We start from the raw sequence: 144,179 nt of genomic DNA, 5'->3' as shown, positions 1-144,179 counted from the left end.
TAAATAGATAACCGAGTACTTATTAAGAAATGAAAAATAATGAAAATACAACTAGCTGAAGCTAAGTAAACCCCACTGCGAGTCAACAGACAAACCCATGGAAGTAGAAACTCCCCCAAAAGATGAGATCATGCAATATGGATAGAGCCGCCTAAGGCACTTCTAAAGACTCCTTGCTTAGCAGGAGAACCCACGCCTGCCTTGGCTTCCCTATGATGCGACCAGCTGAGAACTGCACCATAGAGCAAATATCAATAATTTTATACATTATGTTAGCCAACCCAGTGCAACCCTGGTTATTGAGTCAATGAGATCTCAACACCTGAATTGTAAAGAAATGAACAACTGTACACTCACAAGAAATATTGGAGTAGAGAGGGAGAAATAATCATACCTCCCTAAACAGACCCTAAAGACAACCCCCTGAATCTTTAATGAAGATCCCCCAACTACTAGATTGATTTTAAATCAAACATAATTGATTTCAAATCAATTTATAATTTACTTACGATAATAACAATCCTACCAACAAAGATTTGGCCTAAAATAGCATAAACAAAGCAGAGAATGAGACATAAGTCATCAGTCATGCTGTGATTGATTTCCTACTTCCAGTTGAATGAGGGCTGCACAACTGTCAACCAAACTGGAAGTGTTTTCTTTACCCTAATGGGTCTTGGTCTTTCATTCCCTATTCGAATGTCTGGACTAGCAGAAATGAGGAGGAAGCCGTTATACAGCATATTCATTCCATCATTGTTGTCACTCGATCAAGAAGAAGAATAGTAGAGCTCAAAACCAACGCCTATCTCTGATAATGCTGCCTATGAGAGCGAGGAAGTGAGTCTAGAGAAAGAAGCATGAATCTACTGCATAAACACCAAAATCTTCAACCATATCCTCCACATCAACCCTTTATCATCCACAAATGGTAAATGTGGTCTCTGATATTTAGGCTGCAAATCTTGCAACAAAGAGCCCAAAATCAGCACGTGTTGGGCCTAAAGTGGGTCGTGTGTATGCATCAAAACCTCCATGTGAAAACATGTTTTTTCAAGAACCAGGTTATGTTGTTTGCAGAACCCTCTTCAGTAAGCCCCGCACCTGTGCATGATTCTCTGGAAATAGGCAGCCCATGAAAGCAAACAGCAGCTTCAGCATGCTTCCCTTAAGCCAATCTTGCCAAAAACACCTTGACGATCCTACCCTCCTGATATATAGTTGATCTCCAAAATTGGTACATTTGGCAAGGAACAAGCTTTCTTTCCTTCAATGTCTGGAAGAAAATAGCGCATCCAAAAGTCGAATCATGTTGTGAAAGCATAACCCCTACACAAATCAACCAAGGAAAGGGAAAATTGCTTCTTTGGTCTGGAAATTCCCACAAGAAATCATGAATCCGGTTACTTAGAAAGCAAATCAGCTTCCTTTGGCAGTTCAGTTAAATGGAAAGAATTCTAAATCAAAACTCAACAATCTCTTTTCTGGCTTCTCCCACATATTACGTCAAAATCCTTCAGTCTAACAAAATCACCATTTTAAATTGTGTGAATGTCCCCAACATGCTGCTTTCTCCCCAGTGTGTACACTTACCATTTTCCTGCTCTCGATCAAAGAAAAGCAGTCCAATCAAGATAATAAAAACAAAATAACAACAAACAAGGGAAGAAAACCATCATTAATCCGGTAAGAAGAAATCCTGTAACAAACAAATCAGCCACCAAAAGGGGGTGCATGCATGCATTACTTTCACTAGATTGTTGACCAAACCTTGGTAGATAATTCATGGTTGTGATTTTAATGCACGGAACATCCACAGTGAAGCCCTCATATCGATGGTTTGGATCACTGATCCATAAACCCCCTTCTACAAATTGAAGACCTGAACAGTACAGCATAAATGTTCGGCCTAAGATTACCTCTTTTACATAAGCTTATGCATTGTTTATGTCAAATACACAAATTCAACCCAATCACAAAGCATTCCTATTACGAATTCCAAACTAACAAAGTCCCACTTCACAAATTAACAAATTAGAATGAAAAATCAAAAAGATAGTACTATAATACCTGTAATGTGTAGCAATTTAAATAAGCCTTTCAAAACCAAAAAGGAAAATTTTAAAAAAAAAATTTTAAAAATCAAATGATAGTACGAAATAAACAACATCAACGCAAAATTCCAAATGAGAAAAACTCTTACCAAATGCATGAATGCGAAGACGAAGAAGAAAAACACTACTCTGAGATTCCACATCAAGATAGAAATAGGAAACCCAATTAAAAACACACACACACACACATAAACACAATACAACCTTACCTGCGTCGATGACCGCATCCCAATTCGTCTTCCCGTCTTTCGAAAACTGCTGTAAATCCCAAGTCCCTCCAACCCATTTAGGATCTTTGAAGTTCGCCGCTGCGCCGTTCGAAACCAGAGAATCTTCCTCCTCCTTCTGCAGCTTCTCCTTAGAATCAACAGGAGAAGCTCCTTCCTTCTTCTCTGCTTTCTCCTCTAGAGTGGCGGAGCTCACCATTCCTGGCCCATTGTCTGCTGCAGCCCCTGGGAGAGTGAGGTAGAGGCGGTTCTTGAATGGATGAAGGAGATGAGGTTTCTGAGGGAGACGAAGTCTTGTAAGGACGGTTGGAAGAGACGGGAAGAACACCGACATTGACATGATGATGAGAAAGAGAGAGAGAGAGATGATGAGAAAATTCACATTCTTTCTCTCAGCATGCTGTGGGGGGTACGCTATCCTGCGCCTCAGGAAAAGGGAGGATGGGCTGCTGTGAATGCGCTTAGCAGGTGTCGACGATGGATGAGAAACCATTTAGCGGACTAGTTGTACGGGAACATTTGCGTACACCTAGTTTGATTTGTACTCATTTGTATCCGCATAACATCTCCAGACCGTCTATTACATCCAATCGATCCCCATAGGCTGTCTTGAGAAAATGATACCGATCTGATGATTCAAATATTAATGTCAGTGGAATGTAAAAATGGATGGACAATTTCATTGCAGGAGATAGGTCTCGTCATTTACATATGATACTGTAGATCGCGCTGTATGTTTTTAGATGAAGGGTAGACTGGAACAAACGGACGGTCAAGATGGATGATCTGGATAACAAAGAGTCCACCTACAACTAGGTGCACAGAACGGTTTCCATACGCTGATGAAGAGAAATGGTACTCTCCTGTGTTAGCTATGCTGCAATTAAGACTCATCACCCATTGGCTGCCAATTGCATGATTAATAAAAGCTGATCTACCGGCATGAGATGGTGGAGGGCATCATCGACCACCTAACTGGGCAGACGTGTATATGATCCTAGCCATTCATCAAGTAGGGCACGATACATGAGCATGTCCTGTCCTCAAGATTAGACTGATCTTCTTATATATGTATATATATATAAATGAACAGATAAAAAATGGACAGATGGTTCATATTCAACGCATGAATGTGGTCTGCTTAGTAGGTGAACCTGTATAGTTTCAAATGGAGAGTATGCTCGAGGTACTTCGTACCTAATGAATGGTCCAGATCTCTCAAACATCTTGTAACAACGCATATGTACGGGACCCGTCTCATTTGGTAGCACCTTCTGGCTATTTTGCAAGTTTGCCCGAAAAATCTCGAATTGCAGCAGGTGTTCGATTTTCCTCATCCGCCATTCAGGATTTAGCATGTTTCGCTGCCCACTCCGCACAAATGCTCACTGGTCAGATGATCTGAACCGTCCATGTTCCGGGGTCTAACGTATGCATCTACTTAAAAATAAAAATCTTACGTTGCATATTTGATTTTGATCATCAGATGAATTTAAAATGCTGAAAAGAAACTTTTCAACCGCTCAGTTTCAACTTTAAAAATCAATGACAAGAAAACCGTAAGATAATGGCTTAGTAACTGTACTAATATGGACAGCTCAAACATAAGATCACCTATCACGTTTGTCTTCAATTTCATTTTTAGTATCATGGGATCCTATAAAAACAATTATAACCGGTGCATTATAGGTTAGATGAGGGTGACTTTGACTGCGTGAAAAGATAATTTAATAAACTTTTGAATGATACTTAAATCACTTTATTTAGATATCATTTAACCATTTAAAAATGGTTCTAAAGTCAAGTTTAAATTCACGAACCATTCAATTCACATTCGCTTTTGCATTTTCAACATTGCACGATCCTAAAATAAATTATTATAATTTCCTTATTAAAGGTTAGATTTGGCCGAACTTGAGCTCATTGGAATTCAAATGTGATTAAAATTAACTCATTTAACCATTTGGAAGTGGTTCAAAAGTCGGGTTCATGTGTCAAATCATATATGTTTTTAACAATGTGTAATTTCATGAAAATAATTATAACACTCTTATTTTTAACTAGGTCAAGATACTTTTAGGTTCATTGAAAAGATAATTTGGTAAGCTTTCAAATGAGATTGAAATAACCTATTTTGAACATGTTTAATCCTTTAAAAGTGGCTTAAAATCAAGTTTATATTTGCAAATCATCCATGTTCGCTTTCGTATTTCCAGCATTATACAATTCCACAAAAGTAGTCATAATTATCTCTTTACAAGTTGGATCCAGATAATCTTAAACTCGTTAGAAAAATAATTTGATAAGCTTTTAAATAGAATCTTGTTTCAACATTGAGGTCTTGTATCGAACCCTAGTGGGGGCGGCTAACACTGAAGCGTGAACTAACAGTGGGGTGTACTAACAAGCTAACAAAAAAAAGAGAGAAAAAATAAAGCTTTTAAATAGAATCAGAATACCTCATTAAATACCATTTAACCTTCAAAAGTAGGCCCGAAGTCATATTTAAGTTTACAAACCATTTACATTCAGGATTCCATGAAAACGATTATAAGTCCTTCGTTAGATGTTAGATCGGGATGATCTTAAGTTTGTTACAAATATAATTTAATGAACTTTCAAATGAGACTGAAACCACCTCATTTAGACACCAATTAATCCTTTAAAAAATGAGTAAAAAATTAAGTTAATGTTTGTAAATTGTTCATGTTTTTAGTATTGCACAATCATAACTCCATTATTACATGTTGGATCAGGGTGATATTGGGTTCATTAGAAAAATATTTTGACAAGGTTTTAAATGAGGTTAGAATTATTTCATTTGGACATTATTTAACCTTTCAAAGGCAGGCTCAACGTCCATTTCGCGTTTGTTAACTTATCACATTTGTGTTCACATTCATATTTTCAACATTGCATGATCTCATGAAAATAGTTATAATTCTCTTATTACGAGTCAAGTTAGAGTGATCTTGAGATCATTTTAAGATAATTCATCGAGCTTTTAAATGAGAATCGAATTATCTTATTTAGACACTATTTAACATTTTTAAATTGAGCCCAAACTCTAGGTTATAAACAATATAAGCTACTAGACATTGAAGTTATCTAAGCATAATTTCTTATGGAAAGAAGAACAACTCATCTTCTACAAGTGTAGGTTTTTTATTTTTTTCCTCTTTTTCTCTTCTACTCAGTTATTGAAAAAAACTCATCTAACCATGATCTTTTAAAGGTAGAGAAGGAACTCGTTTTTTAAAAATAGAGTTTTCCTTATCTGTTTTCTTTTCTATATTCATTTCTTGGCAAAAGACATTTTTAAACAAAACTTTTTTAAAAAAGAGAAAATATATATTTTAAAAGTGTTAGTTTTACAAATTTTCATTTCTTTTCTTTTTAAATAAGTTGGGAATCTATTTTTTTCTAAAGTGGGAGTTTCTGCCAAAAAAAATACTTAGAAATCGAAAAAGATTATCGAATATTAGTTAGAAAGCTCAAAAGATTACCATAATATAATAGTAAAGGAAGAATTAACAATAGAACAGTGAGGAAAGTATATCCACACTTAGAAAAAATGTCTATGTGCATTTATAGACACAAGGCTTAATTCTGAGTAATTGACATTTATAGACACAAGGATTAATTCAGAGTAATTGAGCATTTTTGTCTCCCGTGAATTTTTATTATTATTAAAAAAGTGTTAGCTAGGTAGAAAAAGAAAGACTTAAGAAGAATGGTTATTCAAGGCTCCCACCATTTCTTAGGGTATATAGGAAAAAATACTTTACAAAATAATGCTTTAACACTTGGCTAAAATAAAATTATAAAAATATCCTCTTTCAATATTTTTCTTTAAAAAATAGTCAAGCTTAAGATTTTTATCTTTCTGCATGCCATCGACCAATGTTCTAGCGTATAATCCAAAAATTAAAGCATATCCAAAGCACAAGTGAACCATATCTCAAGAAACCATATTGTTGAAAATTTCTTCAAGCTGGTATTTTTGTTTTCCTTTGTTTATAAGATGACAAATAAACATCATTGTGGCCTTAGCAAGGTTTCAACTGTGGATATCATTATCCTCACTATTTCTTGTGGTGTGGTTCACTTGGACTTTCAATATACTTCAAAGTTGGGCTCATGCACTAAAATGAGCTGATAAAATAGATGCTAAAATGAGCTGATAAAATGGATGAGACAGATTCATCAGGTTGGACGGTTAAATCCAATTCCTTAAGAAATATTGTGATTAAAAGCGGGGAGAATAAACAGAGATGTTGGTTTGGTGACCGCTGGTGTACCAAATCAGTTACTCCATCAGTTTCTATTCATGGAATCAGTGGGATCCGCCAGTGTTCAACTGCGCTTCCACGTGATATGTTCCTTGATCCATTGTTTCACAGCCGTCCATTTCAATGAATGGGATCCATTTGTAGACTAGCTATGCGCATGTACATGAATAATCATACTCTCTTGCATGTGCATCAACGGCCACCGTATACTCTCCGATAATATCAATATTTTCCACACGGGTCTGTCTGGATGCCAAAGTGCCCTGTTTTTCATTTCTCAGTATATCTGCAGCTCCTAGTATTTGTCAGGAAAGCTGCTGCAGCGATTGACGGTCTCACAGAAACGTGTTCATATGTGACATTTCTTTGAAGATCAGAACCGTTCATCAAGTTCAACATCATGGAACACCTAAGTGAAATACAGTCTTAAGCTTAAATCAAACCATTGATATTCGTCCACCTGTTGAGAGAAAAAGCCTTAACAGGGCACCTGAAGTGGGCGAGACTTCAAGGTAAAAGGTTCAAACCCACAGCTCAACGGTGCACCCTTGTTTCAACATGGGCTCAAACATGAAACCTACAGCACAACGTTTACACCTTCGTTTCAACATGGGTTTCCCCTTCGAGCCTAGCTTACCATTAAAAAAAAATAATTAAAAAAAAAGGTTCGAGCCCATGGCTCAGTGGTAGTCCTGGGTTTAACATTGAGGTTTTGGGCTTGACCCAACTTGCTTATCAAAATATAAGTTCCAATGTAGAGAACATTTGCACATACACCGAAAAGGAAGGTAACATGTTCCTATCGGAGCCATGCAATGGGCTTTGTTAGATTTGTAGCTTTACATCTAGTTTTGAATAATGGAATTAATTCAATAGCTATGATAACTAATTTTGGATTAATGGCCATGAAGTTCTCTTGATCTGACCATTCATGATGGAGATCTTAAGTAATCCCTAGAGGCTTACTAACAAGTCTTCAAAACATTTTTACATGCTTTATCATATGACAAGATAAAGAAATTGTTTTAGAGATTTGATTTGCTAATGCAATTATGGGACATGATCAAGAATCTTATGACCTTTAATCCAACATCTCCTACTTAAGCATGAGGGCCAAATACGCTGCTAGGTTTTAAGTAACTGAGCAGTAATTTAACGAAGTTAAAAGTCTTAGTGTTTTTTTTTTTTTTTTTTTTACACGCCCTAGAACCACAATCGATACTCGAACTCATGAACTCATGTTAAAACTCTTGTGAGTGACTTTATAATGCCAAAAAGCCACGCAACTTTTCCCTTCATGTATATAAAGATTTAATAGATGTTAATCATTTCCAACTCAAGCAAACAAGTAATCAAATATGTAGGATGCAAGAGACATCAAAAAATTTTACTTAGAAAGTCCTTCGGCGTGAAGGGAAAAGCCACAGAACATAGTTCGATAAAAATCTACTATAATAAAAATAATGAAGATACAATCATCAAGATACTAATCTCTCTTGGATATCCAAATACAGAATCCAAATGTGGATTACAAGCAATCACATAAAAAAAGAGTTCTCTCACTAATTAGGGATTGTACAAACTCCTAACATAACCCTTATAGAAGACAATTGAAGAAACGGTAATTGTGAATGGACCTTTACAAGCTTAAATGTGAAGATTTAAGTGATACAAGAGGCTCTTGTTCTTCCTCTTGTATAAAACATCATTTCTTCATTCTTCTCTTTTTTTTCAAGAAAATCTCAAATGTTGTTAGAACTCTTTCTAAATCAAATACTTATTTTATCTATTTTTAATTTGCTTGGTCAAAAGACCAAAATATCCCCCACATATATTACAAAATAAGTTACATAAGCCTATACCCACTTCCACATGAGGAGGGACCTCAAAACCATCATCAAATCATCAAATAGTAATGTAGCCTATACGTCACCAAATTCGAATCTTGTCTCTGAGGCCATTTCATGATCTTGAAAAAAAAAAATTTCTTTATAAAAAATTCCAAAAATCATAGAAATCAGTGCTCTTTTGCATGGTTTAAAAAAAAATTGTAAGCTCAGCTCCTTCAGTCCATGTTTCAACTGAACTCACTGGTGCAGAATGGGTCCGGGCTTGAGTTTCAGGCTTAGTAACTTATCATGCTCGGTGCTTGACTCCTAAAAGGTCAAAAAGTTCGGCCTGGCCAGCTTCGCTGGTTACACTTGCATAGTTGGCCGTAGCCCTGAAACATGCACGATTTCTCATCTCATGGGATCTTCGAACTCATGGGATCTTCGAACTCATGTGCTTAGCTCATCTGTCGTTCCTGGATATGCTCGGAGGTAAAATGATTTTATGAAAATGAGCCATAAATGTTAGGTAGTTACATTGCGTGTAAATGAAGAGCTTAGAGTTTGGTGACAAAAAATCAACTAAGAGTGTACGTTTCTTCTTCCCTTTTCTTCATCTCTAACCTACGCTTTATGAAAATGAATTATGTCAATTTAAAAGAGTCTATGATCCCACACACACATACTCAACATGCTGATGTAAGAACTCTATTTAGTGGGCCTCACTGATCAACGGTCTGGATTGTTATCAGTTGGACTGGATGATTGAGTAGACCAGTGGGCCCCACTTCAGGTGATGTGCTGCGCAGTCTATCTGCGCAGCTCTGCGTACTAGGGCTGGAATGCTATAGCTGTCTTACGCAGATAGCAGTTTGAGTTGAACTAGGATGCTACAACGTGGAGCATGGGAGAGAGAGTTGTGATGGGTTTCAAACTCCCTCTCCACAGACTCTATAAAAGAGAGCTGGGTCCCCAACCCTACACCATAGCAGAAATTCGAGTCCCATCTACTGATTTGCAGAAAGGGTGTGAAGGAGAGGAAGATCCTAAGTTCTACAGGTATTCTGGTATTCTTATCCGGCTTCCATGGCGGCGTCTCAGCTAGGTAAGCTATCCGACACCTGATCGCCATGTCCCATGCACAGACAGATCCGTGGGCGTATTCCGCATCTAGATAAGATCCCACAGTTGGTATCAGAGCAGTCTGTGCATAGGTATGGAAGATCATATTCAGTCTTCTCACATCAGTATAAGAGATTTTCGAATTCCTGGAACAGTTCAAATCAGGGATTTTTCCCTGAATTCAGAAATCAACTATTGGGGATTTTTCCCGGAATTCAGACCTGAATAAAATAAAGGATTTAAGATTTGGAAACCCCAAATCAGGTAATTAGGGTTTTCAGATTTGGATCCCCAAAATCAGATAAATTAGGGATTTCAAATCCCAAATCTCAAATTGGGGATTTCATATCTACAACCCCAAAATCAAGTTGAGATTGGGAATTTTTGAATCCCTGGATTCTGAAATCAGACTTATCAGAGATTTAGATTCGAATCTCCAAATCTGGATCCAGTAATTAGGGTAATCTGGAAATACGAAACCCACATCTATTTAGGGTTTTCAGATTTCAGAATGCAGAACTTGGATTCGCATTCGATTATCGCAAATTGGGGATTTCATATACCCTTACTTGTATTTCTGGGAGATGACCATGGAGACTGTAGCCGCCATCTCTGTTGGACAGCTATGCGTCTTCTACTTCATCCGCATCCACACCAGCGTCTCGTGCTTTCGCGTCCATCAATGGCAGCCGCTGTCTCTGCCGCAGCCGCTGTCTCCGCCGCAGCCGCTGCTTCCGCTAAGGTTTGCAGAGATGAGAGGATCTCAATCTCTACTACTTGTATCGGACGGACAAGGGGAATAGCTGGGATTTGATCTTCCCTTCTCCCTCCTTTCAGACGCGGCTTGGAGCGGGGCGAAATTTTTTTTTTCTTCTTTCTTTCCCCTTTTCGCTGTGAGCATTAGGTCGAAGTCGACCTTATATGGAATCGGGTCTTCGGACCCGATTAAGCGCATTCGGGTCCGACTCCTGTACCCGCGAACCGGATCCATTCCCACTCTCTCGTGGGCTTATCACCGGCACTTTCACTATACTGATTTGATGGTCGGCCCCCTGAGTTAAAACTGTATGGACCATCATATATCTTTTCATGTCCATAATCTGGGCTAACTTATGGACATATTATGTCTATTTTGCTTGGTAGATGATTACATGAACTTCCATCTATATTAAGCGTTTAAACTAATCTGTCCATCTTGTGGACACCTATGCATGGACCTAACCATCCAATTGCAAAATTCCGTACTATTTGTCTATCATGTGGATATTAGGAACTAGATTAGTCATGCTCATTGAACACTTTCAGATCGTATAGAGTACAGGTGCGACCCTATTATTGGCCCATCACCCATCTTTAAGCGTTGATATGGACCGTTGGAATATAAGATGTGAAACCTATTTCACTTTAAGGAATTCCAAAAGGTCAAAATCAACTAACTTATGGACCGCATCAGACTGTTAAGATATAATTCATGGAGAGGCAGGATTATGATTGCAATCTTGAGTCTGTCTTTGTAGTGTTGGATTCGGTTGTGTTAGCCACTATAGTGACCTCAATCGATGAAAACTTTACAAGTACAGACTTGTAACATTGGGATCGAAAATATTGCATACAGTTGCGTTCACATTTTCATGCATACGGTAACGAAAACATAGACGATTACCGTTTGGCAGTCAAGTGAACGGGTGAAGTAAATGGTGCTAGTAATGTAAAACTGAAAGACTCATCTCACCCATAGGTGTTGAGTGTCTCAAATTTACATGACTTACATCACTCAACTTCATGTTCAGGAGAATCACTAACATGTTGTTATTACCTCCCACAGGAGGAATGATGATGATGTAACAGATTCTCACTAGGATGTGATGGTTGGGCCCATTTTCATCCTGAAGGATTCAGTTGATGCCTCCCTTAGGAACTGAATTGATTAACTTTGCCTGACATTTGTTTACATTCATATCATTGCTTTTGTGAAACTATGAACTAATGTGCGTATATGTGTATCTCTTATATTTCGTCTCAATTCCAACTAATACACATCAAGTCCGCCTTAAATGGATCTAATTATACTCAATGGAAGAACGCCATTGAATTTGTCTGGGTTGTCTTCAATTAGATCTTGCCCGATAACACGTAACGCCAAAGCCATCGATAATGCGATAAGTGAATATAATCGATGGGTTGCATGGTTTAGATCAAATGATACATGCATGAAAGTCATTAAGTATTCAATTTCGAATCGATGAAGGGTGCCATGCCAGAAACAGATAAGGCTAAAGTTTTCCGATCGAAATGGGAAAACGATTAAAGAAATCGAATAAAGCTATAAGCATTCTTCTGAATAAATTGACTCGCTCGTCCTACGATGGAAAAGGCAACATCCGTGAATACATTGTAGAGCAGATCGAAGTTGTTTCTAAGATCCGTGCTCTAGGGCTTGTACTCACTGATGATCAACTGGTTCATTTGATCATGAACAACCTACCTCCTCAATTCGGCACGTTCCTGGTAAACTATAACACTCTGAAGGACATGTGGACATTGGATGAACTCATCACTCAGTGCGTCCAAGAAGAAGACAGGATCAGACAGATGATAAGAGTTCAAAATGTTAATATGGTGACTTCAGGACAAGGGCATGGGCAGGGGAATAAAGGTAAAAGGAAGAGGAAACAAGGTTCTAATAATGGATTCTCTGGTCCTCCATCTGGAAACCATGAGAATCAATCTGGAAATGGATCTAAACGCAAACGGGTTAAAGGCAAACCGTGCTTCTTTTGTAAAAAGACGGGTCATCTAAAGAAAGACTGCTAAGGTTTTAAGGATTGGCTCATAAAGAAAGGTAATTATTCTGTCCTTGTCTGTTTTGAATCTAATCTGACCGATGTGTCAGCGGATTCCTGGTGGATAGATTCAGGAACTACTATTCACATATGCACTTCTATGCAGGAATTACTACAGGCCAGGCCACCAACTGATGCGGAGCGCTCAGTATACGTAGGCAATGGTGTCAAAGTTGACGTGGAGGCAATAGGAGTCTATAGGCTTAAGTTGAAGTCTGGTCATTTTTTGAATTTAGTTAATACATTCTGTGTGCCGTCTATAAGGCGTAATTTAGTTTCAATTTCCTGTTTGGATAAGTTGGGATATTCGTTCCACTTTGGAAATAAAAGTTTTAGTATTTACTTTAATTCGATTAAAGTTGGAACCGGCTCTTTAGTAAACAACTTATACCAGTTAGACTTGATTGCCTCTCACGTCTATAATATTAATACCTTGCATGGAAATGTAGTGGGATCCAAGCGAAGACTAGACTATGAGAATTCCTCCATGTTGTGGCACAGGCGGCTATGCCATATATCTCGTGAGAGATTAGACAGGCTTGTGCGAGAAGGAATTTTGCATTCTCTAGACTTCTCTGACTATAAAGTATGCATTGATTGCATAAAAGGGAAACAGACTAGAACGAGAAAGAAAGGTGCAACCAGGAGTGTAGATCTATTAGAGGTTATACATACAGATATCTGTGGACCATTCCCTACAGCCTCATGGAGTGGCCACAAATATTTCATTACCTTTATAGATGACTACTCTCGCTTTGGGTACCTATACCTTATCAGTGAGAAATCAGATGCCCTGGATGCTTTTAAAATCTATAAAGCCGAGGTTGAAAATCAACTCGATAAGAGAATTAAAGTTGTCGAGATCCGACCGTGGTGGTGAATACTATGGCGGATATGACGAATCGACGCAATCCGGGGCCATTCGCTAAATACCTACAGGATTGTGGCATTGTTGCTCAGACACTATGCGGTACTCCAGAGAATGGAGTTGCTGAGAGACGTAATCGCACCCTTATGGATATGGTGCGAAGTATGGTTAGCAATTCAACATTACCAGAATCTCTGTGGGGTGATGCGATCAAAACCGCAGTTCATATATTAAACAGGGTTCCCAGCAAAGCAATAAGCAAAACTCCTTTTGAGTTGTGGAATAGGAGAAAACCAAGTCTCCGATATCTACATGTTTGGGGTTGTTCTGCTGAGGCCAAAATTTATAACCCGCATGAAAAGAAGCTTGATCCTAGAACCATAAGTTGTTTCTTCATTGGATACCCAGAAAGATCAAAAGGCTATCGATTCTACTGTCCTTCCCACTCCATCAGGATTGTTGAGACTGGGAATGCCAGATTCATTGAGGACACTGAAAACAGTGGGAGCACGATTATAAGAAATTTTGTATTTGAGGAACAAAGGACTGTGACTCCTGTTATAGTCAATCCAGATCACGTGGACATTAATGATACAGTCGATTCTGCAGTCATTGCAGAGCACCACGTAGAACCTCATATACAAACCACTGATGAGGAAAATCAAGATAGGACCCAACAAGCTGAACCATTAAGAAGATCTGAAAGAGAGAGAAGGCCTGTAAATCGAGACGATTACATCGTATACTTACAGGAACACGACTTTGACATAGGGGTGGAAAAGGATCCTGAATCCTTTACACAAGTCAAACAAAGTGTTGATCCTTCTCGTTGGTTTAATGCCATGAAAGATGAGTTGAAATCCATGCAGGACAATAAAGTATGGGATCTTGTAGAGTTACTCACTGGAATAAGGCCGATTGGTTGTAAATGGATATTTAAAACCAAACGGGACTCCAAAGGTAATGTCGAACGATATAAAGCCAGACTTGTTGCCAAGGGTTTTAACCAACGTGAGGGCATTGACTTTAAGGAGACTTTCTCACCAGTATCAAAGAAAGACTCATTCAGGATCATAATGGCTCTTGTAGCTCATATGGATTTAGAGTTACATCAGATGGATGTAAAGACTGCATTTCTCAATGGGGATCTAAATGAGAATGTGTACATGTTGCAGCCCGAAGGTTTTGTAGCTGCTGGCGCAGAACATTTGGTTTGCAAACTTAAGAAGTCCATCTATGGGTTGAAACAGGCATCGCGGCAGTGGTACCTTAAGTTTCATGAAGTAATTTCTTCATATGGCTTTGTAGAAAACACTGCAGATGAATGCATCTACATTAAAACCAGTGGGAGTAAGTTCGTTATGATGATTTTGTATGTTGATGACATTCTGTTAGCTAGCAGTGATACCAGGATGTTGAGCGACACCAAGAAATTTTTATCTCAAAAGTTTGAAATGAAAGACCTTGGTGAAGCTTCTTACGTCATCGGCATTGAGATTCGCCGTGACAGAACACTTGGGCTGCTCAGCTTGTCACAGAGGACTTATATTGCTAGAGTACTCGAAAGGTATGGCATGCAAAATTGTGCTTCAGGAAAGTCACCCATTGTGAAGGGCGACAAATTTGGTTTATTTCAGTGTCCAAAGAATGATTTAGAAAAGAATCGAATGAAAGAATTTCCGTACGCATCAGTAGTAGGGAGCATCATGTATGCTCAAGTCTGTACGCGACCGGACATTGCCTTTGTCACTGGAATGTTGGGAAGATATCTATCCAATCCAGGAATGCAACATTGGATAGCTGCAAAGAAAGTATTGCGGTATCTTCAGAGAACAAAAGACTTCGGACTCACATACAGAAGATCTGATCAGTTGGAGTTGATCGGATATTCAGATGCAGACTTCGCAGGCTGCGTCGATACTAAGAAGTCTACTTCAGGATACATCTTCATGATGGTGGGAGGAGCTGTGTCGTGGAAAAGCGTGAAACAATCTACCACAGCCTCATCCACTATGGAAGCTGAATTTATTGCTTGCCATGAGGCATCTAATCAGGCACTATGGTTACAGAGTTTCTTCTCAGGTTTGCGGGTACTGAAGCATATTCCGAAACCGTTGAGAATATTTTGCGATAATTCGGCTGCTATTTCCTTCTCTAGTAACAACAAACATTCGTCAAGGTCGAGACATATCGACATCAAGTATCTTGTTGTAAAGGAAAGGGTTCAGAATCATCAAGTGTCCGTGGAATTCATCGGTACTAAGCAGATGATTGCAGATCCGCTCACTAAAGGGCTCCCTATCACGCTATTTCAGGATCATGTAACATCCATGGGAGTCATTGATCCCACAGATGTTTTCAGTTAGTGGGAGTTGAGCGTACTTTGATTTTCACAGACACTTAGAGATCTCGTTTTATACAGTTTGTTTGGATGATTTTGATATAAAGATTTATTTCTGCTTATTTATGTATATGCGCAAATTTTTTTTAAATAAGTGGAACTACAGTTGTATCTCGTTGGAGACATGAAAAAGCTTCAGGACCTCTTAAGGATAGGCACATATTATCACACTAAAGTGTGTAATCCTTATACCACATTTCCTAGTTCGTGATCTATGTCGTTAAGATTGAAAGTATTTGTGATCGCGCTTAGACTCACTTCGCCTAAATTAAATGTTGTGATGACTACCGCGTTTCGATACTGACTGTTTTGATGGACCAGATTGAATAGCATTACTCATATTGTCCAACTGTTTTCATTGGTTGACTATTTAGATATTTTCTTAAAAATATCAAAACTTGTTTACAAAATTATTATATATATGACTATCATTGACGTTGCTCAATGAGGCCCAAGTGGGAGAATGTAAGAACTCTATTTAGTGGGCCTCACTGATCAACGGTCTGGATTGTCATACAGTTGGACTGGATGATTGAGTAGACCAGTGGGCCCCACTTCAGGTGATGTGCTGCGCAGTCTATCTGCGCAGCTCTGCGTACTAGGGCTGGAATGCTATAGCTGTCTTACGCAGATAGCAGTTTGAGTTGAACTAGGATGCTACAACGTGGAGCATGGGAGAGAGAGTTGTGATGGGTTTCAAACTCCCTCTCCACAGACTCTATAAAAGAGAGCTGGGTCCCCAATCCTACACCATAGCAGAAATTCGAGTCCCATCTACTGATTTGCAGAAAGGGTGTGAAGGAGAGGAAGATCCTAAGTTCTACAGGTATTCTGGTATTCTTATCCGGCTTCCATGGCGGCGTCTCAGCTAGGTAAGCTATCCGACACCTGATCGCCATGTCCCATGCACAGACAGATCCGTGGGCGTATTCCGCATCTATATAAGATCCCACAGCTGACACATGGGCCAAGATGTCATTTGTGCAGTGAATCCTAACCATGTGTGAGGTAGACATTATAGTATAGATGTTGCCAATCCATTATAAATTGGTCCACACATTTATAAAATAGTGGACTTTTAGTCTATAGAAACTTAATAGATCCTAATACTATTTGTACAAATGTATTTTCAATATATTGAGATTTTTGGACCACTAAAAAAATTTGTGGACCTAAGCTTTAGGTCGCAATAGTTGGTACAAACTAAAACTTGGTTTAGATGTCCTGTAAACACACCACACCAATATATGTGGCTGGGTAGAGGTGTACACAAGCCGAGCCGAGCTGAGCCGAGTATTGTCAAGCTCGTGCTCGGCTCGAACTACTCGAGTCCCAGCTCGTGCTCGGCTTGGCTCAGCTCAGCCTTCGAGCCGAGTTCAGGTAGAGTTTCAAGGGAGACCGGACTGGATAAATCAGAACTATTTCAGATTCAATCAAATGAAAGTGAAAAATCAGAACTATTGTATAAATTAAAATCCAAACAAAAAAGAAAAACAAGGGATTAATATGAACAGTGAACACTTACAGGACTGGATTGGGGTGGCCGGACTGGCAGGCGATAGGGACGACCGAGCAGGGGCTGGTAGGGTTGCAGGGGCAGGCGACAGGGGCAGCCGTGTGGGTAAGGAAGGCTGAGGGAAAGAGTAGAGAGAGAGAGAGAGAGAGAGAGAGAGAGAGAGGGTAAGGAAGGCTGAGGGAGAGAGTAGACAGAGAGAGAGGCTCGCCGGCCAAACTGATAGAGAGTGCGTGCGGCAGTGCGGCCATGCGGGTAGGTAAGGGAGGATGAGGGAGAGAGTAGAGAGAGAGAGAGAGGGAGGATGGACGAGTTTCACTAGCCATCAGACTGACAAAGAGGGCGGAACGGAAGAGAGGGAGGAAATAGGGAGAGAGGGTTAGGGTTGGGCGCTGAGCGGGGTACATTTGAAAAGGGTAGGATTTTTTATGTTTCAAAGGGTATATACACCTTGTACCGAGGCTGAGTCGAGCAAAGTTCAAGTAGCATTCGAGTCGAGCCGAGTCGAGCTGGGTCAAGCTCGTGCTCGGCTCGAACTCATTTCGAGCACCAAAAATCAGCTCGTGCTCGGCTCAAACTACTTCGAGCCGAGTCGAGTCAAGCTTTGTCGAGCTGAGTCGAGCGAGTTACCGAGCTAACTCTGCTCGTGTACAGCTCTATGGCTGGGTATAGAGGTGTGTGTGCTTAACCGATGAATGTGAATTGTAAAGTGGTTCCAAAATATGTCATTCTAGCTTTTGAGTGGATCAATATACCTTCATCACAAAACGAATACGTAAAATGAAATGGACAACCAATGCCTCACTGGCTTATGGTGGCCAACGGACCACCATAGTGTAATGAGAAAAACTTAATTATCTGCAAATTATTATGGATTGCACACAAACAATAAGAAGCAACTCAGCATTTTTAGCATACAGGTTGGTAAAGAGTGTGAATTATGTTTACCAGTTTAGATGTATCATGATTGCAAAAATAATGCTTATTTGGTTATTTGAATACATGATTGGTTATAACAATTGGATGGCAAGAGAGAGAGAGAATATCCCATGTTTATGTTTCAATAAATAAGTGCTCATGTTTCAGAGATCAGGATTGTCCAACCAATCTAATTTCGTAACTGTGACTAATAAAAAACACCAATATTAGAATTTCTATGGGCATAAGTAGGTTTCAATGGCCCACTTGAGTTTCTAATTTGCCTTATCTTTAGACTTAGGTCTTAACATGAGCTAGCAAAATTAATGGATAGATTGAATGTCACGTAGGCATCATAATGGCTTAACGGAGCACTTGACCCGTTTGAAAACTTAAAAAGTAGACTACACTGGAAAGTTCATCAGTTGAGTCAACTTGAAGATGTGAGCTGGTTACTGGAGAACTCATAATGGCAAACTCATATATATATATATATATATATATATATATATATATATATATAGAGAGAGAGAGAGAGAGAGAGAGAGAGAGAGAGAGAGAGAGAGAGAGAGAGAGAGAGAGAGGGGCATGCTCACTTGTGCACGTGCGCACCTTTGTACACATGTCATGGGCATCTAATCTGAGCAGTCCATGTGATGCAGCATCCCATGAAACTCCAAGGGACCAATTTTCACCCTAATCTAAAACTCTCGTGGGCCATAGCAAAGAGAGATGTGAATCAAGGGAGGAAACTATTTTCTTTTTTCATGGCCCACCAAAGTTTTGGATCAAAGTAAAAGTTGAGCCCTAGGGTTTCATGGGGTATTGTATCATGTAGACTGTCCAGATTTTGGATTCACATTACGTATGACGAGTTCTCAAAAAGTTTGCACGAGTTTAATGTGAACTAGGGAGCAGCTATATATATATATATATATATATCAAATTTTACAATTCCTTATATGTTCAAAAGTAAAGTGGATGGATAGGGTCACACTCACTTTCTCATTACTCCCATTATCTATGATAAGATTATAATTTTGGATTACTGTACACTTTATTCGAAAAGATATTATGTTGATGTAAATTTATCTTCTCCTTTGGCATGTACGACAACTTCCTCACGATCGCAGTGGTGGCCTGCGATTCATTATAAGTGTCACACTACAATCAGAATAACTACGAGCTCTATTGTTGATCCCATATTGTTCCTTATTGTAAATACAGGTTTGTCCTAAGGCTTTCGCCAAACAGTCGATTGCTACTTGCAACCCTTAAATGACTCGCAAATTCTTTCATCGGAAAGCTTCAAGTGTCGATGTTATAAAATTGTTTCATGAAGCATCGTCTATAAGATTGTTTCTAGCATCATTATTAGATGTCATCAAACTGAGAGGAACCTCACTCTGATACTAACTGACACAAAGGAATGATATGAAACAATAAGAGAAATATCACTATTTCCCTCAGGTGATTAAAACCTTAAATTCACAAATAGAGTTATTGAATGTAAAAAAAAGTTAAAATAGAAAATTTGGATATTTTATTTAATAATGTGTAATGTGCATGATTTCTCAATTACACTACTAATAAAGAAAAAATAAAGCTCTAATTCATAATTACTAAAAATAGCAAAATTCAACTACAATAAAACTTATTTGAAATAATAAGTTTTCTAAAAATAAAAAGTCTTAAAATAACCTTACTGAATGATTCTTGACATGATTGCAATCAATCTTAAAAAGAAAAGAGATGAAAATCTAAAACTCTAAAAGTAAGAAGATGCAACGAAAATTAGAATTACTAAAAATAATGATTTTTTTAATCCTGTTTTTAAATAAGAAGCATGCATTTTCTAGTGAAAACGGACACACGCGACCCACTAGATGGGTTGGTTGACCCGCCACATAAAGATCGATAGGTCATACATTATGTAACGATACTTGAATAAAAAGTTATGATTGATTTATGGTTTATACTTCAAACGACAATTTCTCCCTATCCACGATGAATTTCTTTAAATTGGACGTGCATATTATGGCATGAAAGTAAAGAGCATTGATTGGTTTTGTAGAAAGGAATTTGGGTTCGGGTTTTCCCTCTCCAACTTTGTATTAGAAAACACACACACACACACACACACACATATATATATATATATATATATATATATATATATATATATATATATATATATATATATATATATATATAACTACCTAACAGGATATACCCATTCACTCTAACACACATATATCATGGATTTTAACTTGGACATTATAGAAAATAATGATACCACTGAGACAACTTTTGTAAACATGCTGGTAAGTTAGCCCCGGTGAAAAGGTATAGTTGATTTCAATAGTTAGATTTAAGCAGTAATTATTATTTAATAATTTTATTAAAGTTTATTGTTCTAAAAAAAATGTGTTAACTAAATTAAAAATGCCTTTGTTAGGTGTACCATGTGATTAACTTGAAAGAGTTTTTTTATCAAGACTCCATGAGTCTGTAGAGTCTTAGTGAGCTGACTATTTCAACAAGTCATGCCTTCTCCACAGTTGAGTTCTCAGGTGAGTACGGCCAGAGAGTTTTTAAAGGGTCGTTGCACCGTGGATTGGAGGGGATGGGAGGGGGTTTCAAATCCCTTTGGCTGTTTGGTGCATGAAGTAACTTGGGGTTGTAAATCCAGGGGGTTTTTGCAATCCACCGTGAGAGCTTGGATCACACCTAAATTCATTTTAATAGTTGCAGGTGTGACATGTGTGTCGCTGTACACTTTCATTCTATCGGGCACATGGCCCACTAATGATGATCAACATTGTCCAAACATTGTCCACATAAATCACCACCGTCCCAACATTGTCCATATTAATCAACGATTAAAAATCGTTGGTTAGTCACTCAAACATGATCTTGTCCTTGCGTCCATCTAAGACTTGGAATTTCATCATTTTCAGGCAAAGCATATATTTCAGTGGGCTTATCACAATTATAGTGTCAAAGATCATATATCTCACTAATTAGAGATATTAAAGTTGATTTAGTAATTAAATTGAAACCCCTGTAAAAATACCATGCATAGGTATTTTTGGATTAAAGTTGATTCACACTCCAGGGTGCCAAACACATTGTGAGGATTGCAAATCCAAGGGGTTTCCAATCCCGGGACCGAATCTAGAGGGTTCGGAATCCACTCTCCCAAACAGGCCCTAAACTAACTGCGGATTTGGTGAGGCCTTGACCATGGTGCCTACCTTTATGTACGCGTTGTATATCCATGCCTTCCATTCGTTTTACAGCTTATTCTAGTGTATCAAATATAAAATGAGGAATATCCAAATCTCAGGTAGACCCCACATTAGGGATTGAATTCCTAACATTAAAAATTAATTGTGCCCCAAGACTTTTGTATTAAGTTGCTATTTGTGTTTTCCCTTCATCCAGGTTCATAGTGGGCTCTAGAAAGTTTAGTCAACAATGTTTTCCCTTCATCCAGGTTCATAGTGGGCTCTAGAAAGTTTCGCAGGCAAAAATATATGTATGACATGGATATACGAGGGCCGATATATGAGGCAGGCCCATGGTCCCCTGCCTATCCATGTGGATTGCCTTCTGTTTTTTTTCTTTCTCTTTTATTTTATTTTATTTTATTTATTTTTTAATTTTAACACACGCACACACACATACACACCCCACACATGCACGCCATGGGATTTCACCACCGTGGGTACTCGAACCCTTGACCCGGTGTTGAAACTCCAGGGAGTCTACCACCCGGGTAAGAGTAAGGACCCTGTCTAACAGCTGCGGGATAGTGCATTAATGGCGACACCCACACATACATCAATCAATACTACAACCTGTGACCTTAACGTTGAAATTCTTGTAAATCTCCTTGAGATTTGGACTCTTCTCATTTTGAGATCATGCGCTAATACGCGCAGGCAACAATGGATGTACGACATGGATATACAGCACATGCACGAGGCAGGCCCATTGTCCTCTGCCTCACCACATGTGGATTGCCTACTGACCCTGTCCAATAACTGCGGGATAGTGCATTAATGGGGACACCCCCACACACATCAATTGATGCTCAAACCCTAAGGTTGAAATTCTTGTAACTCTACTAAGCCATGGGCAGGGCCTCAATCATGATGTTCATTTGCATTAATAGGGACACCCCCACACACATCAATTGATACTCAAACCCATGACCTTAAGGTTGAAATTCTTGTTACTCTACTAAGCCATGGGTAGGGACTCAATCGTGTTGTTTATTTTACTAACATTGTTTATTCTTTTTTTCAAATCATTTTAGGCAAATTCAAATCTTTTGTGGACTACACCACAACTGGTGATTGAACGCCCATCATTAAAAGCATCTTAGAGTCACCAAAGTTTTGGATGAAGCTTATATTTGTGTTTTCCCTTCATCCAAGTCTTTGTAACCTAATTAATGGATTGGATAGCAAATAAACATTATAGTGAGCTCTAAGAAGTTTTCAACGGTGGGAGTTCAATCACAACCATTTTTTTGTGATGTGGTGCACTTGAAATTTAGATTATCTCACTTTTGGGCTCATGATCTAAAATGATCCGAAAAAATAGATGGACGGAGTTGAAGAAACACGTAACCCACGCTCTTTTAAACTATGCTTTTGGTTACAGCAACTACCTGTAAAAGGGTTCATAGGAAAACCACCTCTTTACGGAATTTTGGGGCCGATCTAAGCGCGCACGTAATTAGTACAGGGAGTTATTTGGTACTCTGGAGGACATGATGGGCTATACGCAGGCACTCAAAACTTCTACACATAACCTACCTTTAATCGAATTAAAATATCCAAATTACGTAACCCCAAAAGCTGATCGATCTTAACTTTTTTACCTGTTTATTTTTGCTGTCTCATCCCAACCGTCTATTAACCGTCCACCAATCGTCCATTTACGCTACAGAACTGGTCAAACTTTTTGTTTGGTTACACCTAGTGCACAACATTTGGTCCAGTAAATTTGAGTTACTTAAATGACACTTATAAAATTTCTGAGTGCACGCGTATCAACCATCATCCTCCGGAGCATCGAAGTTTTCTTAACGAGTAACGAGCACGGACCTTCGCATCCGGAGCACGTCAGCCAAGAAATCTACCGTGGTTTGCCAGACCACCATATATCACGTGCATTCAGGGAACCACGCACATGTTTCATTCATTACTTCAAATCAAGCCGTTGAAAATGTCCTTCCCAATTTGTATGACGCCTAAAAGGAAGTACCAAGAGGACAGAAACTCAATTCGGTGTCTTAGAACCGTTTACTTTTTTAATTTAAACATTCCATTTGATATGCACCAAATACAAAGATAAACCGAATGTCTTTCCACTTTACAAATTGTAATTTGAAATCCACAGTTTGGACGGTTTGGATTAATTTAAACGTATACAATATTAGATTATGTTGTATAATTAAACACTTCTAACTTACCGTACTCCACCAGAGCATGGAACAACGCCTCTTTCTTGATTTGCGAAGCCAAAACCCCCCGTCGGATTCGTATCCGAGTTCGCTTGTGCCTCTGTCGCGACTCGGTAACCAGCAGTATGTCTCCGGAAGCGGATTGCGTGCTGAGTTAGTCCGTACGCTCCGATCGTACTGAGTAAACTCTGTTGGGCCCACCAGGAATGTATGTGATTTATCCACGCCGTCCATCCGTGTTTCCAGATCATTTAAGGGGTTAATACCAAAACTGAAGCATATCCAAAGCTCAAGTGGACCATACCACAGGAAACTGTGGGAATAATGATTTCCACCATTGAAACCTTGCTAGTCCCCACAGTGATGATTATTTGCCATCCAACCTGTTCATAAGATCACAAAAACATGGACGAATGGAAAAAAACAAATATAAGCTTGATCCAAAACTTCGGTGGCCTTCAAGAAATTTTCACTGGTGGACGTTCAAGTCAAACTCTTTCCCTTGGTGTGGTCCATTTGAGCTTTATATATGTTTGATTTTCTGGGCCTAAGTCATAAAATTATACATTAAAATAGATGAAAGGAGTGGATAAAATATATAAATCACGGTGGACCCCACAGAGTTTACTCAGTACGCTTAGCTTACTAGTTACTAGCAATCCGCTTCCGTCGTCTCCACCCACCAGGGCCCACATCTTGAGATGGTCCAGTGATATGAACCATCCATATTCTCGATATTACTATAGATAATCTATTTTCTACTAATCATGCTTCAGGGACGGTTATAAACTCTGATTTTTTACATTCGAATGAGAGCCGTTGAAATTTCCTTACATGGTTTTGAATTCATTTACAGATATTGATGGGATTATCATCCGTTCGGAGTTAGTTTATTTGGGTGGAAAGTGTAGTAGAGAAAAGTGTAGTAGAGAATGGTTCGGATCATCGGACTACTGAACATGTGGGCCCAGCAGCGGCCCATGCTGGATGGGCGTGGATTAGCTACTGACAGGTTGAGCAGCGAGACTAGCTAATGAAGTGACTTCACCAAGTTCCGTGGGCCCACCATGATATATGATTTGTATCCGCACCTCCCATCTATTTAAAGATATTATTTTAGAACAATATGTAAAGAATGAGTTAAATCCAAAGCTCCAGTGGACCCCGCACAGAAAACAGTGGGGACAGTGACATCCACCATTAAAAACTTCCAAAGGTCACAAAAGTTTTATATCAAGATGGTATTTTTGTTTTCTCTTATTTTATGTCTTTTTAAAATTTTTAACAGGTTGGATTTCAAATAAACATTACGGTGGGCCTTGGGATTGTTTCAACGGTAGGAATCACTCTCCCCACTGTTTTCTGTGATGGGTTCCACTACAGATTTTTATCTGCCTCATTCTTTGATTCAACCATTAAAATGATATTTCAGAATGGATGGACGGTGTGGATACAATACATACATTATACTGGGGCCCACAGAACTTGGTGACGTCACTTCAGTAGCGGACTCGCTACTCAACCTGTCGGTAAGTAATCCGCGTCCATGCTGGATCCTGAGTTTCGAAAGAGGAAAAGCGAATTCCTCCTTTTTCCTTCATTTCCCCCTTTTTTCCGGCCCCATTTTTTCCTCTATCTGCAGATGCGGAAAGCATCGTCCGCTCTCTCTGTCCGATATGCCCTTCCTTTCCAAACCCTCCTTCCCTTTTTCCACCGGGGCCACATCCTCCACTTCCGACCCCCCCTCACCACCCCATGCCCAAGATAGCACCGACGGCGCAGTGGAGCGCCGGATCCGGGAGGCGGAGGACCGGCTTCGGGAGGCGATCGAGGAGCTGCAGCGCCGGCAGCGCCATGCCCGCGGCCGTTACCCACCTTGCGAGCATGCCGACGAGTCGTGTGTTGCCAATGCCATCGGCAACCTTTGCCAGAGCTTCCTCCTCTCCTATGGAGTCCGTGTAGGCATCGGAATCCTCCTCCGCGCCTTCAAGCTCGCCCGTCGCCAGTCCTATGCTTCCCTCCTTGATCTCAAGGTTCCTCTCTCTCTCTCTCTCTCTCTCTCTCTCTCTCATTTGCTTAGATTTCTTTTCATTCCGCTGATAATGTCCGGATTGGGTTCCAATATTGTCCTGACTTTCATTGATTATGGATGTGTTTGATTTTTATATGGAGAATGGAAAATGGCAGAATTTTTAGACATTTCTTCATGTATTTTCTATTGCTGTCGTGAGATTAGAGTCTTGAGCTGAATTGGATTGTTTTCTGGTTGCATTGTAACTGGAAGTATCCTGTGTTGTTGATTGGTCTCTGAAGAGTGAAATGGGAACGACTTTTGTTGCCCTTTGTGCTGCTTGAAATATCTGTTATGTTTAGTGGAATTCACCCGTATGGATTGAATGACCAAGTTTCATTGATACTGGTTTTCTCATGATGATTACTTAAATACGAAGATCCAGTAATTGTGGCCCACGCGTGGGTTGTGGGAAAGTTTAGGTCTCTTTTGGTGGATTTGAGATTCTGTGGAATCTAGTGGATTTTAGTCTGTTCAGAATTGAGTAGGGTTGAAATCACAGCTTTGAGGTGGGAGTTCAAAACGAGCTCTTTTGGAGGATTTAGATTCCTCTCAAATCCAGATCCCTCCAATTCCTTGCTGCCAAAATGACAAAAAAAGAAGAAGAAGGAGGGAAATCCCTACAGATCCCTCCGATTCCATGATGCCAAACAAGCCCTTAGGAATCTTGATTGATGAAGCCCACGACCCACCATAGGACCCAACTTGTGTTGATTTCGAACTGTTTATTTATAGATTTGAGGCTTAAATATCAGATTTGTAGTTTTTTATTTGTGAAAAGATGTGGGGGCTGATTTAAAGATGGGATTGAAGATATAGGAAGGTGTGATTGAAAGATATAGGGCTAATTTGAAGATGTGATTGAAGATTTGGAGGATTATTTCCAAGATTTTCTTTTACTAGGTATTTAAGCTTATACCATCTTAAGTAGATTAGATTGATTTGAAAACAATTATGTTTAATTTGAAATCAAGCTCTTAGTTGGGGGGATTCCCAGTGAAGATTCATTTAGAGTCTATAAAAGGGGAGGTGATGTAGGAGGCAAGGATTTAGTGTGAGTTTTTTCTTTACTATTGTAAAAGAAGAAGTTTGATATCAATAAAGTTCTTTCCCTCTCTACTCTAATATTTGATTCGAAGTCGAGCTCTCATTGACTTGACAACCCGGTTGCATCATTATGGTTTTAGAGCGTGCGATCGTTAGGGAACTGGCGACTCTATATCATCTCCTAATCGCTTCGTAGAGGGTGGCACAAGAAGACCAGGTAGATTAATTCACGCATGTGGTGGACAATTTCACTAATCAAGTGGGGGGAGCTTTGGCATTGGAGAGAATCTGGAGACTGAATTTGGAGCACGTGGACAAGAAGAGGAAGGTCCCCACTGAGGTCCTAATTAACAATAGGTTGCTTTGGCTTATGAAGACACTAATGATTAAATCCTCCGATTGTTGAAGCGTGACATAAAACTCAGAATTGAGGTAGAAATTCTAGAAACAACAAAGAGATCCACATAGTCAAAGGACCATTTGACATAGAGGTGTACATGAACCGAGCACGCTCGGTTAGCTCACTCGACTTGACTCGAAAAAGCTTGGTTAGCTCGCTCGACTCAACTCGAAAAAGCTCGATTCGACTTGGTTCGAAGTTGAGTTCGAGCCGAGTCGAGCTGATTTTTTTAGCTCGAAAATGAGTTCGAGCTGGCCCCAGCTCGACTCGACTCGGATCGAACCAGTTCGATGACTCGATTACTTTGATATTGATGTTGCTCACCAAGTGTTTGATGAAATGACTCAAAGAAGAGTAGCTGGTGGCAAGGAAGGTATGTATATGAAACCAACACACTTTTTTTCTTGATTTTTATGTTGCTTAGAAGGTGTTTGATAAAATACCTGTAAAACCATTGCTGCTGTCTCAAATGCAGTGAGATTTTGAAGGTGCAGTCCAGGTGTTTGTGAAAATGCCGCAATGGCAAACTCGGCTTGATCTTGGCTCAAACTGGCCCGAGCTGCTCACCGAACCGAGCCGAGCTGGCCAGTCAGGCTCGAGGACTGAGCCGAGCCGAGTTCGAGCTGAGGTCAGCTAGTGGCCGAGCCGAGTCGAGCTGAGGCCAGCTTGACTCAATTTGACTCGATGTACACCCCTAATTTGGCATATGAAGTGATCGATGCATTAATATTGGTCCTATTCTTGAATTCACTAATGTATCAATTGGGGGATCTACTGATAGTTTTAATCACATTTATAGACATGCTAATTGGTCTCAACCTTAAAATTAAAGCACCTTTGCAAAAGATGACAATGCCACGAAAAACGGGGCAAATGTTACAGGATCCATGAAGAACTTTTGAGTTACAACAAATAAGTTAGCACTCACAAAAGCGCAAGCGAAAGAGACATCATCTACAATTGAGTCCAACATAGGTTGTACCGAGCCGACGCGTAGGATTACACCACCAGCTTCCACCAAAGAAGAAGAAGATTTGTTGTAGAGGTAGTACCAGCACAAAGGTTAAGATTGGTATCTTACTCGAGGACAAGTTCTTTTGAAGTTGGAGAGAATTGATGTAGGTAGGGGTGTACATCGAGCCGAACCGAGTCGAGCTGGCCTCAGCTCGACTCAACTCGGCCACTGGTTGACCTCAGCTCGAACTCGGCTCTGCTCGGTCCTCGAGCCTGACCGGCCAACTTGGCTCCGTTTGGTCAGCAGCTCAGGCCGAGTTTGAGCCAAGATTGAGCCAAGTTCGCCATTGAGGCATTTCCACAAACACCTGGACCGCACCTTCAAAATCCATTTGTATGTGAAACAGAAGCAATGGTTTTACAGGTATTTTATCAAACACCTTCTAAGCAACATAAAAACCAAGAAAAAAAATGGTATTTGTTTCATGTACATACCTTCCTTACCACCAGCCACACTTCGTTGAGTCATTTTATCAAACACTTGGTGAGCAATATCAATGGCAAAGTAACTGAGTCACCAAATTGGTTCGATCCGAGTTCAATTCGAGTTGGATTCGATTCGAGTCGGGTCGAGTCGAGCTGGGGCCTGCTCGAACTCGGCTCAAACTCATTTTTGAGCTAAAAAAATCAGCTCGACTTGGCTCGAACTGAATTTCGAACCAAGTCGAATCGAGCTTTTTCGAGTTGAGTCGAGCGAGCTAACTGAGCTAGCTCGGTTCGTGTACACCCCTAGATGCAGGCACACGACCCACCACAGGGCCCACCATGTATTATTTTGGAATGTTTATTCATAGTTGTGAGGCCTAAATATCAAGATTTGCAATTTACTATTTGTGAAAAATATGACGATTGATTTAAAGATCGGATTGAAGATATGGGGAGATGTGATTGAAGATATAGGGGCTAATTTGAAGATGTGATTGAAGATTTGGAGGATTATTTCCAAGATTTGCTTTTACTAGTATTAAAGCTTATACCAGCTTAGGTAGATTAGATTGATTTGAAAACAATTACATTTGATTTGAAATCAAGCTCATTGTTGGAGAAGATTCATGTAGTGTCTACAAAAGGGGGAAGTGGTGTAGTAGGTAGGCATTCCAAAATTTTCTAATTGTGAGTTTTCTTTAGCATTGCAAGAGAAGAAGTTTGATATCAATAAAGTTCTCTCTCCTCTCTACTCTAATATTCTTCTGAGTGTACTCTTATCCATTTCTTTATGATTCGGGTGTCGAGATCTCATTGACTCGACAGTTGGGTTGTACCATTGATGAAGTTCTTAATACGTCGGTTGTGACATTTTTTAGCTTAAAAAGAAGAGAGGAGACTATCAAATAAGATAATATAATTGTGTATTGCAACGACTATTTTCTTTTCCAAAGTCATTCGGTAACTGCCAGAATGATCTTTCAGAGAAAACAAAGAAAAGAAAAAACAGCCGAAATGATCTATCTAAGTTTTGGGGTTCAATAGCACATCCATTCAAGCTTCCAAGATCTTCATTAGGATTTAGCTTATCCTTGTGGCAACTTTGATGGTTGGACATTGAGCATAGGGTTTTGAGGATTGGTACTCCACACTGTCTCTTCAAGGAAAATACCAAGAGGCATTCCAAAATACCTCAAAGCCAATAGAAAGGCGTGATGAGAATTATCCACATTTTAACATCTCCCTAGGAGCTGGGCTTCAGAGCTGTTCTTTCCAAGCTAGCACAGTAGCGGCAGTCTAAAGGCGATTTAGTCTGATCTGTATACAAGTTTATTTGGAGGAGAGATGTCTAATTTCAAAAACAATAAATAATCTCTGCATGTGAAGAGTATGATGCATACTTACCACTTAATTTTCGATAACACCTCTTGTGGCCAATAACAGTTAAGTTAATTTTTTTCGCCAATAAAAAAAAAGAGCAGTCTAGTGAAAGTACTTCACCTGTCCACTTTTCCTCAAGGAAAGGTGATCTAAGTATTATCAAATTTCCTTAATTTTAAAATTTGATTGGATTGAGTTGGAGGCCTGCTGATTTCGGTGACATTTTTCTTCCTTTCGGTTTCTTCTGTTGGTGCTGCTGCCTCAAGTTCCATGTAAATTGGTTAGGACTTGTATTTCTTTCAATGTAATGCTATGTCTGCAATTCTTATTCCTAGCTTAAGACTATTGTTTTTATAATAAAAGCATGCAGATTCTCTATTGATATCATAAGCATTTGGTCCCCTTATGCAGCAACTTGTGTCAGAGAAAGATTTGATAGTGAGAGAAGAAGCATGTCGCGTTGGGTTGCTTTTTGGTGGGTTTACCGGATCATATCATGCCCTTCGATGTTTGCTGAGGAAGTTGAGAAAGAAGGAGACTCCTATGAATGCGTAAGTTCATACATCCATCATTTCCATTGATGCTTTGCAACAGTTTCTATTGATGCACAATTCCTCTTCCATATTCATAACTTAGTTAAAGGGCATGATGGAGCAGAATTCTAGCAGGTTCGCTTGCAGGATTATCCATTTTGGCTTTAGATGATTCGAGCCGGAGGCGCACTCTTGCTTTGTATCTCTTAGCTAGGCTTGCACAGGTACATGGAAAGTTCTGAGATTATGTTTACTGTGTTATTCTGTCTTTCGATACATAATGATATAAGTTTGGCTCTTTTTTTTAATTTTTCTTGGGCTTCTGTTCTAAGTTCTAACACTTGATGCAGTGTGCTTATAATTCTGCAAAGTCAAAGAATAAGTTTCACCTTTGGGGAAGCCATTGGAGACATGGAGATTCTTTACTATTTGCTCTAGCATGTAGCCAGGTGACCCAAAGCTTCGTACTGAATTACGGATTTGTCAAAGCCAGTCTTTAGCTTCATACTGAATTACGGATTTGTCAAAGCCAGTCTTTCTTGCCGTGCATGGATCAAATGTTGTTCATTTACAAGTTTGGTTGTTTTCTTGAATTCAATTTTGTTATGATGCTTTGCACTGCTACACGGCATAGTATTTACCTATTCATTTTATCTTTACAAATATCCTTCCATTTCAAAGGAACATAACATTTGTACTACTATAATAAATAAATGGTAGTCATCCATTTCATATGGTACCCCAATAGTTGGGATTAGGCTTAGCCGATGATGATCTATTTCATATGGTAGTTTGTGAACTTCTGGAGCAATCCATTCATTGGCAACAATTTTTGTTTTCTTATCAGTTGTCCCTTCTCTGATGCATCTGTATGCCTGCATTTGCATATTTGTGCTTTTATCTGTCCCCTCATATTCATATACAGTTAAATGACTCCTAGGGCAAACCTAAGACAACAGGAAACTGCATGATCTGTTATTGATTGAACTCAATAGTTTACAACTGCTCCCTCACTGGAAATTGTGTACCCATGAAGCTCCTGAAAAAAGAGAAACCTGGGAAAGTTCCTACACTACTTGCAACCCTTGTTATGTTCCTTCCCCCCCCCCCCCCCCCCCCCTTTTTTCTTTCTTTCTTTTCCTTCATCTACCATGATTTACTTTTGTTTTCTTTTTATTTTTTCTGAAAAGCGGAAAGAAAGTGCCTTGGTGGTTACTCTTTTGCGCTAGTTTTCTCCTTTCCTTTACGAAAGAATTCAGGCAAATATCTATAATCAAATTTTTTGGACCAGAAGGACCAAATCACATTTTTGGGCTCTGCAGACCTCAAATGTTCTTCTCAGCAAACAATTCAAAGTCAAATAGTTTGGTTGTTGTACTAGCTACTGTTGTTACCGAATATTTTGCTTGGAATTGGAGGTCATCTCTTCATTTCTTCAAGTTACATAACAAGTGGTTATATAACATCTTTTGTTTCTTCTTCTTGATGAGGGCTTAAGTGAATTTCACCACCTTTCCAGTTTCCAATTTTTCTGAATGTTTCACTTAAACTGATAAGTAACTCCTGTTGAAGCTGCTAAATAGTTTCTTCTTTATGGCAATTTATTTAATCGAAACCACAATGTGTTCCTTATTTTTCCATATCTTTGATCATGTTAAAAGGGTTCTTCACTAATACAGTTCATAAATAAACTGTAATTGTGAAAACAATTTTAGTAATTCTGTAATTTGTTGAATTTTCTCATTTCAGGTCATGTATGCCTTTGTAATGCGACCTGAAAGCTTGCCGAAATCATATCAAGATTTTATCTTAAAGACAGGACCAGTTGCGGAACCTGTATACAAGGCTGTCAGGGATAGCTGTAGAGGTGGTCCTGTAGATGTTGCTGCTCTTTCTGTTTACTTAACAAAGAGAAAGGGGTCCAGTTCTGTCAACTTGATGGAATATCCTTCCATCATTCCATGTTCTATAATTCATCCGGATACAACGTCATGTTTGGCTCACAATTCTACTGCAGCATCAGCAACTTTCAGGAAAACATTTCCACTATATTTCTCATTAACATTTGTACCATTTGTCGTGCTCCATCTACAAAAGGTATCCCACATCTGTGCTTCGGTTTGTTGGTTAGTTCAGGAATTTGCATCTTTTATGTCTCTAACTCTCTATATTGGATTGAGAAAAGAAATTAAGCTTCTTTGTCCTGTATTCAAACATTTCTTGACTGCAAATCCTTCTTGTATGCCTTCTTGAGTCCACTGATTAGAGAGTGAGATAGCTACTGAAGCTGCCTTCTTATTTATTTATTTAATCTATCATGTTGTCTCATTCCTAGTTTTCCATATTTTGTCTGTTATCCTGAGGCAGTTGATTGCTGTTCCATGGACACTCGTTAGCTTTCATATTTGGATTGTGAAATATGCAGTGTTCTGGATCCTTGGATTACCAGTCTTTTTTTTTTTCCAGAACAACAACAAGAATACTAATGAAGCACAAGAAAAACAACACTACAAGAATCATACATCTGGGAGCCAGTAGCAAGTGACCTTCTCATTGCTCCCTCATTATTGAGTTGATTGGTCACCTCATTGAGAACCCTTGGAACATTGGGTAAACATGACCTGAGATAGCTACAAAAGGTTTGTTGCCTTCAATGCAAGGCAAGTCTCCATGGCCTGAGTTAGTAGTTGAAACCCTGATCATCTCCTTCGATGATGAACTTTCTGGAGTAGATCCTTCGTTATCAAGTCAATTGGCCACCTCATTGGCAATCCTCGGACAATGGAGAAAACATGATAGCTAGAAAAGATTTGATCCCTCAAATGCATGAAGCAAGTCTCCATGGTCCTGACATATTGTTGAAACCCGTTGAATGCCAGTCTGAGCATCTCTGACAATAGTTTTTGAAAAAAGACAGTGGAGAAAATATGTGAATCCTCACTGAGTTGATGATGCTCGCAGTGATTGGCCCCAGCTGCCTACAAGGCCAGGAAAAGAAGTCATCTACTCATTTTCATCTTTCAGGACACCTGGCTACCAAAACTTGTTACTCAAGTTGGAATACCTTCCTTCTTGTGTTCCATTAAGTGCTTTTGTTTGGAGAGTTTGTGGCCATAGAGTGTTATTGATTGTATGATACGGTTATGATGCCCGCCCTTTTATTTTATTGTTCACTATGGAATTCAGAAGTCAATGTGGATGGGGAATTGGAAGTCAATTTGACTGGAAGAAATAACATAAACCCACACTTTTTTCTTTTTTCTTTTTTCCGATGGGCTGTCAAAAGCTTTAAAGCTGATTGCACCGTGAAGTTTCTGTGGTGGCTGTGTGATGCTAAATTGTAAGGGTGCTCGGATGTTGGTGCTGGTTAGACTATCTGCGCAAGGACACAATAGTGAGTTGAAAGTTACACTTGTATTGACTTAGTCGCAAACAAGCTGTTCAGGAGATGTCTTTTTGTACAAGGCTGGGTCTGCAGTTTCTACTATCCTAGCTAAACCGGGTCGGCTGGAGGGGCAGAGGCATGCTTTGGCCCAAAAGTTTGGAGGAAAACTACTAGATGGCAAGGGTGGCCAGTCACCTGCAGTCTTAAATAGAGGATTCTACCAAGACCAATAGAGTCGGGGAAATGCAAAAGTGCACTGAACGAATGCTCACGGATAATCCTTTCTACTTAGGCTAGGTTTTAGCAAATGCTTCAATTAGCAATAGGAATGGGAGTTGTTTAAGGCAGTGATGCAGGCCTTTATATAAGTGAGGGACTGCTGCTTGCATGTTTAAAATTTCGTTTGGTACATCTTGGTTTCAATCGAGTTGTGCTAGTTTTGTTGCAACCGGAGTCACCCAACGATGTAGGAGTGGGAGTCACCAAGTGACTGCCTAAATAGACAAGACTACAAAGACCTAGAGACTAAGGAAAGTAGAGTCTACTAGGGCAAAAGTGCATCAAAGAGATGCTCATGGAAGGTGAAAGTGCTTGCAAGTGGACATGCTTCCACAGTTGGCAAATATGCATAGGACCTTCCAACAATTGCACAAGCATGTAGGAACTGAGGATTGTGTCCAAAGTGCCAAATTAAGCCAAGGCAACAACTCTTGAGGTCGAAGATTGCCATATTTTTGTGAGCAGACTTGTTGAGGATGCAGGACTTAAGGATCCTGGCTGAAGGGGTTATCTTGAGGGGGTTCGGAGCTTGCATTTGGCCACTGAGTGGGGTTGGTGCCAACCTGGATCCTTGTCATGTGATCTGCAGGACTCGACTATAAGTTTATTAAGAGCATGCATAATTATTAATGCATACTACAACTCATTTTACTAATTTTTATATAATTTTTTTAAAACTAATTCACTGGTGAAAAAAAAGAAAAAGAAAAAAGAAATAGAAAAAGAAACAACTGTTGGTTATGTATAATACAACCTCAATAAACCTAATAGTGACCCGAAGTTCAGCTAGATATTTAATAATATATTCAATACTATAAATATATTAGAATACTTTATTACTTAGTTATTCAGTAGTTTTTATACCCTTCACTCTGGAGATGTCCATTTTGGATTACAAATTTTGCAGCCTAATTTATGTATCCATTCCATTTAGTACCAAGTTGGTTACTGCCCATTGGATTGCAGACATAACCCGGTATTATACTATCTTCATCAAATTTTAAATTGACAGTCATAACTACAATTACCGAAATTGTCCCATTACTGTGAAAGCAAGTGTCATTTTCTATAACTCACTCTCATGATTAGATTGTAAGTTTGCTAGCCTATTTCTACTATTTGTATGTATGATATCCCACCCTTCAGAATAAATTTCCAGCACCATCTCCTGATCCCACAGCCTGACTCCTCTACTTGCACCACATGCGCTGGCTAACTTGTTTCTGTTATTTCCGCTTCTGGTTGCTGGAGTATTGTGAAAGGATATTGGTTAATTTCAAATGCTTTTCAGTTATGCTTAACCTGTGACATTTGATTCTTTATGGAGATGATTCCCTCTGGTTCTGTTTTAGGCAACAAAACTGGCCTGCTAGGGTAAAACGATAGTGTTTTGTTTCAAATGATTTTTGGGAGTACTTAACAACTGACAAGTGAAAACTGATTATCTAATGAACATGATTCCTTCTAGTTCATGCAATCTCCTGCTCGTACCTGCTGGCTTGCCATTAAAGGTGCTGTTCGCTCAACAACGTTCTTGTCTGCTTTTGTTGGAATCTTTCAGGTAATTCAACCCCCCTCTTTCTTTCTTTCTGTCTTTTGTTCCTTTTTCCCCCCTTTCTCTATACCCTTATTCGTCTTCTCCATCTCCTTCTGTATGGTCCTGTGTTCCTGACATTGATTTTCTGGATGATGCAAGGGTGTCATATGTTTGCACAGAAAAGTGGCAACGGAGGACCACAAACTTGTGTACTGGTTTGCGGGTGGAATTGCTGCCCTTTCAGTACTACTTGAGAAGAAACCAAGACGGGCAGAATTGGCTCTATATGTTCTTCCCCGTGCTGGAGATTCACTGTGGTATATCTTAATAAATCGCCATCTGCTTCCAAATATAAAGAATGCTGAGGTAACATTTACTGCCTTCTTATCTGTAGTCTTTCTTGCTTCTCTTTTAGTAGGATCCTTTCTGTGCTTGGCAATTGAATGAACTGAACCGAAGATGCCATCTTGTGTTTAGGAAGTAAGCTAGGATCTCAGCCTCAAGCTATCTGTGGTAGTCATTGTTTTGTCACAGACACATGTAACATAGACATTGCATGGCATGGACATCTGGGAAAACATGACTCTGTATAGTTATTTGTTAAAATGAAAGACATTATTCAGCTCATAAAACTGAACCTAGAGGAACAGAAAAAGGCCTGTAGAAAAAGTCGAAACTAAATCGTCATTGCCATCATCATTGCATAGCTGTTTGGGTTGGGTTTTAAACATGCTATATGAACAATGTTAGAGAACAAGAAATTCTGTCAATAGAGATTTTAGTAGTGGCCATGCTTGCGTTACCAATACCATGCACGTGTATCCCACACATGGTGTTCCATTGCGGTATCGGTGGGTGTAACGGTGCCCACCGTTACCGATACGGATATGCCCTGTATTGGCCAATACGGGTCCTGTAACGGTGCATTTTTTTTTTTTTTTGGGTAAAAAATTATGGAAAAATATCCATTAAATCTGAAATATTCTAAATATTCTCAATATGCATTCATTTATAATTTGGAACATGTTTATGGTGGTGTAACGATCCACTCTTTGGTGAGAAGTTGTATCGGACTGTCTAATGAATTTATGAACCAGACAACCTGGATTTAACTGCAAAATTCATATATTTAATTTTCTAACCGTCTAATATCAATGATAGATATACTAGAATGAATGTAATATCAAAATATCTTACATGTGTAGGTGTTTGCAATTATTTTTCATAATTTATTCTATATTAAGTTATTAACATACCTGAGGAGTGAGGTCTCTAGACTAGAGTCTAGACTTGCATAAATTATAATGTTCATTCTATTTTGAAGTCTTCATTCTTCAACATGTCAGAGACTTCTCCTCCTATCCCGTGGTTATGATTCTTGTCCTGTCAGTCACCCTCAAGTCAAGAATATATAAAAAATAAAATTACTAGTGTCTGATATACTCCCCTGCAACTTGATTAAGGATTATGTGATTGGTTGTTAGGGGAGTTATTTTAAATACAAGTTCGGCAGTGTCAAGTGTGTGCTTGCTTGGTGAATGTGTGGGTAATGAATTAATGGGTGTACAACAATACTTACCTTAATACAAATATATACTTACAATTACCAAAATAAAATTCACAAGTCACCACCAAAATGAAAATCTACTTTTTTGTGATTGCTCGACTTCTACATCATCGTCATCGTCATCATCATCATCAGGATTCAGCTGCCCAATAGGTGGAGGTAATGCATATCCATAATATCCAGTGCTAGAAGGAAATACTAGGTCAATAAAACCAGAGGATGATTGATCCTGACTAGGCAACAACTTCAACCCCGAGTAAGGATATCCACCAGTGCTAGTCGAATAGCCGTACTGGTACTCGTACTCAGGCTATTGAGAATCTTGAGATTGAGAGTGTGTCTGTGATGAGTAACTTGGATTTGGATATGAATATCTATAATCATATGGATACGAATCGGGAGGACTACTCCAACATGAATTTGATAGAACAGGCTCAATATAACCAACATAAATGAACATTAATATATTCTACTATGATTAACACATCATATTCTACCATTAAAACAACAATACATTGAATAAAAAATGATTTTTCGTAATTTTTAAAAATTGGCCGAAAATATTTCGAAAATAAAAAAAAAATTAAAAAATACAAAATCACTAGAATAATTTGTTAAATGAACATTAATATGTTCTACTATGGTTAACACATAATATTCTATCATTAAAACAACAATACATTGAATAAAAAATGATTTTTCGTATTTTTAAAAAAATGGTCGAAAATATTCCGAAAATAGAAAAAATATAAAATATAAAATTACTACCATAATGTGTTAAATGAACATTAATATGTTCTACTATGATTAACACATCATATTCTACCATTAAAACAACAATGCATTAAAAAAAAAAAAAAAGATTTTTTGTAATCTTTAAAAATTGGTTGAAAATAGTCCGAAAATAGACAAAATTTAAAAAATATAAAATCGCTAGAATAATCTGTTAAATGAACATAAATATGTTCTACTATGATTAACACATAATATTCTACCATTAAAACAACAATATATTGAATAAAAAATGATTTTTTCGTATTTTTTAAAAATTGGCCGAAAATAGTGCGAAAATACAAAAAAAATAAAAAAAAATATAAAATCACTACCATAATCTGTTAAATGAACATTAAAATGTTTTAATATGATTAACACATCATATTCTACCATTAAAACAGCAATACATAGAAAAAAAAAGTATAAATACCTATTTTTGAAGAATTTTTGGAAAATGGCCCACGGGCCACGGAGCTTCAAATCAAGAAAATCCTTAATATAACTTGTTTTGATCCTTAATTTCAAGCTAAGGGTGGTCAGAATTTGCAATAGAATGGTTTATGAAGAATTTGGAAGAGAAAAGTATCAACAAATGTGAAAAATCGGAGCTTAAAAATTATAAATAAAAAAGAAAAAAGAGAGCTGTTTTTTGACCGTTACGGGTATGAAATTGAGGGGGTGGCTGTTACGACCCTGTAACGTGTAACGGTCACGGCCGTTACTGTTACGTATCGGCCGTTACGGCCTATACGTAACCGTTTTTGAACACCTTGATCTCACATGGCATTTTTTGTTTCTTTAAATGGAACCTTCCAAGTTACGTAGGGGGCATCCTTGTATGGTTGACAAAAAAACTGTTTGTATGAAATTTTTATTTAGGAAGAGATGAAAAAAAAGGAGCTGAAAGAGAAGGAACATGTAATGCAACACATCAGGTCGAGGATAAACTACATATTTATGATGCTCTCACATATTGGAATGCACATCACAACCCAATACCCATGCGAGATAAAGCCTGTCAGTGAAATGTTTGGCCCCGTTTGAGATAAAGTCTGTCAGTGAGATGTTTGGCCCAGAAGTAATGGTCTCCTAATTTTGATCCTTGTCACTTTGCAACGTTTATCACGATTCAAGACAATCTTATTCTTAAGGGAAAGCATGAAACAATATCAAACTTTTCGTCTTACAAACAATTGATTGTTTTTACTGAAAGATCAAGGAGAACTGCAGCACTAATCTGCAGCTGCTGTGGGAGGGGTATTTTGAATGTAGTAGGTTCTTGGGCCTTTATATGAAAGACGAGAATGTGATAAAGAACTATGCCAACCGATGTGTTTTTAAAATCCTTGACAAAATATAAATAAGATGAAAATAAAACAAAATGCAGGGATTGTGTGAGTTTACACATCGCAAGAAAATGACTCATCTCAAGCTAAACATTGTCTTGTGATAATCTTTCGCAAATGGATTGACCGTGCTTCAGGAGGAGGAAGGGAAAGTAGTTAGTTCCAAGTTAAATATCATTTAGGGGTGGAACTGAGTCAGGTTTGGGTCAGGTTAGGCTCTGCCCTAGCCCAATCAATTTGCTAAACTGGCCTGGCATCCTGGCCTGAGCCTGAGCTTGACCCATGATCCAAGATGAGATGACCAGGCCCAACCTGAGAGCAGATTCCGAAATCCAACCTGGTCCAGTCCAACTGACCCATTTATAAAAGAAATTCATGATTTTTTTTTGAGAGGAAAAGAAAAATTATTGAAATTGCTCAATGCTGTTATTTATTTATATACGAGTACTGTATATTGCTGATAGAAAGTGCTAGTTAAAGTCTACAATGTTTTCCGACCAGAGCCTGACTCTGAATCTGATCAACTGACTCCATGCCTGGGTTTCAAGTGGGTTGGGTTGTTGGCGCATGAGTCAGTCCTATTTATTGCTTGCCTTACTATCTGATTTAATGGGAGCTGCGTCCAAAGTCCAAACAGGCCCTAAACCACAACCACCACCGAAGCCTGAAATTGCTGCTGAATCTGATTTCGCTTCAACATTATTGCAGGTGGCTCTCTTTTGTCTATGCATGGGAGGAATCATGTATTACTTGGAACATGAACCAGACACCATGGCTCCATTCCTCCGGGGATTGATCCGGCGGTTCCTGGCAAGCAGGATAAGCAATCCGGGCCCATCCTCCAACCGGAATGCATCCTATTCCTACCTACAGACTCTCAACTCCTTGGATAAGCCCAAGTTACAAGGGAACCATGAGAATGAAGCTTCGGCAGCACCTGAGAAGTACAACCTCGAATCAATCCCTGGACTATAAAATCTCTTGCCCATTGCCTTTTTGCTATGGTGACAAGAGCTCAAGATCCGAATCAAATTCCTTAATTTTTCTTCATACCCATATGCAATTTATTAGGGTGGCATGGAACTTTTTTCTATTAATCAAAACAAATAGCTGGATATTGCCATCAGTTGATTTATTTTATTTTTTTCCTTCCGCAATGTAACCAATATGGTCATAGACCTGAAAGGAAAGGAGATTTGAGGATTTCATTTCTTTCATTGATTGTTTTTCTTTCCTCCTTGCTTGCCAGTATTCAACTGAGATATTTGGACATGACCCTTGAGCAAAACACAAGCACTGTGATGGGAACCTTCTGTTAGGTGGGCCCTTCCACTGATGGATAATAGTGTAAAGTTGCACTGGTCGGAGTACGCAAGAAGTCCACCCTGTGGGGCAGCTGCACAAGCAGCCCGTTGAGAAAACTGTCAAATGGAGCTGATGATCAGCAAAGAAGAAAAAGCTAGAAACGTAGGATCACCCAATTGCAGCATTTAACAGTGGTACAACCAAGGCGGGATCCACCATATAAGCAGGCTAGATTGTGCATGGAAAAATTCACTTACCAAAAAGGGAAACAGAAGAAATGATTGTATACTATGGGGTTGCACGATGGCATACAACCAGGCACAAATCTAGAGTTCATGTTAGGGAGTGTTGTAGCTTGGGTGGGTTGGCTCGGGTTGAGGGTCAACCCAACCTGACCTCAGGAGGATCCAAGCTGCCCCCCAATCTGACCCGAATTCCAACCCGAACTCAAACCCAAGCGGTCTATACTTTCCTGACCCAGCTTGAACTGACCTAACCCACATAAATGTGATTATTCCCAATCAGGCCTAATCTGACCCGAATTTGGTCAACCAAAGCCCAAATCGAGGGCCTTGACAACCCGAGCCAGCTAACCCGAGCTCAGAGTGGGTCAGTTGGGTTCAGTTTGACCTAAACCCAAGTTGCAGCTATGAACCCCACCTCGGATAGGGTCAGTTGGGTTCGGTTTGACCTGAACCCAAGTTGCAGATATGGTTGACGTGAATGGACCTTCAGGTTTGGGCTGAGCTCGACACCCAAAATCCAAACGGTTCAAACAGTGATCCTTACACTTTTGTAGACATCATGCCATCTATCGTGGTGGCCCTGTCGTGTCCAGTCCCTGGTTGGAAAAAATCTGGCAGCTTTTATTATCAGTTGTGCCACACAGGTCAGTAAAAGATCAGCCTAGTTCTGATCTCTGCACTTGTTTCGTTGCAACCCACTTGATGTGTGGACATGCATTTCTATGGGGCAAGTAAACTATTGAATCTGGATTATCACTATTTTCCTTTTAACTATCCATTCAATAGACAATAATCGAATGGCTAGGATTGCCGGATCTGTCTGATTTCATAGATACGCTCCATCCACAATTGAACCCACAGTTTAGATGGTTTGGATAGTTGTACATAGTTCTACGTGGAGAGGGACATATCACCACCACCTTTTGAAAATTTAAAGGGGATTTTACAAAAAAACACAGGTGGACCATAACATTAGTGATTCAGGTGGACTACATGATTGAAAATAATGTAGAGGCCCTAAGCCTAGGTTCAGCAATACAATCTCCTCAGTTATAACGATGAACCGTGGGGAATGATGGGAGAATTTCTCGGTGAATTCCTCCTAATTTTCAGGGATAACACCCAATGATAACGTTGTGGGGGAGATGAGGTGTTTTCTGATGCCATTACAGCTTATATCCAATCACGTCTCCTTCATAATAATTATAAAATTTAATAGGAATCAATTGGAATATGTCAACCCAAACAGGCCCTAAGTTCGAGCTGTCTTTGGCGGGCATTGATGCATAAACGCCATCCAATCTGTCCAACAGATCAACCTCCAAAATTTTAATTTGGTTATCAAAATCCAGCTTGATCCATAGCTCAGGTGGACCACACTAAAGGGAACAATGGGGACATTAGGAACTGCTCGGATGAGGGGACACACTAAAACTCGGGCCTTTCAAAAACACAGGTGGACCATAACATGCGCGCGCGCGCACACACACACAAACATGCGGTAAATTAACCATCGTGGGCCGTAAGAAGGTTTCAATAGTAGGGTCATTATCACAGCTGCTTCAGGTGGTGTGGTCCACTCGAGCCTTGGAACAGCTTATTTTTGGAACTTATATGAAAGAAATGGATGGACGGTGCGGATAAAACCAAGATATCACATTAGTCCTAGAGTTCAAGGTAGTAACCAATCCGCGTCAAACAGGGAGTCTAGTTAAGCGACGCGGATTTCCTGCGAAAGCCTTCGCAGGAAGTTCCTGCGCTGGTAACCCAGGTGGGGCCCAGTGTGATGTTTTTAAAAAATCCTCTCCGTCCATCCGTTTTGTATGTTCATTTTAGTACATCTTGCCAAAAATTAACCGTATCCAAAGCTCAAATGAGCCAAAAACGTGGTAATTAAACGTCCACAGTTGAAATATTCGTGGGGCCATAGAAGTTTTGATTCATGCTAATGTTTTTGTTTTCAGTTAATCCCAATAGGAATGACGTTATTAACGGTATGGATGGCATCTAAACATCACTGTTGAACCCAGGAAGGTTTCAACGGCAGGAATTTCCCTAACCACATTTTCCTTTAGTACGGCTCATTTGAGCTTTGGATACGGTTCGTTTTTGGCAACATATCCTAAAATGAACTCAAAAAACGGATGGACGGGGAGGATTTCTCACAAACATCACAGTGGGCCCCACCTAAGTTTCCAGCGCACGAACCTCCTCCGAAATGCTTTCGCAGGAAATCCGCGTCCGTCCTGGCTATTATAAATTAACAATACAAATCTCCTACTCTTAATCAAAATCTCTCTCGCAAAATTACTCTCCTTCTCCAATATTTCTCTTTTACTCTCTCTTCTCATTCTCTTAATTACTCTCCTTCTCTAATATTTCTCTTTTACTCTCTCTTCTCATTCTCTAAATTACTCTCCTTCTCCAATATTTCTCTTTTACTCTCTCCTCATTCTCTTGCTCATGAATATTGTTTTACCTTCAATTATCATGGATTACAGTATTTATTCAGAGGATTTTTCTCATGTAACACATGTTACATATACATACCCCCTTCTCCATCAATGGGGTCATCAAGATATAGAGGAGATTCAATCTTATCAGTGGGGTCATGAAGATCATCAGTGTAGTTATGAAGATATAGATGAGATTGAATCTTATCAGTGGGGTCATGACAATATAGAGAATATTCAATCTAATCATTGGGGTCATGAAGATACAGAGGAGATTCAAGCTTATCAGTGGGGTCATGAAGATACAGAGGAGATTCAATCTAATCAATGGAGTCATGAAGATCATCAGTGGAGTTATGAAGATATAGATGAGATTCAATCTTATCAGTGGGGTCATGACAATATAGAGAATATTCCATCTTATCATTGTGGTCATGAAGACACAGAGGAGATTCAAGCTTATCAGTGGGGTCATGAAAATATAGAGGAGTTTCAATCTTATCAGTCGGATCATGAAGATATAGATCTAGATGGAGTTTTCAGTAATTGTTTGGGGGAGTTTTCAAATGGATGTATACCATGTGGGTGTATGGACTCCCTTCCTGAAGAGTCGGGGCATGAAGATATTGAGGATATTCAAGCTTTGAACACAGTTAATGATGATAAATATGGGAATTGCAGAATTTGTTTGGGCGACTTTTCAAATGGCTCACATGTTACATGTATGCCATCTGGAAACATGTTTCATAAGGACTGCCTTCTCCAACAATGGGGAGATTGGGGCATATAGATATAAAAGAAATCTGATTTTTTTATTATTTGGATTTTTGTTCATTTTTCAAAATTTTAGTAAATTTTATTGAACATTAGACATGGAATGATATTTAAAAATAAAAAATAAAAAATTATTAAATGTTATGCAGAGTGCTGGTACTGAGAATTCATATTTCAATAGCTGAAGTAGGATTCCCAAAGTGATTGCAAGTGGGGGTCAATGGGCCTGCTCGGCCTAGTCAAGTTGAGCCCAATCCAGATCATTTATTAAATGGGCCAAGAAGTATGGTCTGAACCTGACCCATGACCCATTACCTACGGCCTGACCTTCCTACTCAAAGTTCACCTAACCCATGCCCGACCAAACCCATTTAATAATAATTGGAGCAGGTTCGACCAACCCTACCCGACCTTGGCACAACCACAGTTGGGTTTCAGAGTCTAATCTAATTAGTGGGTATATAAAAACATGCATTATCTGTATCTACTTATTGTCTGTTAATTTGTTTTGGCTTTGTGTCGGGTTGGGCCAAGTCATCAGGCCTAGCCCATTAACAACTATATGGCTATATGTACAAACATGCTTAACTTATGTGCATGTTATGCCTTCCAAGGTAGCCTTTACGACTCTTCTTCTATTAAAAAAATCTGAAAATTTCATATTTGTCTTGTAATGGATTGTTACCAGGCTATTACAACCTTTATGGGACAGTAACAGTGGCTGTGGATTATTTTTGTTATTTTTTCCATAATACCCGTTATAGCCGTCAGCTCGTAATGTGTAATAGTTGTCACCGTTATCTTTGCGGAATGCCATTAATAGCCCCATATTGGCCTTTGCAACACACCATGAGATTTAGGAGATTTAGAAGATCAATGGAATGTTTGAGTATTGTCTCTAAACATCATTCTATCTAAAATATGCAATTACTTGAGAATTAGTTTCATTTTATTGTGTTAAAATTATTTTTAGAGCTAAATTATTAAAAAATTAGGGCCTATTTGATAGTGCGCCTAAAAACGAATTCATCTCACATTAGCTAACACAAAAATTAAGGCCCATTTGGCATCATTTATATAATCATGTTTGGTAAAATAACTTTTTTAGAATTCAAAAGACTCTTATTTGAAATAAACATATCTAGAAAATCATTCAAATAAGCATGTTTCTAGGGGTAGTTGATCGTATGAAGCCCACCTTTGATGTGGACCGTCCATTGTGTGGGGCAAACCTTCAAAGTGGGCCGCCCATCATGAGGGGGCCACCATGGATGTGGACTGTCCATCATTAGGGGGCTGACCTTTTATGTGGACTATCCATTATAGGGCCCACCTTGATGTAGGCCATCCATCATGTGGAGCCCACCATTAATGTTAATTATCCTTCATGTGAGGCCCTTTATTGTTCACTACCCATCACGTGGAGCCCACATTTGATGTGTCAATCGTGTGGGCTCCACCTTTCTTACAAGCTGCTAACGCCCAAAAATCAATCCGATCTGAGCTAAGATGGGCCACATAACAGGGAATATGTTGGGAGAGAATCCTCGTTGTTGATAAGTATAGGGGACCACCATTTTGTGTATATATAATTAAGGCAGCTCAGACCCTTCATCCAGTCTAGATGAACGGTCAAGACACTATTCAGGTTGTTGTGAGACTCAAGTGGCCCCTGCGAAATTCAAGGGCGAACGTTCTTCCCAGCTCATTCCCATTTCCATGGCCACTTTATTTTTGAATCCTATTGGTTTTATGAGATAACCCATCTGATAGACAGTTTGGATGGTGCAAATACATAATGCGGGCCTCACATCTGTCCAGTATTGCTGCCGCAGCCCGCTAGCTTGCGTGTATAGCTGGGCATCGAGTCAAGCTGGATGGACTCGGTTTTGAAATAGACCTGACCCAAACTTGACCTGACTCGGTAGTCGGTACGGCATGCTTGACTTGATCCGAGTCTGGGTTTGTCATGGACTAACCAGGATTGAGTCCGACCTGTCATAGGTTCCAAGTCAGGTCAAGTAAGCGGCAGTTGGGTTAGGTGCAGCGGGTATCCACGGGCTGAAATCACAGCAAAGAACCTAAGTGCACTCGTCGGAATTGCAGCCTCTGTTGGAAATTATACAGATTAATATTATTTCTGTATAATGTGGAAACTGAAAATAAAAAATTAGCTTGAATAGGGATAGGCTGAAGCACGTTTGGGACGCTGTCCTTAAAGCGTTATTTGCCCCTACTCAAGTGAATTGAGTATGTTGATAAGTTACAGGAAAATCACTTCTAGGATACGACAAGCCTGGTGTGGATGTTCAGCAAAGACAAAGGCCCACCAAATGGAACTCTATTACACAGTCTGACAAAAATACATAAAAAGGAAAGATCCCAGAAGAAAAGAGAGAAAAAGAATATTTTGAACTTAAACCACTGCACTGGTCTGTTTTTACTTGATCTTCAGCTACTTCGACCACACCGTTGGTCTAACTTTCAAGCAATAGTTCAGACAAACCTTACTATATTGCTGGAATCACTGGTGTATATGAGAAAAGTGGCTTAGGCTTAGTTCGTATGGGTTTGCTGGAGTGGGTTGAGAGATGGATTGGAAACTTATCCAGGCCCTCCTTTTATATGCTATGGTGGCTTGGGATTTTGGTCCAGGGACATAAATCCCATTAATGCAATTTCTATCTGTTGAGAAACTAGCTGTTTTATAGCCGTTTCTGACTATTATGCATGACCCATTATAGCAACTGCATGCTGACTATTGTGAGAGCTGGCTAGCCATTTTTTAGCTATTGGGTTAGCCATGCAACAGTTTCTGTATGACTTCTGCAACCAAGTCCATAATTGTTACACATTTATGTAACAAATATATTTCCAGCCTCTATATAATCAGAAAGACTCTCATTCAGTCCTCTAGATTTCGTCTAGCCATCCATCTGCCTTAGCCACTTAGTTGTACCGCGATTCGCACACGTCTCGCTCCGGTTCGCTCAAGGTCACGAAGGAGCAACCCTCTGTGACACGATGCAGATGTGCGAAGTGCGCCACTAGCGCTTCTATAGCCGCACTACCTCACATGCCCACGCCCTCGCACCGAGACCGTGCCTGAGATCGAGCACGTCCTCGAGCTCGAGCTCAAGCCCGCGCGAGGGTGATCCAGACACGCAAGTTCCATTCTCCTTTGGACCATTTGGGTAAGTATTATAATACTCCACCACTCTCATATGAACTACTTTTTCTTCTCCTCTTTTTTCCAATGTGAGACTATTCTCAAAACCCACAAAAAAAAGTGTTTTTTCAAACTTTTTTATATATAATATATATACATATATTATATTTTATTAAAATATATTTTAAAATCAATATTTTTGCAACAATCCCCGACTTGATTTTTAAAAATATAATTTTCTCGATTAAACATTTCTGTCAGAATAATCAACTTATATGCATAAAGAAAGATTTCTTTCGATTTTAATCTTTCCTTAGTGTAAGTATTTTAAAACTCTGTCGAAATGACTGGTAGCCGTAGAGTTGAACCAGTTATTTGTATATAACAAAGGTGGAGAACTACACACATATTCACTATGTGTTTATTAGAGTTCTCACAATCTTACTCAGAACAATTAATGGTCGTGTGCTTATCCTAATTCGTGAACGATCTTAAGAGAAAACTTCTAACTCTCATGAGAGACGGCACCATCTCTACGTTCATATAAGTAAAATTCTTCCAGTGTCTTCATTACTATAAGACACTTGTCCTTTATACTAGATTTCATTAAGTGTTCTGAGACTCAACCCTCTTTCGTAATGCTCAGCACTTATCTATTATGGATGAGATTTTATAATTTAATACTGAAAACTTTCCATATATTAATGACTTGTTCTTATTCATTAAACCCAAAATTAGAGATTTTCTAACTTTAGGTTGGGTTACCATCACTGGTGGAACTTTGGTTGAAGAGTTTCAACCCCATCCCTCTAAATGTAGCCTTTACTACCTCTCTCGGTAGAGGTTTAGTGAAAGGGTCTGCCAGGTTATTGCTTGATTTCACATAGGAAATAGCAATGATTCCATCTCGAATCAATTGTCTGACATAATCACGTTGAAGACTGATATGTCTAGACTTACCATTATAAGTGCCACTATAGGCTTTAGCTAATATGGCTTCACTATCACAATGTAGTGACACAACTGATATAGGCTTTACACAGAAAGAGATTTCTAATAGAAGATCCCTTAGCCACTCAGCTTCTTTGCCTGTTGCAGCCAGGGCTATGAATTCAGGTTCCATAGTCGAGTGCATTATGTAAGTCTGTTTCTTGGATCCTTAAGATACAGTTGCACCTCCTACGGTGAATACTCACCCTGTAGTAGACTTGTTGTCGCCTACACTCGATATCCAGCTTGCATCGGTATATCTTTTCAATATGGCAGGAAATTCTGAATAAAATAGTCATAAGTCTTTGGTTACTTTTAAATAATCAAGGACTCTACTGATTGCATTCCAGTGTTCAGTATTGGGGTTACTAGTAAACCTACTATGTTTACTTACAGCATATGCGATATCAGGTTTAGTGCATTGCATAGCATACATAAGACTCCCTATAGTATTTGCATATTCCAATTGTGCAACTGTTCTTCCGTTATTCTCCTTTAGCTTGATTCTTGGATCCAATAGAGTTTTTGCTTCTTTTGTATTTAGATGGTTAAACTTGTGTAGTATCTTCTCAATATAATGAGATTAACATAAAGCATAACCCCCACAATATTTTTTAACTTTGATACCTAGAATGGTATCAACTTTCCAAGATCCTTCATTTTGAATACGGAAGATAGAAACCTTTTTGTTTCAGTCACACCTTCTATTTTATTACTTATTATTAACATGTCATCAATATATAGACAAATAATAACGATATAACTACTATCTACTTTATAATATATGCATTTGTCAACTACATTATGCATGAAACCATGAGATAATATTTTAGAATCAAACTTCTCATGCCATTGTTTTGGTACTTGTTTTAATCCATACAAAGATTTGACTAATTTACATACTTTGTTTTCATTTCCTGATAGAACGAAACCTTCAGGTTGTTCCATGTATACCTCCTCATTGAGATAACCATTCAGGAATACGGTCTTTACATCCATTTGATGGATGTAAAGATGATGTATGGAAGTTAGCGCAAATAATTTCCTAATGGATGTTATCCTAGCTACAGGAGAGTATGTGTCAAAGTAATATATCCATTCTTTTTGTCTAAAGCCCTTATCTACTAATCGAGTCTTAGAGGTTTAGATAGTCTCATCAGTGTGATATTTCTTTCTAAATACTCACCTGTAATCTATGGGTCTAGAACCTGGAGGTAAGTTAACTAGTTCGCATGTTTGATTTGACATTATAGATTCCATTTCATCGTTTATAGATTCTTTCTAGAAAGCTGAGTCTCTACAGGATACAGCCTTTTTATATGTTTTAGGATCATCTTCTATAGTCATTACTATAAGTATTTGTCTTATAACATTTTCTATCTCCTTCTAGAAGATGAAAAATGATGCGTTGTGAGTCTATGTAATAATCTCCTAGACTCTTCTCTATTCTTGTCCTTTGACTTCTACGAGGTTCAACATGAGCTTTCATTATCTGTGGAACTGTGCTATCTGGTTCTCTATTAGGAGTTTGGATTTCATTATCCTTTGACTCCAAAGATAGTGGGTTCTCAAAGAACTCAACGTCTCTTGATTCTATTATTATATTAGACTCTATATCTAAAAGTCTATAAGCTTTACTATCTTGTGCACACCTTACGAAGACGCACTTAATAGTTCTGGGTCCTAACTTAGTTTTTTTTTGGACCAGGAGTTTTGCAGTATGTAAGACACCTCCATACTTTAAGATATCCTAGATTAGGTTTTCTATCTCTCTATGTTTCATATGAAGATATTTTATATTTTTTAGACGGAATTCTGTTTAGTATATAATACTCTGCAAGCAGTTCCTCACCCTATAAACTTAGTGACAACTTTGCTCTTATTAACATTGAGTTGACAATCTCTACTAATGTTCTATTCTTCCTTTTAGCTATTTCGTTTTGTTGAGGTGTGTATGACGCTGTACATTGATGTATTAGTTCATGTTCTTCACAGAAGTTATCGAATTCATTGGAAAAGTATTCTCCTCCTTTATCGCTACGGAGAATTTTTATCTTCTTATTTAGTTAATTCTCTACTTCTGCTTTATATATTTTAAATATGTTCAATGCTTCATCTTTGCTCTTTAACAGATAAACATACACATATCTAGAGCAATCATTTATAAAGGTTATGAAGTACCGTTTACTTCTACGAGTAAGAATGCCGTTTAACTCACAAATGTCACTGTGCACAAGATCCAATACTTGAGATGATTTTTCAACACTTGGAAAAGAATTCTTCGTCATTTTGTATCGTATACACATTTCACATTTATCGGTTTCATTATCTATGTATGAGATTAAACCATTCTTAACCATGAACTTTAAGGTATTATACCCATGCCACAGTCTAGCGGATTCAATCATATACGCAGAAGTGCTACTTTCATTCAGAGAAAACTTAACCATTTCATTACAAGCATATCCCTTTCCAACAAAATTCTCACTCTTTGACAGAATCAGTTTACCTGACTCGTACACCACCCTTATGCCTGGTTTACCCAGAAGATCTCTAAAAACTAAGTTTCGCCTCATGTCTGGGACGTGCAATACATTAGTCAGAATCACTTTCTTCCCAGAGGTGAATACCAGTTCAACAGTTCCTTTACCGACGACCTTCGATCGGACTTCATTACTCATTTGGACTTCTTAACCATCGGTTAATTCCTCATAGGTTTTGAAGGCTGATTTGTCGTAGCATACATGTACTGTAGCGGCAGTATCATACCACAAACCTGAAATTTTACCTTAGATGGTATTCACCTCAGTGATCATAGCCACAATATCGCCTTTTCTACTGCACTTGCCTCTTTTTTAGATTTGCGATGTCGGCATACTCGAGCATAGTGCCTGATTTTCCCACAGACATGGCATGGACCTTTGAACTTTCCGTTCTTCTTTTGGGCGTTTTTCTTGAATTTTCCTTTATTGGGTTTCAGGGAATCATCTTTCTCAGGAGTTTTGTTATTAGTGTTCTCTACTACATGTACCTTGGACGAGGTATTCCCATTATCATTCTTTCTGTCGCGATTACGGGATTCTTCCTCAATTCTGAGGTGTTCCTGGATTTGTTTTAGTGTGTAGTTCTCAGTTTTATGCAGCAACTTTTTTATATAGTCTTTCCACATCGGTGACAATTTAACGATTATAGCCCTGACTTGGAATGATTCAGGAAGATCAATTTTGATGGCTTTGATTTTGTTTACTATTAGCTGCAGTTTTTGGATTTGGGGCAGCAGCGGTTTGTTATCTACCATGTTGAAGTCAAAATACTTGGGGATGAGAAATTTGTTGGTACCTTCTTCTTCAGCCTTGTATTTGAACTCCAGAGTGGCCCATATTTTCTTTGCTGATGAGGTCTGTTGGTACAGAACGTATAGGCGGTCGGAGAGCGCATTCAGAATGTGTCCTCGACACAAGAGTTTGTCTTCGGCTCGTTTGGTGCATGCAGCCACCTGTTCAGGTGTGTCTTTGTCGGATGCTTCAAGTAGTGCTTGCAAATTTGGATCTAATATGTAGTAGATCTTCAGTGCCGTCAGAAGAAATTTCAGCTTGTCTTGTCATCTCATAAAATTGGCTCCATTGAACCGATCGAGATGTATCAAGTCCTGATTCATCAACTTGATGGATGAAACATTGTCGGCTTCCATTAAATAACGCTTTAAGATTGTTAGAAATTATACAGATTAATATTATTTCTGTATAATGTGGAAATTGAAAATAAAAAATTAGCTTGAATAAGGACAGACTGAAGCACGTCTGTGACGCTGTCCTTAAAGCATTATTTGCCCCTACTCAAGTGAATTGAGTATGCCGATAGGTTACAGGCAAACCACTTCTAGGATACAACGAGTATGGTGTGGGTCTGCGTTAAGCAAATACGAAGACCCACCAAATGAAACTCTGTTACACAGTTTGACAGAAATACATAAAAAGGAAAAATCTTAGAAGAAAAGAGAGAAAAAGAATATTTGGAACTTAAACCACTGTACTGGTCTGTTTTTACTTGATCTTCAGCTACTTAGACCACACCGTTGGTCTAACTTTCAAGCAATGGTTTATACGAACCTTGCTATATTGCTGGAATCACTGGTGTATATGAGAAGAGTGACTTAGGCTTAATTTGTATGAGTTTGTTGGAGTGGGTTGAGAGATGGATTGGAAACCCATCCAGGCCCTCCTTTTATAGGCTATGGTGGGTGAGGGTTATGGTCCAGCGACATAAATCCCACTAATGCAATTTCTAGCTGTTGAGAAACTAGCCATTTTATGGCCGTTTTTTACTGTTGTGCATGACCCATTACAACAGCTGTATGCTGATTGTTGTAAAAGCCGGCTAGCCGTTTTCTAGCTGTTGGGCTAGCCATGCAACAGTTTCTGCATGACTTCTGCAATCAAGTCCATAGCTGTTACACATTTGTGTAACAACTATATTTCCAGCCTCTATATAATCAGAGGGACTCTCATTCAGTCTTCTAGATTTCGTCCAGTCATCCATCTGCCTTAGCCACTTAGTCGCACCGCGACTTATACACGTCTTGCTCCGGTTCGTTCAAGGTCGCGAAGGAGATACCCTCTGCGACACGATGCGGACGCGCGAAGTGTGCCACTAGCGCCTCTACAGCCATACTGCCTCACATGCCCACGCCCTTGCACCGAGATCGAGCTCGAGCGCGCGTGTGGGTGGTCCAGTGCTACGCACTTGAACACACAAGTTCCATTCTCCTTTGGACCATGTGAGTAAGTATTATAATAATCCATCACTCTCATATAAACTACTTTTTCTTCTCCTCTTTTTCTGAAACTATTCCCAAAACCCACAACAAAAGATGTTTTTTCAAACTTATATATATATATATATATATATATATATATATATATATATATATATATTATATTATATTATATTTTATTAAAATATATTTTAAAACTAATATTTTTGTAAGAGCCTCTCTATCACCTACATGGCATCTCAAATTGTCCAATTTGGATTTTTTCTTTTTAATTTAAATTATATGTATGGATTGGGTTTCGAATCTAGGCGATCTAGTACCAAGTCGTGTTGAGTTATTAGGTGAGCTGAACTCGACCTAGTTTGAGTTCGGATCGGGCGAGTTTCCTCGGTGCAGATCGACTCATCTACTCGGTTCGGATCGAGCCGGGTTTGAACCAGTTAGATAAGAGAAATCAGATTGGGTACTGAGTTACTCTGTAAGCTTTCATTGTACTGAGTAAACTCAGTTGAGCCTACTGTGAATGTATGAATGTTATCCACGCCGCCCATCCGTTTTTCAAGCTCATTTTAATGGTTGAATCTAAAATCTAAATATGGACAAAGCTCAAGTGGACCACACTGCAGGAAACGGTGGGAATAATGACTTTCACCGTTAAAACCGTTCTAGGGTTCATAGTGATTTTTATTTGTCATCCAACCTGTTCGTAAGACCACAAAGGCATGGATGAAGGGAAACCACAAATATCAGATTGATCCAAAGCTTCTGTGGGCCCCAAGAAATTTTCAACGTTAGAATTTCAATTCACACTGTTTCCGGTGGTGAGGTCCGCTTGAGATTTGGATATACTTCATTTTTCATCTCGACAGTCAAATTATATGTTAAAATGAATGGACGGAGTAGATAAAATATGTAAATCACGGTGGACCCCACAGAGTTTACTCAGTGCGCAATCCGCTTCCCTTGCGGGAATAGCAGTATGCGTACGACGCACCATGTCCACGGTAGCCCACTAGGACTAGCCAAAAGAAAAGGATTTGGGAGAGTGTTCTGAGCTCAGAGTCGAAAATACGAGGCCTCTGTCTGTAGCCATGGAAGTCGCCATCCCTTCCGGTTTCTCTCTCCACGCGCGCACGTTATCTTCATCGTCGACTTCGAGAACTAGAAATCCAAATAGAGCCCTCAGCCCTTCTGCAATTTCCGTTCCATCTTCTTCTCTTACTAGCAATTTCATCCCTCCTTTCGTCGGTGGAAGTGTTTCAGGCGATTTCTGCGGTCAGAAAATCCGCCCCTCTTCGCTCAATCCATCCTTATCAGGTTCCCACGGCAGAAGGGGCGTCGTCACCATGGTATTTACAGAACTGCCCTCGTTTTCTTTTCTAGAATTTTTGTAAGCTCTAGGGTGCGTTTGGATGCACTGTTGAATACAATTGCAATTATTTCTGTTAATAACTATGACATTAAAAAAAAAAAATATCTAGTTTCCTTCCTTTGAATTCGTACCTATAAAAAGTATTGATTTTTATCGTTTCCTATTCAATTATTAACTGAATGTTTGCAATTTGATTCACTTGTGCATCCAAATGCGTCGGGCAGGCAATTTGATTTTAATGCATTTTTTCTAATCTCGTGTGCATATATCTCTATAGAAATTTCCCTATATAAAAAAATAAAAGAAAGAAAGGCAAGATTTTGAACTATTGCTGCAATGCTGAAATGGGTAATTGTGTGATTCCTCACTCTCTATTTTCATGCCAGAAAACCAAGATTGATGATTTTCCTGTGAGGAAGATTTTTAGGGCATGGGCATCCATATTGCGTCTCATTGGACCTACCTGTAAAGACTGAAAACCCGAGGATGCTATGCATATATCCTCAGGTTGAGAATCGTAGAATTCCTCTTCTGAATTAGTACGTTGGTGTTTCGTTGTTTGGGTTTTGTGGGCTCTTTGATTTAATGGCTACATCCTGTAGGAGTTCTGTTATTCAATTTTAATTTGGACTAGTGGAAATTAAAAAAGTAGCTATGGAAAGGAAAACATCACATCTAAGGAAAAAACCATGGAAAAAGAAAAGGTTTTCTTTTCTTTAGGTGGTCTGCGAGAGGAAAAGGAAATGACCATTTTCTGAGGAAAACGAATTTGATTTCCTCAGTTCTCTTGTCATTTGTGAAAAAGGGAGACTAAACATTTGTGGAATTTCCTTCCTCAGTTACTTTCTAATTTTCACCAATCGAAATTGGCTAGTTTGAATTCTGGAGAAGGCCTTAACCTGTAAGCATGTGTCAATTGAAATGTCCAAGAGGATCAGTGCTTGTTAGGGTGAGTTTTGTTCGAAAAAATACGAATCGAATTGATAAATTGTAAGAGAACAAACACTTGCTGGAGAACCCTAAGTTGCTTTTTTCTGATTGGTAACCGGTGCTGTTTATATCCAACACAAGTACCCTGTATGTGCCTGATACATCTACATAGGTCTAAATGAAGTAATCATGCTATGTGGGCTGTAAATTTGTTTTCTCGTATCTATTAGCGGCGTTTCTCTTAACTGGATAATGTTTCACATAGTGTGGTAATGAAAGCCATAGTTTCGTATAGTAACTAATAATATATCCAAACTCTAGTGAATCGAAGTGATCAAAGTGCATGGTTTTAAGACCTGGAGTCTGATGTGACTCGTCCAAGTTGACCTAGACTTATTCGAACCCCCCAAACCGTACCACACACATGCCCACACTTTGACTTGGGCAAGTCACGACTTGACTCAGGGCCAGACGAGTTGGATCAAGTCGCTGGGCTTTTTAACCATGCCAGAGCACCAACGTTAAACTTTTGGATAAATTGGCCATTGTGAAAGTCGAAAGAATGATTACTTGATCTCCTTTTGGCCTTAATTGGTGTTTTAACTTTTAAGGTGACACAAGTGCTGCTAGAGATTAAAAAAAAAATTGAAGACCAAGAGAATGGAAATTTTTTATTAGGGCATTCCTTGTAAGCGAAGTGTTGCATCGAAATGCAGGTGCAATGAGAAATGGGCAATGATTGGCTAGGGCATCCCCTAAAAGTGACACGCTGCAACAACACCCAGTTGTTGTGAGAAGTAGGCAGGGGTTCCCGTGCTATTTTGGAACTTATCACTACCAAATCCGCATCCCAACTTAATTTTCTGTTGTAAAGCATATTGTGACTTATAATTTAGATGCCTACTAGTTTCTATTAAAAAAAATGTGTGCATGCACACACAAACACACACATGCACGCACATATGCACACATAGGGAGCTGATATTTGTACCCTGCATTTTTATTTATTTATTTTTAAATATAAATATGCCCATTTTCTACTTTGGTAACAAAAGAGTAGAACTTTTTTTTTACTATTCCGTTATGAAAGTAGAAAAGAGTGTATGGAACAAAGAAGCAAGGTGTAAGTAGCGGCTCTCTGTATATAGCATGCATGTGTGTGTATTCAAATCTCCTTAAAGGATCCCCCAAAATCTGAGGTCTTCTATAAATGCTTGGATGATGCAAGGATGGTATATTTGGTCTCCATCCACAAATTTACTTTTTGAAGGGTTTTTCATTTGTTTTATTCTAAATTATTGATGAAAAGGACCGATCAGGTGTTCTTTGCTCCTATTGATGGCCAGTAGCAAAGATGTCAAATTGATTCTAACATTTTCAAGTTCCTTGTAACTTTACAATGATATATGCTTGTTCCTAGTGCAATCAATTAAGGTAAAGTACTTTGCGAGTTTGATGAAGGGTCCACACTCCATACTCCATAACATCCCTATTGTTCACAATGATGTACAAAATAGCTACAGGTTTATAATTTTTGCTCAAGGAATTTTCACGATGTCTTTATTTACAGGTAATTCCCTTTCTGAGAGGAAGTGCATGGGAGCAACCGCCTCCAGACTTGGCATCTTACTTGTACAAGAATCGGATTGTGTACTTGGGAATGACTCTTGTTCCGTCCGTTACAGAGCTGATCCTTGCAGAGTTCCTGTACCTTCAGTATGAGGATGCGGAGAAGCCAATTTACCTGTATGTAAACTCTACTGGCACGACTAAGGTGAAACATTTCTTTTCATCTAGCATGCTTTATAATTTATTCTTGAGAGTATGGTACCCTAATATGCTTACTTTTGCAACTCTCAATTGACTAAACATTGGAAATACATGACAATTTCTAATACTGAATTAATTAAATGTATACACATTGGAGTTTTGCTAAGCCCACGTGTGTTTGCAATAAAACTCATGTACATGCTAGACATGCCAGCATGGCACTATAGGTCAGAGATCCAATTGATCCATCTGAATGGCACCACTATATTGATGCCCTAACCCAAGAATCAGGTTGATCAACTGATCAGGTGGGCCACAGTTTGCAAAAAAACGTGTAGCTCTGAAATTTTTTTCTGAAGTTTTGTAATCCATTCACTGGTTTCCAATATTGGGACCCACATGCTGTTAGACCAGATTTTATTTTTGGGAAAACATTTAGAAGGTCAGACCAACCTGATGGATGGATTAGATCTCGCAAATATATGTCGTGCTGGCACATGTGTGGTATGTTCGCAAGCCTTATTGCACACGCGAAGGTGCTCAGCTAAGCTCTACACTTCAATGCACTTATATATGTAGGTGTCATGATGTATTTGTGAAACAGTTTTCTGCTTTATTTGAGTTTACTAACATGGAGAGGTTTTTGAAGCTGCTCAGAAAATCAGCGAATGTTTACATCTGAATGCACCAATATAGTTAAGTTGGCTTATTCATGGTAAATGCATGCACTAGTTGTGCCAAAATTTCATTTGGATTCTTTCCTCCGATGGTGATAACACTATAATCTGCATGGTTAAGAGGCAGGACTCAATTTTCTCATGGTAGAAGTAGATTAACGTAAGCATTTAATGGGAAATGGATTATCGACCAATATCTTCCTACTTGAAGTCCAATTAGTTTTGCTTATTTGGTGGTTTGTACACTTTGATTCTGCTGTAGAGTAATGTTGAGGAATATGACTACATGACATCAAAGTTTATTAAAGAAAGAACTGATCACCTAGAGGCATGGTACCACAACTTATGGTACCATACCATCTTTTCCATTAACATGACGATCATGTAGGACATCGGTACCATAAAAACGATAGGCCCCACCAAGAAGATCACCTGGCATAAAAATTAAGCCAGACTGCCCATCACGCAGGCCAAACTGTAGGCATCAATGTACAAACAACAGTCTAACCCAACATACAGGTGTAGCCCACCTAGTGATCCAATCAGCCTGATTTCTGAGGAGTGTGATGTTCATAGTGGGCACCTATTGTTTTCATGGCCCTAATTTCCTACAGAAGTGGCATGCTGGCAGGAGAGATGGGACGCAGATTTCCTGCGAAAGCCTTTTGCAGGAAGTTCCTGCGCTCAGATGCTAGGTGGGGTCCACTGTGATGTTTGTGAGAAATCCACCCTGTCCATCCGTTTTGCCCGATCATTTTAGCAGATGAGACAAAAAATCAGGTGGATTCAAGACTCAAGGCAGGCATACGAGTAGAGCTGTACACAAGTCAAACCGAGTCGAGCTTGGCACAGCTCGGCTCGGCCAACAGTCAACCCTGTCTCGACTCGGCTCGGCTCGATCCTCAAGCCTGACTGGCCAGCTCGGCTTGGTTCGGTCAGCAGCTCGGGCCAGCTTAAGTCGAGTTCGAGCTTATGCGACATTTTCTCAAACACATAGAATGCATCTTCAATCTCCCACACTTCTTTGCAGGCATTTCATCAAACACTCAACGAGTAGCATCAAGATTAAGATATGAGGGCAGTCCTACAATGTAAATTTTTTTTTTTTTTTTTTGTGGTGATTTGTTTATTCAATCTTCCTTCGAATACCCATTTTGAGAATACCCTGATATGAGGGCAGTCTAAGAAATAAGACTTTGTTTAGTCATTTTATCAAATATCCGGCGAGCAACATCAAGATCAAAATAACCAAGTCACCGAGCCGATTCGATCCAAGTTAATTCGAGTTGGGGTTCGAGCAGAGTCGAGTCGAGCTCGAACTCAGCTCGAAATATTTCGAGCTCCAAAAACCAACTCGATTCAATCCAAATCTAGTTTTGAGCCAAAGGCGAGGCAGGCTTTTCCAAGTCGAGTCGACGTGTTGACCGAGCTAACTCGACTCATGTACAACTCTACATACGAGAAGGAAAACTGAGGAAATAGTTGCCTACCGTTGAAACCTTCCTGGGCTCCACCTTGATGTTTATATGCTTTCCAAACCGTTTATAAGGTCATTGCCACTGGGATGAAGTGAAAACATCAAAAACTTTAGCTTGATACGAAACTTTTGTGGCCATACGAATGTTTCAACAACAGTCACTGAATCCACACTGTTTCCTCTCATACAGCCCACTTGAGTGTTGAATCCATCTCATTTTTGGTTTCGTCTGCTAAAATGATCTAGCAAAACGGATGGACGGGGTGGATTTCTCACAAACATCACGGTGGGCCCCACCTAGCATCCGAGCACAGGAACTTCTTGCAAAAGGCTTTCGCAGGAAATCCGCGTCCGGAGAGATGGTATGGTACCACAAGTTGTGTAACTGTTGCCGGGAGGAGATCACTTCTCTATCAAATAATGATTTAATTATAGTTGCGTAATGAACTTTGATTATGTAGATGATATTTAGATTAGGTAGATTGCCACAAAAGCATTCATGAAGGAATTTGGGCTATTTTTAGTGTGACTTCCCAAGCATAGAACTTGTCAAAGAAAAAAGGAAAGAGTTTCCTAGTGCAGAGGTTATCCAAAGTTTTGCATACTCCCACCGCAAATTGCATCATGTTACCAAAAAAATAATAATTTGTGTTCAAACCTCCTATTGCATTGTATATGTACTATGTAGTTTACAACAATCTCCTTGATCAGTTTTTTTCCCCCTTTCTGATTCCTTGGCCTATTTATCTGAAGGATACTTTTTATTTGGTTTAGGTGCAGTGCTTCGATATTTTTCCAATGCAATCTTGCTTGCTTTTGATATTAAATTTCATCCTTTTGTTTTTCCTTCAAGGGGGGAGAAAAGTTGGGTTATGAGACTGAAGCTTTTGCAATCTATGATGTCATGAGGTAACAAGCCTTTCTGTTTTTTGTTGGCTTATCTTGATGCTTTCCACGTAGATTGTACGGTATATCAAGAGAGATACATTTAAACATGTTTCTGTTTGTTCTGGCCTGAAATAATTTGTGCCTGCGCATTCAACTAATCCCATATGAAGATTTGGAGATGCCAGGACAATGCCTTAACACGTATGATTTTTGGGGAAAATAATCTTCCAAGGAGAATACTTGTGTGAGTGATAAGGTTGAAATTGCATTCTAGGTCCGTCTGAGTTGGGCATGGTGGGAACTGTGGGTGTTGCATGATGTAAGCGATAATTATGAGGTAACAAAAATTAGAAATTCGCGCCCATTTTTTTCCAGTAATGTTCGAAGGACATGGTTGTGCATCAGTTCAAGCTAGCACTTACTGTGGAATGACTTTGTCCTCATTAATTGCCTGGGTAGTTTCGTGTGAATAACTTATCATTGCACTCCTAGAACTTAATGCAGCTACCACTTACATGGTTATAAAGGTCAGGCTGGCCCCATTGACCTTTCAGTCTTGGCCTAACAAGAGACACATTTAGCCTTGACTATTAATTTGCAGGCTAGGCTCAGACCTGAAATTCAAGGCTAATTACTCACTGGGCTGAGCTTGGGTCTAGGGATTGAGGTCTTTCTAGCCCTTATGGGTGGGTATGCCGGTATGGTTAATTGGGACCATAAATATTGGAGAATTTAGGTGATATGCAAGATCACATCATTGACAAACTTACGAAATGTTGGAATTTAATTTCTGCAAGGCTTTAAAAGGAATTGATGGAATGCTGAAAATCCTCCATCAAGTTGGGGCCTATATTTCCATTGGCTTATGATAGTACTGAATTTCTTTTTTTTTTTGAAAGGATGATAGTACTGAATTTCATCAGAATGAATGCATAGAAACATCTGAAAATGATGATGGGATCTTGAAACCTCGATAGAATTTAATCAGACATGTGGATCCTGAAATAGCCGGCAGAAAGCTATGATGATGATGATGACAGCGACTTCTGGATCATGGTTTTGAACATCGGCTACAATACAGCCGTACCTGCCACCTCTTTTACGTGATACAGGAGTGACTGGTTCATTTAAAAAACAAAGGGCCTTACAGGCAGATGGATCAGCACCAATACAGGGTCGATACAACCATAAAGGGTCCATTCCATTTTATTATTTTTTTCCCCAATTTTCTCTATTCTTTTCTTTTAACCATGGAAAAAGCTTAAAACACACTTTATTCGGAATCCAAGCATATTTTGGAGATCAAAATATAAGATTTGAGTGATATTCAATGAATTGAAGGGGAATGAACCATTGCGAAAAGTTGGAAAGGGGGAAACTATCTTGGTCTTTTAATCTTCTTTTTCTTGTATTTCAATATAATGGACCCTAATATATAACAACATGCTTGATTTGTGTTCAATTAATGCCTATTTGGTTGACTTTCAATAGGTCAAGCCAACAAACTACACTCTTATTAAAGAATAGTTCGATACCCCATTACTTGTTAAAAACATATTAAAAATGATAGATTCTGGTGTTTTAGCCAAATAAAATATTTCTGCCACTATGGGCTCGTATCATCTGATAAGACTTCAATGTGCCCAGTAACATATTGTTTTTGGGCCTGGTTGATACACTCCCACGGGTGCCATCTCTTAAAGCCTCAGTGTGGATCCTGAGGAGTTTCTTGAAGATGTGCCTACAGGATTGTCTCCTAAAGATTGGGACAGTTGTGCACGTGCAAACATTCCATTTTATTTTATGGTAGGGTGTCATTGTAAGTTTTACTTTAATGAAAACTTAGTTTCTTCTCCTACTGTATCAGGTATGTGAAACCACCCATTTTCACACTTTGTGTTGGTAATGCTTGGGGAGAAGCAGCCTTACTTTTGGCTGCTGGTGCAAGAGGAAATCGGGCTGCTTTGCCATCATCAACTATCATGATAAAGCAGGTATTTCTTCTTTTTCTTCTTTCGCTAGACCCTTTCAGCATCTAAAGCTTTTGCGTACATGTTATCATATAGGATTCTGCTGCTTAAATGCTAGTTTTTATTTCTTATTCTTTTCTTATTTATTTATTTATTATTATTATTATTTTGCAATGTATTTGGTATTGAAGATTGGACTTTAACACAACCACCATCTCCTTTTCCCTAATCTGCAGCCAATTGCTAGGTTTCAAGGGCAAGCCACCGATATTGACCTCGCAAGGAAAGAAGTAAAAAATGTCAAGGCAGAGTTGGTAAGGAATCACCATTATTTCTCAAAGTTTCAACCCTAATTTCCCTTCAATGAACAAATTTAGGGCGTGTTTAGTTAATCGTAATTATGTAGTAGAGATCATATATCTTTTTGGTAAGCCCAAGTTTGGTTACACCAAGTATCATGAAATTTTGTTATATTTCATGGTTTTCTCAGTCTAATTTGGTGCAAAGTATCATGAAATTTCATGATATTTGGGGCAACCAAGCACAGCTTAAGGCATTAGAATAATCTTGATAACCAACAATCACGATCTCTAATATGATTAACTAAAAACAAGATGAATTCATTTTTAGGAATCTGCCAAGCAGGCGGTTAAGGTTTCAAAATTTTGGTAATCCAAACCTGAAACTGAGATAAGATGATAGATGACTTGGGTGTTTTTGTTTAGTGCTCAAAACAATGTTGGAGACATGATAACTCGTCAATGAACCTTCATCTATCTAACATGGAAAAGGACATCGACTTTCTCACCCTTATTTCAGCCCCTTTTAGATTTTTGCACCTCTAAAATGTTGAAACTGATGAATGTATGAATGTTTTCAAGGACATCAACTTTCTCACCCTTATTTCAGCTCCCTTTAGATTTTTCACACCTCTTTAAACACATCTAAAATGTCGGAACTGATGAAATGTATGAATGTTTTCAAGGTCAAACTCTATTCAAGGCATATTGGAAAACCTCCTGAGCAGATTGAGGAGGACATCAGGCGCCCCAAATACTTCAGTCCGAGTGAAGCGGTTGAATATGGCATCATCGATAAGGTACCATCAACGGAAGAATAAAATCATTTTCAGTTCACACCTTCTTGGAGCATTGGTATTGGCTAATCCTTAATTCCATGCAGGTCTTGTACAATGAAAGAGGCAGAGAAGACCGCAGCGTGGTTTCTGAACTGAAAAGAGCAGAACTTATATAGGTTTCAAAACTCAGCTTTGATTGTATTGTGATTCTTGAGTTAATCTTATTCATGTATATTAAGTTAGATTCGGCAATATGGATAATTGGGTTTTAACCGGAAATAGTCAATGCCTTCAAAAAAAATAAAAATAAAATCAAAATGATTCCCTCCTGCTGTCAAACACATTCGTCCACAAGCTACTGTATAAACAAATAATGTATTTCTTATCAATTCAAACCAGGAATACATTATCAAGTTCTATCTGCTCTTGAATTGGTTCTAGATATTACTCGCACCAACGGTGGTTATCCTTGGCTTCTAGAGAAGGTCAACCTGAGCAGTACAGATCAATACGATGATGGCTATGGTGGTTAATACAGAATAAGAAATTAAGGGCCTGTTTTGGATGCAGTATAGCATCGAGTTGCAATTACAAATCATGAAAAGTAAAAATAATAAAATTAAGACTGCTAGCAATTCAATTGCCTTTTGCATCTAAACACAGCCTAAAGTTTAGATTTTGAACAGAAAAACATCACTTCCCATGCAGAGGCCATGATACACTGATGAAGGTGTGGTCCACACCCAACTTGGTAGATTATGCACCATGCTCTTCAACCTCGAGTGTTGAGATTCTCAGTAAGTGAAAGTCGTTAATTAATAATCAGCATTGTGCAATTTCAACCGATTGTCTGTCACTGCCATTTACGTTGTTTGCTGCAATTGCCTAATATTCTAATAAATTGTTATCACAGTATAGGTGCGTACACTTAGCTCTTGTAAGTTCAAGATTCATGATGAGGAGCCTGTACTGTTTTAACACATTTAGGTGGTCACCTGGGCTCACAAGGTCCACCAATCACCTGATCTAGGAGCGCAAGCAAACGTTGATGCTAATTATAATAAAGAGATCAGTCTTTTGAATTTTGATGGAACATTTTTTCTACTTTCCAGTCTCCCAATTCATACTTCACCCTTTCTCATACGTCCACAAACACCACTAATTCTAACCATTTCTGATTTATTTTTTCTAGGCCCATTGAACTGCCGTTTGATTGGTTCATGAAAACATTGAGCTCCTCATCTACATTTTTCAAAGCATTGATGTTGCTGATAAGTAAATTGTTACCATTAATCCATCCATCTAGCACGTGTATTCAATCTGGGTTGTCAAAATTGTGGGTCCTGCTGGATGAAAGGTCCGAACATACTCCAACCAGTCGGTATACATCCATCAAATGAAGTCCATCAAATGAACAGCTCAATTGAACAGGATCAAAGGTGCAAATTCAGCCTGAAAAATAGATAGTTAAGATTGCGAAATCAGTGTGATTTGAGAATGTGCTTCTCCACAACGGGGCTGAGGATACGAATGGTTGGTTTACGATGGATGAATTGCCCCAACCATAGTTCTAAAACTTGCTGACTCAAACTTGAAACTCAGTCAACTCAAGTCAACTCGGCGGGATTTCGAGCCCACTGGAAAAATCAGTACTGAGACTGACTCTGCCTGTACGTGGAGAGCCCTGTCGAGTTAACTCAATGGCTCAGTTGACTTGACAGGACTCTGCATGACTCGAACTGAGTCACTCAACCTTAGCTAGTGAAGTATTGGTTATATTTATATTACTTATACAAGATCTAATTATTTTGAGTATCTATTAACATTTTAAATATTTTTATTTTATAATAATTAAATATTGAGCCGAGTCTTTAAGCCAACCCGAGTGAAGAAAAGGTTCAAGTCTTAGTGTTTTTTAACTATCGCCTAACCAAGCTATTGTCAGCCACTAAAGTTAAATACATCACCAATCTCCATTTTCAAACACTAAAGTTAAATACATCACCTCAAACACTAAAGTTAAATACACCACCAATCTCCATTTTCAAACCAAACAGTTACAGATAGCTATTTTCTCCTCATCTGAATATGGACATCTCACACAGCATAGACAAGAGGCTTCCTCATAGCTCTACACCTTGTAGTTTGTGCTGTGGTGGGAATGATTGCAATCTGATCTTTTTGTTAGCTATCACTCTCCATAACAACTACAACGGTTGTATGGCCACTAGCCATTGCCTCGTTCCCATTACCCAGGTGTAGGAATGGGATGTGAAGAAGAAGATAATGCAGGTATACACCATACACGTACTTCAAGCCAAGCACTATTGATTTTTTGTATTGGCACTGGCAGTCATTTTCCAGAAATTGGACTTTATTGTTATTTTTATTTTCATTTGTTGGGCTTTCTCCTTTTCCATTCAGGATCAGTCTAGAAGCAAAGAGGATCGCAGGAAAATGTAGTACGTGGGCCGCACCACACTACATGATTCCGTCCGAACCGTTTATCTGGTGAGATCGCATTGTGATTCAACGGCCACGGTGAAAGGAGTCCATCGATTAGGCAATCTTGTCCGACCACCTTAAAGAACCCGCATGCAGAATGAACATTGAACAGCTCCTATTCGGAAGCGTGGGCCCCATGAATGTTGGAGATCCCAAGGACTAAGGAACTGCCAATTATCAATCTTTTCATCTTTTCTTCCAATCAATAGCCAATCTATGGTATGTTACGCAGCCACGGAGCCAGTTGGGCCCAGTCCAGCCCAACGGGTTTTCAAGGGTTAGGATAATTGAACAGAAAGAGGCCTGTATCACAAATGAGTATGTAGGTCCTTTCTATGTTTCATTTTTAAATTCCATATAGGACTGTTAAAACCTTTTGATGAATTTGATTTCTCTATTGTTGCTCACAAGAGGTATGACCCACTTGATGGACGGTGTGGATGATTCAATCACCTCATCCATGCATGAGATAGTAGTCCACTGGGTACAGTTTATGACATGTCCTCTTGGGACACTAAAACCATCCTCATTTTTTAATGCCGACAATACACTCAAATAGAAAGCACTAGCAAGAGAATTTCTGGCACTAACAACATCAGTCGTTTGATGGTCTGTACTTTCAATACCATCTCATGTAATCCAAATCTTTGAAATTGGCTTTTTCAGGATTTGTGAATTTTTTACCTAACACTTATAAAAAAATCGTTAGTATTAGCATTTTAAGTTCGAGTCTCACAAACTCAATGACTTTTTAAGAGGGAATATGAGCGGGATGAGCTCATACACGTGTATAAGAGAGCTCATGCACACCCCTCATATGTGCCAGCATAGCATATGGGTGTGAGATCCGATCCATCCATTAGAAAGTTACCACTATTTAGATGCTCTGGCACAAAATTCAGATCGATCCACAAAGTCAGGTGGGCACAGTTAACAAAACAAATGTGCAGCTAAGACAAACTTGGCCCCACTTGTTTCAATATAGTGGCCCACTAGTTAGTGGATCGGAGTTTCCTTTTGGGAGGAAGAACCAAAACGGTGGGACCCACCTAATGGATATGGCTTGGATTTTGCACCCCATGCGCATGTACTAGTTTAGATGCCTTTTGTAGGCTTTGTAAAGGTCGTTTACTTTGTACCGATCGATATAGCAGGTGGCAAAGGATACATTGGAGAAGTGTGTCGTACTTGTTGACACATGTTCTAGCATGGCACGTGTGTGCACATCCAGGGCGTTCATCAGGTGGACCCCACTATTAATTTGGGTTGGCCTGATAATTGTTTTGGATGTGGAGACATGTGGAAAGTTAGTAAACATTTTTAGCTAGGTGTCCATTTTACATGTACCCATGTGGCCTACCTGATTACCCCAGCCTAATTTCTGGACCACGGCCATGCACCACAGCAGGGACATCCTCGTGAGCAGCCTAGACATTGTACATGCGTGTGACAAAATGACACGTGAACCTATCATAGATTTATTTTATTTTATTTTTTAATTTTTCGTGTGTGGGTGGGGGGGTACCCAAGGTGTCCTGTTTTTCTCTGTCAGTACTTGAGAAAGTCAGGTGGGAACAATAAAGGGTGCCTATTTGGACACATCACCCACGCTAGTGGAAAGTGGAAGAAAGTGGTTGCCAGTTTCACTCCTACCTTCAACCTATAAATAAGAATGGCATTGGAATTTTTCTTCTCATATCTCCCTCTCTCTCTCTCTCTCATATAATAAGGTGAAAGGAGAGTTAAAAGATGAGGCTACGGCTAGCAGTCACCTTCTCATGCATTGTTCCATGCCTTTTGTTACTCTTGCCCGCACCAAGTACCTCACAGAACTCCTTTGTTTGTTCACGGGCTACCTACTATGGTAGCCCAGATTGCTTAGGAACTCCAAGTATCTCTCTCTCTCTCTCTCTCTCTCTCTCTCTCTCTCTCTCTCTAACACACGTGTTTTATGTGTGTAATCCACACACTCACCGCGTACACGTGAGTGTATATGACCACCGTCTTTAGACACCGGTAAAAGTGGCGTTTTGTAAAACTCTCCTGCTGTGATAAAGGTTATTTGTATGATCCTCTGTAACGTTTGCAGTATAAGCTTATTTTACAAACATGATGGGGAAGTGAATAACTTTTACATATACGTGAATAAGAGACGTATATAATTAATAGGATATGCATACTCTACGAAGTTTGAAGAGCATCCCGTACGTCTCCGCCCCCTTCAAAATACTATCAAATTATTGAACTAGCATTGATGAGGTGAATTCGTGACACCGTCCCATCAACCTGACTAACCCATTGATCTTGGTTGGTTTGCCTTGAAAGGCCCAAGTAAAGGAATATTCTATAATTCCTTAACAATTCTAATAAAAGCTTTGGGTGTGTTGGCCAATGAATATCCCTGCATGCATCAAGTGATATTAGATGTATGCATGTCTGTGAATGCTTATTTATCATAGCATCGTGATTAATTAAGAAGAGATTTATTTAATTAAGTTGCTTGTTTTTCGAAATCAGGTGGGGCATGTGGGTATGGTGAATTCGGCAGAACCATCAATGGTGGAGATGTAGGGGCTGTTGGCAGGCTATACAGGAACGGTACAGGATGTGGTGCATGCTACCAAGTCAGGTGCACCCATGCACAGCTCTGCACCGAAGAAGGGGTGCACGTCGTCGTCACTGACCACGGAGAAGGGGATTACACCGACTTTATCCTTAGCCCCCGTGCGTTTGTGAATCTGGCCCACCAAAATATGGCCTTAGATTTGTTAGCATACGGTGTGATCAATGTAGAATACAGAAGGTGACCACCATCTTCCATATAATACATGTTGTTCTTAGTGATTTTTATGTATAACTGCCGAATAACTGTATTGTCCCATATTCAGGGTGTCATGCCAGTACCCAGGACAAAACCTCATGTTCAAGATCCAAGAGCATAGCAAGTTCCCAAACTACCTAGCCATTATCATCTTGTACCAAACTGGCCAGATGGACATACTGACAGTCGAATTGTGGGAGGTATGGCCCACTAGCCCATTCGATTGTGACTCTCAGTGGAAACTGTTAATTTGAATATTTTTCACATATATGTTGTCAAATGTTCCATGGTTGCAGGAGGATTGCCAGCAGTGGAGGGAGATGCGTAGGTCCTATGGGGCCGTCTGGGACATTGTAAACCCTCCACTGGGCCCACTTAATCTACGGTTCCAAGCGAGCGGGGATGGCGAGGTGAAGTGGGTCCAAGTAGGGAATGTGATCCCTAGTGACTGGAAGGCAGGGGTGGCTTATGACTCAGCTATTCAACTGTAAACGGAAGATTAGAGATAGAATTACTACTTAGTTACCTAATAGGGAGTATTTATGCAAGTGCTCTTTACTATAAAAATGAATATAGCTTCTTGTGTGGTTTGTTATTAGAGAGAGACTGATGAAGTGTTACCTTACACATATGATATGATGATTCCAAGCTTTCCATTCCTTCAATGTCATTGAGATATTCATGAGAAGAGATGGCCGACTGAGACTTTGGTATTTTTCTAGAATAAAGTAAGCCATTGGATTAGTAGGGCACTGACTATAGTGCAAATGACAAATGAAAGTTCTCGATGCATGCCATTGTGTGAGATATATATGCATGCACCCTAAAAATTATCATCCCGAGAGCTGTTTGTCCCCCGTTTGGGAGCTTGCAAATAGAGGTAATCAATATCATTAAAAAAAAGAAAAAAAGTGGGCCATATCATGAAGATCACCTGGAACAAAAATCAAGACCGTCCCCTCATCTCACGACCCTCCCACCATCAGAATCAAGATACAACCAACGTACGGTCAGACTCAAAGTGCGCATCGGCCTAAATTTCTTGAAGGGTGATCTCAAAGGTGTGGTGTGTTAGTGTTGATAACTGTCTGTGATCAGTTCTCATCGAAATTAATTTTTAGGTAACAAATTAAGATTGTCACCCACGGGGCGAGTTCGAGATCAGAATTAAGGCAAAGAGCCACATGAGATGACACGGTAGCGCCGCTAGGATTAGAATAAGGTAAGAGCCACGTCACTGCAGCACACTGCTCGGTCATGCACCGATTGGATCCGTCCATCTTCTTTTCTGACATACGGATAGAACGTAGTTCTAAACACACCTCCATCAGATGATCCCAGTCATCCAGTCAGTGGCCTCCAAAGCTACTTAAGTAAACACAAGTAGTTAAGGCAAACATTCAGTCCAAGGAGGTGAAGGGAAGTGATTAATAGGATTTGCCTAATATCGACAGTTGTCACTATATGGATGGTTCCGATTGATGCATCAGCTTGGCACACGTGCTGCAGAGACATCGCCCAACTCCATATTATCGCTCTTCCGGCCATGCATATCCCAAGTTCCATAAAGAACTGGCATGCGATGCACATTTCTTTCCCAGTTGAGTTTGAATCGGAACTAACGTCTAGGGCCTGAATGTATTATGAGCAAATAGGCTGTTATTACCATTCCAGTAATCTTAATATACAATATTTTTCATACATATCAGGCACCAGAAAGCGCAGCGGTGTTCCTTTCTGGTTATTTTATTTACTTTTATCACTTTCCAAGAATTTTAAGATCTTTTTCACCACAATAAAACTTAAAATTAATTTTGAAAATATCAACTTGAGTCAAGAAATGGTAAGTTTGACCCAACCAAGTTCATCAAGTCAGTGGGAATTTAAATTCTAGAAATGCATTCTGATCACCTACAGGCAAACAGGTCATCCAATTGGCCCCTCCCCAGTGTGGACATCTCAAACGGTTTAGCAACAAACATAGCCATTCTTATTTTGAGCACATGTAACATAGTCATCAAGCTGGCTCAACGCATGGCCAAGGGAACCCTACTTGTTTAGATTTCAATTCTGACCCAAGAAAGGTTTTCTAAAGTCTCTTTTGCCAAGTAGAAAATTCAAGCGAGTCTCGGTTCTTTGGCCGATTTCATGATTATTATATTAAATGTTTTTGTTTGACATATGTATAACCTCCTCTTTTCAGTATTGTCAATAATCCCTTTCTTTAGCATATATAGTCAATAATATCTGGAAGTTAATTTCTGACCTATTTGACCATTGAAGAAAGTTGACCATTAAATTTGACAATTGAACATGTGAAAGATGTTTTTAACCCTAAATTTGTAGAGATATATGAAATTCTCATTTTTGCCCTTGCACAAACACAAAAAGGATATGCTTTCGGTGGTTCACATCAAATACCACGGACCACTCACCATTAACCAATCTAAGATCATTACCCAGCGTGGGCCCAAATTACAAGTGATTGAGATCACGCCCCAAACATATAATTTTTTTTCTACTGGTGTAAAAGCAAATTGGGAATTGTTCATCTCTACAAAATCAAAGGCAAAAACATCATTTCATTTGATCAACAATCTCTATAACAATCAAATCTTATGGAAATTTACACTAGGGTATCTTATGAATGTATGTTAAAAAAGAAAAGATTATTTGACAATACCAAAATGGGAGGGAGACATCTCCCTTACACGAAAAAGGATGGCTGGTGTGTGTCAAAAATTACTTTGCCAGAATGGTGTGGTCCGGCGTTCTCCAATCCACGAATGTCTTGGGTGATGCCAGGTTTGGTTGAGAGCTTCATCCGATCCTGGCACTATGGTGAAGGGGAACTTCTTAGTACTCTCAGATGGAGGATTGCCTTGCTCACCTTTCTCCGGTAATCTAGACCGAAAGGAATAATAGCTGCTTCCATAATCAATGTGGCTCAGCTGTTTGGGTTTGTAATCAGGTTGCTTCGTATATCAAGGAGTGGCCTCTCTGAGTTTGCAGTTTAGTGGGGTTTGGTTTCCGGGGTCTTTTGTATTTCATTTTGTTTCTTCTGTTTTGGCTCTCTTGTTATTAATTTTTTTTCTCAGCTTTCTTGCTTTCTTCAGCCTTCGGCCCTAATAAATTGCATCATCTTTAATAAATAAAAATTAAAAATTCGAAAAAAAAAAAAAAACTTGTTTTAAAGACTTTAGAAATATATAATGTTCAACAGTTCTATCTAAATAAAGGTCCATTATGACACTCATGTTTTTCTTGTGTTTGTGTTCAAGCCTTAATATATGGTCTAATAAGAAAAAAACAAGCTTCTAATTCTTCATCTAAAATTGCCATCAATATGACTGTGGTCTCCAATCGAAGTAGAGAACTTAAAAAAGTCGCTGCCAGTATCCGGCCATCCAATCTGCAGTCCAGCAATAATAAGACTCTTTTCTTCTTTTTTCAAAGGCAACAAAATTTTTATTAAAGGGAGCACTGGGATGGTGCCAAGAGCTACAAGCCTAAAAAGGAACAATCCTTCAAAGCATCTATACAGGAAGATCAATCCAGATATGCAAGCCATCCAATACGCAGTCCAGCAATAAGAATCTAGCCGCGAGAGGAAGCAAACATAACAGTGCTAGATGTTCAACCAACCAAATCAAGTTCAATAAATGAAGCTAGTAGATTCATGCAAGCTTGTGCCATCAGCCTGTAGTAGTTGAAAGATCATTAGATAAAAGACACAATCGCAGTTGCTGAAAAGTATTATTCTCATAATACAAAAGGATTTATGCATACCAGGGCAGGTATGATTCTGTCAGCAATCTTCTAAGCATTGTAAGCAAAGATTTGGACATCTAAGTACCATTAATCAGTGCATGCTAGAGATGCAAAGACATGACTCTTTCAGGTACGCACTTACAGCCAGCTTGAAGATGCAACTAACGGGACATTTTCATTTTTCAGCTGATGGCAAGAGACACAATGATGCAATGCACCTCTAATCGAAGGGGTCAATCCGAGGATCATGCTCGCTTGCCATTGCCATCCCTGTGCAAAGGCATGTAGGACACATGACCTGCAACAAATGAAAACCAACAACATCATGAATTATGACAAAGCAATCCCAGCTGTGTAAAACCTAATGAAGAAGAAACATGTGGACTGAATGTTAAAGATCAGTAGAATGAAGCAATGACCTAATATAAAACCTGTGCTTGAACAGCACTCCATACATCTAAAAATTGTCATGTTGGGTGCACATGTCAAAATCCACATTGGCAAACAAGAAATGGACATCAGAACAAAAAAAAATAACTTTTATTATTTGATTTGTACTTTTGAGTTTTCCTACTCTCTTCCTATAGTTCATATGTATTGTAATTATCTAGATGTATTTTTTTTATATCCTAAACTTCTGAAGTAATATCTTATTTATTGTCTATGGCTGTAGGGAGATGCAGCATGTTGGATTTTGATGTTTGCCCATTTGGGAACCCAAGTGTCTCAGGGTGGGTGGTTGCATTAAAGACCATGGTGGAAATAGCTTGATAGAATGCCCTGCAGCAGCTGTTGTACAAGACTCCCATATTTGCAGAGGCTGCTGCACTTCTCTAAGTGACTAGATTAGTGATGTCAAAAGTTTGATGCCTGTGTCAATTGAAGATGATTCCAAAATTGTGATCTGTTTGGCTGTTTTTGGAGTCCGTGGAGAGTGTCGGATTTAATCCTTGAAGTCCTGGATTTATGCAATCCTATTTCCTTTCATCAGTTGGAAGAGTAGGTGAATGATATTACTGATTTCCACGCAAAAGCAGGAGCCTATGTCAAGAGATTAGGGTTTGTGATTCCAGAAAGTTGTAATTGGGAAAGGAATCTCCTCCTTGGGGTGCGGTGGAGGCAAGGTATTAATAACGGTGACCGTGGCCATGAGGCCAGCCTTATGGCCATTATGAAATCAGCCCATCATGGAACATTTTTTTTCAGAATGACGTTACAGCCCCATATTGTGTAATGGCTCCCACCATTACCATCATTTAGCAGCCGTTGTGGCCATTAGATCCTTGTGGGCTCCAGCAGTTGGTGATCATAATAGTAACCTTGTTGTTTTTCTGCTTTTCTCCTCTCTTTTCTTGAATAAATTTATTTTACCTTTCATATATATATATATGGTGGTGGGGCATTTCAAGCTTCATCTTGTCTAATGCCTTGTATCTGAGCACCCTTTCCATGACAATGATATGTGGGATACAAGTATACAACTAATGATATGTTGGGGATCATGAATTCACATATGATTTGTTATTACAGAACAGTCTTGGGTTTCAAGCTTCATCCTGTATAATGCCTTGTATCTGAGCACCCTTTCCATGACAATGATATGTGGGATACAAGTATACAACTAATGATACGTTGGAGATCATGAATTCACATATGATTTGTTATTACAGAACAGTCTTGCCCAAATGTTATCATATCCCTGATCCCCAGCAGACCACATCAGATCAGCGGTCTGCATGGGTCGTACTTTAATGTAATTGGGTGGGGACTAGGGACCTTAAAAAAATTTCATGAACTAAGAGGTCTGCTCCATCAATGCGTGTGATAAGCAAGCAGTGAGTAAGGCGCAAAGTCAAGGAATACAATAAATCTATGATGTTTGAAATAATTAATCACAGTACAAAATGTAAGCATAAAATCAGGAATAAGAAACCAAGATTGCACGTAGTGTACCTTCCCTGCCCCTGAACAGTTTGTACATCTTTCTGTTCTAGGTGGCGATAAAGGCTGATCACCACCGTTAACAGTAGCTACCGGCTCCACTAAAACAAGTGCTCCTGTGCTTGAACAGCGAGCACAAGCAAGATATCCTGCATCCATATTTTAAATAGATCATCAGCTGCTTCAACTAGGCATTGTCCTGGAGAAAGCTCATGGGCTCAAAAGTATGAAAATATTCCACCAGGTATAACTTAGAGAAAGCAACATTCAGTCCATCTGATTTCAACCATTTCTGCCTCAACAGAATAATCTCAAATAGTTATTTCTATATTTATGTGTTAATAACCAAGAAAGGTCAACATAAGTACCAGTTCCCAGACAGTATTTGCAGCGCTTATCTTCCTGCTGCTTGACATTATTGATTTCAACCACCATCAGGGCTGAAATCACGCCAACGGCTCCTCCTGAGAAGGATGCTACTATAGGATCAACCTGGCTGCACCATTAGCAAGATACAAACTGTAAGTAGAATATATATTTTTAAAGAATTATGTTTAGTTATCTAGATTATAAGCAGATAATGCTACTCTCTGGAGATGGAAAAAATTGCGAGTAGAATATATATTTTTTAAAGAATTATGTTTAGTTATCTAGATTATAAGCAGATAATGCTACTCTCTGGAGATGGAAAAAATGGTGGGTCGAGAAGAGTTGGCAGAACACAAGATCATGCCAATACAAAAGCCAATTAAGTAAAAATAAAAATAAAAATAAATCATGAGGTAGTTCTATAAAAGGATTTCCTGTCATGGTATTATTTATGATTCTGCACATTAATTGCAGGTCAAGAGGCTAAATACCAAGTATACTTCCAATTCAAGGCAATTGGTATCAGTTGTGGGCTTCACATGTACGACAGAAAATGCACACACATGCATGTGAACACAGACATGTATTAATTATTATGAGAATTCCTGTTTCGAATGTTGGCAAAACAAGATTTTGTAAAGCCTGCCCCCAAATAGCTGAGACAAAGCTATGATGATGCTGAGACTACTAAATTGCTACTGCAAACCATCATCTTCGAATGTAAGATCCGGTGAAATTGTACATGGAAAGAGAATAATAGAGAACTACAACGGGTCCTGGAGCAAATATTAGCAAAGGTATATTAGAAGGCAGAGCGTGCATGATCACATAGAAGTCCAGATGTTTCCAATATTTGCACAATTGTTTGGGTGTTCTGGCTTCAGTAGTCAGCCTGATCTTGGCATCAAACCGAGCAAATGGGTTAGTTTTGCCCACGGAACACACATGCACACAAACAAAAATGGCTAGTTTTTCCCACAGGGGTTTGTGTGCATGTGTGGGTGTGATGGCTAGTTTTGCCCTCAGGGGTGCATGTGTTTGTGTGTGGGTGTGCTTCTGTGCATGCATGTGGGTTTGCGTGCATATGCATGTGGGTTGCCTGAGTGCGCGGGTGTTTGTGTGCACATGCTCGCAGCAGCCAATGATTCTGCAAACGCAGTTTACTTTTTAGGAATTAGATGAACTCTCTTGGACTATCAGCACAAGCTATGTCAACATGGATCATTGATTTTACTTGTCCAGCAGGCTTAAAAAGTACTTCTGCAAAATAGATGGTGATCTCAACATAACAAATGCAGAAGACAAAAATGTCTGAATGCTGAGATGAATAAGAAAAAATTATAAAGGCTTGCTTGACAGAAAGTTATAACCAATCAAACGAAAAGAAAACAAAACTTGATACGAAGACCGTCCTAGGGCAGACCTCAATTGCATGGGCAAATGCATGCTACGAATAAAATCCTCATACGATGTGCCCCCTATTCCCAATTTAAGCTCCAGCTGGGAAAAAAACATAAGAAAAACAAAATCAATCATAGGATTCAGGTCTCCAGAAAAACTGAAATAAACTTGATGAACAAAATGACTCTGCTATTCATGATTTGGTAATTTGTTCCGCGATTGGAAGTAAATGACATGCTGTTATTTCTGGATAGTGCAGAAGAAAAGCATACATTCCATCACAATATTCATATATTTCCCAACATAAACTCTGCTGATGGACATAATTGAAGGAAGTGGCAATTGTATACATAGATGTGAAATTACTGGTTGATAAATGAATTTGAATCGGATACTATTTTTAGACAACACGAATTTACGACAACCTAGATATTATTTTTAGATACTAAAAAGAATTATCAAAGAAAAAAATGAGCCAATGCAGTAACATGTTTAGGAAAATATTGTGAATCTTAGCTATGTACTCAAACATTAGAAAATGGTGGGGGTTCTAAGTTACTGGCTGGTAAAGGGTAAGAATAAAGAAATGTAACACACAGTAAATGATAGAAAAATCTAAAAGAACAAATACATGGCTCTGAAATGTTTTAGCCCCATTGGCATTTGCCAATCCCTCTCTAGAGGAAAACATAGTTAGCCAGTGCCAGTTTCTTCTTTCAACTGCAAAGGATGCTATAAATCCTTCCTCTTCCCAGAAAGGGCTGGTTTGGTAGCTAATACAATGTCAAATTCTAAATCAAGGTGGGCCAATACCCAGGTACTCAACGGTGCCGTTACGTAATGGTAACAGTGGGAACTTGGTGGTTACAGAGAAAATGACCCCGAGTAGTAAAACGGGTTGATTTTCTGAGACCAAAGATCTAATCAATGTGTGCCACATTATGGAAAGCTCAGATCTTGACCCATGAGACATGGTGGCATGCATGTTTGCATATGAATGAGTAGGGCTCTGCATGCATGTGGGCTTAGCAAGCCATGTATACATGCCCAGATAGATTTTACAGTCGTTGAAAATATGATGAATGGATAGATGTCCACATGAATAAAACACTAACATTTACACTGCAAAAGAAAAATTGTGTACAACTTTTCCATTTGATTGGGGTATGGGGTTTAGTTATTGAGATTCTAAACCCATCAGCTGTAGGTGACATCCTTTACAGCAGAACCACTTTTTCATTTGCAATGCAAAATATATTCATCAGATGCACAAATGAAAACACCTGTCCCCAGCCGAGGTAGAGGCACAATAAAAATCTGGGGATGCTTTCTCCTGTGTAAGATAGACTCAACCAGAGGAAGACTAGCCTTCAACCCATAGAGGAGAGTGTTGTTGAATTCACAGTTATATGGTCGATGGAAATGTGGGAGCAATAACTAGAGCCAGAAACAGCACATAAGAATTTATTTGGTTTGTCAAGAGAGCGCCTAAGTCCATGGAAAAAGACAATGGAGGAGATTTCATGACTCTCAAGTAGGATGCCATGGGGAGGGCCTTGGAAAGATTTGATATGAGAAGAAATTTGGATCCTCCAGATGTGGAAAAAAGAGACAAGCCTACTGGTAGCGAAAACGAGAAACGTCACAATAAAGGAAGGTGCAACGGATGAGAGGGCATAGTGAATACTTTCTGGAGGAGGTCCCCGCTTTCCATTGGGGCAAGAGGAATATAAGATAGGAACAGGAATACACAACAGATAGAAACAATCCCAACTGACGGCAATTCTATGGCTTCACATTAAGGATCTCCACCCTGGCCATCATTGCACCCAGGTACAGTGACAACAGAGAGCCATATGATATATGCAGAACCTCTTCAAAACTTATATTCAATTTCCAAAAATCAAAAGAAGTTCCCATATATCCAAAAGATGCTGGTGAAAATCTCATTTACTGTTCTGCACATTGACATTGAGGAAGACTTGTCTGTGAAATTTCATAAAGTTGGAACAAATATCAAAGAACCTTTAGGATTTCAAATAATTATATATATATTATATATTCTATATGTCACTCTTTTCTAGTTGGCAAACTATTACTTGTCGATGACCAGCATTAGTTTGAGGGGGGATGTTAGACAACTCACATACCTTGCATATCCATACCTTATATATCTTGTTTCTATAGATAGAGAATTCTGCGTTTATTTTTTCCTTGTATAGATAATTGTAATATCTATATATTCAACCCCATTGGGTTGTCTCAAATACACAGAAAAGCTTCTGTATCTCTTTACTTACATGGTATCAGAGCCTCCCTGATCCGAAACCGTCCCTGCGTCGTCCGATCACCACCCCTGCTGCGTCTGGCAACTGCCCCTGCTCATCCGACCGCCCCTCCTGCATCATCCGACCGCCCCTGCTGCGTCGTCCGTCCATCCTTGTTGCGTCCGGTCACTGTCCCTGCGCATCCGACCGCCCTGCGTTATCCGGCTGCCCCTCCTACATCATCTGGCCGCCCCTGCTGTGTCGTTCAGTCATCCCTGCTCATCCGAACCCTGCTACTGTTCGAACCCGTTACTGCTCCAGATCTGCTGTCGGAATAACTGTTGCTGTTCGAACCTATTACTGTTGCTGTTGTTCCATCCTGTTCCAGATCTGCTTGTCTGAATCCTATCTCGGTTCAAATCCATTGTTGTTGCTGTGTTATTCGGCCAGATCCAGAAACTACAATTGCTTGGGTATCTCCTGCTGTACGGTACATCTTACACCTTCTTCTGCTGCAACTCTTTGAGTACTTTAAATTACTTCAGAACAATGGACAAGAACTCATCACGTACACAGGCCTCACGTTGTAGTTTTGATGGTACCAACTATTCTCTATGGGCCATTCATTTCCAGAACTTCCTCAAGGGTCGTGGGTTGTGGGGACTCATTATGAATCTATTTCTATCCCCACTTCCACAGATGCCGAAAAATTAGCTGATTGGGACATGAACGATGGACAAATTATTACCTGGATTCTCGATTCAGTCGATCGGTCCATTGCTATTGGCCTCACACCTCATCGCACTGCTAAGGCAATGTGGGAGCACCTCCAGACAATTTATCAATAGAGTAGTGCGGCCCGGTTTTACCGCCTGGAACAGGATCTCATTAACCTTACTCAGGGTGATAACAGTATTCAATCATTCTACTAAAAAATTGTCACTATTTGGACAGAGATGGCTATGATGGATCCAACATTTCCTCATAACTTTAAAATATTCCAATCTATGCACGAGAGTACGTAAGTACGACAATTTCTTATGAAGCTGCGTCCGGAATTTGAGCATTGTCGGTCTGCTCTCTTGAACCGTAGCCCTCCTCCTTCACTGAATTCAGTTATTAATGATTTATTGGCTGAGAAACAACGACTGAAGGTTTTCTCTCTTCCTTCCTCAACTCCGAGGTCATCTGATATGGTGCTTGCTGTGTCTACTACGACACCAACACGTGGTTCCACTCATTTGACTTGTCGCAGCTACAACAAGGTGGGTCATGTTATCGCTCAATGCAAAGAATGGTGCGCTTATTGTCAACGGACTAGTCATGGTATTCAGGACTGTCGTACACGTGCCTATGCATCTTCTTTAGGCCGTGGCTGTGGTGGTCGTGGTCGTGGCCGTGGTCGTGCTCTTTCTGCTACTACAACCACTATTTCTTCCTAGCCGTCTGTTAGTGGTTCTCCACCTACCGTTTCTGCTGAAGGTATTTCATCTCCGTTGACTCCTGCGATGCTCCAACAAATCGTTCAGGCCCTTTCTGCGGCCTGTATGTCAGGTATATCTCCATCTCCTACATGGTTCTTTGATTCGGGTGCTTCAAATCATATGACCGGTGTTGTATCTCATCTTCGTGACATTCGTTCCTACACCGGCAATCAGGCTATTTCTACTGCGGATGGCACTAGACTACCTATTCAGTCCGTTGGTTCATTGACTTTCTCTCCTTCTGCTCATCGTCAATTCACTCTTCGTGATGTGTTTCGTGTCCCTAACCTCTCCTCCAATTTAATTTCAGTTGGTCAACTCACATCCAATAACTGCTTAGTCATATTTCTTCCCAACTGTTGTTTTGTGCAGGATCTGGTAACGGGAAAGGTACTTGGGAAGGGTAGGCGGCATGGTCGTTTGTACGTGCTGGACTTTGATCCATCTGTCACTCCGGCTCGTTGTTTCTTTTCTCCATCTTCATCAGATATTACTTCAGCAAATAAATTGTGGAAATTGTGGCACTTTCGCTTGGGTCATCCTCATTCTGATCGGTTACTTCAGTTAATTTCATCTGGTATGTTAGGGAATATTTCTCTTAATAAAAATGATTTGGATTATTCTTGTTCTTCCTGTTGTCTTTTAAAAAGCAAGTGTATTCTCTTTTCTTTAAGTATTACAAAATCATCTTCTATGTTTGAACTTGTGCATACGGATGTCTAGGGTTCTTCACTAATAATGTCTCTCTCTGGATTACGATACTATGTTATATTCATTGATGATTTCACACGGTACACTTGGATTTACTTTCTTCAATCAAAGTCACAGGTTTTTGAAAAATTCAAGTTATTTCACTCTATGGTGAAAACTCAATTTCAGGCTGCAGTTCAAACTCTTCGCTCTGACTCAGGGGGGGAATATCTCTCAACCGAATTTCGTAAATTTCTTCATAATCATGGGATTATTCATCAGACCACCTGTTCTGATACTCCACAACAAAATGGGGTGGCTGAATAGAAAAATCGTCATATTGTTGAAACTGCCAACACCCTGATAACAGTTATGGGTGTTCCTCGTTCCTTCTGGGTGGAAGCCATGTTACATTCAGTCTACTTGATTAACCGGATGCCAACCAAAGTTCTACACAGCAAATCTCCCTACTTTGTTCTCACCGGCTTACCTGCTGCATATTCCACATTCCGTGTTTTTTGTTGTATCTGTTATGTTCACCTGGCTTCACATGAACGTAATAAACTATCTCCAAAATCAGTCAAATGTATGTACTTAGGATTTGGGGAAACTCAAAAGGGTTTTCGATGTTATGATCCTGTTTCTCATCGTATTCGGGTTTTACGACATGTTATTTTTCTTGAACATATTGCATTTCATTCCTCTCCTCTTCCTCCGCACACTCCAAACTCTTCTGGTCTAACCACCTTTCCTGAAATTCCGTTTACCTCGAGTACTCTCCCTCATCTGTTGCAGGTTAACTCACGTCGACCACTTACAGATCCACCACCTATTACTCAACCCGAACCTACTGTACCTGTTGCGGATCATGAACCTACCTCGATACGTCATTCCGCTCGTGAACATCGAGCGCCTGATTGCTTGATATGCTTTATGTCTGCCATGAATGCTACTCTGGATACTGTTTCTATTCCTACTTCATATTCTCAGGCAGCCGCTCATGATTGTTGGAAGAAGGCTATGGCAGAAGAACTTGCGGCATTGAATGATAACCATACATGAGACATTGTCACTCGACCTACTGACCAACAGCTAATTGGTAGCAAATGGATTTATTCTGTCAAGCTCAAGTCTGATGGATCATTGGATCGATACGAGGCTCGACTTGTCGCTCAGGGATACAAACAGGAATAAAGAATTGATTACGATGAGACTTTCGCTCCTGTGGCCAAGATGAAAACTGTTCGTACTCTTCTGGCTATATCTTCTGTTCGCTCATGGCTACTCTCTCAGATGGATGTGAAAAATGCCTTTCTTCATGGAGACCTCCAAGAAACCGTATATTTGAAACCTCCTCATGGCTCTTTAATTCCTGACAATAAGGTATGTCGCCTAAAGAAAGCCCTGTACGGCCTCAAACAGGCACCGCGAGCATGGTTCCAACACTTTCACGATGTTGTTACGGGTCCTGGCTTTACTCAAAGTGGTCATGACCCATCCTTATTTTTGCGCACCACTGCTCACGGCATTTTTATTATTCTGGTTTATGTTGATGACCTCCTACTGACTGGTAGCGATGCTACTGGCATTTCGGCTTTAAAAGAAGTTCTGCAAATATCCTTCAAGATGAAAGACTTCGGCCATCTAACATACTTTCTTGGACTTGAATTTTCGCGTTCTAACCGTGGGATTCTGGTCAACCAGTGTAAATATACCAAGGATCTTCTCGCCTTGGCATCATTGACGGATCAGAAGACGGTTCAGACTCCTTTAGAACTTAACGTTCACTATGGCCGTGACGATGGTGATCTACTTACACAGCCCGATTTATACCGCCGTCTGGTTGGGAGTCTGGTTTACTTAACTATGACTCGCCCTGATATTGCCTACGCTGTCCAAGTTGTCAGTCAGTTTGTTTCTGCTCCTCGGACTCTTCATATGACTGCGGTGTTGCGCATCCTACATTACCTTCGTGACACTCTAAATCGATCTCTGTTCTTCTCCTCCACGGCGACTCTGAATCTTCGTGCTTATTCGGATGCTGATTGGGCTGGATGCGCTCTCACACGAAGATCTACCACTGGCTACTGTGTTTTTCTTGGCACTTCTCTCATCTCTTGGAAGTGTAAGAAGCAGGCCACTGTTTCCAAATCGAGTACAGAAGCCGAGTATCGGGCGATGTCAGCTGCGTGTAGTGAGCTCGTCTGGTTACGTAGACTTCTTTCAGACTTGGGCTTTCCTCTACAGAATCCCACTCCACTCCATGTCGATAATCTCAGTGCAATTCAGATTGCCTCGAACCCGGTTTTTTATGAACGGACGAAGCATATTGAAGTTGACTGTCATTTTATCCGTGAGAAATTTCAGTTTGGGCTCATTTCTCTTCCACGTGTGGCATCCCATGATCATATTGCTGACATTCTCACCAAGTCCCTCACATCTGCACGTCACTCTTTTCTTGTTGGCAAACTATTACTTGTCGATGACCAGCATTAGTTTGAGGGGGGATGTTAGACAGCTCACATACCTTGTATATCCATACCTTATATATCTTGTTTCTATAGATAGAGAATTCTGCGTTTATTCTTTCCTTGTATAGATGATTGTAATATCTATATATTCAACCCCATTGGGTTGTCTCAAATACACAGAAAAGCTTCTGCATCTCTTTACTTACAGGTATTACTAAGAGTAAAGGATTTCACGATGTGAGATGCCATGTTGTTGGAGAAAGCTTAGGTGTTGGCACAATAAACATCACCAAGGGCATTCCAAGTAACACATCGCCAGATCTTGTCTAAATCTAAAGCTTGTTTGATAGCTAACCAATTAACCAAACTCAATTAGGACCACCTTAATAATCCAAATTTCTGGATTAAGCCTATTGGGATCAACCCACAAGTAGTGAACTATGAACACACCAGTGGACCAGATACTAAGTTGCATCACAGCCCAGGAGATCCCTCATTTTATCATTTCTTTATTCATGTGCCCATGATAGTAAAATGGAATGGAGTATAGTAGAGAAGGGATATAAGATATTGAATAAATATTAACGAAGGCAGCCAAGGTCATGGCATCAAGAATCTTTTCTTCATACTTTTGGCTATCTAAAATCCAAAATCCTAACTATAACATTAGATACACAGAACAATAATGAAAACCTAAGTCCACCCAATTCCCTTTGAAATGACATGTTAAATTATAGAAACTAAATCACATGAACCCAAAAGGATATGATAAAACCAGAACATGATTAAGTAACAATTTTTTTCCAGATGATAATTCATGGATATAATTGTTATACAGAAAATAAATAAATAAACTTACAGTTGGAGCAAGAAGGCCTCCAAAGATGATGATTCCAGCAATAAGAGAGAGACAAGTTGCATAGTACATCTTAAGATTCGCTGGGGTCTGCTTGTAATACGCTAGTTAACTTAGTAAAGAATCACATGAAATAAAACTGAACAAACATGATAATTGTGCAAGAAAACATGAAAGGCTTCCTTATCTCAAAACTATGTAATGCTAACAAGAAAAATAGGTGAAAAGTAAAAGGCTCTTACCAAAGGAGGCAAAAATGGGATGAAAGATGGAAAATCAGGAAGTTCATTTTCTTGCTCTTCATTAAGGATTCCAAGTTCAGCACTTTTAATTCTCTGTTGTATCCTAAGCCTGCGAACCTAAGACAAATCCCAGAATAACATGCATCAAGAAGCAGTATGTCATAAGAAAGAGCTCAAATTATCCCAATTGCACCATCCGATCTGCATTTAACAAGAACATTATAATTGTAATTGTCAAAGCAATATCCATGATACAGCAAACCCTTGAGAATAACTGAATCACCAGCTCTAATTTCAAATGGCTGTGTTACTGAACCACCAGTTCTAATTTCCAATGGCTAGCAACACAGTCAAATTTACGTCCTACAGAACTCGGTACCGATTGGATGAAAACTGAAACTAGATGGAGCTATCAAATGTGCCCACTCCCTACATGCAAATCCACACACTAAAAATATATTGTTCACTACAAAATAGTGTCCCATGAAAATCCAACCATAGTTCAGAAACCTAAAACATCGATTTGAACGAATGTCCATCTTTGTTAGAAACGAGACAGTTTTCACTTGACTCCCCACTATTTATAAATTAAATAAGATACTGAAAATAGTCGTATGATATTTAAAATACTTGGAAAAAAATGACAATGGACAAGGCATTTGCCTTCATGATGAATATCCTGACTTCGATTCTCAAAACCCTATAAAGAGTTCTATTACCAAAACATTTGAACCTTAATTTGGGTGACTCAGTTCGAGTCTCCATGAGTTGACCATTTCAACAAGTCTTGTCACAGTTCAACTGATGTAGGACAATTAACCACTTACTCTAAAAGCTCAAATTGTTAGAGTGGGCCCCAAATCATATGGGCTGCCCACCCTGCATTAATCACCCCCGATGAGGAGTCTCGAACACGAGACCTCCCGCTCTGATACCAATTTGATGCAGGACAATTAACCACTTGCTCTAAAAGCTCGAACTGTTAGAATATGGTGAATTAATTCATTTATCTCATAGCCCAGGTCCCACATCTCATGGGTTACAACCTCAGCCGAACCCCCCTCGTGAGCTCGTGGGCCCCAAATCACATGGGCCGCCGACCCCGAGTGTGTCCCCGCATCCCACGAGCTACCCCACTCGAGCCCGGTGTGAAATGCGCATTAATCACCCCCGATGAGGAGTCTCCAACACGAGACTTCCCCCGTGGGGCCCAAATCACATGGGTCACCCACCCTGAGTGTGTCCCTGCATCTCACGGGCTACTCCACTCGAGCCCGGTATGAAAATGCCCCTGCATTATCAACCAAGTCAGGTTTATGAATGACTTCCCATTGATTTGGATCAAAGTTTCACCAAGCAGAGTCGACCAAGTTTCCTGTTTACCAAGTGCTAAAACTGCACACTCTTGCAAAACAAACTGATATTTACAGTTAAGCATATAAAGTTGTATCTCATTGCAGGCATAATATCATAAAATTTCTTCCAATAAATTGCAATATATGATTTTGAGCTTCTGAGTGCAAAAGTGCTAATAGAAGCTCACCTCCTCCATGTGTAGGAATATTTTATTTCGTCGACTTCGTACATTGTCTTGGATCTCTTGTAATTGCATCTGGGCGAAGTCTTGCACCGTCTCCGGTCCTTCTATGATGCAAAAGCTGCATTGGTTCAAAAAGTGCCAATGAACATGACCAAATCAAACAAGTTCCAGAAGTTTTCAATGGTTATGCATGAGCTCAAGCTATATTTGATGTCCCTTCAATTCAATATCTGTATCCTTGCAGGGCATCACCAACCGTATGGTATACTCTGATGTTGATGTGCATATTCACCATGTGTATTACATTTTTAGCATATAAACTAATATCCAGGTGAAGCGGACGATGCTTGTGATCAGATGGGATGATTTAACTGGGCTTGACACACATGAGTTCTGAAATTGGGTTGCATCACTTTCCACACAGGTGGGTAGGATCAAGTTAAGTGAACAGATAGTTCATCTAGCTGGCCCCACAGCAGGTGGCCAATGGACAGGAAACCATATCAAACCATGCAATCAGTTGGCAGTTTCCCATCACATATGGATCATAGGTTTTATATATATATATATATATATTGGGAGTTAGCGTGTTAGTACACACCCATGTCAGTACACACTCCATGTTAGCCACCGCCAATAGGGATCGATACCAAGACCTCAAGTGTTGAAACGAGGCATCTCCACTCAGTCTACCAGTTGAGCTATGGATCTCGGTGTATTGGTTATATTTTCTTAATAAGCATCCATTTGCAGGATATTTAACGAACACCATGGGTTGCCTGATGGGGGGATTTTGTTGCAGAAGTGCATATCCACAGTAGCGCCCACCAGATGAATGGTCTGGATCATTAAGGTGGGCCCTGCCTGTATTTGATGAGGACACCGGCTTTCCATATTGGTGGGCGAGACCAAGTTTAAGTGAACAGATAGTTCATCTGGTTTGCCCCACGCTAGACGGCCACTGGGCAAGAATCCATACCATCTAATCAGCTGGCAATTTCCCATCACATACAGATCATGGGCTATATTTTCTTAATAAGCACCGTTTGCAGGATGGTTAATGAATGCCTGGGGTTGCCTGATGGGGGAGTCAATGTAAACAACTATACAAGGTATGCTAGCTATACAAGGTATATTTCAGTCTTTCTAACAGTCAGAAGCGCCCATCCACAGCAGGGCCCACCAGATGAACGGTCTAGATCATTAAGGTGGGCCATGCCTGTATTTGGTGCGGAAACTCTTTCCATACAGGTGGGTGGAACCGAGTTTAATAGAACAGATAGTCCATCTAGTTGGCCCCACAGCAGACGGCCAATGGGCAAGAACCCATAGAACAATTCAAACCATCCAATCAGTTGGCAGTTTTCCACCGGATATGGATCATGGGCTATATTTTCTTAATACGCATCCATATGCAGGACAGTTAACGAATGTCGCGGGTTGCCTGATGAGGGAGTTTTGCGCAGAAGTGCTGGTCCACAGCAGGGCCACCAGACGAACGGTCTGGATCATTAAGGTAAGCCCTGTCCTTATTCGATGCAGACCCGAATAGAAGAAATCAGTAAAGAGACTACAAGTATTTTCCAAAAAACATCCATGGATTTTCTTCTAAAGAAGAAATAAACGGAAAAGAAAGGAAGTACCAAAATCAACGAACAGTCAGCGGAACCAAGAAGAAATAAAGAGAGAGAAGGAGAGACAGAGATAGCGAAAGGCGAATTGGAAAACGAGATTACCCTGCGGCGTTCTTGTCGGTAGGATCCGCTGCATCGATCGAAGGTGCAAAGGAAGGCGATTCGGGATCGTTCGCCATCGATCGCCATTTCAAGTTGGATTTGACCCTTTCCTGCAGAAATTTGGCATTTGATTTGGGAGAATAAGAACGAATTCGAGGAGTTGGAGAGATGGACAGTGCTATAATTCGACCCGAGCAGATCATCTCGGGAAACCCTTGATTTCAGCTATGATGGTGAAAATTCAGAGAGTTGGGATTCTGTCCGGTAGTGTCCGTGGAGGGAAATGAGCTAAAAACAAAAGGCGGGGGTTTTCACAGGGGAAGCGAACTGCGTACTTTGTACTCTCAGTACGCTAAGCGTACTGAATAAACTCCGTGGGGCCCACTGTGATGTGCGTTTTTATATCCATGCCGTCCATCCGCTTTAACAACTCATCTTAGTTCATGAACCAGGAATTGAGCTATATCAAAAGACCAAGTGCACTACATCATATGAAAGAGTGGTAATTGAACGCCTACCGTCGAAAACTTATTTGGGGCAACGGAAGTTTTGAATCGATATTTGTGTCTTCCCTTCGCACATGTCTGTGTGAACTTATGAACAGTTGGGATGAAAAATAAATATCAATGTGGACCATAGGAAGGTTTCAACGGTGGACGTCATTATCCCACTGTTTCCGCGGTAGGGTACATTTGAGCTTTCGATAAAGCTTCAATTTTGGGTTTGTACATTAAAATGATATGGAAAAACGGATGGACGGCTTGGATGAGACACATACATTCACGGTGGGTCCCAGAGAGTTTACTCAGTACCCTCTAGTCTGTTGAGTTAATCATAACGCAATCCGCTTCCTTACACAGCTGCCTGAGTGGAGGACGAGTGGTGCAACGTGGCGACTGAAGAAGACGTGTTGGTATTTAAATATCGGAAGTATGAGGTGAAGGTGGGTTTGTGGGAGTGGCACTAAACGCGGCGGCAAGGTGCACATTGGGACGCGGATTAGGTACTACCGTACTTGGAACAGGTTGGGGTTCTGTGGGGCCCACCGTGATGTATGGATTTATCAACACCGTATATCCATTTTTCTATATCATTTTAAGATGTAATACAAAAACTTAATTGGGTTCAAATATCAAATGGACCACACCATAGGAATCAGCAGTGATAATGACACCCACCGTTGAAACCTTTAAGAGGCCCATCGTGATGTTTTGTTTCCATCCAACCTATTCATAAGGTAACATAGACTTCGATGAAGGAAAAACGCAAATACCAGCTTGATCCAAAACTCCGATGACTCCCAGAATTTTCAATGGTGGTAGTTTGATCCCTACTGTGTGGTCCATTTGAGCCTTGGATGCGAGTAAATTTTTGTCGTAAAACACCTAAAATGATATGCAAAAGTGAATGGACGGATAAGATCATACATCACTGTTGGCCCTCATAGCCCCAGCCTATTTCGAGCTCGGGACAGGCGGGGTAGTACCTAATCCGCGTCCGGCGCATTGGTGCAGCCACGCACGCGTGCGTTGTTGGCTCGTGTGACCCGGCACCGTTCTTTCCGGCCAATGGCCCTCTTTCGCTCGAGTCAACAAGAACCCTTTATTTTGGGCACGGCTACGGTTCATCGCCGGATACACCGAGGTGGGTGGATGTGATCCCTGACTGTGGGGCTAGCGTGATGTATTCCTCACATCCACGCCGTTCACACGTTTTACAGCTCATTACAGGGCATGATCTACAAAATGAAGCAGCTCTAAATCTTAAGTGGACTACACAACATAAAACAGTGGTGATTGAATACCAACCATTAAAAACTTCTTGGGGGCCACCGGAATGTTTATTTTCCATCCAACCTGTTGATAAGGTCACAAAGACCTGGATGAATGGACCACACGCAATGTCAGCTTGATCCAAAAGTTTTTTGGCCCAAAAGAAGTTTTTAATGGACAATCACCATTATTTCCTGTGGTGTGGTCCACCTGATATTTGGATCTTCTTTGTTTTCTGGGATCATACTTAAAATAATCTGCTAAAACGGATGGACCGCATGGATATAAGGTAAATACATCAAAGTGGGGCCACAGTCAAGGATCCACCCACCCACGCCCATTGAAAAACACATAACCGTTTCTCCCCATTAATTGCAAGTAATTAGGATATGCTAAGTTAATACAAATATTTGAGCTTATTGGTATTAGGTAAAACAAGGTCTCAGGTCCAAACGGTTAGACCGCAGGTTATGGTCCACCTACCTAACAACTTCATGATGATCAATGGCTACAAATAGTTTGTGGTGTGTCCCATATGATGAGTGGATAGGATAGGTTTTTGCATTTGGTGATTCTCACGGTGGGGCCAACCTATTGGAAGGATTAAGTGTCATAAGTACTCAAGCTGGAAGTTATCTGCTGAGCCAACTGTAATTACAGTCCAACTGGTTGGACTTGAAAACCTTCCCCAAGTGAAATAACATGCAAAAATCCTGTTCTCCTATGCTTGTGAAAAATCTGATAAATTCAGCGATCTGGAGCGACCATAGACATCTCTGATGCCCTGTCCCAAAGTATAGAGAAGGTCATGTGACGATGCGCGCCACACATTTACAAAAGGGATGGACGGTTGGCTAATGTCCACGTGGCCTAGATCTTCCATACGTGTGCTCATGTGCGCATCAGTGCATGTAAGAGGTTCGATGGAATACATACTACCATAAGTCCTTACTCTTGCTCGGGGGTGGTAGACTCTCAGTAGTTTCAACACCGGGTCAAGGGTTTGAGTACTGATAGGTGTTGAAATTCCACCAAGGTGTGAGTGTCTGGGGTGTGTGTGCGTGCGTTCAAAAAAAAAAAAAAGGTCCGGATTTATTATTGGGGTTTTCTTAATGACGAAAACCGTATTTATATCATAAGCTTCGTTGCGTGGGATGATTGAATAGTTAGATCTGATTAGATAGGTTACAGTGATCGGCCATCTACAAGAGGAGATGAGTCAAATTTTAAATGGTTAAAAAAATCTAATTTAAAGATTTTTTTTGTTATCTTTCGTATATAAGTTGAGACTAGCCGTGTAAACCGTTTTCATTCTTAGGAGACCATTGAGATTCAAAAGGAAGAGTCCTAACCTATCACATTACATCCACATGTATTATGTTAAGAACTCAACTATGCAAAGCCCCATGACTGATAAAACGCCTAAAGTTAGGCCATTAAGCTCTTTGGATGGTAATATTCCACCACACTCCACAGATGACTAATCTGAAACGTAGGTAGGCCATGCCACAAATAAAAGCTAAGCTAAGAGATGAGTACCCTCTGCCATTGGAACGTTCCACATTGTTTTGGTGGCAAGTGTAGCGTTCCTATTCCATCCATTCATCTGACGCACCCTGAAAGGGTCGCCCAAAATCAAGAGTTGAAGGTTTTATGCACAAGTAAAAGATGACGGGTTGAATCTCATTCACCATTTTCCTACATACGAGTCTTTTAGAGCAAGTCACACATGTATAACTACAGGAGTCATGTGGACAAGGAGTACTTATGTACGGCTCATTCAAGTGCACATCTATCGCACACTTGGACGAGCAAACTTTCTGGGATTCAACATGTGTATAGTCGAACTTTTTGGCCATAAAATGGATAGCTTGAAAGAAAAACAAACAGTGGATAGATGAAAATCACACGGATGGCCCTGGTATGTCTTCACCGTGAGGACAACCTTAGCGGTTGGATCTTGCACAATTTTGCCACATTAGCATGGTTGGGCACTGCAATCCCAATTATATATAGGATACATGTATCACAATCCAAACCGTTCAAATCTTGTGTTCACTAGAGATGAGTGATAAGCCAAATTTACATTGAGCGATCATGTTTACGTAATTCAATTAAACAGGAGGCCACAAGTGTGAGCGAGGACCTCTATTTGGTTGACTTGTGTGATTAAGAAGTGTGGTCATGCTAAAATCGTACTCGATTCAATGTTTGATCGAATATTGGTGCCCCGACGCTGAGATAGACTGAGTAAGATTAGATTTGCAAAAGAGTAGGGATTAGTCCTTTATGATGTTTTTTTTTTTTTTTTTTTTGAGGAAAGGGGGGGGGAGTGTCTTACGTTGAGGACTTTTCTTTCATTAATAATTATAGCCAATGTATTTCTCAAAAGAATAAAGATGTACAAATAAATGAAGGCTAAAACAATGCCGATTTGATTAATATATAAATGAGGCTTATTACAATCGACAAAGTAAAGTAAAAAAACTAGAAAAAATAAGAATGATACATGCCCAATTCATCCATATGAATAGACGATCCAAGTGGATGGTTAGTGGAATATGATCAAAATGATGATCGTCCAAGTAAGGACTCGTTTGATCAGTATCTATCAACATAAGGTTGTGGATGATTATGCTAATCCTATGATACTGTAGTGATGGTGTTGGAGAGATTATGATAAAATTGGGTTATGCTAAAATAAATATAAAGGTAAATGTAAAAAAAGATAGAATGTGTTTAACGTAGGACTTAAGCTTTTTATCGCGTTCTCCTTTTATAGATTGTCGAAGTAATAAAACCCTTGCTAGGTTTCTTTGATGGTTTATCTGCGGCTTGTAGTCTTTCCATAGAAGAACTTCGTAAACCATTTTCAGATCTCTACTTTTAGATAGATGCTCTCATATTCGAGACCTTCAAGACATTGTTGCATTAAGACTCGGTTTGATTAGAGTCATCTCCACCCTTCCTCTTATCATACCCTTGAATATTTTTAGTTTCAATGGTAGGACCAAATCTTAATCTCCCAGTCTTTTTTATTCTAATATATTTCAATATTGGTCCCTATTCATTGATACCCATCCACTCAAATACTAATCCAATTCTTTGGATATTGGGAAGAGAGCTCCAAATATCTATGAGAAGATCTCCCATTTTAGAAGAATTGTTAGAGACGACCTTACGAAGCAATCATATCCAAATATGTGATAAGATCCTCGATGGGTCTTTTGTAGATGTATTAGGTGCTTCACATGAATCACAACTACATGTCATTCGACGTTTTACTCCTCACTCCATGCCACTATATTTATAATGAAATTCATATCACTGAATAAAAATAGTGTGAGATATCTTTGGATGCAAATACGTACGATTCTCCTAATATCGAACTTATAGTATTAACACATGGCAATCTCCCATTGATTAAACAAAAATACCTGGCTAATGTTGGCATGCACAATTTGTGGAGAAGAAACCCTCTGATCATCGAGCGCGCTTTTACCACTACAATCCAAATTATGGGGCAAATAGATGGACCGTAGGTTGGAAATCACAAGTGATCAATAAATTGTAATAATCTAATTAGTGGTTGTCTAATGCGAGGTAAAAATATAAAAATAATGAGTGGTCCAAATTCAACTAGCAAAATCAAATACTTACTATAATATACTCAACATGATTCTTAGCCTATGCTCTAATTCACAATCAGGCCAGCTATTGGTATGGTGTGGATTGTCAAACTATTCTCTAATATGTCTAGTGGATGCGTTGTTGATGCAGGTTCCTCCAGTCGAATCCAATCTAACCCATTAATGTTAAAGGGAGGGAGGCTGAGGGAGAGAGAGATGCCAGGTTATCATTGTCAGATTTTTCATACCAGCGGAATTTAACATGTTAAAAAAAAAAAAAAAAAAATCAAAATTTAAAATTAACTTTAAAGATTAGCCATTAATCATCAGTTACTTATTTGCTGAAATTTGTTAAATATTTTAGTGATTTGTTTTCGCTTTTTTACTCTCTTTTTTCACTTGCTGGAAAATCGAAAGTCATCATCGACGGGAGAAACGAAGCACAGGATCCAAATCTACAGGACATGGTGATAGTTCACCACCATTCCAACAGGTTGACGACTCTTCAACCGCAGACCTGGCACAGTTTCGCTGGGTGTGCATTTAATCACCACTACTCTCGGAAGTGGGGTCCACTGGAGCTTGTGGACGAAGCTGATACTTGTATTTTCCCTTCATCAAGGTCTTTGTGATCCGATCAACTGGTTAGATGTCTTATAAACGGTAGGGTGGGGCCCAGGAAGGTTTCAATGGTAGACATTCAGTCACCGCTGTTTCATGGGGTGGGGCCCACTTGAACTTTGAATCTGCTTCCTTTCTTACAGTCAATTAGATGGCAAATAACCATCATGGAGGGCCCCAAAGGAAGATTTAACGATGGGTCCTCCATCTACACTGTTTATTGGGGTGGGCCCACAACGGTTTTGGATCAAGCTGATGGTTGTGTTGTCCCTTCTCCCGGGTTTGTGTGACCATAACAACAGGTGGGAGGGCATATCACCATCACCGTACGCCCCACAAGGAGATTCAACGGTGGGAATCAATCACCGTAATTGCCTACAGTGGGGTCCATTTAAGCTTTAGATCAATCTGACATTTATGTCTTCCCTTCCTACAGGTCAGAGTGAAAAAAGCATGGTGGGCCCTACAGAAGGGTTTCAACGGTGGACAGAAAACCACCGTAGCTTCTGTGGTGGGGTCCATCAAGCTTTGGATATGCCCCATCCCTGTCCAGGTCCAGGTGAACGTATGGACAGGTTCAATGACAGATAGACAGACATCACGGTGGGCCCACAAAAAGGATTTCAACGGTGGAAAACCCAGCACCGTTTTCCGCGGTATGATCCACCTGAAATTTGAAAGTCTTGATTTTGAGCCGTGAAGTGAGCTCGTACAAATAGCTGGATGGCCAACCAGAGCATATAGGATAAAGCAGGGCTATGGCCAACCCTGCCTGGGCTGGGCCTGGCTAGTCTATCCACCGTCATTTGGGGCCATGTCCACTTCCCCCATCAGGTTCGCCCCTTCAAGCTCTCATCCAAGAACAAAACTCAAGTCCATCCAAGAAACGGGTGGCTCACATCACAGGAAACAATTGGAATGTGGACGCCCATCATTAAAACCTTCAAGATAAGGTGGGCCCCAGAGTGTTCCGTATATGCCCACCATTAAAACCTTCTAGATAAGGTGGGCCCCAGAGTGCTCGGTATATGCCCACCATTTAAACCTTCAAGATAAGTTGGGGCCCAGAGTGTTCTGTAGATGTCATCCAATCCATTCATCAAAATGCACCTCACCAGGATGAATGGACACCCTGAAAAGCCCAAAAAGCCAGGCCATTCCAGAAATCAGGTAGGTCATTTTAGGCATGATTTTATGTGGACCACCACATAAGTTCTGGATCTGGCTATTTTTGGGCCACATGATGGACAGAATGGATGTCAAACAAACACGATAAGCTATTATTCTACCAGCACTTGCAGAGGAATTGGCTTCCTTCAAAACAACAAAAGCTTAGAAAAACACTGCGCATTAAGACAGCTAAAAACTTCACAATAACTTTACTAGTTGGGAACTCTACTACTTCAGAATTGTATGCAGTGAGAACCACCCCTTGTGAGAATATTTACAGCTTAATCCTATTACCTGCTATTATGCCTTCTGGATGGAACCCAAGACCGCCGAATTTCTTATGGAAGTGCTAACTTAGACATTGTAGTCCATGAATATACACGTTGGTCATTGTTGAAAAAGGTAGCATATTTCTACCAAGATCGCAAATAACACCCACAAATCCTTCATCCATGCTCTCAAATGGAAACTGCAACTGCTAAACCAGCGAATCCAATTGGCTTGCACCTGTGTTCAGATAACCTGAGTCCACGGATCATGAGAATTCTAACTAGCAGATGTAACTGGCCATACAATGACAGCGACACCAAAGACAGATTCCAGCTGCGGACCAAAGGGCTTTACAGAATTCATAATAAATTGCACTTTGGTGAGACACCGAATCCAGAAAGAAATAAATTCCAATCACATCTTTCCCAGCATTTACTGTTCAAATTCAAAACGACCGATGTTTGTGGTTAAAACGCTCACGAACACCACAAAATATGACTTGCAGAGCCACCCTTTTGCATTTCAAAATCACAGTATATGGATGCAGTCACTTGCCCAAGATGAAGAATAACACAAAAGCATAGAGACAGGCAATGGGATCTTATCATTAAGACAATTCAAGAACTAAACCCATTTCCCGAATCTATTGTAGGAGTTGAAGTGGCAGAAGAAAATGAATTCAGTCACTGCATGTCAAGTATACTGATACCACAAGGAAGAGAACAAAACATTACATAGCTAATAGCTCAACTGAGGCTGCTGGTCCACGAGCAATATGCAGAAAACCATGCATCATTTCCATGACAGTTAGGGGGTGTTTGGATTGTAAGTTACTTATGCCTTAAGTATCATATCTTGATTTCTACAAATTAAACTGAAGTGATTTAACTTTAAATAAAAAAGCTACTTATAATTGATCATAAACCAAACTTACTTATCTACTGCTGTAAGTAGAAAAGGTAACTTATTTGGTGGTATCCAAGGGCCCAATTGGTTTGGATGCCACCAAATAAGTTGCTTTTTTCTACTAACAACAGTAGATAAGTAACTTATTCGAGATAAGTTTGGTTTAAGATCAATTGTAAGTAACTTTTTTACTTAATGTTACTTAGGGGGCATTTGGATCATAAGTTGCTTAGGATAAGCTACTTATTCAACAAGTAGCTTATCTTAGTTTCTACTTATTAAGAAGATAAGTATGTTTGGCAAACAACATACTTACCAGCTTCTCCTCTCTTTCGTATACTTACCAGCTTCTCCTCTCTTTCGTCTCCCCTGATGCCTCTCTTCAGCAACTTATGAAAAGTAGAAAGGCTAAAAAAATTAACCAAAGTGATTATGTACTTTTATGTAAAAAAGTTACTTATAACTAATCATAAATCAAACTTATCTGAAATAAGTCTGCTTATCTACTGCTGTAAGTAGAAAAAAGTAACTTATTTGGTGGTATCTAAATGGCCCTTAATCACTTCAGCTTAATAAGTAGAAACCAAGAAAAGTTACTTGAGGCAAAAGTAGCTTAAGTAACTTACGATCCTTAAGTAACTTACTATCCAAACGCCCCCTTAGTGACTAAAATCAATAAAAGCAAATATAAAATAACAAAGCCAAAAGACAACAGACATTCTCACCTGTAATCCATGTTTACAAGTTGGTGAGTAGCTACACAAGAAAAAAATGAATCTGCAGCATCCCATCCATTAATCAAGCAAAAAATGCCAGCAGCAAACTCATAATGCACAACTAGCTGATGATCTTCCCCCATAAAAACTCATAATGCACAACCCAAATCTCTCAACAAGTTTACACAGGTACCACCATAACTTCAGTACAAAGTCTCAGACTCTCAATACAGCCTACCAGTGCACTCATGGGACCCACAGTAGCAATTCTTCTTCTTTATATTGCCATCGGAATCACGAACTTGGTCAATTGTATAATTGTAGTGGTACGTCAGCTCCTGTAAGGGAGGAATGTTCTCGGCAGCAAAAAACATTATGTGAGGCATTCTCTTGTCATCGTGGTCATAAAGAACATTCTGCGCATAAAGGTTAGGAGAACAGCTGTGATTGATAAATCTTCCCACACTGCCGTGCTGAGCTGCATCGATAGTGAAGCCCACGTCTTCCACGACTTCACACGAAGCATTTGATTGTAAGTCAGGGATGAGATTCGAGAGGCCATCCCAAAGCGAATGGTCACTGTAGTTGTGCCCAATATCAAACAGATATTCGTCATTGCCCGTCCTCTGTTCAGCTTCTTTGTCCTGAAGCAGCTCTCCCGTGTACTCACAAATGAAACTGCCAGATGGAATAGATGTTAGGGATCTGACTCCCCAACCCCTCAATTTGGTCTTGAAGATCTCTAGTTGGAATCGGATACCATGCTGACTGACGCGGTTATAGCAAGATGGTGGGCATTTGCAAGATGGGCCACACTCATAGACAAGGGGCTTTGCTTCTACAATAGCACCGTTATAGTTGAAAGGAATCTCCCCTCCATTCTTAACCGCACAAAAGCATTTTTCAGAATCCAAGCATCCATCGCTACACTCACAGCCCCTTGGAGGAATTGGGTCGTACCACGAAGGATAGATCATCTTGGTTATGTAATTGAACTGTGGTGGGCGTTTGTCGTCAATAGTATTCACAGCGCAGATGGGGATCTTCTCCTTTCCTTCAGAAATATCCACCACACAGAGGCCTTCACGCACTGTCGATTTTTTCGACTTCTTGACTTCTTTCACAGCGAGCTCTGGTTGCCCTGGTATTCTTCTCAACTGAAATTTGAAAACCAAAAGGCCATGGTGTGCTTGTCGCCAATATTTCTCAACCATATACAGCCCATCATACGTGAATGTCGTGACTGTCCTTCCACGGGTATCCTGGGAATCATTGCCTTTATGTTCTTTAAATCCACGAATCACCCGGACCGGCGTTTCGGAATCAATACTGTTTTTCAGCGCCAGGTTTCCACGCTCGAGTTTCTGATCTTCAGGTTGCTTATCTCCACCCCTAGGATTTCCTCCCTGGCCAGAATATATCAGGACATCAGTGCCGTCCGTGTCATCTGCATAACCAGCGGAAGCGACAATGCTAGTGGCCACAATCATTCCACCTCTCTTCGTGTAATCAATACCACTCTGAAACAGACGATGTAGGCCGATAATAGCGAGCTCTACCCTGTAGCGGAACTCATCTCCGATTTCGACCCCGGGAACATTACCCAAGATTACCTCACCAGCATTTACCCATTTATTTTTTGCCTTGAGAAGTGTGGAAGCTGTTAGATCAATCCGTTTGGTGGTCTGCCCTTGCTCCTTTGACTTTGCTTCCTCTTCTTGCAAAAGCTTGCGACAAATTGCTTGAAATAGACGGAGAGTCTCTCTCACTTTGTTACGGGCACTTTTATCACTTGCACTCGGTAGACCAAACGGTATCACACTCAAGCTCACTTCTTGACCAAGAGGGATGCTCTCATCTTCTTCTTCATCATCGTATGGTAAAGAATCTTCATCATAATTGACAATCTCTTTACATTGAGAAGCAGCGTTTCCTGTAGGAGGCGATTTCTTCTTTGCCATTCTTCCTTCCGAACTTTCTGAATTCCGCGAGGAACTGCCATCCTCCTTTTTCTTGAAAACTGATGTTGGCTTGTTTCTTCCCCCACTGGAACGGGAGCTGAGCATGTGCTTGGAAGGCCGTTTCCCCTGCCTCCATGGACAGTTAGGTGCAGCCATCAAAGCCTGCACAATCACCCTACCACTAGGCAATTCCGAACCTGTAGTCTGTTCTCTTTGAGATTGATTCTCCACAGCATTTTCCTCTTCTGGTTCCGCCATAAGCTTTCTCTTAGAGCTCTTATCCTTGCTTTCCCTCATTGATTCCTTGCCTGTCTTTGCCGCTGAACTTCCAACTTCTTTGCGAACCTTTTCATTCACAGATTGAGATGGAGTGCCTGATCGAGATAACTTATTCTCATGGGCAGCTGTATTATGAAGTTTTTCGGTAATTTCCTTTGTACCCTCCCTTTTTGATTTACTACCAGAAGCTGTCTCATGTGCAGCTCTAATCTCGACTTTTTCAGTAATTTCTTTTGCATGCTTTCCTTTCAATTTACTCCCAGAAGGTGTCTCGTGGGCAGCTCTACTCTGAACATTTTTGGTAATTTCTTTTGCATGCTCTCCATTTAATTTACTCTTGGAAGCTGCCTCATGGGCAACAGCTTTAATATGAACTTCTTCAGCAATTTCTTTTGTATTCTCCACCTTTGATTTACCCCCGGAAGCTGCCTCACGGGCAACAGCTCTAATACGAATTTCTTCAGTAATTTCTTCTGGATCCTCCACCTTCAACTTACCCCTGGAAGCTGTCTCATGGCCAGCTATAATCTTAACTTTTTCAGAAATTTCTTTTGTATCCTTCCCTTCCAATTTACTCCCCGAAGCTGCTTTAACTTGAATATTGTCAATAATATCTTGGGCTCCATCCTCAAAAGTGTTACTCTTCGAGACAGACTTACCTTTAACTATGCCATCAATCTCATTGCTAACACTCCCCTTCGACTTACTCTCAATAACATCCCCAACTTGGATTTTCTCACCAATTTGCTTGGTGTCATTACCCTTCAATTTACCATCAATGTCTTCAGTCTTGACTGTCCCCACCATTCCGTTCGACGGACTTTCAACCACCTTCTCATTATCCATGCTCTTGCTCCCAGAAAGAGCAACAAGTTTCATGCATTCTTCCTTACTCATACGTGGAGCATTTCTCCCACACCCGGGCGGAAAATCTCGGATAGCAGAGATTCTCCTTCGAGGAGGGTATTTCTTATATTGGCGCTCTTCCACAGGTTCGGCGACAGAAGTAGACGACTGAATTTGAACTGAAATTTTCGGGCCAGGATGAACAGAACCCTTTGGTGACCGCAAAGGTTCTATTTGACCAGAAATACTCAGAATTTCCATCTGTTCAGGCTGACAGCTGCTTCCCACCACGTCCAACGATTCAAGCTGACCCAAACTTTTTGGCAACTCCACGGTTTCTGGTGCCAAAGATTTCAACGATTCTGATGTTTCAGGTTTCAAATTCTCTGACGTGCCAACCAATTTCCTCTCACCTGGACTGTTCAAAACTTCCACAGTTTTGGGTATTGAAGCTTCTGCCAATTTGACCAACTCAGCCTGATCTGAACTCTTTTGCAATTCCATTATTTTGGGTTCCAAAGCTTTCGCCGATTCGAGCAATTCTGACTCAGCCGTTTTGGGCAACCCATTCTGATCCAAACATTTCAAAGGTTCAAGGGATTCAGAATCAACAGCTCCCACAAAACCTCCACTGCTCTCCACCTCAACAGCCGCGACAGAGGATTCTTTCTGTGCTTGGTTTATTTTTGGGGCGAACCGCCCGCACCCAAATGGGAAGTCTCGGACAGCCGAGACTTTCCGCCGCTTGTACTTCAGTGGATGCTCCACCACATGACCGTTTGACAGCAACTCTGGTTTCGCCTGATTCGAATTATTTACCGATTCCGCCATTTTCCAGATCGAGATCAATATTCGAACTGATCAGACAAGAAATAAAAATAAAAACGAAAAACAGCTTCGGAATTCAACTCAGATGAAGGCACGTAAGGCGATCTAGGGTTTCAATGGACCTGCAATCAGAAAGAAGAAAGCCCTAGTTTTCAGTCATGGCCATCTATTTAAATTTACATCTTTTTGCCCCTTGATTCCGACCTATTTTTACAGAGTCTGCCATTTCTCCAATCAAGGTCGATATAGAGATCGAATAAAATCTAAAAATAAAATAAAATGACAACAGCACAAAAAAAGAAAAAAAAAAAGAAAAGATATTGATATTTAAGGTTTCATGGAACACGCAAATACAAAAATAAAACAATAAGAAATAAACAAAAGAAAGAAACCCTAGATTTTCAAGCACTGTCGTTGCAGGCAGAGGGGCTAAGATGTAAATATTACGAAGATTAAGGTTTGAATGAAAGGAAGGACGAGAAAGAGGAAAACCGTAGAGGAATGGAGGCAGCTGACTTGCATCATCTCGCCGTTCGTCGCGTCGGATGGAGAAATCTGTTCGAATTTCCTCTGCGGTGGTGCGGGAGCTGCGAAGGCGTCTTTGTTCTGGGAAGCAGAGAGATAGAGCGGCCACTGCTTGGATTAAATAGAGTATATTTAATAGTCTGGTAGAGCGTGACAGTTCATACGCATGCACTGGCCTGTTGGTTTCCAGTAAATGCATGTTGGTAAATAAGCATGATGATTTGCACGGTACTTGCTGATGTTCGCAGCGGGGATTCTTTAAAAGAGAGTTATTAAGTCGGTAACATTTGTGGGCCCCACCATGGTTTATATGTTTCATCCACACCGTCCATTCACTTTGTCGGATCATTTTTGGGAACGATTCAAAAAAGATGGGGAAGATCCATTGCTTCTGTAACCCCTAAGAAGTTTTCAATAGTAGGCATTCAATCGCCACTGTTTTCGTGGTGTGGTCCACCTGAGCTTTGGATCTGCCTCTTCTTTAAGCTTTTGCCCTAAATCGATAGAAAATAAATAAATGGACGGCATGAATATAACTTATACACATAGTGGAGCCCACCTGCCAGAGGGTTGAGTTTTATCGTTTTTTAAAGCGAAGTACACGTTTAAACCTAACAGCCACACTTGCCAAAATGTCTTATTTACCACCATTTATATGTATTTACTACTAATGATTACACATATACATGAAATACATCAAACCGTCCAAATGATGGGACACAAAATAGACGGGACATAAGACTGAAGTTTCATTCATTGGAAATTGTAGTCTCTGTTTAATGAACCGTTGGTTTGTTGAATTCGAACCGTTGAATACCTATTTCGACGGCCCACTTTACCAGATCACCAGCTAGGCATCGTGCGGTGTGGCATTTGGTTCCTGATGGCCCATCTAAAGTGGGGTCTACGAGTGAGACTATTTAATTTAATTTTTCATGCATGACACGTGTATAAATCGTGACGGGCGTGGATTTCCTCGCCTTTCGCAGGAAGTTCCTAGGTGGGGTCGACCGTGATGTTTGTGAGAAATCCGACCCACCCATATGTTTTTTAAAAAATCATTTTAGGATGTGAAACCAAAAATCAAAGTGGATCCAAGACTCAAGGTGGCCATGCGGGAGGGAAAATCGAGCAAAGAATTTTATACCGTTGAAACCTTCCACGTTTATGTGCCATCCAAACTGTTTATAAGGTCATTTACGTTAGGATGAAGTGAAAACAACGAAAAACTATCTGATATGGAACTTTGTGGTCATACTAACGTTTCAAACTGTGGTCACTCAATTCCACCTATTTCTCTTCTGCCCACTTGAGTTTTGGATCCATTTAAATTTTGGTCATGTCTCTTAAAAATGATCTCTCAAAGCGCATGAATAGTATTGATTTCTCACAAACACCACGGTGGGTCCTATCAAGTGTAGGAACTTGGTGCCAAAGGCTTCACAGGACATCTGCTACTACCCAGACCTAGCTACATACGGATGTTCTGGCTCTCTTGGCGCCACTCTGATGTATGCATAAAGGGGCATTTCGCAAGGTATTAGATGGATTAGGTGGGATAAAATTGTGACTGGTCCTGTAGAAATTTCATCTAAGTATTTGGAGAGGATGAGAAATGTTGGAATCAGGTGGGATGGAATTGCATTTGAACGCATGCAATATTTCCGGTAGTATTTTGAAATCTAATACATTTGCACTTTACATTAATACATGCATTTATTCATGTCGTTCATTCATATACACCTTTTACATGTGATATTCTGATTATATATATGTACAAGTGAACAATATCCATCATGAATTTGAATGGTTCATTACAATTCCATGGTCGATGAAATACGATTTTGCTTAATTCAATAGCAAATTTTTTATCCCAAACATTGAATTAAATGACTAAAATATTGTGGTATTTCCAAACATGCAATCATTGTGTAACAATAATGTTAATCTCATCTAATATAATTGAATACCATTTTATTACACGGATCAAACACGCCATAAGTGACCTATACCAGTCGGTATCGAAAGCTTATCTTTGAAGACCTATTGTGGGGGCAGAAGCCTCGGATCAAGCGGATATTTACATTTTCCCTCGTCGCTTAAGTAATCCAAACCACGGAAAGCTTATCTTTCACCCTAGGATTTTGATTGTATACCATGGCCTCATTTCAAACAAGTGTAGATCAAGGTTTGGAAATCCAGACCGTTGGTCTGTCGGGAATGACTGTGAATAAGATGTTTTTAAAATATTAATATAAAGATCCAAACCTTTCGATTTTTGTCCGAATATTAATATTGAAAATCTACAAATCAAATATTTCTTTTCACGTGATTCATCTACAGTGAGAGTTGACAGATGAATGGTCCGGATTACCGAATAGTGGTCCCCACTTTTCAGAACTGCAAAATCCAGTATACTTCCGAAAGACTTTTTAGTTTTTACTGCCTATGCGGATTTTTTTCATTCGACATCACGAGGAGAGGATTCAGTGCACTAACTCAACGGAAGTCTTTCCGTGCACCTAGTTGATATTTGGGAGTATGAACAACCCATATCATCAATCTGACCGTCCATTTGTCCTGAACAATTCTTCATAGGCTATAATGAAAATTTTATACAGATTGGATAATCTAAACCATCCAGTAAGTAGCATGAAAAATTTGATGGAAAAGATCTTTTTTGTAAGAAGGTCAAGCTGCGGATGCTTAAGATGAGTTGTAATTACAGTGCAGTAGCAATAGAAGAGTGGACTAGATGAAATGGACGGTCCAGATATGTGAATTGGATACGAATAGGTGTATGGGAAGGTTTCCATCGTCACCCACTGCATCGTTTTCTTCCACATGTTCCGCTTCCGAACGCATTCGCATGATGTTTCACATGACATGGTTTTGTGCAAATATAGACCGTTGAAATCTCTCATCCAACTATGGATGGACCATAATCCAAATTTTGCTATTGTAGTGGTCGGATCAGCTTTATTTTTGGGCCATCCCACTTTCTTCGGACAGCGACCCTTCAGAACGAGTCGGATTCTGTGGACAGACATCAGTGGGCCCCAGGAGAAAAGTCGTAAACTTTATTTGACAAACGTAGAAGAGGATCCGGCCTCTTTCCCCATACTAGATTTTCTTTGGTTTGGTAAGTGAAGATTTGATACTCGAAACTGCTCGAACACTTGATAGGCAGGCACTCCGAAATTGTATACTTGGCTCAAACTAACTCAAATTAAAACCGATTAAATTGTGGAACCCACAGCCTCCAAGTCAATATCTCAAAATCAGATTCTTTGAAGAAACCCGAACCTCTGATTCGTAGACACTTGTTTGTTGAAATAGGACCATTGGATATTATCCATTCTTGCCGTCCAAGGACTGTCCACCCATCCAATAATCAGATAATCAAATAAGCGTGGTTTTTTAAGTCATGGTATATTTAAACTGGAACTCATATTTTGGACAGTTTAACAGGAATTAATTGTATTCCAAGTATTCAAAATCATCCTATCCATAGCTCAAGTGGTAGACTGAGCGAAAAATACCTCGTTTCAACACCGAGGAACTGACAGTGTTGTGTACTAACAAGCATCTAACGAGATTACTGAGATTTTCTTTTTATGGATTTTTTTAAGGAAGATTTCTTTTGAAAGATTTTTTTTAAAGATCGTATATTAACAAAAAGAAGAAACGGCGACGCGTGACTCCGGCTAACTGGAAGTTCCTGTAGCTGGAGCTATGTGGGGTCCACTGTGATGTCCGTGAGAAATCCACTCCGTCCAAGCAAACACTGGTATAGGATAGCCAATATTTGTGTTTGCAGTTCATCCTAGTAATAATAGCCTTATGAACGGTTTGGATAGCACATAAACATCACGGTGAGCTCTGGGAAGGTTTCAACGGTGAGAGTTTCCATTATCACTGTTTCCTTTCGTTTAGCTAATATGAGTTTTGGATGTAGCTAATTTTAAAGATATTGTCCAATCCTTCTATTTCAAAACTAATGAACGGAGTAGATTGATCACGGATACCGTCATGAACCGCACGTAGCTTCCGCTTATAGAAGCTCTATTGGCAGAGGGCCACAGCCACGGGAGCAGAGTAACTGTTACCCGGATAACAGATCAGTGGATGTTACCCTAACCGTTGGGGCCCATTTTGATGTATTATTTTCTGTATCCGTTTTTTCAACTAATTTTAGAACGGGATCCAAAATCATATGAAAATCAAAATATCAGGTGAATGGAGATAAGTACAGTAAATAGCTATGGATATTTCGTTATTGTTATTCGTGTGATGTATGTTTGACAGCCCATGGAGGTACCTCCTCGAAACTCTGTCAAAAATGTTCATTTTAAATCGGTGAGGTCCACCATGATGTCTGTGACATATCTACTCCTCCATCCATTTTATCTAAATATTTTAGGGTGTGAGCCAAAATTTGAGACAAATTTAAAGCTTAAGTATCTCACACCATAGGAAATCATGTTCATAAAAGGTTTTTAACAGTAAGCATTCAACCCATTATTTAGTGTGGCATGGTCCACTTTGAAAGTGCCCTGGTTTGTCAATTAACATGTGTGTTAGGTCAGTCAGACTATAGAGCCTCATAAGAAGATCAATTCAAGCGTCTGCCTCAACCGCATGTGTGCAAGCTTGCCATAGATAAATCTAAAGCCTCACATTCCATATCCCAAAACACCATGTGAATAAAACCTTTAAAACAAGTTAGAATATTATAGGATTTTTAAGTAGGAAAACTTTTTTGAAAATTAGAAAATCTCTAAGTTTTCTTGCTTTGTCGATTTTATCAATACATATCTCGATATGATCGACCTTCTCTGTCGATGTCCTCGATGCCTAAAACGATATCAACGAAAAGAGGTCAAAAAGTCTCCAACAATCGCATATATCTCTGGACTGATTTATCGATGTATCGATTCACATATCGATATTAACGATATTTGAATCTCGAGTCCATCGAATGTGACTCTATAATATCGACAGACAGATTTTCGGCGCCCATGTTTTTCCTTAAGAATATCATATATGCATCGATATATCGAAGCCTCCTCGATACCATCGAAATTCAAATCTCGATAATATCTGAAGGCTCTCGATGAGATCGGTCTAGGGCGCCAAGTTCTTCCAGCAAAATATTTCAGGATGGTTTATCTATGATCGGAGGTTTCTCGATAGAATTGATATTCAAATATCGACGGTACCAGGCCGATTGCATCGAACAAAGACATAAACTGTCCAGTAAGCTTAATGAGAAATCCGCTGGATTTATCAATGCCTCGACTTTGATATCGATATCATCTACATTCAAATTTCGATGATCTTGATGGTCTCTCGATTATTTTTGAAAACCTGAAATATTTCATGTCAAGTCTCTCTCACTTTCAAGTATCGATGAATCGAATCTCTCATCGATGAAATTGGAGTTCGAAATCTGATGACATTGACAAGTGTTTTGATTCCATCGACCAGTTGGCTAAAAGTTTCAAAAGTGTATGACATCGAGTTTGTGTCATTGAGCGGACCATCGATGCTATCGAGAGTATACGTTCGATGATATCGAACCCGCTCGATGATATCGAACTCTGTCATAAATGTGACCGTTTTATATCCGTTGGAACCTTTTGCCTATTTAAAGAGAGCTTATTTATTATTGCTGGTAGAGAAAGAAGAGAGTATTTTTGAGTGTTTAACCTTATATCATTTACCCAAGGCCCTTTCTGTCAAGGGAGTTCATCCCCCGATCCACCCTCATCATTGATATTCAATAGAGTGGATTGGGGAATGAACTTCTGCATTCAAGGATCTTCCAATTAATACCTCAATGACAAATCATAAAGCTGGGATGCCTTAAATGCATAGATGATTGGAATCGCTCTATCTTCCTAATAGAAAAATATTTAGAGAGTAGGATTCCATTATAACCTTGACCCAACCCGTCACTATATATTGGTACATCATTTGAGTTGCGGATTAAGGAAGTAGAAGATTCTTCATCAACAAAGAGGAGATCTTCGTCAACATGCTGAATGAGACTCATCCACTTATCTGTAAGTTATCAGAGTCCAGAGGACACTTGTGATCATTCTTTTTTAGGATTGGGTCTAAGGTGTTTCTCACCCTTGCAACTCCTCTAGGAGGCCTCCGGCAGGAGTGTACGTGATGGGTGCGTTGTGTGGACTTTTGATCTGTGGAGAGCATAAACATCTGGTTAAAGGTGAACCAGTCAAAACCTTGGGTTTGAGGTGAACCGTGTGAAACCTCGGTTTGAGGTGAACCGTGTAAAACCTTGGGTTTGAAGTTAACCGTGTAAAACCTCCATTAGGGTTTTGTGGAAGATCCTTGACCAGTGTGCCTAAAAGTGGGTGTAATGTGTGGACCCTTGCTCGCGAGAGCATAAACAATCAGCCTCAGTGTAGGTTGTAAAGGTTGAAGGTGAACCTGATTTAAAACCTTAGGTTTGAGGTGAACCGCTGTGAAACCTCCTTAGTGAAATCTGGTACACTCAAGGGTTGAGTGCGGTTACCGGGAGTGGAGTAAATAAGTAGTCGAACTACTATAAAAATAATTGTGTTTGAGATTGCTATTCTTCTATTTGTGTGATTTATTTTAATATTTTCATATCTGAATATTTGAGATCACACCTCACACACATACACAGTCATATCCATCATAAACTAGTTTGCATATTATTCATCTCTTAAATAGTTTGTGATTGGATCCTCTATCAGACTTGGAAGTCAGTAAAGTTACTCTTGAGTAATCCTAATATAGGCTTGGTGTTAGGATTAGTGTAATAGGATTTTAAATAAATCATAAAAACTTTGAAAAGTCCTATGCACCCCTCTCTAGGACATATTGGCATATTCCTACTTCAACTAAAGCGGTCTTCACCGCTATTTCACACTTGATCTTTGAATTTGCCTCAGTTTTCGATTAATGCCATAAAATCACCCCACAAAATGGATGGATGTCATGGATAAACAACATGTGTCACAGTGGGCCTCACATGAAATTCACACCCTTCTTAGTTTTAGTATACAAAAGTAAGCAATCATCGTAAGCCTGCTAAAAAGAGCATAGAATTACATTATAATTAATCATTTACCCATTTACAGGCATTTACAGCCCCCCTACGGATTGCCCCAAAAGTCCAATCCAGTTTTGGACCAGGCTTGGAGCAACAGCTTGGCCAGTGAGTTGAGAATGGGCCTGACTTGAATGGCCCAATCGATTTTTCTGGGCTTTGCCTCCAGTCATTAAAACCTGAATGGGCCCAGACCCTGTGCAGCAAGGACTAACCTGTCTTATATCATGCAAATATGCCATTTTAATCCTGAAAAGGCAACCCATGCATCTTGCACATAGATTGTTGATTTTGTTCCTCTGTGTTTATTTCTTTTTGAATTTGTAGTTCACTTGATCAACGGATACATTAGGAAGATTTAAATGGCATAAAAGGATAATTATCAAATTTTGGCCCAAGCTGGGCAAGTTCCCAAGCCAGGCCCAATACAATTTTTTGGGCTCGGGTTTGGTCCTGTTAAGCTAGGTCTATATTCTCCTTGGGCCTGTGTCAGGTGTTGGGCAAGCACTGCCTAGCCCAGACCAGTCCAAACCCAGCCCGTTGTCACCCTATTGGCACACCACAAATAGATAAAATAAGCAATGACCTGCGTTGCAGGCCATAGATAAAATTGTAATCATCATCTCATCTCATCAATATGATTTTAGCTCGACGATTTGTAATGAAAGCCATATGATGAGCGATCGAAATACAGTATATTCATGGTACAATGGCTGTAAGTGACCCTTGGGCTGAAATGGGCTATACTCCCAGGCCTTGGATGAGCCTGGCATAGTGTCCGCATGAAGGCCCAATAGGATTATACCCAGCTCTGGACCATGCTTGGACCTACCTGTTAGGCCCTTGGGCTGGGCTCGAGCATGGCAAGTAAGGTCCGATCATTTTTATCGTGCAGCTTGTGCTCATGTTATTTAAGCCGGACCCAAGCTGGGCTAGCCTTACTTGGAGTGTATTTATATGTTCTACTTACAAATATGCCTTTTCAATCAACACATGCATATTGCTTGTAGAGTGCAGACCGCTGGTTTTCAATTTTCAAGAACGTCTACGTGTCATGGCCAATGTCCCACCTACGTTACTTCACGTGCTAAGAGAATCCAAGGTGGGCCATACTGTTTAACTCAAATGACCCAAAAACCACACCAATCAATGATCCTCAGTTCCCAACTGTCAGACCAGTGGCTTTGAAATGGACGGTTATAAACAGTGTGATACATATCCCATATTTATAACATGCCAAAAGTACATCGATTGAACATTATGATCGACCGATGTGTGAAAATCTTGGAGTGTAGCCCATCCATGACATAGCCCACCAAGGCGTAGCTCCAAATCATGGTGGTGATTGTGATAGAGCTATGCTCTTCCACGGAAAATCCTAACCCCTTAGCACCATCATGTGAGTTTTGTACGGGTTGGGTACCATATGTACATGACTTGTTCCCAGAATTCTGCTTATCTATACCATTACCCTTTGCTACCGGTTAGACCATTAATCCTCTATTACACATTTCAGGATGGTGTAGAGATTTCTTGGAAGTTGCTTCCTATTTACAATAACATATATCTAGAGTTTTTATATTTTATATTTTTCTTTCTAAATAGCCAGATCATTTATCTAATAGGCCTTCCGTTAGACCTAGGATACTTAAAATTACTCTTAGTTATCAATATTTCAACCTTTCCTCCTTCCAAGACAGTCCTAAATAGTTCCTCTTCTTTCTTTTTTTTCCTAAACATGCCCCAAACAAACGCCAAGAAGATCATTATAGGACACAAAAGAGAACATTACTAGTTATGTACATACTCTTTATCACAATCCAAACCATCCAAAAATGCCAAACAGGAAAGCCGAATGGGTAAATAAACCAAGGTCATAAGCATGCATTCATTCAATATATATATATATAAAAATCAAAACCAACCAAATCTATGGCTCCACTGAGACTGGGTCATGGTCCCAAAATTATACTGGTTTCAGCATTCTGGGCGGTTGGTGGATTCCCTGGTGATGGTTAAATGCAAAGAAGATGGACAGTTGAATTGCAGCCACTAAAATAATTCTATCAATCCGATTATGGGTTTATGACATATCTAAAAGGGGACCCACTATGTAGACGCTTTAGCTTGAGTTACATGCGAGTGAACAACTTTGGGGTGCGCGCACATGAACCATGATACTTTGCCAGAGTACATTAAATAACTCTCAGAATGACAATGTGGCCACAGTTCAAACAGCTAGCTGTTGCTTATGAGGGGGAGCATCGTCCTCGGAAAAGTAGCACTGGGCCTTTAAAGCGGGAGTGGCAGGGGTGGTAATTAGAGGAGGTTCCAACAGTAGCATCTGACGGTGAAGATAAGATGAGTAGGAAAGGAAGGTGGATGGTGTGACGTTTAAGTGAAATCCCACACCAAAAAGGAAATCCATTTCAAGAAAGTTCATCTCCCTTGTGCTGATTCCTCCCACTTTTGCATAATAGGCGTTGTTGTAGCATCTACACACATGCAAATAAGGAAATGGTGGTGAGATATTTGAAAATATTGGAGGTTAATGAAAAGTGCAAGTTAGTATTTTAAATGGAGTAGAATCCCCAGGTGGGTTAGGTATGATGGCATCAGTTTGTCATTATGACTACCCACCGTTGATGGGCCATGCCCAAAAAATAATAATAATAATACTAATCCCATTCCTAAGATTAGAATGGTTGGACAATCCTATCATCTTAATTGTGGACACGTGTGTGAGAGAATATGACCATTGGATATTTTTTAATTTTTAACCCGTCTAATAAATACCCACCAATCTAAGAATCATATAATAAAATGTGCAATTTTGGATTATGGTACATCTGAACTAAGATCCATGATTTGGCAGTTTAATTTGAATTAATTACATCCCAGATATGCAATTTGAAAGTAATATCTAAGTGACTGTGTATCATCCGTCACACCTTACCAAGAGAACTAAAGTTTCTCTTTTTCACCGCAATGTGGGCCGCCCCTGGTATTTCTCTTCTTAACTTTTTATTTGTTGCCCACAGCTGGAAATGTATTGATGGTGGAAGATTTTTGGGCATGGTCACTCCACTCGGATCCTGAATGCAATACATCAGTGGTTGAACTACCAACCATTGGCTCGGATTGAGTATGTTATCACTCTTTTTTTGTGTAAAAAGTAATGCAATTTCAGGTGCTCATCTACATGTGCCATGTTGGCACATGTGTGGAGAATCTTAGACGTTCATAGACCAGAACTCCACATTGTTTTTGAAATTCTCTAGAGTTAGCTGACAGACTCGAAACTTACACGAGAAGGCTCCACCTAAAAGAACAGTGCCACCACTAATTTTCCAATTTGCTTCCTCTACGCGCGCCTTAATTCATTGCTGCATATGTGCTGAGTGGTTGCATAAGGTGGTCCCACTGGGAAGACGAGCTATTGCAAAGACCAACGTGGGACCATTCATCAAGTAGGTGACGCAGGGATGAATGTAATGAGGTCGATCACCATCTTCGTCAACTATAACTATTTCAAATCCGAAGCTTCTTTGGACTACTCACAGATACTTCTCAAATCCGTGTGAAAAAGAAAACAATAAAAATGAAAATAATATCCCAAAAAATTTGTAAATAAATTGATAATTGAATTAACAAGTTTACACCCTTTTAAATAGGGATACTAAGTAAAGTTTAAGTTAAACTACAACTAAAACTACTTGAAATCACGATTTATTATAAATAGTAAACTTACTGTTATAAATAGTAAACTTACTACTTATGACCTGTCGTAATTACTTCTAGTGTGTGTGCTTTGGCCAAAAAAGAAGAGCTATACTCAAACTAAAACTTAATATAAATAATGAAAATGAAATTAAAACAAATATTCAATCTGATGGTATTTCTCAAATTTGGTATGGGCAACCTGGTGTAGCCGGGTTAGATGACTAAAGTAGCTTGTCCTACCCCAAAATCACATATGGTATGTCCGATGGCGCATTCCAATTTGCAAAATATGTCTGTTTTAAGTTCTGACGGTCCGGGTCACCTCCGTGGCTCCATCTCTGATCAGGCCTTTCCTGGTCTATCTTAACTATGAAACTGTCCTCGACCCGCTCTACATCAGTAGGCCATCTCTAGGCGAGAACAATGGACAGTTCAATCCATTTGATGCACACGCATGGCCCACTTGAGAAAATGGGCCTGTCCAATTTTCGCATGAGATCACCTTCTTTGTGCGACCCACGTTATGCATCGTTCAGATGTCATACGTGTCCCAGGTTGGCACGTACGTTACATCTAAAGGTGCCACTGGGGCTAGCAAATCTAATGTACCGAACCAGGCACTCATTTGTAATTTTATATGAATTAGCGAGAGTTGCTTAAATCATACGTCGAAAATTTCACAAGAACCGCTCGGATGAATTAAAAACCATGTTGGGAGTATGAAGAAAACGGTTTTAGAATGAGAAAATCATCACTGGCTCTGCTCACGTACACGTGGCATATTTGTACATGATCCAAACAGTTCACAAGGTGTCGGCCCTACATTGGATGCGCCACACCCGAAAAAGTTATAATAATCTGACAATCCTATCACTTCAGAAGGTATCATGTTGTAAAAATGAACGGTCAGTGAAACTTTGCTTATCTATTTCAACTATCCATTTACATCACCTAGACTTCATCCGATTGAGTGGTTAAGATCATCCAATAAGTTTTATTTTTGAGTTATTATCCATCCAAGCTACGGCCTTACAGATGACTGGTTTAGATCTCAAACACGTAACTTGATAAAACGTGAAAGCTACAAAAAGATAAGATCTTTTAAAAAAAAGAAATAAAAAAAGAAATTAACCATCATTTACACCCACTCTGCTGCTAAACACACCCATCCTTTCTACTTCTGTTTATAACACTGATACGAAATTGTATTACGAATATCTAGGCCGTCCAAGTGGAAGGGAGAGATATGAAAGCTGTCAGCATACGAGGCTTGATACGCAATCCTCAGAAATTGTACACGTGTCATGAAATTAACTGAAATTAGACCGAACAGATTACTGTACCTACTGTTACTGAGTCACAGTACAAAATTAGATAGCTAGAGCAATCCTAACCACTGATTCGAGATTTAACCGTCCAATAATTATCTGTGGACCTGATAGTCGGAAAATCAAATAAGAGTAATATTTTAATTAGTGATACATCTAAATTAGGATGAACAGCTTGATTTAGCTAACTTGTACTAATTTATATTGATTCCTAAGTGACTGAGTATCATCCGTAAATTCTGTCGAAGTTCTTGAAAGAAAACAGGCAAACGAAAAATCAGCATCATGGATTCTTAAAAGAAAAACAGGAGAATTTAGGTAAGGCCCACGGTTCAGTGTTCAAGACCATTAATATCTTCCCTCTCCCTAAAACAACTCCCGGATTGGGAAATCCTAGCCATCAATCTCGATCCACAGGTTAACTTGGACCGTTGCGGTTCTCCTATTATTAACAAGGTTATGATTATCGTGTGAAGGAGATCTTTGGAACAGGGTACATCCACTGCTGGGCCCAACTGATCAATGGTCTGGATCACTGAAGCATGGCCCCAACATGCACAATTTGAGTTCAGGTTAATATAATTCCCCAACACCAAAATTCAATTCAAGAAACTGAGAACAAACTTCTTTTTTCTTTTTTCTTTTTTTTTTGAATAAATTCACCGGGGAAAAAAAAAAAAAAAAGAAGATCAAAATTCCTTGATTTGGGTTTTCACAAATTACTGTAAACAACATCATAATTCAATTCAATCACCGAATTTCAAAAAACGCACGAAAATTCACCAGAAGAATTTTAAAAGAAGTGGCAGAATTTCGATATTTTACCAATCAAAGATTCTTGAAACTTACATGTCATCCATGAATTTCGCAGCAACCATGACGCTGGTGATCAGGAGCCGATGAACGTTGAAAGAATCGACAGGCAACGACGGTTGCCGGTGTGCGAAGCGACTGAGATAAACGTATGCAACGATGAAGCACGACGGACTGCAGTTTGCGTACTTAAAGATCCTCTCCAGGTAGCTCTGTACGGAGATGCTGGGCTTCGTGAGGCCATGGAAAACAGAGATCCTCTGCGGTCGGAACGGACGGTCTAGATCGTTGGATTCGGCTTCCCTTTGCAGTAGAGATGAGAGGAAGGTGATGACCTTCGGCATGTGATAGGGAATTTGGGGATCTGCCATTGATTGGGTGCGAGAGCTCTCCTTACTCGAGCTTTCTAAATACATGGGAATGTTACAATGCAGGAATTGCTGGTTTGCCTTACTACAATACGCCATGATGTATTGTATCGTTTCCCCTTACACGCACTGCGTACGGGTTGCCGAAAGCAGCCGCATTTCTTTATAGAAATAATTAGACGAGGTGGAGCGAGTGTATGGAAACCGAGACATGCACAAAGTTGTATTTGAACTTATCTTCATTCAGTTCACCTATCTGGTCCGTCCATCAGATCTATTTTACTCTTTTTTCATCACATAAACTAGCAACTATCGGTCCTAAACAGCCCTGACTTGACCTATCTGCACTGAACAATCTTGTCCATCAATTATTTAACCCATTGAATAGAAGGCTTAGATTATGATCTTTTCAAGGCTTCTCGAGAAGAGAGGGATGGATCCAATGGACGGTCTAGATAGGTGATTTGGACTTCAACGACTCAAAGCTGTAGCTATGTGCATGGTAAGGTTCTGATGCACTAGGCTTCCCTATATAGAAACAGCTAATTACGTAAAGGGCGGTTGTTAAAAGATAAGAAGTTTACGGAAAATTTCTTTACCAAATGATTCCTTCTCAAATCTAAGTAAGAGTTGTGCTTTTCGTGAAGGAAGTTGCGCAAAGTATCTTTTGTAGAAAATTTTTGGATGCGGTTTGGCCAGTGACCCCAACATCAGCCAGCTAGCTGATATCAAAGCTCTTTAGACCCAACATGGTGTATGTGTTTTATCCGTGCCGTGCTGTCCATCCGTTTTATTATCTTATTTTAGGGCATTAATCAAAAATGAAGCAAATTCAAATCAAAGGTGGAATACACCATATGAAAACAATGTTAATTGAATGCCTATAACTAAAAGCTTGCTGAGGCCCACGTGAGATGTGAATATGCTTTACTTTTGGACCCTAGCCATAAAATGATAGGAAAAAAATGAATACCACGTAGATAAAACACATACATCATGGTAGGGCTCACAAAGCTTTCGACGCTAGTGACCTGGCTGGTGCATGGGTTCATTAGCCAAACCACGTCCAAAATTTTTGGGGCCACGTGATAGGGGAGGTGATTTGGCTAGTGACCTGGCACCAGTTTGTGTGCAAGATCCATGCACCCCATCATGATATATGTGTTTCATCCATGCCATCCATCCATTTTTCCTGTTCATTTTAGGACATGAACCCAAAAATAAGACAAATGCAAAGCTTAAGTGGACCACGCCAAAGAAAACAGTGGGAACAATGATGTTATTAATTAAAGCCTTCCTAATGTTTATCCAAACTATTCATGAGGTCACATAAACTTCAATGAAGGAAAAACATAAATATTAGCTTGGTCTAAAACTTTGGTGGATCCCAATTTTTTTTAACAGTAAGCATTCAATCCCCACAGTTCTGTGGAGTAGTCTAATTGAGTTTTGATTCTACTTCTTTTTTAAGCCCATACCTTAAAATGAATTGGAAAAGATGAATGGTATGATAAAACACATACATCATGATGGGGCTCACAAAGATTTGACAACTACTAGTTGTCGGGCCACCAGCCAAACCATGTAAAGTTATTTTTGATTGAACCACTAGATGACTTGATGTACATTTTGATATTTTAAAGTGTTGCATGAGTTAATTACAAAAATCTGATTATTTATTAGTTTATTTTTTTAATACACGCTTCATTTAGAAATACCTATGAATACACACCTTGCCTATTTGACTTTGACTAATGATTCTTGATAGAGGTGTACATGAGTCGAGATTGGCACAGCTCAACTCGGTTTGACCACTAGTTGACCCCAGCTCGAACTCGACTCAGCTTGGTTTGGTCAGTAGCTCGGGCTAATTCAAGCCGAGTTCTAGTCAAGATTGAACTTGTGCGGCATTTTCACAAATACATGGAGTGCACTTTCATTTTCTTACTGTATGTAAAACAACAGCAACAATTTACAAATAATTCATCAAACACCTTGTAGGCAACATCATTTTTGTTTTTTTTTTTTAAATGATATTTGTTTCATTTACATAAGCTTCATTGCCATCAGCTGACACTTTATTAAGTCATTTCATCAAACACTTGGTGAGCAACATTAATATCAAAGTAACCGAGTCACCAAACTGGTTCGATCCGAGTTCGATTTGAGTTGGGGTTCGATCCGAGTAGAGTCGAGCTCGAGCAAGCTCAAATTCGATTTGAAATTTTTTCAAGCTCAAAAAATCAGCTTGATTTGGCTCGAACTCAACTTCGAACTGAGTTGAATTGAGCTTTTTCGAGTCCAGTCGAGTCAAGCGAGCTAACTCAATTCATGTACAACCCTAATTCTTGACATAAACGCACTGTTAAGGTATTTGAAAGACCATTTTCCCTTGCTGGCAATCATATTCACAGTTGGATCTCAATTTTTATGGTTACTTTCATCTGTATGTTTGGGGATCACCTTTAGTATACAAAGCGATGCATGCGGTGCATTTGTTTTGTAAGGCCTTTTCATGGATTGGTCGCCTGTCTTAGTAAGATTTCAATAGTGTTTATCACCCAAATTTGATTTTATTGCGGTGGATCACATCTAGTTCAAATATAACTAAATATTTGCATGAAGCCACAATATGAGTTTCAGTTGTGATTGAATCCCCACCATTAAAAACTGCACGGGGGCCATTGGAATGTTTATTTGCCATCCAATATATTGATAAGGTTACAAAAACGTATAACAAGAGACCACACAAATATCATATTGATCCAAAACTTGTGGCCCATGAAAAGTTTTTAATAGTCAATTACCACTATTTTCTGTAATATGGTCCACCTTAGATTTAGATCTGCTTTATTTTATAGACTTTGCCTTAAAATGAGTTTTTCAAAATGGATAATGGCGTGGATATAAGTCAAATACATCGAGGTGGGCCTCATTGTCCGAAATCCCACCCATATCCGTAGATACGGGATTTACCGAAGCTGTGCCTGTTGCCTGCTGCCAGCTTCTATCACAGGCTTGCTAACATAGCGGGATGCCTTGAAACGGCGTCACCATCATGATTTTGTGAGAAATCCACTCCATCCATAAGTTTTGGCAGATCATTTTAAGGCACGAGACAAAAAATAAGGGGTATATGATGCTCAAATGGGCCACATAACGGGAAATAGTGGAAAAGAGGCTTGTCCCATTCAAAACTTCATGGGTTCCACATGATGTATATATACATCTCTAACTGTGGGCATACACTATGTAACTTACATCCACACAATCCATCCATTTTGACTGCTAATTTTAAGGCTAGATCTCAAAAAGGAAACAGGTCCAATTATCAGGTAGACCATATCATAGGTAAGAGTGGTGATTGAACTTTCAACCGTTACAAACTTACTAGGGAGTGTCTTAATGTTTTCATACTGTTTATTTGCCATCCAATTTATTGATAAGGTCATATAAGCCTAGATGAAGAGAAATAACAAATATCAGCTTGATCCAAAACTTTTGTGGCCTATTATTAACGGTCGATCACCACTGTTTTTATGGTACGGTCCACCTGATCACCACCACCTTTGGATAATGCCTTGAAATGATTTTGGAAAACGGTTGAATGGTGTGGATATAGATTACATGCATCAAGGTGGGACTACAGTAAAGTTGGCACCGTATTGGGTGAGTCAGGCTGGCTAGTGGCTGATTTGATGTGAGAGAATTTTTAATCTCTGACTGCTCCGTACGTTTGGCAGGTAATTTTATGACATGAAATAAGAAAATCAACCGAATATGAAACTCAATCGGGTCACATGATTGTCTATTATTCAAATCTTTCTGGGGCTCCACCTGATGTTTATATATGCAATTCAAACCATTTATAAAGCTGTGCAATTGTTCATAAAGTCATTACCATCAAAATGACTAAAAGAAAGGGAAAAAAAAACTTGATCCAAAACTCTAGCGAGCCATGGCAAAGAGAAATGCAAATTAAAATAAGAAACTGTTTCCTTTTGCCGTGGCCCACTAGAGTTGTATCAGACTGAAAGTGGACATGGCATCACATGGACAGTTCTAATTATGTGCCCATGACATGCCTGCAAAGTGCTCACGGGTCCTAAGAAAGAAAGTGCACACGTGAGTATTCATCTGTCACCAGGCAGGGGTCTGTGGGGCCCATAAAGATGTAAGTATTTTATCAATGCTGTTCATTGCTTTTTTCGTATCATTTTAAAGTATAATTGTAAAAATGAAGTAAGACTACAGCACCAGTTGACTACAGTAAAGGAAGCTGCAATGATAATGACACCCACTCTTGAAACCTTTCTAAGGGCTGTTATATTTTTTCTTACCATCCAACCTATTCATAAGGTCATCTTGATGTGGATGAAGCGAAAAAACAAATATCAGCTTGATCCGAAACTTCTCCAGCTTCCAAGAAGTTTTTAATGGTAGAAGTTCAATCCCCACTTTGTGGTCCACTTAATCTTTGTACCTATCTCATTTTTTGTCTAATATCTTCAAATGATCTCATAAAAACGATGAACGGCGTGGATAAAAAACACACATCACGGTGGGCCCCACAGAGCCCCGCCCTCCGCGTCTGTATATAGATATATACACCTCACAATTCTCCGCTTTACTGTTCTTGGGAGGAAAAAGTGCTGAGGGACCATTACGGTAATTTCACCGCATGGTAAATTCCGAGGAATTTAACGGTAAAAAATCCTAAAAGATAAATCAATTTACCGAAATAATTAACCTCGGTATTTTCGAACATAACATAACTATCCTTATTAGATTTCCTTAGATACTGAGAATTAGATTCCCTGACGCGTTAGATCTCTCGCATCCCTCACATGGAGAAAATGCCATGTGAATTCGCTCGGGAGCACTTGCCTTGCACGTGGAAATGGATCACACGTGTGTGAGATGGATTTCGCTCGTAGTGTTGATTCCATGCAGGTGGGCCTCACCATGATGTCTGTGTTTTATCCATTCGGTCTATCCATTTTTAGCCCTCATTTTAGGGCATGACCCAAAAAATGAGGGAGATGCAAATCTCATGTATACCACATCACAGTAAACAGTTGTGATTGATCTCCCATCATTAAAAACCTCCTAAGGTCCACTGGAATGTTTATTTGCAATCCAAATTGTTTATGAGATCACACAAACTTAAATGAAGGAAAAACACATGTATAAGATTGATCCAAAACTTTTTTGGTGTGTTTTCAATCACTTCTCTTTCCTATAATTGATCCACCTCAGATTTGGATCTGTCTGATTTTGGCTCTGGAATGAGTTGGAAAAATGGATGAACGGCGCGGATATAATACGCGCATCATAATAGCTTATATAGCTTTTCAAGCACCGACCAGTACCGACGTCGGTGCTACGCAATCGAGTCCGCAATTAGCAGCCTGCCACGGAATATCGTGGTATCTTTTTGAGTTCGTAATTTGGTCTCTATTGCGACTGATGAGACAGTTAGGTGTTGCCACCCGCTGGGACCCACATGAAGAGTGGTCCTATGATATGGACCGTCCATGATGTATAATCTATGCTATTCGTTGGATCCTAAGAAACTTACTCTGAGCAAATGATTGTGATCATTACCATCATTAAATGAATTTAATAATAAAAATAAAAAATTCAATGGCCATTATTCAACTCAAAAAATAAACGATCAGGATCATCAGCCAAACTTGATCATGGGAAAATATCTTATTTATGGTATCAACGAGAATATGAACAGTTAAAATCACCGGAGCCCTGTCGGGTGGTGAGAGACGTGGGATACTCTCTCGCCACACATATGCAATTAAACATTACCAAAACATTACTATTGGCCTTTGGAATTTTCAACGGTACTGAGACATTAAATCACCACTGTTTCTGTGGTGTGGTCCACCTGATATTTGGATATGCTGAGTTTTTGGGACTACTTTTTAAAATGGTCTAGAGAAACGGATGGGTATGTCATGATATACAACGCATTATCAAGGTGGGCCCCACGGTAGGTGTTATTAGGTAACACCTGATCCGCTCACCTTAGCGGGTGTTAGCCTAACCGTGTGAGCACTACATTGGTTATTTTATTTTATTTTATATTCACGCCGTCCATCTGTTTTTTCATCTGTGATCTAAAATCTAATGAAGAACCAAAACTCTGGTCGACCACACCACTTAAAAACAGTGATGAATAACTATTAACAAAAATTAGGCTATAAAAGTTTTGGATGAAGCTCATCTTTATATTCACTCTGCATCCATATCTTCCTGAAGTTATCAAGAGAATGGGTGACAAATAAACATAAACTAAAACTTTACGTTGGCCCTTTGAAAATTTTAATGGTGAGACACCCAATCGCCACAATTTTCCTAGGAGTAGTCCACCTGAGATTTGGAATTGCTTAATTCTTTGGCCCACATTTTAAAATGATTTGGAAAAACATATGAATGGCGTGGATATATAAAACATCATCATCAAGGTGGGCCCCATGTTAGGGCAACACCCACTAACCATGTGAAGCCCACATTCATGTGTATATATATATATATATATATATATATATATATATATATATATATATATATATATATAGTCCATCGGTTTTTCCATTTCATTTTAGGGTGCGATAAAAACTCTTAAGAAGATACAAATCTCAAGTGGACCATGCCAATAAATACAATGATCAAATCATTAAAAAAGTTATTGGCCCTAAAAGTTTTGGATCAAAGTGATCATTATATTTTCCCTTCATTCAAGTCTTCTCCGTGTTATCAACAGGTTGGATGGCAAATAAACATTATAAAAACCTTATAATGGGCTCTTTTGGAATTTTTAATGGTGAGACACTCAATCACCACTGCTTCCTATGGTGTGTTCCACTTGAGAGTTGAATCTACTTAAATTTTTGGATGATGTCCTAAAATTGTTTGCGAAGCGGCTGGACGGCGTGGATATACAACACATCATCAAGGTGGGCCCATAGTAAGGGTAACACCGACGAAGGTTTTAGCCGAGGTAACACGGCTGTTTGGCGCATGATATTAGATTGGGATTAGGTGGGATGGGATTGCACTTGATCCCGTGCCAATTCCACTCAATGTTTGGGCATATTAGAAAATTAAGCTTGGAATTATATGAGATGGAATTGCATCAGTCCCGTGCCAATTCCACTCAATGTTAGCAAGTTGTGTACATCCCACCATGATGTGTGGACTATATCTACACCGTCCACCCATTTTTTGAGATCATTTTAGAGCATGGGCAGAAAAAACAGGTAGATCTAAAGTTCAAGTGGACCTCACCATAGAAAGCAATGGGGATTGAATACCTATTGTTGAAAACTTCTTTGGGGCCACATAAGTTTTGGATCTGTCTCATTTTTAGGCCCACGCCATAAAATGAGGTTACAAAACAGATAAACGGTTTGGATATAACACGTGTTATTCTCAATAGTTTCAAATGATGGCGGGTATATCCATTCAATGTACCACCTAATTACAAACATAGCATGTAATTAAGCTTATCCTACGGTATTAGGGGACAATCCCTGCCATTGGTAATAATGGTATTTTTTGAATCTCATCCCACCTAATCCTTCCCAATCACATGCGCCAAACACCCCCTAAAATCAGCTACCGAAGTGGGAGCGGAGTAGCTGTTGGCCACCACACATTAGTGGATGTTATTCTAACCGTGTGGGGTCCACATTGATTTTATTTTTATTTTTTGTATATCCATGCTGTCTATCTGTCTTTTGATCTCATTTTAAGACGTGATCCAAAATCTTAAGAAGATCCAAATCTAAAGTGAGCCACACCACTAGAAATAAGTAATGAATAACCATTAAAATATTTTTATGGGCCACAAAAGTTTGGGATCATGGTATCTTTATATTTTCCCTTCATCCACTCTTCTTAACGTTATCAACAGGCTTGATGGAAAATAAACATTACAAAAACCTTATGGTGGGCCTTTTGAAATTTTAACGGTGAGACACTCAATCACCACTTTTTCCCGTGCTCCACTGAAATTTGGATCTGTTTAATTTTTGGGACTGCATCCTAAATTGTCTGGAGAAACGGATGGACGGCATGGATTCACAGTACTTCATCAAGGTGGGCCCCACGGTAAGGGTAACACACAGCTAGGCAAAAATCCATTCTGTCAATCCGTTTTTCAGTTTATGTTAGGCATGAGGAAAGAAAAAAAGAAAAGGAGACGGATACAAAATTCCACGCGCAGCAGATTATTATATATATATATATATATATATATATATATATATATATATATATATATATATATATATAAAGGACGCTGATTGCGTCTACCCCGCCCTTCTCCGGCTGGGAACGGGCAAAAGCTTTGAGTGGCCACCGTGGTGAATGTGTCTTATCCACACCGTCCATCCATTTTTTCCTATCATTTAAAGAATATAAAAGTGAGGCGGATCCAAGACAGATGTGGACTACACTATGGGGATTAAACTCTTACCATTGAAAACTTATGGCGCCCACAGAAGTTTTGGATGGAGCTGATATTTATGTTTTCTCTTCATCCAAGTACACGTAAAATTTTAAATTACATGGCAAATAAACATCACGGTGGGCCATAGAAAAGTTTCAACGGTGAGGATCATCATCATCGCTGCTTCCTTTGGTGTGGTCTACTTGAGTTTTTGGATCTGCCTCAGCTTTGAGCCTATATCTTAAAATGATAGGAAAAAAAATGAATGAAGGGTGTGGATAAGACCAATACACTACGGTGAACACTCAAAGCTCCTGCCCGTTACCAGCTGGAGAGGGGTAGGACGAAATCGGGGTTCAGAAAAAAGTGGAGATTGAACACCCACCGTTGAAGCATTTGTTGGCCCACAGAAGTTCTGTATTAGGCTAATATTTTTGTTTTTTAAGTTCATCCCATGGAACGGTTTGGATGGCTATAAACATTAAGGTGAACCAGGAAGGTTTCAATAGTAGGATATCTTCTGTATTTATTTCCTGTCGCGTGGCCATTTATGCTTTGGATCCATCTCAGGCTCATGCCGAAAATGAGCTGGAAAAACGGATTTCTAGCAAACATCAGGGTGGCCCCACCTATCTCCCGATCGCGATCGCGGGTTGCATGCAATAGACGTGTCCAGTTCATGGTCTTTCTGTTATTTTTTATTTTTTATTTTTTTTTCCAACTAAGGGATGATCTCAGTATCCATAGCATCTTAAATTCACCGTGCTGCAGAGTTTTTCAAAGCCAAGGAAAAAGAGGGCCACATGATCACATGGCAAATTTATCAGGCTTCCATCCCTCGATCTAAATCAATAGACAGCTGACAATCTGACTTATTATATGAGTGTGACCCACGTGATTAGTGGATAAGCCGATTTTCCCATCAGATAATCAAGGATCGTTTCCACCTTTTACAGATCTCATATACTGCACATGTGACAGGTTGGCAGGAAAGGGGTAGTATGGCAAAGACAGCATGCAGTGGTTGCACGTGAGCATGCCTCTTCGTTTATATATATATATATATATATAGAGAGAGAGAGAGAGAGAGAGAGAGAGAGAGAGATGGTCTCCTACAAACCATAGCGAAAGGAATTTATGTGCGAGCCTTCATATAAACTGTGAGATGAGGAGAGCGGCTGAATTCAGCGCTGCATTGAGAGAGGGAGAGCCTTAAGGAATTGAGAGTGGATTTAACATGTAAAAGCCTTTCGTTGGAAGATTCAGTGTGGGGCTCGCTATGATGTTTGTGATAAATCCAACCCGTCCATCCATTTTTCAAAATCATTTTAGGACATGCGACCAAAAATGAGAAGGATCCAAAAATTAAATGGGCCACATGAGAGGAAATGGTGGAGATTTAGTGACCACCGTTGAAACATTCATATGGCCACAAAAGTTTTGTATCAATTTATGTTTCTAGTGTTTTCATTTCATCTCAGTAAAAATGACCTTATAAACGGTTTGGATGGAATATAAACATCAAGGTGGAGCCTAGGAAGGTTTCAACAGTTAGCATTCCTTTTCCTACTGGTTTATCTCATATGACTCACTTGAATTTTGGATCCTCCTCATTTTTGGTATAATGTCGTAAAATGATATCTAAAAATGAATAGATGAATCGGATTTCACACAAAGATCACAATGGGTCTCACATAAAATCGTTCCGTGGGATTTTCACAGGAAAGGCTTTACCAGGAAATCCGTGTCCCCTGGGTTCCAGGAAACGGACCGGCTACTCCCCGCCACCGGCCAATAAGGGTGGTCAGTACTATGTGGGCCCCACCATGATGTATGTGTTTCATATATGCCGTCTATCTGTTTTTCTAGATCATTTTACCGTATGAGACCAAAAATGGGGTATATTCGAATCTCAAGTGGACCACATTATAGGAAATAGTGTTGAATGGATGTCAACCATTAAAAAATTTTTAGGGGCCATAAAGTTTTAGATCAAGTTAATCTTTGTTTTTTCCCTTCGTATGGGTATGTATGACCTAATCAATGGATTGGATGTCAAATAAACAGTACAGTGGGCCTTAGGATGATTTTAACCATTGGCATCACTCTCCCCACTTTTTTCTATGGTGGGGTACACTAGAGCTTTTGATCGACCTCATTCTTTAGATAATGTCATAATATGATCTCTCTAAATGGATGAACAGTGTGGATATAATACATACATCATAGTGGGACTCACAGAATTGGTGACATCACTTCAGCTACTCAACCTACCATTAGGCAATCCGCGTCCCACTTCGAGACGAAAGCGGAGTAGTTAGTGTACCACGCACCAACTATATAGTTGATATATTAATGTCAACAAGTTATGTGGGTGCCATCATGAGGTATGTGTTATATCCAAAAACGTCCATCCATTTGGCAAGCTTGTCTTAAGGCTCGAGCCAAAAGATAAGACAGATATAAAGATCAAGTGGACCACACCACAAAAAGTAGTTGGGGATTGAACATCTACCATTGAAACCCTTTTGGGGGGTCACAAAAGTTTCTGATCAATATGAAATTTGGTTTTCCTCTCATATATATATTTGTGATCTTATTAACATATTGGATGGAAAATAAACATTATGGTAGGCCCTACGAATTTTTTAACTGTGAAAATCATTGTCCTTGCTGCTATTTTTGGTGTGGTCCATTTGAGCTTTGGATATGATTCATTTTTTGTTTAATGGTCTAAATTGATCTCGAAAAATGGATGAACGGTGTGGATATAATAAATAAATCATTGTGGGGCCATGTAACTTTGATCTCCTTTGAACCGTTAGAATAACTTGGAGCTCGAGGAGCGTCGACGCTTGTCTTCACGCGACACGTACCTACATCAGCTATATAGTCAGTGTGTGGTACACCAGCCAATCCGCTTCCCTCCTAGACGGAAGGGGATTACTTAGCTTTCTGAGTAAACTGTGTGAGGTCCACCGTGATTTATGTATTTTATCTTCTTCATCCATCCATTTTCCTAGATGATTTTATGGCTTGATCCCAAAAAAGAAGTATATACAATGTTCAAATGGACCACACCACATGAAACAGTTGAATTGAACTTCTACCGTTGAAAATTTCTTGGGGCCACATAAGTTTTGGGTTAAGCTTATATTTTTATTTTCCGTTCATCCATGTCTATATGATCTCATGAACAGGTTGGATGACAAATAAACATCGCTATGGGGCCTAACCGGGTTTCAACGGTGGAAATCATTATCCTCACTTTTTTCCTTGGCATGATCCACTTTATCTTTGGATATGCTTCAATTTTGGGCTCAACCCCTTAAATTAGATGGAAAAATGGATGGACAACATAGATGAAACACATACATCATGGTGGGGCCCACATAGCACCGACCACCCCCCATTGACAGGTGGCGGGGGAGTAGCCAGTCCGTTTCCAAAACCCGGGGACACGGATTTCCTGCTAAAGCCATTCCCACGAAGACTTGCAGAAGGATTTTGTATAAGGCCCATTGTGATAGCTAGTGTACCACACACCAGCTATGTGGTACACCAGCCAATCTCCTTCCATCTTGGAGTAGGACGTGGGTTACCTAATGAGAGGTTGAGTACCTGAAGTGATGTCACCAAGTTCCATGGGTCCCACCATGATGTATGTATTATATCCACATTGTCCATCCATTTTGAGAGATCATATTATGACATTATACAAAGAATGAGGCAGATCAAACGCTCTCGTGGACCCACCACAGAAAAAAGTGGGGAGAGTGATGCCCACGGTTAAAATCATCCTAAGGCCCACTGTGCTGTTTATTTGACATCCAATCTGTTGATTAGGTCATACAGACCCATACAAAGGGAAAAAACAAAGATCAGCTTGATTTAAAACACTGTTTCCAATAATGTGGTCCACTTGAGATTCAAATATACCCCAATTTTAGTCTCATACCATAAAATGATCTAGAAAAATAGGTAGACAGCATAGATGAAACACATACATCATGGTGGGGCCCACATAGCACCGATCACCCCTGTTGGCAGGTGGCGGGCAGTAGCAAGTCCGTTTCCTAGGACCCAAGGGTACCCAGAATTCCTGTTAAAGCCTTTCCCATGAAAATTCCACGGAAGGATTTTATGTGGGACCCACTGTGATCTTTGTGTGAAATTCAACCCATCCATTCATTTTTAAATATCATTTTAGGAAATTATACCAAAAATGAGGAGGATCCAAAATTCAAGTGGGCTATATGAGATGAAACAGTGGGGAAATGAATGCTGGTATTCCATCCAAACCGTTTATAAGGTCATTTTCACTTAAATGAAATGAAAATACCAGAAGCATAAACCGATACAAAACTTTTGTAGCCATATGAATGTTTCAACGGTGGTCATTAAATCCCCACTGTTTCCTCTCATGTCGCCCATTTAATTTTTGGATCCTCCTCATTTTTTGTCGCATGTCCTAAGATGATTTTGAAAAACAGATGGATGGGTTGGATTTATCACAAACATCATAATAGGCCCCACATAGAATCCTTGCACAGAATCTTCTAACAAAAGGCTTCTTCGTTAAATCCGCTTGCAATTCCAAGAGTATCTCGTGAGTGTAGAAGAGAGTCTTTTTTTTTTTTAAGGGCTCTCCATCTCTCAATGCAGCTGAATTCCAGCCGCTCTCCTCATCTCACGGCTTACATGAAGGCTGGTTGGACCAATTTGAATTGTCCTAGTTGTGTGTGAGCATCTCTCTCTCTCTCTCTCTCTCTCTCTCTCTCTCTCTATATATATATATATATATATATATATATATATATATATATATATATTAGAAAAACTTTGATACTCTGGCAGGGTGTGATAGATGATATGCAGGCGATTGGACATTACCATATAAGCGATTCCAATTAATCCGTCCAAATTATCAGTCCAATGTCGTGAACCAACAATTAAGAATTTTCAAATATCTAATTACAAGAATATTGGTGGACATTTATTAAAAGATTAAAAATGAAATGCATCCACTGATACAAGTGTCTACCAAAGACAGGCTACGATAGTTTCAACCAATCTGATTTTGTGAGAGTGACTTAGCAACATTGTGAGTGACCCACGTGTACTGTTTCTGAAGGCCTGCGTATCAGTCCTGATGCTCTCCCAGTGTATCAAATAAATCCCCTTTATATTGCCATTTTTGAGAAATAATCCAACTCTCTTACAGCACCAAAAGTTAGAATTATCGTAGTTGTATCGCTCACTCCAAGGGATCGATCCAAGCTGTCCATCTGGAGAATGACACGTTTCATGAGCTACCAAGAAACTATATTCCATCTATGAGTCCGGATCCTCTGTTATCAGGTTAACAGAGAATTCCTGATATCCAAATTCTCATTGGTCCACATCACCACTCACTAAAAAAATATCCAGGCTGTCCATCTGGAGAATGACACGTTTCATGAGCTACCAAGAAACTATATTCCATCTATAAGTAAATTGACTTTAAAAAAATAAAAAATAAAAAAAAATTTACTGTCGTTCATTTTCCAAGCAATGGATGGGATGTTTACGATGACCGGACGTAGGTATTCGTTAGATCCGGGAGCAAATCCATAATAAGCCCCAACAAATGGATGGTTCAAATTATTGGTCAGAAATGCTTTTTGCAAGTGATCTGGACCGTCCATTTTATAGGCCATTCATCACTTGCCTTGAATAATACGATTTGTGTGATCTTTCCTTGGTAGCCAAAAAATGCATGCTACAGCTAATGGACAGTTCAGATCGATGTATTGGACGGTCCAGGTGTCCCAATGGGAGCACTGCATCATTTTGGTTAGTTTTTTTAATTTTTAATTTGGGGGACTTTGTTTTGTTATTATTGTCATAGCGTGGGAACGTTTTTTTGAAGTTATTATTATCATTACTAGGTTTGGTAATTTCACAAAAACGTAGCCTTATAGATCAACACGTAGGAACACGTGCAAATATCGAAAGCAAGAGTAAGATCTAAGCTTTTCACAACGTCGGAAATAATTGTTAGATATTGTGATAAAACGAAGACCATAATTTTACTCTTCAGGTGGGCCATAATGTACAAATTAATTAACGGTGAAAAAATCCTTTTCTAGCGGTCCATTTTCTATTGATATGATGTGGCCCATGTAGGTATGAAATTACCTGTTTTTTATTCCAGAAGATCTATGAATTGTATCTCACGTGATGGAAAGCTCAGATCGCGTACACATGTCATAATATGAGACATGCACCTGCGTCTGGATGCGTACGGCTCGCACACGCATGTGGAATTGGCCAAATTTTTTCAAGCGCTCACAACGTGCTCGTCTTCACGGCACTACGTGCCAGTACGACAGACAGGCTCAATATTCAAGCTATCCATCGGGTAGTCTAACATACTAGCACTGTAGATGTTCGAATAAACAAATCAAGAGCGATCCGATTTTTGGAATATCGATCCAGTGGGTCCCGCATGCTCCATACTTCACATGTGGTGGATCGGAATCCTCTTCACATGCTCCATAGATTCTAAGTCTCTGATGCTATATATCAGCCAAATGCACAACTCAGCTGGCCACACCAAGAGTAACAATGAGGATATGATGGCAACCATAGGTTTGTGTTTTGGGTCACCGTGGTTTGTATCTTCCATCAAACCTGCTGATTAGGTTCAGCTACGTTCGTTGAAGGAAGATACCTGTTAAAGTGATAATGTCCCTTGGTATACATTGATACACCATACTCCAAACTGTTGGAGGAAATGGCTGTTCGACAGATACCAAAATCAGACTTATAAAAAACTATGGGCCCGTTTGGCCGGGTGTATAGAAAGGGATTGAATGGTATTAGGGTGGATGGCATGGATTTCTAGGTAATGATAGTGTTGTCAGTGGATTGTCTTGAGATACAAGCGATTGCTATATCCCTGGATTGCTATATCCAGACTGTTTGGCACGCCCTGCCAATCCCAGATTATACCATCCCTTCCAATCCCTTGAACCAAACATGTCTCAGGCAAATTTGAATGGATTAGGTGGATTGGATGAGATTTAAAGGTAATGATAGTGTTGTCAGTGGATTGTCTTAAAACTCATGGGATTGGGATCAGGTCACCGACTCAGTTTGGCACACCCGGCCAATCCCGCGATTTAACTTCCAATCCCTTCCAATCCGACCGGCCAAACGGGCCCTAAGGGTGTACATCGAGTTGAACCGAGTCGAGCTAGACTCGGCTCGACCACTAGCTAACCTCAGCTCAAAATCAGCTCTGCTTGGTCCTAGAGCTAGACTGGCTAGCTTGGCTTGGTTCGGTCAACAACTTGTGCCAATTCGAGTTGAGTTCTAACTAAGATCAAGTCGAGTTCACCATCACAGCATTTTCACAAACACTTAAACTACGCCTTTAAAATCTCATTATATTTGAGACAACAGCAATGGTTTCCAATATTTTATTAAACAACTTCTAAATAACATAAAAATCAATAAATTAAAAAAAGGGTGTTGGTTTCATATACATACTTTCGTTGCCACCAGCCATATTTCTTTATGTCATTTCATCGAACATTTGGTGAGCAACATCAATATCAAAGTAACCGAGTCACCGAACTGGTTCGATCTGAGTTTGATTCGAGCTGGGTTCGATTCAAGTCGAGCTGGGCAGCTCGAACTCATTTTCAAGCTCAAAAAATCAGCTCAACTTGGCTCGAACTCAGCTTCAAACCGAGTTGAATCGAGCTTTTTCGAGTCGAGTCGAGCGAGCTAACGGAGCTAGCTCGGTTCATGTACACCTCTATCCAAATCTCATGCGGGCCACACCCAGTGCAGTGGACATCGTTCCAATTGGTGTGGCCGATATGAACTTTTATTTACCGGGATGGAATTTTAAATGTACGGTTAAAATAAGTGTTTTCACCTGTTGGATGGATTGGATTTACACATAAAAACGGTGGGCGGCACAGCTTGGGTCTTTTACGCAGCTTCGTATGAGACGCGTTGCATACCATAGTCCACTGCGGTGGCGTCCAGATGAGCTGCCTTATAGAGGCGTGTGGAATGAGCAAAGCTTGTGATAGAGGGTGCTGATTGGTTAGCATTGCAACGACCCAGGACCACTTTAATTTTGACCCATGGTTTTTGACTCGGAGACTCGTCCCGACTCGTTCGTGTTCGGGTTGAGTCGCGACTCGCCCGAGTCAATGGATGACCATTGGGCACCTTGTTGAAAATCGTGGGTCGATTCTTTTAACCACCTGTAAGCCCTACCCGACGAACGGCTTAGATGACGCAAGCGTGTGACACGTTTAACTCGTTTTGTAGCCTCTAGAAACACTGCCTATTTTGGGGTTTTCCCCCAAAAAAGAAAAAAAAAATTAAAAATCTGTCTAATTTCTTATTTACAACTTATTTTCACAGGTGGTTGCGTTTGGCCGATCGGATTACCAACTTGTTTAATGTTAATACTTAATACTAACTTACGGATTAAGAAAGAGGGGTTTGCTTTTTTGCTACTCCACACAGTACCACACACGTGTGAAAGGCAACCAATCTACTCACTACATCATATGACGACATGGTACACGTACGAAATGTCCAATCCGTCCATCTGATGAATCCGTAGATGGTTTGTCTAAAAATCCGCCGGCCCACTAACCAGGTAGGCTTAATGAAGACCCTAGTCCAATCGGTTTGACTGTAAGTTAGGGTCCACCCATTAGATAGCTTCCAACCGTTGATGTGTGTGAGACATCTAACCATCCGATACGCTGCCCTGTCGTTAGAGTCACCTTTGTGCAAAGATCTATCGGATCCATATCCACTGTCATTAGAATCACTTGTATTTTGCTAGTTATGAATGGCTACACATTGCTTTCAAGGTGTGGTCCACCTGATGATTGGATAAGGCTGATTTTTAAACTAGGGAATCCTCATTAAGGCTTCAACCTATTGGAAGGGTTGGATTTCATATTCACCTAAAAATTAAAAGGATGGAAGTTATCGGCTGGGTGCAATCTGCCTCGCGGACCAAGCGATTGGACTTTTGGACCTTCTAGCCATCCATTTGTTTCGAACACTTCAGTCCACCTGATGAGCGGACTGAAGGGAGCCACAGGATACGGCATCTAAACAGTGGGACCCACCTGATGAGCGGACTGGAGGGAGCCACAGGATACGGCATCTAGAAGTGGGACCCACCTGATGGATAATTAGATGTCGGGTAGGTGGGGACAAGGAGCTGTTTTTTACACGCGTTTGGGCTGAGCAAATCTCGAGGAGGGTCCGGAATCATCTGCAAACCCGTTTTGCTTAGCGTGTAAGATACCCAATCCATGTGGGCCCACCCATGTAACCTGTGTGACATCCAGTCCGTCCATCAGGTGTGCTCCTCGAAGGTAGATCTTAGTGCCAAAAATCTGCCAGACAGACAACTCGGTTGGGCCGCCTCAGAGGGAAGAATGGGGATGGGACGCCAACCATAGCTTTGTCTGTGGGCCACCATGATCTGTATCTTTCATTAAACACTCACAAGGACGAAGGGAATATACGAAAAAATATCAGCCTGACACAAAGCTTGTGTGGGTCCCTTGAAGTTTTTGGCACAGTTTTCCATTGTTCACATTTGGTGTGGCTCATCTCATATTTTTATCAAGTTTATATTTTCTATGTACGGTAAAAATGAGGTTTTTAACCTGATGAACAGAGTGGATTTCACATGTACAGCATGGTAGGGTCCACAGGCTGGGGTGTTATACGTGATGCGTAAAAGACGTGTTGTGGACTATTCCGGCTCAAGAAAAGACTTGGTGAGGGGTATTTTCAGAATTTAATAATATGGTATAACGTGGAAAATGACAACTGTAAGGGACGAGTCTTTACAGTCAATCTGGTCAATGCCAGCAAAGGTGCAGGCTACAGATATGCTCCGTATTGTCATTGCCAGTGTCCTACGTCGAATGTCCCAAATTGCCTTCCAGAGTTCCAGTAGCATCTATAATATTCTTTTCCTTTATTAATGCACCTCGGCAGTGGATCCGATCCGTCCAATTCGTGGACCGCCTCTCGGGAATTGGAATGGTTTGTATGTTGATGATACGGAGCAATCCCAAGATTACAAGTTTTAATAAATAATCTGTTGATTTACCTGTAACACCTCTCCTTTTGCTGCACTGGGGCACATGACGAGGATTCCAGCTGTTCATCAAATGGGCCTCTTTGTTTATAGCTTGGTTCAAAAAAAATAAAATAAATAAAAGAAAAGCCAGTCTTATCAGAAAAGTGGTACTCCACGCGCTATCTTTTAGTACGTGTGGCCCACTTGGTAACCGGATCGGGTTTATTTTCCCGCCATCTCACGCATCACTATGTATGACAGTCCGGATCTTGAAATGCATTGAGATTGGTGAAGCTGTTAAATCTGGCAAATTGACTAAAGTTATAATGATTACAGTCTCTGATTATTTTGGCCAAGGGATCAGCTGATTAGTGTAGGGATAGCTCACATGATGAGTGGACCAGCTTGATGATCTTAACCGTGGGCACCACTTTTTTACACTGTTCAGATGTCCAATGCACTTGCTAGACCAGCACCATTGTGGGGCTACTAAGCCTCTTTCTTATTTAGGTCATTGAAAATGGGACCCTAGCATTACATTAAACCATACATCTTGTGTATAGGATTAGACATTAAATTTAAACCATAAATTTAATGTTTAATCTTTAGGAAATGGAAGACTTCAAGTGTACATTTATAATTAAGCTTGAAGTGTTCATTAGAGTGATTAATCATAAGAAGGGAAATATGAAACTTCTTGATTTGGAGTCTAAGTGAGGAATAAAGAGTGGATTACCTAGATTCTATTTCTACCAAAAACCAATTCTTTACAATGAGATTTGGATATATATATATATATATTTGCAATGGGTATAAAATAGGTAGAAAATGGCAACTTCAATCTATTGAATAATTCTTCGATTTGATCAAAGTTTCATAGAAATGTCTAGATTATTCATTGAACGGTTTTGACCATCCTTGATTGAAACCTTCAATCAGTCGAATCAAATTGATGGATAGTTGATTCATTCAATACTCTTCAAAAATCTACTTCTATGTTTTCTGATTTCCAGCCGTTTTAAATTTTTATAAGCCTAGCTAATAATGTTCATTTTAATGTTAGGGCTTGAGATAATCAAATAATAATTTACATATGGGTGAAGGATCATATATAGATAAGTTGTTTTGAAATTTAAAGGGATCTAGGGTTATGATTAGCAAGACACTTCAATTTACTTGTTGTCTTTAAGCTTTGATGTTTCAAGTCTTCAGATCTCCAGTCTTTGATGTCTTTCAATGAGGGTCCAACCGACTCAAGACTCTAGAACACACATTATTAAAAAATTGAGACAGTTATACTTATTATGTGGATGAAAGTTGTCATGATGTCATGTGTTGATAATTGTTATCCTTTTCTACACTCGAACGTATGTTGAGTGCCATAAAAATCGTCCAACTTAGCGGTATGGCCACATGCATTGTAGCTACATCACTCCATAGCTCCTTGAATGATTTAAGCCATAAAGATTTTTTTATGCAATACTATGATTGTATTTCAGTTGATATTCATTATCAGTTACGAGGCTACTATGGTAAATAGTTGAGTATGATATGTGAGTGGGACATGTGACACAGGTTTCGTGATGATAGCCAGCTAAACTAATCCATTTTAGGTCATTTGTAACTTTTTGAATTCTAATTAAACATAGACCATCAAAATAACAAAAAAGATAATCTATTAGTCTCTTATTGAGATCTCATTATCACATGATTTCATTTGAGTCATTCTGGCGAAAATAATCTATACTTGGACCTACAAAAGAGTCTACATCAATGAATTGTAACGTCAAAATGTGGCAATGCATCTAAATTAATGGACTGTAGTGCCTAAATGTGCCAATGCACCGGAGCACTATAACTTATAGTGCTAGTGCTATAGGCCAGTGGAGCATTCCTTCTAGACGTAATGAGTACAGTTTCGAAAATGTTGTCTTGGTCCTCCATAGATGAATGGAGAAGATCTGTACTCGGTGGATCCAAGAAACACGGAGGTAGGTGGATATACGCCTCATCCACGCGTTTTGACAGGTCATTGTAGGGCATGAGCCCAGCAATGAAGTAGATCAGTGGACCACACTACAGGAAATGGTGGTGCATACTTACAGGAATCTGAATCGTTGCTGTATTTATTGAGCCGGATACTTAAGGGTTAGGATTTTTATCATTTGGGGATTTATTTTTATTTTTTAAAATTTAATACCCATTGATGGTGAAATCATAACATCAACGGTTCAGATCATTAAACAACCCCACTCTTCTTAGGATATACCCTTCAACCTGCAAAATCACAAGATAATACAAATTTCGGATTGGCCAGACTGGAAGTGGCTGATATGAGACAGCAGGCATGAGCCGCAGAAAAGGAAAACACGTGACCCACATCTTCAGTGCATGCAGTTTTTTATTCAGGTAAGTGAGACCCATGGCTCAGTAATTAAGACCATTGGACTGTTGCCGTCCCACCATGGATGCACCGAACCCCAAACATCTCCCTGATTGAAAGATCCTAGCCACAAGTCACAAGGTCACGATTGTCATATATCGAGGTGAACTTTGGAGCATGGTCCATCCACGGTGGATCTATTCCCAACCTACAACTTATAGGTGGCCCAAAATGATCGAAGGCTGAGGTGATAGTAATAATGATGGTCCATGCACGGTGGGACACAACAGGACGGGGAACGATCACATATCTTTATAAACGTATGGTAATTACCATGCTTTTCGGGTTGTGGTGGGGGCTATTAGGCCTTGGATCCCAGCAGCCAGCTTCATGTATTACTCAAGTGGGCCACACCAAAAGGGAACAATGGGGAACGTTGGGGAAGGGGACGCTGACCACAAAAACTTTCCCATGGTTTGGCTCGCTAGGATTATGACATTGTTCCGTGGGATGTGTCTTACATGAGTTTGAGATCAGGATGATCATTGGAATGTCCGGTGATTGTGAGGAGGCTCACCAGATGAACGGTTTGGATTCCATGTAGATCATGGATGGGCCCCACTTCCCTGTCACTGTATCAAAGACAACTATTCTCAGGATCTCCACAAACAACTTCATGCTCTCCACTTCAGCGTGGTCCACACAGAGCTCCTAGAAACGCGGCCCACGTCCGTAAATCTAGATCAACAGATCTGCGTTCTTGATCCTGTGACTGATGGGACGGGCCCACCTGTTTTGGACTAATTAATATAGGCTAGGCCCAAGCCTTCCTATTCAGGCCTGATGAATGTAAAGGCCAAAGAAGCTGGTATGGCACAACCAGTAATAAATGGTATGCGTCAAAACAGTCGCCCATCCATGCTGGAGACTAATGGCCCTTGGGCTCCGGTCTTAAATCACAAGCCACACTTTTCAAATGAAGCCCCTATCCAGTGGTAGCTGCCGCCTATTGCACCCCGTGGGAAGGGTGTCAATGTGCTAGAGAACGGGCCTGGCCCGGTCTTGTAGAGCAGCTTGGGAAACGTAGCCCAGCTCCTATTCACCGGGATCTGGGTCAAGTTTCAGTGATCCAAATCATTTATACGTAGAGAGTCGTTGTAGATGGAGGATAACATAAACATTTTAAAAAATAATAATAAATAAAAGAAAGAAAGAAAGATTGATTGATTTTAAACCTTGGACCCTTTTGGTAATTAACTTGTGTGGCTAGAGTCAAGACCAAGCCCATGGCCTTTTTAGCCCTACTAGAGCTAGAGTTGGTGGATTGGAACTGAGTGAGGCAAACCTTACCAAGGACTTGTTAACCGAGTGCCTTGCGGTCTATTGATTTGCTTGAGAAGATTTTAAAAATACAAGTTTACCCTCTTAAATACTTTTGGACCTTTTTGATTTAATCGACATAGATGTTGAATGTTGAATGTTGATTCGATCAATAATCTATTAATTACAGTTGATTCAATTAATAGCTCGATCGACAATTTACACAATTTTTACCTAAGAGTGGATTTTATTTTTAATTGTATATGAGGTGTATAAATACTATGTTAATTACACAATTAGGATGAAGCACAATATGAGAGCTTGAAAGCCAATGATTTCGAGACGGAGAAAGTTAAGGTTTTCAAACATGTAAGTTGTTCCATTCTTGTAATTTTTTTATTAAATGGATCGTTGGTGGCATTGTATTGTTGTTTTTTTTTGGACCAGTTTTTCCACATAAAATTTATGATCTTATTATTATTATTATTTCCTATTATATTATTTGATTCTATTACTTGAAGTGCTTCCGCGTCGAACAAGTCGTGTTAGAGCTTATAGCACTCATAACAGGACCTATCCTGATCGATTGTAGCCGTAACTTTTTTTTTTGGATAATTGAGGTAGCCCACATCGACGGTCTGAAGTAGAGGGTTGAGCTGCGGAAGACTCATGAGCTGGGCTCATAAATAAGTTTTAAGGCCCAAATGGACAGCCGTTTAGTTCGGCCTGGTCCGGCTATACTTAAATGACACTTTGGGCTGGATTCTTGAATGGTGGAATGGACCGGACCAGGATCCAGATGCTTAGCTAGCTAGATGGACTATAGGCCCGAGTACATAGCACGACTGGACTCAGGCCAGACTCCTAGCTATGTTACCAAATGCAAACTGCACTCTCGTCTCTCATTCCAGAGATGTAACCCTATGGTAAGAAGGGGCCTACAGTGTAGATTTCGACTGGGGAAGCGAATTGCATCCTGAGTAACTCAGTACGCTAAGCGTATTGAGTAAACTCTGTGAGGTCCACCGTGATTTATGTATCTTATCCACTCCTTCCATCCATTTTACTAGATAATTATAGGGCTTGAGCCTAAAAATTAAGTATATCCAAACCTTAAGTGGATCACACCATAGGAAACAGTGTGAATTGAACATCTGCCGTTGAAATTTTCTAGGGGACCACAGAAGTTTTGGATCAAGTTTGTATTTTTGTTTTCCCTTCATCTATGCCTGTGTGATCTTATGAACAGGTTGGATGAGAGAAAAGCATCAGTGTGAGCCTTAGAAAGGTTTCAACAGTGGAAGTCATTATTCCAACTGTTTCCTATGGTATGGTCCATTTGATCTTTGGGTATCCTTAAATTTTGGTCTCAACCCTTAAAATTAGATAGAAAAAATGGATGAATGGCATTGATAGACCAGATACATTCACAGTGGGCCCAATTGAGTTTACTCAATACCATAAGAGCTCACTGTGTAACTAATTACGCAATCCGATTTCTTCAATTGGAAGCGGATTACGCACCGAGTAACTCAGTATGCTTTAAGCAAACTATGTAGGACCCACAGTGGTGTACATGCATTATCCACGCTGTCCATCCGTTTTAGTAGCCCATTTTAAGGAATGATGCAAAAAGTTAAGTATATATAAATCTCAAGTTGACCACATTGTAGGAAACAGTTTGAATTAAACGGCAACTATTGAAAACTTCTTGGCTGACACATAAATTTTAAATCAAGTTAATATTTTTATTGTCCCTTCATCTATGTCTATATGACCTTATGAACAAGTTAGATGACAAATATAAATCACTGTAGGCATTATAAATATTTCAACAGTGGACGTCAGTATCATGTTTTCTTATGGTGTAGTCTACTTGAGATTTGGATACAGTTAAATTTTAATTTCGTCCTATAAAATTATAAGAGAAAACTTAGGGATGACATGGATGAGACACATACATCATCGGTGGGCCCCACAGAGTTTACTCAGTACGCTTTAGCGTGCTGAGTCACACAATCTGCTTAAATTTCGTAGTGAGTAGCTCAGTATTGTGTATGAGTAACTCAGTATGCTTAGTGTACTGAGTAGACTCTATGAGGTCCACTATGATTTATGTATTTTATCTGCTCTGTCCATCCATTTTACCTAGGGGTGTACATCAAGTCGAACCAAGTCAAGCGGGCCTCAGTTTGACTCTGCTCGAACACTAGTTGACCTAAGCTCACACTCGGCTCGGCTTGGTCCTCGAGCTTGATTAGCCAACTAGGCTTGGTTCAGTCACCAGCTCGGGTGGAGTTCGAGCCAAGATCTAGCCGAGTTCGCCATTGAAGCATTTCCACAAACACCTGAACTGCAACTTCAAAAATCCACTATTTTACAAACAGGGGCAATGGTTTTACATGTGTTTTATCAAATACCTTCTAAGTAACATAAAAACAAAAAAAGAAAAAAAAAAAGAAAAAAAAAAGAGAAAAGGTATTTGTTTAATGTACAAACCTTGCTTACCACCGGCCAAATCTTCCTTGCCACCAGTGTCATGCCCCGAAATTCGGTACCCAAGTTGGCCAGACCTGACTCCGAATCCCAGGTCATGATTTAATATTAAACATTCATAACCACACTTAATTAATCTCATTATAATAACAACGCTTATACAATCTTTAACTATTACAACCTAAACTCACTTTTAAATTCTTATTATACATTTTTTTTTCCATCGGTACAAATAAAAGATAAGTAAATTAATGATTGGATCTTCACTCCACTTTGCCCTTGACTAAACTTTGATGCCCTGAAATACTGTTATTTTGGATATGAGCACAACCGCTCGTGGGATTTTATCCAACCAAATTTGAAATTTCTAGATTTATATCAAACAAACAAATAATAAAAGTACTTTCTTGAAATTCAAAACATGAATCAAAATATTAAATATTAAATATGATATGAATGCGATGCTGGAATCATAAAGACATACTGAATGCTACACTATCATGAATTCCATAATAAATTAAATAATCATCACATCTTACAACACCATACCTAGGTGTATAGTCACGTTGCATTAACGCACACACATTGGTACCTCGTGGTGAGAGACCCATTTATACGTTAGCTGGTCAGACTACTACTCCAGTTGTACCTCTGACGTATGTCTGCGCACACAATCGTACTCATACGCTGTACACAAAGAAGACTCCGGAAGATCTAACGGATTATAGGGTCTTTCACCCAAGGGACATGATTGCCCTACTTGCCAGCTTTAGGGTCTCTCACCCAAGGACACGATTGTCCTACTTGCTGGCTTTAGAGTCTTTCACCCAAGGGATACGATCACCCTACTTGCTAATACTACAATTATTTCCTCATTTTTATTTCTTTTTCCACAATTCTGTAATCAACAGAGATGAATGCATATCATGAATTATTCTAAAATCAGTAGCGAAATAATTTAATTATTTAAATTCCTATATAACAATACAAGTTTATACAAAATGTATAAAAATTCGATGCCGTAAAAATTCAATTCATGAAATTTACTGAAACATTAAGCTATTTTCTTTGTCTTAAAAAAAATAAAATTTAGAATCAAATTAATTAATATTATTTATTAATTTAAATCAATTACTTTAACACAGATTTAAAGTCTAAATCTTAACACCTGATTTCAGAAATAAAAGTTAGATTAAAATCTAACTCTACAAGTTAATCAGATTCAGTAAATGTTAAAATTTAGAAAAGTAGATATTAGGTATAAAGGAATTTGACAATATTAATTTAAAGTCATTATGTTAAAAAAATAAAATTTTAAAAATACATAAAATCAGAAAGTTCATAAATGGAGGAGAATCACCCACCCGATATTTGGACCGTCGATTTCTGGACTAAACCATACGCCCACAACCTACTTAGCGTCGCATGCTAGACCTGACCCACACTTACGCTCTTAACGAGCTTCTCCCACTGACGCAACACATAGCATTAACTTGCTATCTACACTCACTGGATGCGTGAGAAGTTGAGTTTCAGGACATCATTTACCAAAAGAAAATAACACCAAGTGGTCTATTTAATGAATGGTTTGGATTTCAGGTTAGTCTGTTTTACCATGGTTGTTTCCAATCAAGGTTTTCTACTATTCAAGTTGTTAGGCTGATATGGTATATAAGATGAATTACTGTTTCACAATCGAAAATATCAACAATATAAATTTTTATTTCTAATTAACAATTCTATATATTATTTTGTTGAAACTTTAATGATTCAAATACTTAAATAAAATATTATTTTTACTATTATTTAATTTACAAATTACTGTGAAATAATGTACGAACTTTTTTATTCAAATTCTAACTTTAAATAAATCAAATTTTTTTTACTTAAATAATGTTAAATATTAACATAGAAACATTTATTATTTTTATTCACTAAATTCTAAAATTAAAATTTTTATTTTATTTATCACATAAACTTAACAAATACACACACACACACACACATACATATAGAGAGAAAAAATTTTTATATGCTTATACATACATACATACATACATACATACATACATATATATATATATATATATATATATATATATATATATATATATATATATATATATATATATATATATATAACTTGATTATTTTATAACAAATTTTAATTTCTCTTTGATATTTCATTTATAATGTATATTTAGGTTTTATCTATAAATTATTTATATTTTAATTTAAACAAATATTTTTAACTACAATGATATGGTATACATTTATTTTTTTAGTTAATAATCTAATATTATACTTTATTAAAATTTTAATTCAATAAAGTTTTAAATATACATTAATCACTAGAATTCCAAAATATAGAAATCTAATCAATTTAGTTTCAATTCCAAAATTTTGAAAAAATTTCTTAAACTTAAGTTCATTTAAATTTAAATTAATTAACTCTTTAAAATTATAGAATTAAAATTTGAATTTTAATCTTTATATAAATAAAAATATTACTGATTTCTATAATATAACATTAATAATGTAATTAAATTACTATTTAATAATTTAAGTTAATCTATCTTAAAAATTTTAATCTAATTATTTTAAATCTAAATTCAGAATTTTATTATTATTAATTTTTATATCTAAATATAATAAGTTAAAGGAAGTTATTAATTTGAACTTTGGATACTATTATTTTTTTATTCAATTTTAAATTAAATTTTTTTTATAATTAATTCTAAGTATTATAAATTTTTGAATTAAAATTTTGGCTTTATATCCTTCAAAATAAACAAATACCTTTTTTTTACTTGATTTTTTTTTTATATAATTCAGATTAATTATATGATTAAATTTAATAACTAACATACTCATTAATTAAAAATATTTTAAAAGTAATTTAAAATTACTAATTTAAATAAATTCATAAATTAATTTGAATTTAATCTATTTTTAATAATTTACTTTCATATTAATTAATTTTAAAACAATTTAGGAATAATTTATATTTAATTTTTAATCTTAACAAAAAATTAAGAATTAATAAATTAAAATATAAACTTAGATAAATTATTTATTTTATTCTATAAATTTATTTTATTTATTTATTTATTTATATATATATATATATATATTATTTCAACATTAAATATTAGAAATATATAAAATAGAAATTCATACTAAATTTAGTGAATTTAATTTAATATACCTAAAACTAAATTTCAAATTTGAAGTTAGAATAAAATTGAACTTTATGAATCAATAAAGTTAAATTAATATTAAATTTAAAAATATAAACATCATGTATAAATGAATTTGATAATTCTATTTATAAGAAATTTATTTCAAAATTTAATTCTCAAAAATATATAAAAATAGAAAATTCATAGATAAGTATGATTACCCACATAATAATCAACTGAAAATAATATTCCTATTAAAATTTTGTAATAAATAATCATCATAATTAACTGAAAATGATAAACTTTAGGATAAGATCACTTACCTCAAAAATCTGATGATCCGACCCTGCTCCAGTCTCTCTCTCTCTCTCTCTTGATCGACAGAGTTTTCTCTCTCCCTCTCTCCTTTCGATATGATTGAATATTTGTATATATCTTTCCTTCATTTTTAATAGATGTGAAGAATGAGGCAAAAGAGTTGGGAATGTAAGCAGTTTCATTTCGTGGGAGGGTTCAGTGCCCATTACCGTACGAAAAGTAAGGAAGAATGGAGAAGGTGGGTTAGGTTGCGGTCGAAGATAAAAATTTTATTTTTATTTTTTAAAAGATATGGTGGGTCCCACTAACGATGATATATATCTACTCTGTCCATCATCTCGCCCTGGCCATGAGAGGATATAAGGTAAAAAACGAGGCTGATCCAAAACTCAGGTGGGCCACACACAAACAGATGGTAGGGTTGGTTCCCACAAAAAAAAATGGGTTATTCTCGATTTTTATTTTATTTTTTAACAACAATCTTGTGGTTAAGATCAGTTTAATCTCAGTGCACAGTCAATAGTTGATGTTGGCTAGATTTGGATTAGTTAATAATTAAACACGTGATCTTAAGTATATAAGTTGAGAGAGTGCATTATAAATAAACTTATATATATTCTGCCAAAATTATGTAATCATTAATGAGATTAATTAATAGTTCGCACTAAACAAAACGATCATACATATCAACGATCACAATTTGCCTGAGCCGATAGATGCATGTGTGCATGGATGCGTGGATGTATGCATGAATCTATGTGTGTATACTCCAATGAAGGCAATTATACATACATGTATGTGTATGCACGTGTACCAAAATCTTGGGTAATTACATTCTACCACCCTTACAAGAATTTCGTCCCCGAAATTCAAGCGCACCCACTAAAAGGGCTGATGAGGATACTCTTTATATTCAACTGTGTGTCTAGATGTTCACTACATTCCATGTGTAGTAGTTTTGTATGAGTAGAAGCGTATGTAAATTACTACACAAATTTGGGTTCTTACAACTAGCCACATTTCATTGAGTCATTTTATCAAACGGTTGGTGAGCTACATCAATGGCAAAGTAATCGAGTCACCAAACTGATTCGATTCGAGTTCGATTCGAGTCGGATTTGATTCGAGTCGAGTTGAGCTGGGGCCTACCCGAACTCGACTCGAACTCATTTTAGAGCTAAAAAAATCAGCTCGACTTGACTCGAACTCAGCTTCGAACCGAGTCGAATTGAACTTTTTCGAGTCGAGTCAAGCGAGCTAACCAAGCTAGCTCAATTCGTGTACACCCCTAATTTTACCAGATAATTTTATGGCTTGAGCCAAAAAATGAAGCATATCCAATGTTTAAATGGACCATACCGTAGGAAACAGTTGAATTGAACTTTCACCGTTGAAAAATTCTTGGGGGCCACAGAATTTTTGGGTCGAGCTTATATTTGTGTTTTCCCTTCATCCATGTCTATATGATCTTATGAACCAGTTGGATGACAAATAAACGTCATTGTTTCATGTGATATAATCCACTTGATCTTTGGATATGCTTCAATTTTGGTTTCAACCCCTTATTTAAGATGAAAAAATGGATGAACAGCATGGATAGGCCAGATATATTCAAGGTGGGCCCAACTAAGTTTACTCAGTACGATGAGAGGTGGGCCTAACTAAGTTTACTCAGTACGATGAGAGCGTACTA

The 144,179-nt window shown here is 39.3% G+C and overlaps 7 protein-coding genes and 1 long non-coding RNA gene across 11 annotated transcripts in view; 3 read left to right on the top strand and 5 right to left on the bottom strand.

Moving 5' to 3' along the window:
* Positions 1-2,688, bottom strand: part of LOC131232679 (light-harvesting complex-like protein 3 isotype 2, chloroplastic) — a 7,036-nt gene extending 4,348 nt beyond the window's left edge. The window contains exon 1 of the mRNA XM_058229085.1: positions 2,324-2,688. Within this exon, the coding sequence (XP_058085068.1) occupies positions 2,324-2,681 (358 nt within the window). The 5' untranslated portion in view covers positions 2,682-2,688. The remainder of the gene's footprint in view (positions 1-2,323) is intronic.
* A 22,474-nt stretch (positions 2,689-25,162) lies between these two features.
* On the top strand, positions 25,163-40,582 carry LOC131232651 (uncharacterized). The gene is made up of 8 exons (XM_058229037.1): positions 25,163-25,639; positions 30,356-30,495; positions 30,602-30,701; positions 30,828-30,926; positions 32,227-32,574; positions 35,610-35,702; positions 35,838-36,044; positions 40,074-40,582. Exons 1-8 carry the CDS (start codon positions 25,283-25,285, stop codon positions 40,338-40,340), a joined length of 1,611 nt encoding a protein of 536 aa, XP_058085020.1. The 5' UTR covers positions 25,163-25,282; the 3' UTR covers positions 40,341-40,582.
* A 13,516-nt stretch (positions 40,583-54,098) lies between these two features.
* On the top strand, positions 54,099-66,152 carry LOC131232737 (ATP-dependent Clp protease proteolytic subunit-related protein 4, chloroplastic). 4 transcript variants are annotated; one of them, XM_058229197.1, is made up of 8 exons: positions 54,099-54,424; positions 56,948-57,151; positions 60,155-60,210; positions 62,057-62,183; positions 62,396-62,473; positions 63,145-63,258; positions 63,342-63,413; positions 65,662-66,152. In XM_058229197.1, exons 1-7 carry the CDS (start codon positions 54,167-54,169, stop codon positions 63,411-63,413), a joined length of 909 nt encoding a protein of 302 aa, XP_058085180.1. In that variant the 5' UTR covers positions 54,099-54,166; the 3' UTR covers positions 65,662-66,152. The 4 variants fall into 4 exon arrangements, with proteins under 4 accessions (XP_058085180.1, XP_058085179.1, XP_058085182.1 ...); XM_058229196.1 differs by lacking the exon at positions 65,662-66,152 and adding an exon at positions 64,430-64,556; XM_058229199.1 differs by lacking the exon at positions 65,662-66,152 and adding an exon at positions 64,225-64,368.
* A 1,289-nt stretch (positions 66,153-67,441) lies between these two features.
* Positions 67,442-69,222, top strand: LOC131232738 (expansin-like B1). The gene is made up of 4 exons (XM_058229200.1): positions 67,442-67,633; positions 68,260-68,545; positions 68,631-68,763; positions 68,860-69,222. Exons 1-4 carry the CDS (start codon positions 67,492-67,494, stop codon positions 69,052-69,054), a joined length of 756 nt encoding a protein of 251 aa, XP_058085183.1. The 5' UTR covers positions 67,442-67,491; the 3' UTR covers positions 69,055-69,222.
* A 2,699-nt stretch (positions 69,223-71,921) lies between these two features.
* On the bottom strand, positions 71,922-87,638 carry LOC131233126 (protein ORANGE, chloroplastic). The gene is made up of 9 exons (XM_058229731.1): positions 87,332-87,638; positions 85,599-85,713; positions 84,056-84,172; positions 83,817-83,903; positions 76,068-76,144; positions 74,644-74,771; positions 74,288-74,424; positions 72,477-72,632; positions 71,922-72,263 (listed from the first exon to the last, which is right to left on the bottom strand). Exons 1-8 carry the CDS (start codon positions 87,532-87,534, stop codon positions 72,555-72,557), a joined length of 942 nt encoding a protein of 313 aa, XP_058085714.1. The 5' UTR covers positions 87,535-87,638; the 3' UTR covers positions 71,922-72,263; positions 72,477-72,554.
* Positions 87,639-94,685: 7,047 nt separating this feature from the next.
* Positions 94,686-96,324, bottom strand: LOC131233912 (uncharacterized). The gene is made up of 2 exons (XR_009165411.1): positions 96,044-96,324; positions 94,686-95,045 (listed from the first exon to the last, which is right to left on the bottom strand). It is a non-coding gene; the product is annotated as an uncharacterized LOC131233912 (long non-coding RNA).
* A 205-nt stretch (positions 96,325-96,529) lies between these two features.
* Positions 96,530-100,963, bottom strand: LOC131233911 (histone-lysine N-methyltransferase, H3 lysine-9 specific SUVH6-like). Its single transcript, XM_058230762.1, has 2 exons — positions 100,822-100,963; positions 96,530-100,451 (listed from the first exon to the last, which is right to left on the bottom strand). The coding sequence occupies exon 2, from the start codon at positions 100,330-100,332 to the stop codon at positions 96,640-96,642; it is 3,693 nt and encodes a 1,230-aa protein (XP_058086745.1). The 5' UTR covers positions 100,333-100,451; positions 100,822-100,963; the 3' UTR covers positions 96,530-96,639.
* Positions 100,964-109,992: 9,029 nt separating this feature from the next.
* Positions 109,993-114,339, bottom strand: LOC131233485 (cyclin-U4-1-like). Its single transcript, XM_058230204.1, has 2 exons — positions 113,860-114,339; positions 109,993-110,454 (listed from the first exon to the last, which is right to left on the bottom strand). Exons 1-2 carry the CDS (start codon positions 114,288-114,290, stop codon positions 110,190-110,192), a joined length of 696 nt encoding a protein of 231 aa, XP_058086187.1. The 5' UTR covers positions 114,291-114,339; the 3' UTR covers positions 109,993-110,189.
* Positions 114,340-144,179: the final 29,840 nt, after the last annotated feature.

Source organism: Magnolia sinica, chromosome 18 (assembly GCF_029962835.1).
Source record: "Magnolia sinica isolate HGM2019 chromosome 18, MsV1, whole genome shotgun sequence".
Taxonomy (NCBI): Eukaryota; Viridiplantae; Streptophyta; class Magnoliopsida; order Magnoliales; family Magnoliaceae; genus Magnolia; species Magnolia sinica.
This window is presented reverse-complemented; position numbering and strand designations above follow the sequence as displayed.

Excerpts from the sequence above, each read along its gene's own strand:
- LOC131233911 (XM_058230762.1), bottom strand. The coding sequence starts at position 100,332 with ATGGCGGAATCGGTAAATAATTCGAATCAGGCGAAACCAGAGTTGCTG.
- LOC131232651 (XM_058229037.1), top strand. The coding sequence starts at position 25,283 with ATGCCCTTCCTTTCCAAACCCTCCTTCCCTTTTTCCACCGGGGCCACA. Across the intron at positions 30,496-30,601 it reads AAGGAGACTCCTATGAATGC|AATTCTAGCAGGTTCGCTTG; the intron begins GTAAGTTCATAC and ends ATGATGGAGCAG. Across the intron at positions 35,703-35,837 it reads CTTTTGTTGGAATCTTTCAG|GGTGTCATATGTTTGCACAG; the intron begins GTAATTCAACCC and ends GGATGATGCAAG.
- LOC131232738 (XM_058229200.1), top strand. The coding sequence starts at position 67,492 with ATGAGGCTACGGCTAGCAGTCACCTTCTCATGCATTGTTCCATGCCTT. Across the intron at positions 67,634-68,259 it reads AGATTGCTTAGGAACTCCAA|GTGGGGCATGTGGGTATGGT; the intron begins GTATCTCTCTCT and ends TTTCGAAATCAG. Across the intron at positions 68,764-68,859 it reads TGACAGTCGAATTGTGGGAG|GAGGATTGCCAGCAGTGGAG; the intron begins GTATGGCCCACT and ends CCATGGTTGCAG.
- LOC131233485 (XM_058230204.1), bottom strand. The coding sequence starts at position 114,290 with ATGGCGTATTGTAGTAAGGCAAACCAGCAATTCCTGCATTGTAACATT. Across the intron at positions 110,455-113,859 it reads GCGAAATTCATGGATGACAT|ATGCTACAACAACGCCTATT; the intron begins GTAAGTTTCAAG and ends GCATGTGTGTAG.
- LOC131233126 (XM_058229731.1), bottom strand. The coding sequence starts at position 87,534 with ATGATCTGCTCGGGTCGAATTATAGCACTGTCCATCTCTCCAACTCCT. Across the intron at positions 85,714-87,331 it reads ACCGACAAGAACGCCGCAGG|CTTTTGCATCATAGAAGGAC; the intron begins GTAATCTCGTTT and ends GAACCAATGCAG. Across the intron at positions 83,904-84,055 it reads TCCCATTTTTGCCTCCTTTG|ACCCCAGCGAATCTTAAGAT; the intron begins GTAAGAGCCTTT and ends TATTACAAGCAG.
- LOC131232737 (XM_058229197.1), top strand. The coding sequence starts at position 54,167 with ATGGAAGTCGCCATCCCTTCCGGTTTCTCTCTCCACGCGCGCACGTTA. Across the intron at positions 54,425-56,947 it reads GAAGGGGCGTCGTCACCATG|GTAATTCCCTTTCTGAGAGG; the intron begins GTATTTACAGAA and ends CTTTATTTACAG. Across the intron at positions 63,259-63,341 it reads AATATGGCATCATCGATAAG|GTCTTGTACAATGAAAGAGG; the intron begins GTACCATCAACG and ends AATTCCATGCAG.